Raw genomic sequence first — 132,980 nt, forward strand, 5'->3', positions numbered from 1 at the left:
AAGGACGTGGGGCCTTGCTCTGGATTGGATGCTGTCGACAGAAAGCAAAGGACTGTAATTCTTGCCCTCCAGGCAGGAGGAGTAAGCTGGGGCTTAAACAGCCGCAGTGGCTCAGTAGTCAGGATGGGACGGTGTTCCATCATTTTTGTGTCTTGTACAGTGTTCTTGCTTTGTGTGTGTTCAACACAAATTGCAGAGGAATCTTGTTTTTGTCTTGACCCATTGTGGTCACAGTGGTCTCGTCTGGTGTGGGTGTTGTGTGAAATTGTTTATGTTCAACAGGAGAACACCGCAGTCTAGCGGTGGGTGCCAGCCCCCAGATCAGGGACCGCCTTTCACGGTCTCAGGGAATTGCAGGACATTGTTTGAAATGAAGACCATCCCCCAAATTCCAGCGTTGCCCATCTTATTTCTCTCCAGGGGCACAGAGGCCATATGGCCCAGTGATTGGGAACACAGACTCTTGCCCCATGAGGTGGGGGTTGGGAGCCTGCCTCTGTCACTTACTAGCTGTGTGAGACCCTGAGCAAGTCACTTATCCTTTGTGTGCCTCCTTTTCTTCACTTACAAAATGGGGAGAATAAAAAGGATCTATGTCGCAGGGTTATGGTGACGCTGTGAGGAGAGTACCGAGCACAGAGAAGTGCTTGTTGCGTCCTTATCAGATAGCCAGTCGATTCTCAAGTGCCCGGTTGATGGCGGGAGCCTCCAGCCGTTCTCATTTCTTCTGCACTCTCCTTTTTCCCTGTCTGTGCTGCACACTTTCCCCACACTAGTCTTCTTTTAAAAAGTCCTTCTCATCGTGTTCTGTTGAGTGACATGTTTCACGCCCACTCTCGTTTATTGAGCACTGTGCGGAGCAGACCGGTCACAGCATTTTACTCCATTCCCCTGCAAGGCAGGCATTTTCATTCCCATTTGACCACTTACGAAGGACACTGAGAAGAGAATACAAGGCACTTACCTAAGGACAGACACGTGGTTTGTAAGTGGAAAAGCTGGGTTCAAATGCAAAATCATCTAATTCTCAAGCTCTTTCTTCTCTGCGCACAGTCTCCCTCTGAAAGTTCCAATCCTCAGCCTGGCATCGAGGGTCTTCAGTGTCCAGCCCCAGCCTGCCCTTTCAGCCTGATCTTAACAATCCCACAGACCACCAAAGAGCGGTACTGAGTGTCTAGCAGTTACGGGACTAGTCTGGTAGGCTTAGAGGAAACCAGAGGCAAAAGGCAGTTCAAATATTTTGGTGAAGTAAAAAAGGCATAGCTAAATCAAGACATGGAAATGGCATCAATTTAGTAGCAAATCTCTGCTGGAATGTCATCAATATTCAGAGAAAAGGGAAATGGACAAGTCGGAGTGGGCAGCAAGTGGTTCCCACCAGAAGTCAGGTGTTGGCTGAACTTTCAGTGACAGGCCAGATTTGGACAAAAGGAGGCTGTTCATTTCAGACTCGATTTCATCACCTCATCTCTCCTCTGTTTCTCGAGTCCCCTCTCTATACCCGATGGCCCTTACTTCTGCACTCTCCTACCTGTTCTTCCTCATTCCTCTCTTTGGGTGCTTCTTCCCTCCTCCCCCTCACCCGTGTATAAAGTGCTAGATGGCAGGAGCCTTGTGTTTTTCATCTTTTATCATCACCCCAACAACACCCCCTTCCTGCTTCTCCGCACAGGACACCAAGCCGCACACACCTTGCTCCCGTAAGGCAGCCAGTACTTACATGTTAACCAATGAAGCCAAAGAGCCAAGCTCTTATCTCAATGTCACAGTTTCGTGGGCTCTTTTGGTACCATTTCTAATATACTGTGCACATCTCCCACCCCATACGCGGCACATCTCCTGCTGGGCCCTGCTTGGCTGTCAGCCCTTGTCCAAACAAGTCCCTGGAAGACTCTGGGATGCAGCTCCCTCCCCTCTGTGAAGAGCTGGGGGTGGCCCAGCCACAGTTTCCTCCTCTGCCTGTGTAAGAATCTAAAAATCACCATCAGGGAAGCTTGTTAGAAGGTACATTCTGGGGTTGGCTTCTTCTCCCAGAGAGTCTGACACAGAGGGTGGCAGGCAGCAGGGGACTTTGAAGCCAAGGGTCACTGGACTGCTCTTGGAGAAATCCTGCACTAGGTGACCCAGCCAGTTTCTATGAATCTAAAATGGAAAAGGCCTGGGTTTGGGACTGGTGACGGCATCCCAGTGGGGACAGACCTCTCTCTAACACAAACATGTCTTCATCTTCAGAGCCATCCACTTGCAACCTAACGATCTAGCTGAAGAGCCAGGCTGTGGGACAATTTAGTACCTTGCCCCCTCCTGAATCGGTCATGCTTCCGAGGGCCCGCGGGTCCGCTGGGCCCCAGGGGCTGCTTCTGATTAACTCAGCCTCTGTTTTTGTTTGTTTGTTTGTTCTTCACGTGAAAGGGTTTCTATTTCTGCTGAAGGCCCTCCTGGCTAAGGCACCCCGTTTGGGAAAAGGCAGCGTTTGCTAAGCCCTGGGAGGCTCCTGGCTCCCGGAGAGGGATCAATAGCCCCATGGTCTGGGAGGAGGCCTTTGTAGTGTCGATTTGCTGTTTGTGTTTCAGGTTCTAAGGGAAGGTTTGCTCCTAATTAAAGGCGTAAATGCTTTAATCCCTGGCCTGAGGGCTTCCCATAGCGCATTAGCGTATTAGGAAGGAAATGGATTGTAATCCCTTTAATATAAACCTGGAGGAACTTGAGGGCTTCTGGTTTGGGAGAAGAATTTCCTCCTGTGATTTAACAATATTAACAACCTGAATTTGCATAGACAGAAACGTGGGGTTTAGCTTTCCTGCCGGGGAAAGCCAAGGAAATCTGTCTCAGATGAATGAAGGTTGCAGTAATTAAACTCCTACAGCATACCAGACCATAGATCAAGTCGTTGCACACGTTTTTTCCCTTCAGTTTTCCCATCTAACCTTGTGAATATGTACTGGGCCAACTATTTTACCAATAAGGAAATGAAGATTTAGAGGTGAATATCCTCACTGGGGAGATTGGGGACGATCTTGTAGAGAGCCTTTGGTGTGCCCTGTGCTTTCTATACACTTTATTGAATCCTGTCCACACAATCTTTTTGCGTGCTTTTAAATATTTACTTCACTTGAAGTAAATGCTTTTAGAAATACACTCATATTTACTTCACTTGAAGTAAATGCTTTTAGAAATACACTCATATTGGTTTCTGTTACGCAATTTTGATTATCTTACCCGACACAATTTGAAGCCAACTCTTGTATGTGATTTAGACTTGAAAAAAAAAAAGCAGGATTTACTTTCTGGTTTATTTTTCATCCCTTATAAATGTTGAGAAGATCTGCCCTCACATGCTGCTAAAGGAGACAGCAAGAAACGTAAGAAACTTCCCTGTGCTTTGCTCGTTAGGAAAATAACATGTACCGCACTGTAAAAGCTTAAAAAGTGGCACAGCGTGACATTTTGCAGTGTTTCAGTGCAAGCTTACAGAAGTTCGCAACTATGGTGTTGTTGGGATGGAGGAAGCATTTCAATTCTCCACGAAAAAACGGAGGCCACCAAGGCTCCCAAGGAGAGCGCCACCCCCCCCACCCCCCACCCCCCGCAGAGCTAACACTGCTGCATTAACTGAAGGCAGGAGATTCTGCAGAGACCCTCTACAGCCAAGCAGGCAAACACGGGGGACTAAAAAGAGGCCTGAGTATATGGACCCTGTAACCTTTTCAGTTCTCTGGCCCAATTTCCCCTCTGTCAGCCCTTGACCACTCTTTTAGGGAGGCAACCAATGGATGGTCAGCGCAGGGCTGTGTGGGAGGCTACCTGAGGTACCTAAAGGCGGCCAATTCTCTCCATTAGCTTCAAATGCCACCCATAGGACCAGCAATTCCAGAGTGTGTATGACACGTCCAGAGCTTTCTTCCCTGAGCTATACTTTTACCCAGGTGTGAACACACCTTCTCCACTTGGAAGCCACACAGGCCGCACAACTGCAATAGATGGTCTTACTCTCCACGTTGGCTCCTCTCCCAGCATGTCCCACCTCATCAAAGGACCATCAACCCCCAGGGACTTACTCCGAATATCTGGGAATCATCTTTGCACCTCTCTGTCTTACCCCGGCTGCCTCCTAATACGGATTAAATTCTAAAGAGTTTACTTCCAAACCAGCTCTGGATTTACCCACTCTTCTCTATATCTAACCTCCATCTCCTCCTACCTGTCCCAGCCACCATCGTCATCCAGTGGCCTTTGAACTCATCTCCATGTCCTCTCTTCCCCTTCACCCAGACAGCTGTCCACCAGTGATCTTTTTCATGTGTGCCTCCTCTCGCACCATCTTTCTGCTTAAGCTCCCCAGTACTTCCCATTATTCTCAGGATAAAGTCAACCGATCCTCCTGTACCCACTAGACAAAGCCCTTACCTCCCTCTCCAGCCTCCTCTGGAGCCACACTTACCCCACCTCATTCTGCCACAGCAGAGCAGCCTCTCTCTTCCACACGAGACCAGTCTCCTTCAGCCCTACGGCAGTCACACAAGCCAGAGAATCTCCTTCCTCTTTAGGACTGAGTTAAAATGTCACTACTTGAGGCAAGTCCTCCCTGACTAGCCCCCAACACTGATCCAAGTCCCCAAACACTATATGTCCCCTTCATGACACTTGTCACAATTGTACTTAAAGACTCACTTGTGTGATTATTTATATATTTGTCTCCAGTTGTACTGTAACTCCATAAAGGCCGAGACCGTCAGTTCTATTTCATTGCTATAATTGTAGATCTTTGCACAATACTTGGCATAAAGTAGAAACTCAGAACAAATGGGTGAGTATTGGCACGAAGAATGCCAAATACCTTCACAGACACATCCATGTGACTTCCTACTTTCATTTTAGGTGGATATTCTATCTCTGTGTTACAGAGGATCACACTGACTTCTTCTGAACTTACATGATTTCCCAAGGATCTGAGGACAGTTAAGTCTCAGGATTTGGAATGAGAACTCCAGATTCAACTTAGTAATATTTTCCTGGAAAAAAAAATATATATATTTTAAAGACTTTATTGGGGAAGGGGAATAGGACTTTATTGGGGAACAGTGTGTACTTCCAAGGACTTTTTCCAAGTCAAGTTGTTGTCCTTTCAGTGTTAGTTGTGGAGGGCACAGCTCAGCTCCAGGTCCAGTTGCCATTGTTAGTTGCAGGGGGCACAGCCCACCATCCCTTGTGGGAGTCGAACTGGCAAGGGTGGTAGAGAGGACGCGATCCAACCAACTGAGGCATCCGGGAGCTCAGTGGCAGCTCAGCTCAAAGTGTTCAATCTTAGTTGCAAGGGGCGGAGCCCACCATCCCTTGTGGGAGTCAAGGAATCGAACCGGCAACCTTGTGGTTGAGAGCCCACTGGCCCATGTGGGAATTGAACCGGCAGCCTTAGGCGTTAGGAGCACGGAGTTCCAACCACCTGAGCCACGGGGCCGGCCCTCTGAAAAATATATTCCTAAGGAACAAAAATCACTTGTTTGGGCCCAGCTGTCCCCTCTACGGCCATTCTGTTTTTTAGCCTGTTCTTTGCTATTTATTTCAGTTTTATTAAATTCACAAGCACTTCTTAATCCCTACGCTTAAGTGACAGTGCACAAGGGATAAACTGAGTAATAATTAGTTCTTTGCCATAAGGATCCCATAGTCTGTTAGGAGAAATAACTTCTGTAGCTCTCCAAACTTGAATTTGTTGAGACTGCTTCAGCTGTAAGTTACATAAACTCAACTAAAACTGGCTTTCGCAAGAAAAGGAATATATCTGGGCTCACATAAACTGCAATGTCTATGCAATCAAGCTTCAGGCATGGTTGTATGCAGGGGTTCAGAGTCTTCATGATGTAGTACTTTCTGTCTCCATCTATTGGGTCTTCTATCCTCTGTTGATTTTATTGTTGTCCAGGCTCCTTCCACATGGTACACAGATGGCCTCGGGCAGCTCAAGGCTCCCACGGTTTTTACTGCCCACCATCTCAGAAAGAGAGAGCCTCTTTCCCAGGAGTTGGGGATAATCAATCACTGTGGCCTAGAGGATGGAATATTCTGGGGACAATATGCTCTTTAGAACTGGAGCAGAGTCAGCACCACCCAAATCACATGATTCCCGAAGGAAAAAACATAAGATCCCTAAAGTTCTCTAAAAGGGAAGTTGGTATGTCATTATGGAAAGAAGGGGGAAATCGGAGATTCACAGCAGACTGCCTGTCTTGGCCTCGTGTCCTCTCCCATTCCTTTCCTTGTCCCTTCTTGCTCCAAGGTGTCCTGTCTTACAAGCTTTGCACTTGCTGATCCCTATGCTAGGATACCCCTCCTCCAGATCTTTGCGTGGCTGATTTTCTATGTTTCAGATCTCTGCTCTAACGGCACCTTCTCAGAGAGGGTTTCTCGGGCCTCCTATCTGAAGTGCTGACTCCCACTTTCATTCTCTTACATGTCCCTTTATTGATTTGCTGGAGGCTCAATTGCTTATTACTTTATTTACTGTGTGTTTTGCTCTCACCAGAATGTGAGCTCTGTGCAAGCAGGGAGTTCCATCTACTTTGTTCATTGTTGAATACACAAGATTCAGAACAGTGCCCAACAAAAAATACGTGCTCCATAAAGATCGATTGAATAAATGAAAGGAGTCTGTGAGAGACCAAGGAGACCAAGGAGAGCATCTAGTGAGAGACCAAGGAGAGCTCTATGGAGAAGGTGGACCTTAAATAGAGGGGCCTTTTTAAAAATTGTAAAAATAGACAACAAAATTTACTATTTCAACCATTTTTAAGGATACAATTTAGTGACATTGAGTACATTTATAATGTTGTGCAATCATTACCACTATCCTTTTTCAGAGTTCTTTCATCTTCCCAAACTGAAACTCTATACCCATTTAACAGTAACTCCCCGTTCCTCCCTCACTTTTGTCTCTGACAGTCACTACTCTACTTTCTGTCTCTATGAATTAGATAATTCTAGTACCACATGTAAGTGGCATCATACAATATTTATTCTTGATGGCTAGCTTATTTCACTTAGCATGATGTGTTTCATGGTTTATCCATGTTGTGACATGTATTAGAATTTCCTTCCTTTTTAAGGCCTAATAATATTCCATTGTATACATAGACCACATTTTGTTTATCCATTCACCTGTTGATGGACACTTGTGTTGCTTTCACCTTTTGACTATTGTGAATAATGCTGCTATAAATATGGGTGTACAAGTATCTGTTCAAGCCCCTGCTTTCAGTTCTTTTAGGTGTATAGATACTCAAAAGTGGAATTGCAGGATCATATGGTAAATCTATATTTAACTTTTTGAGGAACCACCAAACTGTTTTCTATAGCTGTTGCACCATTTTACATTCCTACCAGCAATGCTGGTTCCAATTTCAAGGGTTCCAGTTACCCTACATCCTCGCCAACACTTGTTATTTTTCATTTTTGGATTACAGCCATCCTAAGGAGTATGAAAGAGGGTGGAATTTTGACAGATGAAAGCGGGATGAGCCAGCTTTTCCCTGGAGGGGCTATGGTATTAGGTAGATTCGGGTACTCACAGTCTGATGTCATAATTCACATGGGGTTTTGTTTCACTGCCTCCTGTAAATAGACAGATTCTGTAGAGTATTGGAAAGCCCCTGCCTCCTGGGTCCCTTCTGATGCTGGCTCAGGTGCGCTATGACACCCAATCACAATGACCAGGGACTGTGACCAACACAGCCTGCATCATGTAGGTCAGGGCTCACCTCAAAGACAGGTGTGGCAGTGGGACACAGTGGCAGGCCTCTCCATGCAACAGGGGTCCCTGGAGTTAGGAGGGCAGGCGCGTCATCTTCCCCTTGGCAGAAGGAAGCGTAGGTGCTGTTTGCACTGAAGCGGGTCCCCAGTCCCCAGAGAGGTGCTGTCTATGCACAAAAAGGAGCGGACACAGGGGCCAGGTGAGGTCTGGCAACCACCGCATTGGGACACAGTCCACTGAATGGAGTGGGGGCTCAAGGCAGGGTTCCAAGGGAATGAAATGAAGTAACGATCAAGACCCTAGGGGTCCATGAATATAAGATAGGGTGAAGCTCAGGGAGTTCCCCCATCCCCAGGCAGTAAGGCCTCTCCACAGGACTTCAGGGCTGGGGGACAGGGACAAGCTTGAAACTACACATGCTATCATTTCCCTGGGAATGCAGAGCCTCACAACTGTCTTCACCCTGGATACTCCCAATCTCCACTAGAAAACGTGCTGTGCTTCTGAATCAGGGTGCCACTAAGTCCTAGGCTTGACCCTTGCTTCCTCGAGGTAGTTCAGAGCCCTGGTTTGGTGGGACTTGCGTACTGGAGTCAGCTCATCCTGGCTCTAAGAGCCCATTCCATGCACATCTTCAAAACTCTGCATCAGCAACGTTATATTGGTAGCTCAACATGAGCCATGGTGGGAACATTTACACCCCAGAAATTGGCAAGTGCTATGAATTGGGGCTTATTTGTCCTCCAAAAATAATTGTTGAACATTTACGAGCATAACACTTGCCTTGCTAGTATACTCACCTCTGCTTACCAGGCAAATTACATGTTCTCAACAGCGCTAATTCCTTCCAATTCCTGGCCCCTTTGTCCCAGGGCCGCTGTCCACCAGCTCATTTCTCCCTGCTGTCACCACCAACCCCTGGGTGGTCGAGTACTTACAGGATGGGGCTAAAGGGACGGGGAAGTCATGCTTGGTTGGCACAGCTTTGCGGACAGTGGCTGCTTTCCCTGCCTGTGGCAGAAGCAGGCCTAACCAACTTTGTCTGTGCCTAGGTTGTCTCCTATGGCAGGTGTGGTGTACCCCAGACAGGTGAGTGTTGTGGGCTGCTGTCCCCTGTGACCATCTCAAGGTTGGGCAGTGAATAGCCCCAGGGGTGGGCCAGGCCCTTAGGCTCCTTGGGTCTCCCTCTGGTCATCATTTTGGAATAGTTTTCCTTTCTTTTTTAAATAGGTAGAGGAAAGCCAAGGGTGTACCATTTTCTGGAGGTTCATTTATTTATTCAGCATGCATTTATTAGACCCCTTTGGTGTGTCAGACACTGTGCTGGGCTTTGAGGCTGCAGAGATGCCTAAGGTTAGGTCCTAATCTAGTGTATTTCATTAAATCAATTATAATGCATCATGTGAAGTGCTGTAGTGCAGGATGTTAAAGGTGCTTTGAAGGCAGAGGAGAAAGAGCTTAGTTCCTGGGAGGTGGAGAATAAAAGGGCGGGAGAGATGTTTTGGCAGGGAGATTTAATCTGGGTCTGGGAGGATATAAAGGAGTTGGCCAGTCAGTGAAGAGTGCAGCTAGCACTTCCAGCAGGAGATGAGAGCATGTGCCAGGTACATGTGAAGAGAGGAAAGAGGTGAGGCTGGAGTACAGATGGCATGGAGGGGAGCCCAGGGGTGAGGTGGGAAAGGCCAGTAGAAGCCACATCATGAAGGACTACGAATGTCAGGCCACTAATGCCTTTATACGGAGGTACACACAACGGGATCTCTTGCTTTGTATTCGCCCTTATCCTCTAGGCCCCTGTGGATTTAGACATATATCAAAGCACCTATATGGTCAACTATAAACCCTTTGGGAAGCACAAGTATTCCAGGGTCACACCGCAAGAGGTAAGAAGTTACTCAGTCTTGTCTTCCATTCACCTGCTCACTGAAATCATCTTTATTTCATTTTTATTATAAGTGTGGACATTGGAGACACTTATTTAGAATAATACCCGAAGCCAAGAGATCTAAGAGGTCTTTTATGTGTACGTGTGTGTATGTATTTTAAAATGTACATCAAATATATGTCATGCATACAGAAGAGTGTAAATAATATACACTTACGGTTTAAACAGCATTGATAGCAAATTGTTTAGACTTGCCTTTTACGTACTTTATTATATATTGAATCATATTATTTGTATTCTTCTGTGACTTTTATTTTTTGCTCAACATTATGCCATAGTCTTCATTTTCTGCTGTAGAGTATGACCCTGCATGAATATGCCACCATTTATTTGTCCCTTCTCCTGATGGTCGACATTTGGGTTAATTACTTTTTGGTAACGCTCCCACTCCCAAACGCTACAGTGAACATCCTCACGTGCACAAGCTCAAGTGGAATGAGGGACTGATCACAGGGCACATCACTGTTTTCCAGAACAGTAGCTCTCTAATCTTGCCATTACTTACTATTATCAGACATTTAAAATGTTTGCCAATTTGGTGGGTTTGAAACAACATTTTCCTGTCGTACTTCTCATTTCACGGATTATTAATGAGGGTCAGCATCTTCTCACTTGTTTATGAATATTTATTATTCTATCTTTCCATGTCTTTTGTCCAGCTTTCTAGTGAATTGCTTGTCTTTTTCTTATTCATTTGTAGGAGTCCTTTAAATTCTGGCATCTTTCATTTGTCAGTTATATGTGTGGCAAAACTCTTCTCCAGTTGGTAGTTTGTCTTTTCATTCTTCCAGTGAATAGAAATTCTTATTTTAATATAACCAGATGTATCAGTCTTTTCATTTATCGTTTAGTCATTTTAAGTCTTGTGTAAGAATTCTCTTCCTATCTTCAGGTATCTCCACAAAAAATAATAATAAGATCTACACATACAAAGGTGGAACAATTTCTGACATACGTCATTTAGTGGAAGTGAAGTGCAGACTGGAATTATAATGAGTCATGTATGTGCAAACCAGGGCCATATATATACATATATATTTATATGTACAGAAAATATTGCTAAAAAGATACAAAAACCTCTGATGATAGTGGTTGCCTCTGGATTTGGGAACCAAGGGAGGAGGAGGATGGGAAGGACAATTTTCACTATTAACCCTTTTGTTTTATTTCAGTATTTCCCTCTGTTGTGTATATTATCATTCAGAAACCAATTTACAATTTTTTTTAAATAAGGAAAAGTGTGCTCTGTTTGGGATACTTCCAAGGAAGCTGCATTGCTTTCCATCTCTCTCAGCCCTCCATTTGTGTATGATTTGTTCCCACAGCAAGTGAAGCTAGAGAACCAACTCCGGGAAAAAGAGTTTTATAGGCCCATCCCCAACCCCAACCCCAAGCTAGAGGATGGATACCCCACCTTCAAAAGACCCCACATGACTGCCAAAGACCTGGGGAACCCCGGTTTCTTCCCATCACTGGACCGTGTGACCACAGCAGAGGACGAACACAGCAGGTTCACCCGCATCTGCCCGTCCGCGTACCCAGCTTCCCAAGCTCTGTACGTGCCCCAGAGCGGTCGGCACCGGGTCCACCAGAGTGTCCACTTCCCGTGTCTCCTGGAGCCCGAGCGCCAACCTGCTGCAGAAGAGGGCAAAGGTTACTTTCTGCTACCTGGTTGCCTCTGTCCTTATCACTATACAGTCAGGGTCCCTATCTTGAACCGATGGGGACCCCTGATGCCATTTTACCAGTAGGAAGGGTGAAAACACCTTCCATGGTCACTATGGAAATCCCTCCCCCTCACAAGGAAAACCCTGCTCTGGCCTTGGATTACAGAGAGGAGACTCAAAATAAAACCCTGGAAAGATGTTCCAGCAGCACTGGGCTGTCCTTGGACTTTACTCCCTGGCTTCCCCTGGGACACAGCATCCCCACTGCAGAAGGAGGGAGGGAGGAGGGGAAAGAAGGAAAACGGGTCTGTAGGGAGGGCTGGAATTGGTGTGATGCTGTATTATACTTAAGAGTCCCGCTATAAATATTCTTGCTGTTTTAGGCCTTTGCTTACAAAATGGGAAAACAGTATGTTTCTCATAGTCATCGGAATGTTAGGTGTGATTGTAAAACTTGAAATGCTGTGCGATAGCCTTTCCCCTCAAGACTCATATTTCAGTTTCTTCACCTCTCCTACCCTTGTAGCACGCAATAGTACCTATTTAGAAGCCATTATTTTATACTTTTCTTCTTGTTCCTTGGAACTTTTGTTAATATATACATGTATGAGTCAGTTAAGAAGTAGGCTAAGTTCCTGTAATGAAGAGAACCAAAATATAGTGGCTTGGACAATATGAGGTAGGTAGACAAGAAGGCGGGGCATGTTTGCTGTGGCTTCCATCTCTGGCTCTAAGGTGGCTGCTATAGACTAAATTGTGTCTCCTACCCATATTCATACCTTGAAACCCTAACCCCCAATGTGACTGTATTTTGAAATAGGGCTTTTACGGGGTAATTAAGGTTGAATGAAGTCATAAGGGTGGGACCCTAATCCTATAGGATTGGTGGCCTTTAAAAAGAGGAAATTTACTTTAAAATGCTCTAGCAAAATAAATAGTGTTAGTAACATAGGGGAATAGGTGAAACAATACCAGTGACAAAATAAAAGTTGTAGCTGGGTGATGGGTACATGGAAGTTCATTATCCTATTCTCTGCTTTTGTGTTTGTAACGTTCCACAACATAATGTTAAAACAGGAAGAAAGAGAAGGAAGGCGAGAGAAAGATGAGAAACAAAGGAAAGGAAAGGAGGGAAAAAGAAAGATGTACCCCTTTAAACTAATAATAACCATTTATAAGTGTCTCTAATTAATAATGTCCTTGTCGTCCTTGCTATGCTCATTAAGAAAAAAAAGGAAAACTAAGGAAGGAAGGAAGGAAGGAAGGAAGGAAGGAAGGAAGGAAGGAAGGAAGGAAGGAAGGAAGGAAAGAAGGAAGGAGAGTGAGGAAGGAAGAGAGAAAGAAAGGGAGAGAAAAAAGGAAACAAAATATTAGTTTGATAGTATAGTCTTTTTGATTCCTAGTAAGGTTGAATAATTTTGCAAATGATCTTTATCTCTTCATCAGGTGGAAGTGTATTTCAGTGTATTCCCTTTACCCTTACCTGTTACAATCTTTAGTGACTCTATTCTATCCATAATTCCTTCTAGGGCGTCTATAATAGAAAATGTCTGTGAACAAAAGTTCACTACCTCTCACTAAATAACACTTTTTCAGTGTTCAGTCATGTCGATCAGTTGACAGTTTTAACACAGTTATTTCCACAAAATGATTCAGTTGAGGTGAAAACATTAATAACAATAGCTACTCTTTATTGATCACTTATTATATACCAGGCTCTGTGTTGCATACATAAACAATCATTATTTCATTCTCATATATAGTTGAAGAAACAGAAGTTCAGGGAGGTTAAGTGCCCAGCCCAAGGTCACAAATGGCAAAGCCAGAATTTAAATCCCAGATTTATCTGATTCAACCCCAAAGTTTCAGTCATTTTTGGAATGTTGTACAAGGCCAGACAATTAAGTTCACAAACTCATTCTAGAAAAAGTGCTACATACCTCATTGGTGAATATCACTACGGTCACCTTTGAAATACTCCCCTTGGGAAGCTATGCACTGATGCCAGTGCCTAGTCCACCCTTCAGAGCAATTTTGGAACTCTTTTTCTGGAATGGCCATCAGAGCTGTCGTCATATTACCCCTGATGTCTGAATGTCACCCAAATGTCTTCCTTTCAATATTTCCTTTATCTTCGCGTAAAGAAAGAAGTCATTGGGGGCCAGATCAGGTGAGTAGGGAGGGTGTCCCAATGCAGTTATTTGTTTCCTGGCTAAAAACTCCCTCCCAGACAGTGCCGTGTGGGCTGGTGCATTGTCGTGATGCAAGAGCCATGAATAGTTGGTAAAAAGTTCAGGTCGTCTTTTTCACACAGCCTTTTCAGCACTTCCAAATAACAAACTTGGTTAACTGTTTGTCCAGTTGGTACAAATTCATAAAGAATAATCCCTCTGATATCAGAAAAGGTTAGCAACATCATTACAAGTTCTCGAACTTAATTGTCAGACTTCGTATGTCATTTTTATTCTAAATAAATGATGTGAAGTCCTTTAATGCAATAGTTGTGTTGCTCTCTAATGTCCAAGTTTCATTGATTAACCATTCATTGGTGTGAACAACGGCCTAGACCAAGAGGATGGGCTAGATTCAGAGCTCTCCTTCAGGCGTTCTTAATCCAAGTTGTTCAGGGGTATATATAGCCTTCATCGCAGACTTATAAGGGGTATGACTGGCTGTGCTTAATATATAAAATAGATCATTGAGACATGCCACGGGAGTGTTATGACCTATAACCTGGGTCCCCTGGAGCAGGAGAGGACAGCGACAGGGGAGCCCAGGGAGAGATCCACTGAAGAAGGAAGGATGAGTTGAAACCCCAACATGCTGCATTTGAGGCGCTTGCTCTTCCTTCCAACCGAGGTGCCTGGAGGCTGATAAACTGGGCTATGTCTGGGCAAGAGCCACTGAAGTCCTGAGGTTCTGCCTCAGAAATCTCTGTCTGACTTGATCTTCCATCCACACCCCACTGCCACAGGCTTCCTCTGTTGGCACCCAGAAGCGCCCCCTGCTGTTCCTCCCATGCTACCCTAGGTACATCAGAACATGCATCTGCTTCTTTCTCATCTCTCTGTATAACATCCGTCTGAGGCCCTTCATAGGTGGTACCACCACTTTGCACCCCACCTCCCTGCCTTCCTTACACGCATACTCAACATTCCCAGCTCTATGCCTTTGCACTTGCTGCCTCTGTCTGCTAGAAAGCCCCTGGTTCTGCTTTCTGCCAGCGAAATCATTACCTCTTAGGAAATGCCCCTCTTGATGAACTGTCCGTAACAGTTTGCTATTCCTGTGTGTCCCCACATCTCTTCATTCCGACACCTCTTAGAGGGATGCTGTGAGGATTACATGAGTGAACACTTCGAGCCTGGCAAACAGTGAGGGTTCAATAATTGTTAAATCTTTCTTATTTTAATTTTTATTATCTTTAGAATTATTACTGTTTCACTTGTCTCAGAGAGTGTTTGGTTTATCTTTGCTGCTCCTGGAAGCTGGCATATAGCGGGTGTTGAAAAAACGACTGAAGGAATGAATGGGGGTGAGAGGAAGAAAGGGCTTTCCAAGAGGAGGCACAGGGATGAGGGGGCCCCAGGCGTGACCTCCGGGCATTTTCTGTCGCAGCTCTCCAGGCTCTTACCTCCAGCAGTTTCAGGCTCCCACCACGGCTCTGTGTCCACCTTTAGCCAAGGCAGCCCTCAGTACCTGGCAATGTCAGGTGAGGGTACCTGGGGAGACATCCCTGACTTTGGGGGTCAGAAGTCCAGAACTTTGACCACTGAATTCTACTCTCTACCAACTGAGTCTTCTTTGGGAAGACAGCAGCATGGTGGGAACTCCAAATTGGCTTTGGGTCCCCGCCTCAGTGCCTTCCTGGTCCCAACTCTGGCCTGGTCTAATAACTGTGTTTGATCAACAGATCCAGGAGAAGCCTGCTTTGGTCAACATACATTTTAATATTCTCAAAAGAAGACTCTTAGCTCCTCACTCAGTTTAGTCCTCGGGCAGAACATGGCTTGATGCCAGCAGGCACCCCCATTGTCTTTATTTCTCTTGCATTTTTTACAGGCCCCTGAGGTCCCTCAACATAAAGGTGAGAACATGGAATTTGGAGCAGGTGCTGTGGAGGTGGACCCCCCGTAGCACCAGGATGTGCCAGCCCCAGTGTCAGGCACAGCACATACGGACAGGATATCACTAAATACCCATCAGAACCATTGAGTTAACACAGCTGTCACCCCCATTTTATAGCTGAGGAAGCCGAGGGCTCAGGTGACTTGGCTAAATGTCAGAGAATTGGAAGCTTCGCTTCTTTTGTGAAATCTCACTTCCATGAAAACCTTCAGTTTTCTCTTCTGTAAAATGAAGATAATTACACCCATTTCACAATGCATAGATCCGAATGTAATCAAATACATTTAAAAATGTTAAGGTTAATAAAGCGTTCTTTTTGATTATTAACATAAAAGAGAAGGAACTGACACGGGTTTTGCTGCACTAGCTTGTAGATTGGCCACAGCCAACACTGTGTTCCCCTGCTCCTTGAAGGGATGCTTTTGTCATTCCACAGCCTGGGGAGGGGCCCTAATGAGGAGGCTGCAGAAACCGGACTGGGAGGCTCCGAGATAATGCTACCAGCCCTTACATGTGTATATTCTTCAAAGTTTACAAAACACAGTCACAGATGGTATCTCCCTTAATTCTTATTTCATCTCCCTGACCTAGGAGTTCTTACCCCCATTTCACAGAGGGGATAAGTAACCAAGGCTGAGTGAGGATGCAGACCCCAGGCTTGTACTGCAATGTGCCCTCTTCTGGACCAAGCAGCCACCTCTCCCCCCAGTGGATCACTAACTCTGAAAGAGTGTCTAGCAGGGGATCAGGACAGCACCTTGTAAAATGCTGATTCCTCGGTTCCATCAGGTCTGGATGGAGAATGCCAAGGTCGGGAGCAAACTCCAAGCTTCTGCATTTTATCCAGTTCACCTGGAGGGCGGTGCTCTGGATCACACTTGAGAAGCAGAAGCTGATGCAGCATTCCTAGAAGTCTTGAGCACACAGCAGTGACTCTCTGCAGGAGATAAACTCATGACTGGGCAGAGCGGGTGGAGGGATGGGTGTGGGGGATCAGAGCATGCATACACTGAAGTATCTCAAGAATGTTTTGGCCAAGCAACATGCCAGAATGTGTACACTGATTTCCAAACATTAAAAAATACACACACACAAATATATATATATATATTCCACTTTTATGAAGTACCTAGAGTAGTGAAACCCATAGAGACAAGAAGTAGAATAGTGATTGCCCAGGGCTGGAAGGACCAGGGAACAGGATGATGAAAAAGTTCTGGGAATGGATGGTAGGGATGGCTGCACAACAATCTGAATGTACTTAATGACTCTGAACTGTAGACTTAAAAATGGTTAAAATAGTACATTTTATGTTATGTGTATATCTTATCATAATTATATTTATACACACACATACAAAAGGGAAGCATCTCAAAGTATGACATAAGACCTGGAAAATATAAGTTTAAAAATTAGTACATTGCATACATAATAATAAAAATTTCTGCAAAGGGATGACGTAACCTGATCGCTATTTTTAAAGAAAGCTTTTGGCCTGGTTACAAAAAGACTAAGGGGCCAAAGTCAAAGCAGAGAAGTGGGTTAGGATAAGGTAGGCGGGAGTTGGTGGCGACTTGGACCAGAGTGGCACTTGTAGAGGTGGAGGCTGTGAGAAGTGGTTGGTTTTGGGGTGCATGTAAAGGGTGCAGCCAATGGGATCACCAAGAGATTGGCTGGGGGCATATGACAGAAAGACCTGAGGCGGCAATGAAGGCTTGTGCAAACTGGAAGGTAAGCTGCTTTTCATTTAAGTGGAGAGGATGACAGTCAAAATGGGTTTTGAGGGAAGATCAGTTTGGTTTTGGAAATGTTAAGTTTGAAACACCCCTGGAACATCTAAGTGCAGATTTGAGAAAGCAGTTGGCTACACAAGGGAGAGGTCAGGAGAGAGGTCAGGCTGGCTGGAGATAGAAATTTCTCAGTTAACAGCCTCTAGATGGTATTAAATACCAGAAGACCTGACCTCATTGCCAAGGTGTGGAAGTGGTTCAAAGACTGCCATCTAGGACAGGTCAAGGTTGAGAAGTCAGGGAGACGGAGGAGCTTTGAGGTATAAGGAAAACCAGGGAAGTGTGGTGTCCTGGAAACCAGCTGAAGAGAGGTGCTAAGGAGCCGTGTGGATCAGCAGCGTCAGCTGTTGCTGCTGGGCCAGGAAGCATAAGGACTGAGGACTTACCACTGGATACAGCAACAAGGTTAAGGTGACCTGGCAAGGAGCCAGGGCGTAAGTGGAGGAGGGGAGAGGGTGTCAAGAGAGAATAAGATAGAAGAAAAGGAAGCACTGAATATAGACGATGGTTTAGTATCTTTGCAGTAAAGAGTGTGCAGGAAAATAAGCAAGGATGTAGCAAGTTCACAGGAAAAGAAATACACGTGGCTTTTAAACATATGGAAAGAGGCTGAACCTTATAATCCAATAAATGTGCATGTAAACAACAAAGAGATGTCGTTTTACGCTGACTGACCGAATTGGGGGAGACTAGAAAATTGGTACTATACTGTTGGGAGGGCAGAGAAGCCAACTCTTATCCACTGGGGTGAGCACTTTATTAGTAAAGCTTTTCTGGTCAGTAAAAATGAGGTTACGCTTTAGCCTGGTCACTCTATTCCTAAGACTTTGTCCCAGTGGATAGATTCACACAGGTCCTCAATGGCTGTGTACAGGCCTATTCACAGCATTATTATAATTTGTAATAGCAGATCCTGGGAGAAAGCCAAGTGTCCCTGACGGTGCAGCCTAAATGGAGCACAGACTACTGTAGGTACAGATGCGGCATCATCGTATGGATTAGTAAACAGAGGAAGCAAGTGTATATCATCTCTTTTCATGTGTTACAAGAGGGGGTACCCACACGCATGCCTGTGCAGATCTGTGAGATTTGTGGGAGCAACTGGAAACAGGGGTGACCCTGGGGGGGAAGACTGAGGTTCAAAGGTGGGAAACATCGTATTTCATATCCTTTGTACTGTTCGAAATTTTAGCCACAAACATGTAATGTTAAGAATTATATTTAAAACGAAAACTTACATAGTGCGGTCATATGTAGAGTTAGAGGGGCCTTTCGGGTCGTCCAGGCCGGTGGTTCCCACCCCCTAAGTCCGTGGCTGGGCTGCATCAGAAGCAGCTGGTGGCACGTTAAGACACAGAACCGATGTGCAGAGTCCCCATCCGGTGCCCGGGGTGGGGATCTGAACTCCAGCTCCTCAGGCCTTCCTGAAACAAGGGATAGGATATGCAGCGGGCTCTGTGATGTACAATTCCCTTGAGAGACTACGGGCCTCCCAAGTGTGGGCTGTTTTCCCTACAATGAACAGCCAGGCAAGAAGACCTCAGGGAGCTTCCCTGCTGGTAAGAAGAGACAGGTGAGAAAATGATAGAATAGCTCAAATTCACTATTTTACAGAAAATAACTAATGCTCTTAACAACCCAATGAAAACGGGCACTGTTATTATCCCCATTTTATAGAATAGAAAGAAAGGCACAGAAAAGTCACACAAGTGGTGAGTGGGTGAGCTAGGATTTGAACCCCAGCAGTCTATAGCTTAAGATTATAAATACAATAAATAGCTTTTTATAAAGGATGCGCACTGACAGCGTAGGAGTGCACCTCTGGGTTTGGTGGTAAAAGCAGACCTCTCGGAGACCCAAACAACAAGGGAAGCTCTGGGGCCTGAAAGACTCCTGGCAAACACAAGACCATTAGATGGAAAAGACATCTGGGGTTGCTCACGAAACAGGAGGAAGACCAGTGTGACTAGCCATGGAGATTGAGAACGAATGACTGAAGGACAGACAGTGAATATCTGATCTCTTTAGAGCAATAACCCTCTCCTGATGTGGTTCCATCTTCAGGTGGCAAGGAGTACATTGCCTATTCCATTACATGACAGTTCCATTCTTAAGGGGATTCTTCTTTGTCTTGAACTCTGCTAAATTTCCCATAATAGCCATTTCTCTTCTACATTAACAGGACCGCTACGTTTTTTAGTTGTGCTATGGCCCCTAGAATAAAGACTACATGTCCCAGATTCCCTTGCATAAAACATGGTCATTCGACTAAGTTTCAACCAGTGAGCCGTAAGCAGAAGTGATATGTATATCTTCCCCTTTTCTATCCTGCAACTTGGACAAGTCCTGAGCCAAGGTGGACCTTATAGGTGGGATGACAAGAAAGAAAAAGGCTGGATTCCTGAGTGATACACAACAATAATATCACCTCTGGAATGTCCCACGGAGAGAAAGAAACCAATGGTTCTTGACCTTGATCGCACATTAGAATCACCTGGGGAGCATTAAAAAATGCTGATGACTGCCCTCTTCTCCTCCGTTTATGATGTAATTGGTCTGGGGTGGAGCCTGAGCACTGGATATTTTAAAACTTCCCCAGCCAAGGTTGAGAACCACTGGTTTATGGCACGATTGATTTGGGTTTGTGTTGTACACACCTAAACTTGTATCCTAACTTGTCCAAGCTCAGGTGGGTTTGGGCTTTTAAAAGCTGTGCCCAGGGAACAACCAGATTGCTGTTGCTGGATAGGTCTTCAACTCCAAAGTCAGGTGGCACACCTCCTCCTGATGAGCTTTTCACTGGAATAAGAGACGCTCAGGAGATTCACACATACCATAATCTTGACACTTAAGCTGGGATGGGGAGTTTCCAGGGTGTGAGGGTTACCATGGGTAGAAGGAGTAAAAAGGGGGTTACAGAGAAGCTGAGGAGCATGGCAGCTTGGGGAAAGGCCAGCGGTTCAGTCATTATCCCTGAACAGAAAGTGTGCACATGGTGGTTATCTAGGGTTGAGGCTTAGCGGAGTCAATGGAGGGCCTTGTATGCCAAGTCCATGTGGATGAAAAAGGTGTGCTGTAATAAATCTAACCAAAAGTAACCTCACAGGGTGACCTGATCATAAATTCCTAACCGGGAAAGTCACGGTGGGTCGTCATGCCCCAGTCCTATAACTTCTTTACTAAAAGGCTTAACTTTGCCGTAAGCCAGCCCTGTCTATTGCTTTTGTGCATCTGGGTAACACACTTTTGAAATGCCTCTTTTTCAGACCTCTTGTAAGTGTAACCACCCCAAGAGAGTACATCATCTTGTTAACTATCCTGTAATCCAATTCCCGCCTTGCTTTCCCCCACCTCCATGTAATTTTCCTTAAATTCCCTCCTTAATTCCAAATGCACAAAAGAAACCACAAAACTGTCATTCTCCAGAGCATTTGAGATATTGCTTCTCAGCATTGTTGTCAGTTTGGCTCAAATAAACTCTTAAATAAAATTTCTCTACAGGTTTAGATGTTATGTAGACACTCATGAGTTTGCCTTTTAACCTGAGGATAACCAGGAGCTTTCAGAGGATGGTAAACAGGGAATAAATAGCATGGCCAGATTTGTGTCAGCATGAGTTGGTTCACGATTAGAGGTGAGGAGACCAGTTTTGAGGTCCAGTGAGGTTTGATGGAGATCAATGAATGCAACATATGAATCTGACATTTTGCTAAAGGCCTCATATTGGTGATTTACTTTAAGCTTTTAATCAACCTGAAGTTCTGATTGTCTGCACTTGTACTATTTTCAGGCCACTTCTCCCTCAATCTCTGCTTGTGCAGATTCTAGGGATCTGGAGGAAAAGCTATAGCTCTCTCTAGAATAATCCCTTCCCCATAGCAGTTGCTCAGGAGATATTACCGGATTTCCCCGAAAATAAGACCTAACTAGAAAATAAGCCCTGGCATGATTTTTCAGGATGACATCCCCTGAACATAATGTCTTTTCGAGCAAAAATTAATATATGACCCAGTCTTATTTTCGGGGAAACACCGTAGTATAATTGACCATGGCCCAGCTGTTTTTTATCTTGTTGCTGCCAGCCCAAGAGTTCCAGCCTGCTCTCTCAGCAGTTAGGCTGGGGAAAGGCTACAGAAAGAGGGTTGAAATAAATCTAAGACTCACTCATAGTCTATCAAAAACATTAATGTGCACATGAATCACTTGGGGGCTCCTGTTAAAATGTGAATTCTGATCCAGCAGGTCTGGGACGAAACTGGAGAATCCGAGTTTCTGCCTAAGCTCCAGGTCCAGCAGCCACACTGCGAATGGCAAGGCCTGTGGTTCTTAGCCTTGACTGCACCTGGGAATCACGTGGGAACTTTAAAAAAATCCCGCTGTTGGGGCTCCACACCCAGAGGTTGTGATTTCTGGGGCTGGAGCACAGCTTGTTGGCATTTTTTTTAAAGGGCCCAGTGTTCTAAAGTTCTGTCAAGATACAGAAGTGGTGCTTTGGAAGCATGAAGGGAGCTTTTTAAAAATGTAGCTTCTAGGGCAAACGCCCCTAAAGCTTTTGATTCTTTACATCTTGGAAAAGCATCCCCCTCCTAAACGTGCATTTTAGCAAGCATCCCTGGAGAGTCCACTGCAGGTAAACAGCACTCACTCTGGAGCCACCCCCTCAGGAAGAAGCCCAAGGGCAGTGATTATTGCAATCAGATGGAGTAGGATTGGGCCCCAGGCTGCAACAGCGGGTAAATCACTTTTAAAGAAATAATCCCTTAACTTGCCTTTCCCACTAAGGTTAATATATCTGCGTGACTATTTCTGTAGAATAGATCCCCAAAGGGGAATTAGCCTTCAAATTTACAGTTCCTGACCAAAAAATCCATTGAAATGCATCTCAGTTTGCGTTTCTCACATTGTGTGGAAGAGAGTTTCTTGCCATCACCCTTTCACTCACACAGATAAATCTTTTACACTTCTGCTAGGTAGTAGTGGAAAACTGGAATTCCATTGTTGCTTACATTTGTATTTTCCCGAGGAACAGGGAATAGCGAGGTCGAGTTCTTTTCATTCATTTATTTATTTTAAAATATTTACAATTCATCAGTGATTTGCCTGATTATACCCACTGGAGTAAATTTGTAGTAAGCCTCAGTTTTCTCCTCTGTAAAATGGGGGTGATATTTCCCAAAGTGGTGAGGATTAGATGAGATTTCACGAATACACAGTGCCTAGTAGAGGACTTGGTATGCAGCAGGCATTCCATAAATGTTTGCCTTTTAAACTCAGGAAGGAGCCAATCTTCTTGCTGCCCAGCAGGCCTGAGCCTGGGCTAGGGTGGACGGTGGGTGTTGCTTAATGACTCAAGAAGTCATTAAGTAGCTCCTCACACTCACCTCCTCTTCCTCGGTGCAGCCTACCCCCACCACCCCTCGCCTCCCCGCCGCCGGCACCGCACCTCCATCGCCCACTGCCCACTGTACTCACTGCCCAGCCAGCCCTCCTGCATCTGCCCCACTGGACTGACTCTGACACCCAGTCTCCCCAAACCCCAGGGCGCCCCAGTCTTTCCTCGGTGTCTTGTCGCCCCCACGTGGCCAGTCTGAGGTCTTTCTCCCCAGGCCCGGTCTTTGCACCAACAATTCTTGGCGCCGCTCCCAGCCGCGCGGGAGCCAGCTTCCCCGCCCCATCCCAGAGAATGGACATCGCAGACACAGATCTTTGATCTCCAAACCCTGGGGCCACACTGCGCCCCGGCAGCCCGCGGAGTCAAAAGACGGAAGACTCGCAGGATACCTCCTGACCCGCAGTTTAGGGTCAAAGTCCTGGAAGAAAGGAATTCCCAGCACTCCCCTCTTACTCCCCCAAGGGCAGCCCCAAACCCCTCAGTATAACAAAGGACATTTCTTGATTACTTTAATAACCATTCTTTCTTATTAGCATAACACGTTTTTCACACACAATCAAATGCCAGCCTCGGGTCCTTGTCATATGCATGTTCAATGTCTGCATTTTTGCAGAAACAAAGTTTCATTTTGCACACTTACCTTGCATATAATCGCATATTTTACTATGAGATTGGTTTTCTTCTCCGTTTTCACCTCTTGTTTTCTTCCTCTCCACTCTTTGAGTACTTAACAGTAACAGCCAGGGGTTCTTTCTGTACCTTCCCCCCTGATCATTTAACCATAGATTTTGCATATATATACATATTTGTATGCCTCTAACCCAATTATATCATTTAATCCTCACAATAACTCTTGACAAATTATGCCCATTTTAGAGTTGAGGAAACTGAGGATATGATTTCATTTTAAGTCTATTGAGTACTTACTACTTACCAGCTTCTATGCTAAACATCATCTATTTTATCCTTTAATCTTCACAATGTGCTATTTGTAGTTGAGGAAACAGATTACAGAGCTCAAGGAAAATTGTAAACAAGTGAGCAGTAATGCAGCAGGCTGTGATTGCAAAGCCAGTGCTATCTTGTTCCCTGTCACTCCTCTAAAATGCCCTCTGGACTGAAGGGAATTCAGAGAAGTAAGAATTGTTATGCTAAGAGAGGAGTGGAATGATAAGTGGATTATTACAAGCATCCTGTTATGTTACTGTAGTTATTTTAATAATTGTCTTCCTCACATGTAAAACAGCAATGAAAATATCTGAGTTTCAGAGGAGCAAGTAGAATTTAAAGGAGACCACGTTAAAGCCTTCTAAACTATAAGGCAGCACACAAAGAAAAGATCAATTAAAATATTGTAAATGCAGTTTATTGGTTTTCTTTTTCTTGTTTTATGAATGTCATATTATTAATCCCCAAAGCAGTTCATCCGTTGGAAGAAATAAAACAATACTGAGATGCATACTGAAGTTCATTATCTTCTCCCTCATACCCCCTCCCCCAACTCCTTTCTCCTAAGGTAACCCGTATGGTGTTTGGTGTGGATACTTCTAAACTTTCTTTGTGCCCATGAAAATATTTCATTTAAACAGATATAGAAACTGTCTTGTTTGGTTGCAATTGAACTATGCATGTTCCTCTGCAACTGTTTACTAATTCTACTCAGGCTGCTGACTCTTTTGCACAACATCTGCAGTATGAATGCATCGTCGTTTACTCAGTTATTATCCTGAGTATTTCTTCCCCCTTCATTACTTCTCACAAACACTCTCACTCCCTCTGAGCAGGTTTGTGACCTTTCTGGGTAGTGAAAATTCTACCAGGTGCCTGAGCTCTGTGCCAGCAAACTCAGCCTTGTTCCCAATCCTCTTCCTACCCACCCTGTGGCTGCTAGCTATAGAAGCTTACCCCCCAGCGTTGCTGTCATTATTTCTGACAATGCTCGCGGGGTGCCTTCTAAAAACTCACGTCATTTCAGAAGGCAGCAGTTAGGCAGCCACACACTGCAGTGGCCCCTGAAGAAATCCTTCAAAACTCAACACTGAAGGGCAATGACAGAGGACGCCCCTCTGGGCTGTTGGGGCTGGACGCGGGATGTCTTTCAGCTCCTATTGACATGGATAAAGTGGCCTTCTGCCTGCTCCTCTGTTCCAGCTCCTCTCTCCACTCAACCCTTTCTTCCTCACCTGCCACAGTGATCCTAAAATCTCACCATGTCCTTCCCCAGCTCAGAAACTTGCAATGGCTTCCTATTTTCTCTGGAATAAAGCCCTACCTTTTTACCACAGAGTTCTGAATAACTCATCATTTTCAAAAGAGAACACCTGCCTTCAGACCTCACCCTCCTTCCTCTGGATGCCAAGCACAGGAAAGCCAGAAGCCGTCTACTTCTCCTTCACCTATATTCAGTTAATTCCAGTGTCCTGGCCTTTCTGCCTCAAAAACAATTCTCAAATTGATCGATTTCTCTGCGCTCACACTATTGAGAATGCCTTTTCTCATCCCTCGCCTTTCCCCACAAGCCTTCCTCTGGGCTGTTCCTGCCCCTTCCCCATCTTTTCTTAGCATCAGACCAAGCAAAAGAATCCTGCTCCAAGCAGGGGTCGTGAGCAAAGTTTAGGGATACTACAATTGTTGGAAGGAGCTGGGGCACACGTTATTCTTGTTTATTGTTTTAAGTCATTGTCCACTTGAGGTTAATTTTAAAGGCAGTTTATGGCAAAAACATTGTTATACAGGGTGTCATGTGGGGGTCTTTGGTCCCACTCCCCGCATAAGAACGCAGGATACAGTAAGACCAAACAGGAACACCCACAGAGCCATAGATAGGGGAGTCATACCACTATAGTCTCCCTGGCGGCTGGGTTGGAAAACAGGAAGCAGGAGCCACAGGATCTGCAACTGCCGTCCACTTCTCTCTGCCAGCCAACCTCACTTGCTAGCTGCAATCCACCTGCTAACTGCAATCCGCTCTTGCTAGCTCAGCCACCATCTTCTTGCTAGACCCCATTTTTCTGCTAGTGTAGCCACGATTAGTGGCCAATGGCTCACTGGTTACAGCTGACGGCCAACTAACCACAGCTGATGGCCATCAATTCACAGTTGATAGCCATTTAATACCTGAGCCAGCACCTTGCCACATGAGGCCGAGAGCCTGGAAACTGCACTCTTGGCTCTGTCCCCACAAACATTATGCAACTTGGTATGGTTGAATTTTGCCGTGTCTGTTATGTTTAGGCCAGTCACCTGTGGGCACACTTGTTACGTTGTTCTCATGATGTGTTGTACGTTTGGAGGAGGGGAATATCTTTACAGGTGGAAGAATGTTTTGTTTTTTTTTAATCTCAGACCTCACCTGATTTCTTGTTGGAGGAAAAGGTGAAAATGAGCCCCCTGGTGACAGAAACTGTAGTTGCAGGGATAGAATCTCCACGGGGAAGTCTCCTTCAACAGTGCCTCACAAATCTAGTTATGGAAAGAGCAGGTGTCCCAGAGGTGGGCCAGAAAACATCCAGAGCTCCTGCTCAGCCCTAGACTTCTCCAAGAGTAAGACTGAGTGACTCTAGGAGCAGCCGGTTAGCTCAGTTGGTTAGAGTGCGGTGCCTGGAACTGGGGAGCGTGTGCCCGAAAGAAATCAACTGGATCCCTGGCTGGGGTGAAGAAGAAAGGAGTTCAGGGGGCAGCAACTGAAGTAGGCTGACCAAGAAATGAAGACGAAAGGGGGGCACGGGCTGGCTGGGGCCAACCAGACCCTGGTAAGAAAGACAATGTCCATGCTGCGCTGAGAAGGGAGGGTCTTGATCAATGGCGTACATACTTGGGTCGTGATTTTCCAGCTTACAAACTGCTCATAATTTTGTGGGACAGATATTACTTGTTTGTAAAATGGAAGTAATCATGCATTTGGACCCTTAAAGGTTGTGTCTAGCTGGTTTGTACAGAGTCAGCCCAGCATGCCACATGCCTCCCTGTGGCACGTATCGACACACGTGCTATCCATACAACTAGCACGGCCACAGACCTTCTCTCTGTGACGTCTCCTTTTAGGGCAGGGTCCTCGTTATGTCCCCAGTCTCTGGCGCAGAGCAGGCACTGAGCAAATGTCTGTAGATTGCGAGCCCAGTGAATTCTGAAAAGGACTTGGTCAAGTTTTTGAGAAATAACAGAGAAGACACTTGTTTGGAACAGGTTTGGAATCAGTTTTCTTGAGAGTGGGGTTTAGATGTATGATCGCATTTTATAAATTTGAAATACTACCATTTTCGGGCTAATTCCCCAAAATAAGAGTCAACCATAAATAATTAATAAAAGTTTTATTAAATCATTTAGACTTGAAAGAAGTCACAATAGTTAACACACTTAAGTGCGTTCTGTATACCACCAACCCAAATGGATTGAGTTCAGAATTTTTATAAATAAAAAATAAACATATTTACAGTGAAAAATAAAAAAAAATGTTAGCAAGGTAGATGATTTAACTGTTATCTATAATCAGTTTCAGGACAGTACCAACCTACAGGATTACATATAAGACATGTTAAGATTTTATTAGGTTTAAAAAGTCCATAATTAAAGAAGTTAGTTGTAATATGTGATTCATTTCTTACTACGGCTGTTTTTCATCCCAAACCTGAACTTCTGATCAATTTACATAAAAAGCTTTATGGTCCCTTTTTTGGAGGTAAAGTACAAAATGCTCTTAAACTCTCCCAAAAACCATCTAAGGAATAAAGGTATTTAATGCTACAAATGCCACTATAAAACTAGCTGTGGATAGAAACCATTATACAATTTGTGCTACTTGTCCTCCAAAATATTGCAGATTCCTAATTTACCCACCAGGGACAAAAACGGAGTCAGCTTTTTTTGGAAATCAGTTTCAAAATCACCACTGTATCTCTAGAAAGCATATTTCTAGAACAACACAGTTACCATATGTAGGGACTTCAATTATTCTGTACTATAAAAATATTCCATTTTAATTCTCTACATACTTTAGGGATTGATTCCACCTCCCCAGGCAAAAGGTGAGGGCTGTAAAGTGTGGCCAGCCAGTTTCAAGAGACCAACAGAGAAAAAGGAGCGCACGTGAATTCGTGATAGCTGTCTCAGAGTACACCAAAATCAAGAGCTGGCTCAAATTCGGTTACGCCCCCAAATGCAATCCAGTTTAGTTTTTACTTAGAAAAAGTAGTCCGAAATAAATGAGCAAAGAACAAAGTTCTCAAGTCCACAATTTTGGAAAGTCACATTCCTAAGAGGCAGGCTATTCTGTTTGAGGTGCAGGCACGACATAAGGCTAACTGCTTGGCAAAGGGTTCTGGGAGTTGCTGGAATGTCTTGAATGTTTCGTTCCTGATGAACTCATGGAGCGAGACCTCTGTCTGAGCAGTGGTTTCCCTGGAAACTCCAAGTCCTCAAATACAGCATTTTCAATGATGGTTGTCGCTTCAGGCCGTTCCATGGGAGACGGAGAGAGCATGTCTTGCACCATCACATACTGAAATATAAAAATTGTTTTGTGATAAAAGGGCCAGGTTTAGACCACTCAACAGTCCCCTAATTCAGTAGTCAGCAAAATTTTTCTGTAAATATATTAAGTTTGTGAGCCAGCTTCATGCAACTTCTCAACTCTGCCAATGAAGTACAAAGGTAGCCGTAGACAGTACGTAAGCAAATGGGCATGGCTGTGTCCCAAAACTTTATTACAGAAACAGTATCTGGCCTGGGGGTCAGAGTTTGCCAACTCCGGCTCCAAATAAATATGGACCATGTAATTGCTTGTTTTCTAACATATAATAAGGGGTCTTAAATCATATCCTTGAAACTCAGACATAATCTGACTGTAAAAGTAAATTCATCTTACGACTGCTTATGAATGTACTGTTATCTCAATAAAAACTTAAAATATAATCATGCCAGGGATAAATACCTAACACCCTTTTTTGACTTTTTTGAACCTCTATTAATGTAACATATTCTTATGAGTCACCTTGGGAACTGATTCATTACATTTGCAAAACATATAACGAAATAACTTTTAGTAAACCATTTCATTTTAGGTTAGTGTACCTCTATATCATTATAAAATTCATTTTAATGCAATCCTTCATTATACTTATAATTTTAAAAGAAAACTTGATCCTTTTTCCAATTTGATAACACAAGTCTAATTTACTTCCACTTAATTAAGGAAATTCAAAATTTATCAATGTATAAATTTAAAAATGAAATAAAAATAAACAAAAGCTGCAAAAAGAAACTTCCAAGGTTTCACATGAGTTTCACCATTCAAGACGCTCCATCTTCCCCTCCCACCGTCCTGAACCATTTACGGGGTCACTGAGTGGCATAACGCCAACACGCACCATCAATGGAAATTAGTGCCTCCTCCCCCCTTTAAAGGAGCCAGTTTTTAAGATCTCTCCCAAACTCACTAAGATAAAGAAATTCATGGCATGATCATAACGGCAACTCCGTTCCTGTGAGGGTGTGCGGGGAGCTCGGACTCCCGGAAGGGAAAGGTCGCCACAGTTCCCACACCGGAAGTCACGCAGCGGGGCGCGCGCGCACCAGGCCCAGGCCCGGCCTGACTTCCGGTCTCCGCTTTTGCCGGGCAGTGTGTGCTGGAGATCAGGGCCCTTTCCTCTCTAGCCCTTTGGCTTCCTCTTCAGTAAAACGGGGAAAAGAGTGAATTCACTGCTAAGGACCTTTTAAGTTCTAAGTGTGATTGTAAAGAAAATAAAAGATGAGAATTATACAAACCTCGTGAGGATATTTCTGAGTAAATAGTGGTGGAAATCTGAGATTTCTTACATCAGTTAAGACCTAAAAGGAAAGAAAAGTTACTCACTTTAAACCTGTTTTGATATATAGATCTATTTAAACATAAAAATATTTTTTTGATACCCTAACAGAGTGACTGAGGAGAAAGAGCGAATCTTAAACAGATGGAAAACTAATCAATAGCTTTTCCCGACTGGATCATTTCTACATCAGTGCTTCCTGTGCTCTTGCCATCTAATGTACGTTTCATCAAATCATCAACATCTAGAAAATAATTCAGGTATAATTGATTATGGTTGAATTGTACATATGATACTGACAGCTGGATTTTAACTGAAAATAGACTGATTTGTATCAAAAAATTCAGTCATTCATGAATACACTTTTGTGTCCTTACGTGGAAAACGTTTTCTGTTGGTCTCTAACCTTTTTGCATTTGATAAAAAAGAGCATATTCTTTTTCTTTCTTTTCCTTTCTTTTTCTTTCTTTTTTCTATTTTATGAGTGAAGAAAACCAAGTCAATTGTGCTAAATACTGAGCATAAAACTAAGCTTTTGAAAGTTATTTGGGAAATTTTCAAGTTACTACTTCCTTTATGTTCCGGTTTCCTTATCTACAAAACAAGGATAATAGGGCCCACCTTGTACCAGTTTTGAGAATTAAATGAGGTAATTCAGGGACTCTTTAGCATAGTACCTGATACTCCTTTTGTAATGATGACAAAAACCAGTTTTGAGAAATAAAATAAATAAGTCTTCATAATTCTTGAGAAATAAGCTGTAATGTACTTTTAAAAAAGCAAGAACTGGTTGGCATTTGTTACTTCCCACTGAAGAGAAACATAAGCTTAACTAGAAGAATCTGTCCTGCAGGCACTGGAGGGAGGGTTTCATTTGCTGGTAGATAGGTCCCACCAAACCAAGTGCAGATAAATGCCTGAGCCTGGATTCACGAAGTGATTTTTAATCACTTAGCATTTTTAAACAAAGGTTTTTATTTTAAAACTTAGAATTGGAAAAAGGCCTTGGCTGTAATTCAATGGGAGAAAATAGTCTTTTCAACAAAAAGGATAGCGTAAAGGAAGAGACTGAAAAACTGAACTTCAAAATTAAAACTTGCTGACCTTTGAAAGACACTATTAAGAAAATAAAATGGCAAGCCACAGAGTGCTAGAAAATAGTCACAATACATCTATCTGGCAAAGGACTTGATGATGGTCAAGTCCTAAAAGACCAGTCATCAGAGAAATGCAAACTCAAACCACATCATGATTCCATTATACCCATACTAGAATTGCTAAAATTGTAAAGACTGAAATGTAAGTGTTGACAAGGAAATAGAGGAACTAGAACTCTCATACACTGCTGGTGGGAATGAATGTAAAATGACACTTTCTTATAAAGTTAAACCACTTACCACAGAGCTTATCAATGCTACCTAGGTGATGACCCAAGATTAATGAAAACATGTCTACAAACAGACTTCACAAATGTCATCGCATCTTTATCCATAAACGATTCTCCATAGGTAAAGGGATACATGAACTGCGCTATATATACAGTGGAATATTATTAAATAATAAAAGGAATGAACTGCTGACACACTCGAGTAACATGAATGAATCTCAAAAACTTTATGGTGAAGTCAAAGAAGGCAGACACAAATAGAGCATATACACTGAAAGATTCCATTTATATGAAACTTTAGAAAAGACAGAAAGTAGAATAGTTGCCTGGCCCATGGGGACAGGGGCTGGAAGGAAAGGGGATTGACTGGGAAGAAGCAAAGGAAACTTCTTCGGGTGATGGAAATGTGCCATATTTTAAATGTAGTAGTGGTTACATGGGTATATAAACTTGTCAAAACTCATCAAACTGTACACTTCAAGTGCATACATTTTATTGTATGTAAATTATTCCTCAATATAATTGATTTAAAAAAGGACCTCGGTCAAATCATTGAATAGTCTGTTTTACTTTCTCACTAAGAGAATTTCAGAGAGGTTCTGGCTAAACATAGCCGATTTTCTACTAAATTTTCAGTAAACGTTTTCACTACAGCAACTGCAAAAGAATGTAAAAAGCATGATACGTCTTTAAGGATGAGTGCAATGGAAGGAAAGAACAAATTTTTGGAAGAGAGAAAGTGGATGCAAGCCCACCGATGTCCTTAGCAGAGCAAAGGACAGTAAGCCAGGGTGCCTAGAGGGATAACGCCAATGGACAGGGAACTGACTAGCTGTGCAGTACAGAAGGCGGGGTGAGGCTCAAGGATGACGACAGGAGAACTGTCTGAAAGTATGTGTATGGAGTGACACACATAAACATGTGAGTTTCATTTTCTGGTGAAAGTGGACCACGAAAATGCAAGATTTAGGGTCACTCAACAAAGAGGAAAGGTGTCTACTGGGGGGGGGGTGGGCATGGAAAACAGTAGGATGAAGTGAAGATCTGCATGCTAGGACAGTAAGACACTCTCCATTTCCCACCCCCACCCATCCATACTCTTTCTAGGCAGGAGAACGAAAGCTACTTCTCTGGAGAAAATGGTTCTAGAGAAAAGGCCTACTGCTGACATGTGAGGACTTCTCCCCCACACGCCAAGGTAAGAACTAAATTGTAACCCTTATAGAGAAGTCCATTCCAGTCTCCATTTCAGCCCTATTATTAAGTATGAATGAACAGCTAAGGATTATCAACATGAGAAAAAAAAGCATTAAAAACTCCAGAGTTAGAGATGTTGGCAAGGAGGGAAATAAAGGGGTAGTAGGAGGGAATTTTTTTGTGGTGATGGAACAGCTGTGTATCTAGATTGCAGTGGTGCACACAAATTTGTACATGAGATAAAATAACATGAAACTATATACACACATCATAGCAATGTCAACTTCCTGGTTTTGACATTGCACTATAATTATGTAAGATGTAACCATTAGGAGAAATTGGGTGAAAGGTACACTGACTCTCTGTATTATCTATGTAACTTCCTGTGGATCTATATTAATTTCAAAATAGGAAGTTTAAAAAAAAGGATCCAGAGAACAAGAGACAATACAGGGAGAAGAAAACTTAAAACATACCTACACACAATTGAGATTCTCAGAGATAAGTGAAGATAAGAAATCCATGGTACACAGAGTGAAATGCTATAAAAAAGGAAGAATCTTGGACAATAAAAACTGGATTGTCAAAATCAAAAAGTAATTAGGAAAGCTGGAATAACAAGTTAAGGAACTCTTGCAAAGAATAGTACAAAAAAACAGAAAAATGGAAAATAGGAGGAAAAAAGGGGGTTATTTATAGGATTAAGTGTCAGGGATTCCAAAAAAAGAAAACAAAAATTGGAGAATAATTTATAAAAAAAGTAATATACGAAATTTACTAGAACTGAAGGATTCACATTTTCTAACTGAAAGGACCTACCAAGTATTAAGTACAGGAAGCGAGGGGGAAAGAAAGATCAATGAAAGGACTAAATTTCCTAACAGCACTGATGAAGGTTAAGTCCTAAAAGCTTCCAGAAAGAAAAACAAAACAGGTCAAACAGATTCCATACAGAAAAACCGGGCATCAGATTGATACGAGCTTTCAACAGCAGTGCTGTAAGTTGCAATGTTCTGAGGGAAACTGGAATCTGGCCAATTTATTAATTATGTGTGAGGAAGGAAAAGAATACATTTTCAGATACCTGGGGACTCTAAAAACTTATCTCTCATACATTCTTCCTGAGGAATTTACTACAGAATGTGCTCTAGCAAAATAAGAGAATAGTGCAAGAAAAAAGGACAACATGGCATCTAGGAAACAAGGTATCCAAGCCAGGAAAGTAGGGAAGCACATACTTTCTTGACAATTTACAAAAGGTTGAGGTGGAATCATAACACACTGGAGGACAAAAAGCATTGAGAAGACTCCAGGAAAAAAAATAATCTATCTAGAGAGGTAGATAGACAGATAAGCTATACTGGAAGAACAGAGAAAATGTTGTTTGATATGTGACAGATTGTGAACATTTGTTAAAAATTACAACAAAGGTTCACAGAAAACTAAGCAATTGAAAAAAGGCAATTCTGAAAAAAAGGATTGCGTCAGAAAGAAAAGAAAGTATATTATTTGATCTAGCACAAAACAATATCTGCATTGCCAAGAGAAATACTTCATATAACCCAATTGTTTTTACATAACTACTTTTTTACTGAAATAAAATTCACATAAATAAAATTCACCATTTGAACCATTTTAAAGTGTACAATTCAGTGGTTTTTATTCTATTCACAATGTTGTACAACCATCACCATTACCTAAGTCCAAAATATTTTCATCACTCAAAGAGAAACCCTGTACCCTTTAAACAGTCAGTCTCCACCTCTTTGTGCCCCCAACCCCTGGCAACTACTAATCTACTTTGTTTCTACAGACTTGCCTATTCTGGACATTTCATTATCAATGGAATCATATAATATTGGTCTTTTGTGTCTAGCTTCTTTCACTTAACACAATGTCTTTAAGGTTCATCTGTGTTGTAGCATGTTATCAGTATTTCATTCCTTTTTATGGTTAATATTCTTTTGCATGGGTATGCTGAATTTTGTTTTGCTATTCATCAGCTGTTGGGTTGTTTCTACTTTCTGGCTATTATGAAAATCCTTTTATGAATGTCTGTGTACAAATTTTTGTGTGGACTTATGTTTTCATTTCTCTTGGGTCTCTACTGAGGAGTGGAACTGCTGAGTCATATGTAACTATGTTTAACTTTTTGAGTAACTATCAAACTGTTTTCCATAGCAGCTGCATCACTTTATATTCCCACCAGCAGTGTATGAGGGTTCCAATTTCTCCACATCCTTGCCAACACTTGTTATTTTGTTTTTGTTTTCTTTTTAATTATTATAGCCGCCCTATATGGTGTGAATTAGTATCTTATTGTGATTTTAATTTGCATTTTCCTAATGAATAATGATGTGCTTATTGGCCATTTGCACATCTTCTTTGGAGAAATGTCTATTTAAGTCCTTTGCTCATTTTTTAATTGGGTTGTTTGTCTTTTTGTTGTTGATTTTATCAGTTCTTTATGTATTCTGGATACTAGAACCTTATCAGATATGTAATCCACAAATATTTTCTCCCATTCTGTAGGCTGTATTTCTACATTTTTAATAGGGTCCTTTGATCCTTTACAAATGTTGGACCTGTTTAATATCCCTTTCTGGAAGCTTTTAGGGTGTTCCAAAATTCAGTCATTTTGGTAGGTCCTTTTGGTTAGAAGCAATGAGCCCTTTGGCTCTATGTGAGGACTACATCCTCTTCTACCATGGCTAGGAGTCAATAGATAAGGTCTAAAACTGTTTTTTGTGTTTTTTTTTAAATGGTGATAAGGGCACACGTTTTGGAAAAATGAAGGTGAGTACCAGGGCCAACAGCTATTAGAAAAATTGAAGGTGACTTATCAATTGGGAAGAATGTGACAGAAACCTATTTTTAAAAGACTCAGTACTATCTTCCTTGAAAACCATGGTCATGGTTTATTTTGAGAGAAAAAAATTAATTATGCTTAGTTTGCCAGCTTTTAAGTGTATGAGTATGTGGCCACTCGTCCTCTGGAAAATTCTCCTCTGACCAACCACCACCATCACTCCCTCTCTGCCCCCACCCCCATTACCCTGTGGTTCCCCTTGCTTTGTACTTATTATACAAATTTATTGAGTACAAGATACTGTTAAGTTATGATGAATTTTAGCAACAAAAAGGAACAAAAAAATTCAACTAAATAATTTTTGAAGACTAAGCTTTGAATGGAAGCAAATAGTCTACAAATCCTCCCTATACAGCTCACATGACCTTTTTCACTTGTAGTTAACTGCTGGTATTAAGAATAACTTATTTTCCTTTTAAAATTGTTCTTTTGTAAATTTCAGAGTATCTTCTTTCTCCACCTTTTTTGAGGCAGGGAGAACTTACCCTGACTCTCTCCATCTGAGTGCCAAATGGGTACAACAATTCAAACAGGATGAGGCCTAAAGAAAAGATGTCCACTTTATGCGAGTAGTTGTTTCCATGAATCTGAAATCCCACATAAAGAAGAAATATTAGAAAAAAATTAACAGAGACAATACAATTGATAATATGGCATTGGTGAATCCCAACGTTGACTTTAGTCACTTCTCTGCTTAAATGTATTAGGTTGGTGCAAAAGTAATTGCGGTTTTTGCAGTTATTTTTATTTAACCTTTTGAACTGCAATTATTTTTGCACCAACCTAATAATTGTATATGTAAAAATGGCAGCAAAGAGTTAATCTCTCAAGCCTCTTTTCTTCAACTCACTGCAGCAAGAGTAATTAAACTACTCAGCATCACAGAAGGAAAGCCCAGAAAGGGCTCTGAGATACGCATCAGTAAAACGGGCCTGGCAGAAACCTGGAGCCTTGCAATGCGAAAGTGTGGAAGCCAGTAAGAGCGGCTCAACTACCCAACTACCCCCGGGGTGACTGTTTTCAAAGTGAACACTATCTAAAGCAAATCTCTCATTTCTAATCACCGTAGTCCTCACCCATTTTTATGAGAAAATCCTCATTACTCCAAACCACTAATCAACTGTGGTTATCTCTCATTACAGCACCTAATTACGGACTACTTTGCATTCTTGGTTGTATTTTTCATGTGTATATTTCTTATTCTTCACAACTAGATTAGGAAGCCCTGGAGGGAATAGAACTGCTTCTTTTGTATTCCCACCATCCAACACTAGGCTAAGTATGGAGAAGGCCCTCAATAAATACTGATTTGTTAAAATGAACAGATGAATTACACCCCAACTACTCCATTAAACAAAGCCTTATTCAAATTAAAAGTGACCTGGAGGGGTGGTTCAGGAAAACTCTTTTGTTTGTGACAATTATTTTAGGCACATAACTTGCCATTTGGCAAAACTAAAGAAGGGCAGCATTTCTTCATGGGGGAGTCCCAAGGTCGTGGCTAGGATTACAAACCCTTCACCACCTCCTCTCTGAGCTGCACTTGGTACGTTTCCCTGGTTACTCCCACAACCACCTGCCTTTATGCACACAGAATATTGAACATCAGATGTAAAGTTTCAAAGATGGTACGAGCTACATCAACCTTACCTCTGATCCCTGGGGTTTGGGAAGTATTCAAAGAAAATATGTTCAAAAACAGAGCTTACCAGGGTACAGTGAAAAGGACATCCTCATACAAGAGTGGAGAATATAAACTAACACACCTTCATGATAGGCGACTAGCAATAAATTCCTACTCCCACTTGATGGGCCTAATTAATTTCATCTACCCTAGCGTACACGGACATGTGAACAGAGATTTGCACACAGTGATAGTTATCTAAGTGATAATCCTAACAGCAAAAATTACAAGTAACTAAAATGTCCAAAACAAATGTTGAATAAATTGCTTAGCTGAGAGAATAATACTATGTAGCCAAAAATGTTTTGAAGAACATTTAATTATATGGGAAATGCTTACATTTTATATTGTATCCAAAATTTTACAGACTAGAATCCGATTTTTTCCCAAAATATGTATAAAAATGTTATAAGATGTATGTATCTACTCCATTACACAAAAGGAAATAACTAACCACTGTTAAAATTTTAGAGATCTTCTAGTAAATGATTTTTCTTTTTTGTTTTTACATTCCTGTATTTTCCATATTTCCTACCCCTACATAGGATAGATTAACATGTATTGAGGAGGGGAAAGCATTATTAAATACATTTAAAAAAACAAGTGTAGCTTCATGAACACAAAGCAATCTTTGCAGAATACCTGAAAAATAAGGAATTAAGTACAAATCTCAAGGGGGGCAGAATGTAATATACCCTTTCAGAATTTAAGTTGATTGTTTTATCACTGTGTAATACTAGAACGTGGCCTGTATTTCCTGGTGATTACAACCAAGAACAAGGTAACTATGGTCTGTGCTCATTTTGTCCTAGAAGGATAAGAAAATTAAAGAGCTTTGATAAAAATATTTTAAAACAATGTCTTAGTACAGCTTCTGAGGCTTCGGTAAGACAATTCATACAGCGAAAGTATTTTGAGAGACTTCTTAAAGGGATGTTTTATAAAGAGACAGTTTCTGTATTTAAAAATACAGAGGAATAGTAAGAGGTTTATTAAGAGAATTAAGACTGTCCATTTTTTAACTACCGTATTTTAACTACCACACACTGCCATGACAAAATTTCTGCAGCGACTCTTGATTTTCTGGTGTTAACAACATAACAAATATTACATCCCTTGTCATCAATCTCTTCCTGTCTCAGATGGCAACCCTCACCTCCAACATATGTACACACGTGTGTAGACAAAACACACACACACATACCCCAGTACAAGCCAAAATACAGTCAGCACAACAGTGGGGGGCGGTGGCCAGGATTACCTTGCTGGTGTCTATCTTTTCACTGACATTCACATTCACTCATCTCCCAAACATTTGTGCTGAGTTCTAGGCATTGTTTTAAGTGTTGGGGATAAAGTAAAAAAAGAGATAAGCTAGACCCCTTTTCTGATAGCTTATATTTTAGAGGTGAAGAAAAACAAACACTTTCAGAGAGTCAAAAATGCTATGAAAAGAATAAACAGTATAATGCGATAGATCCTAAGGGGGAAGGTCAGGCGAGTCATCTATTTCAAACAGGGTTGGGGATGGCGGGGACTCATCTAGGGAGCCCTTCATTCACAGGCATCTACATCCAGATAGAATTCCATTTATTCAGTCATTCCTATTTTGTTTTCACAATACTTAAAGTGTGAAGGTATATTTTCAGCCTCTTGAATAATGGTGAATTAAAAAAATGCTATTAAAAACATTTAGTATCAATTCTGACACGCCTACGTAGAAAAATTGGAAAACACAGGAAAGTCCAAAATACCTTTCAAAGACCCCTACACAGAAACAGTGACTGTTGACATTTTATGGCTCTTCCTTCCTGTCTTTTTTCCTATGGATATAAATATGTTTATTTACAGTACTTTGATATTTCGTCCAATTTTAATTTCTCCTTTCACCAGGTCCTGGCCACCTCATTGGACGACGATTCAATTACTTGGGCCAGATTTCTTTTTCTACTCAAGCCAGTTTGGAAACTTTTGGTTGTAAATGATCGAGTATATATAATAATCTCTTATAAATTAAAACCTCTGCCACATGTGTCATTTCTGATTTCTAAGTTGATTTGTGGCTTTCTCCCTTTAAGTAAATTTGCTAGAGAGGATTATCCTTTTTATTTAAAAACCTAAAATCTACCACAATGTTGTCGTCTTACTGTTTCACCCATGAGTTTTCATTCCTATTTAACATCTTACAACTCCTCCCCACCTCCTATTGAGCTGAATCACTTACAGAGTAACGTGCTTCTACAATGAAGGCTTTTCAAATACATTTACCTCCAAATACAATATTGGTAGCTTCCTATGAATGTCAATATTTTTCATTTCTTTCATTGTTTTCTTAATACTTTGCATGAGTATTTTTATTATTCATTCAATAGTTACTTAGGAAGGTGTTTGAAATGTCCAGCTAGTCAAAACAGAAGTAACAACAAACAAAAACCCCAAATCAAAACAAACCACTATCATCTTTTTTTATTGCATTGTGATCACAGCAAGACATTCACAAGTTCTGTTTTCCAACACACTTCTTTGTGCTTCTTTGTGGTCCAGAAGTTTGAAATGAAAGTACATCTTATTTTAACTTGTTTATCAATAAATGTTCAAATGCCAACTATATATAAGGCCTAGGATATCTTTCAACTAGCTTCCCTTTTTAAACTTTTTTTTTGGAAACACACACACATACACACACACACACACAAATTTAACCTAACCTGAAGTTTCCCCTTTCAGGGGGAAACTTAAACACATTTATTTATTTATTGTCATAACTAATATTTGGCTTTACCATCACTTTAAATTTTGTATTTCTGTACCCTTCCCTTTTCTTGTAGTTTGCTTTTCTCTTCTGTAGTGATACAGAAGGTAGAAATACTATTTTTAATTCTATTTGCTGAATTTAGGTGCATCAAAGGCAACTCCTTACTCCTATCTTTATTTTCTCTGTTCTTACCACCTTCTGTTTCGTAATCATTATTAATTTAATATGGGAGTGACAGACCCAGCTAATTAGGATGACTGTATATAAAATTATAAAACTTTTACTAATTTACATTTTGTATTCAATTTTAATTTGGTATTCATATTCATAAGCCATTGACACATATACTGAATTGGTTTAGCTGTCCACTGCCAATATTTTTATAAGTTTCCCATTCTTAAATTCACTTTCAATAGGTAACGTATTCACATGGTTCAAAAAGAAGCATATAGTCAAGTTTCCCTCCGACCTGTCCCTCATATGACCAGTGCCCAGCAGCCACGTCCTGTCTGCTGCTCCCATAACCACTTGTTACTGGCACATCCTTCTTTACCTAAACATAAGCAAACACACACCCAGCCTCCCCTCCTTTACACAAGCCGTTGTACAGTTTGTACCTGTGAACCGTTGTACACTGTGCGCACACTTCTACATCTGCTTTTTCCACATAAGAGAATCTTTTCTTTAACTCGTATCTATCTAAAAATGTCTGTTTTCTTTGTACATGAATAACTCTACGACCAGAAACAAGATTCATGGGTCACAGGCATTTTTCTTCAAAACTGTACATGCTGCTTTATTGTCTTCTGGGGTCGAGTCCTATAGAAAACAATCTCTTTAGCTATAAATTTTTTTTTTCCTACCTAAATGCCTATACCATTTTCTCTCTATCTTTGAAATTCAACATGTCGAATTAGAGGGTTCTTTTAAATATTTTTTAATTAACTAAAAAAAGGAAAATTTCAAACATAACAAAGGAATGCATGAATAATGTAAAAAACCGAAACAGTACCAAAGGAAACTGCACTACTGTAAAATAAAGTCCTTCTTCTCAAAGGCAATTCCTATGACTGGTCTCTGATATAACTTCCAAAGATCATCTAACCCAGCCGTTTTACAGAATGTGGTCCATGGATCCCTGAGGATCCCAACATCCTTTCAGAAGAGGTCTGCAAAGTCAAGATTCTTTTCACAAAATACTATGACATGATTTGCCTTTTCATTGTGTTGACCATTACACTGCTGAAACCTTAGTATGAATCAAGACAGTGGCAACAAACTGTATTAGCAGTAATTATATTCTTCAGTACCACATACTGATAGTTAAAAAACAAAACAACAAAAAAGATAATTTCACTTCAAATGTCCTTGCTGAAGCAGTAAAAATTCTTAATTTTATTACATGTTGACCCCTAGGTACACATCTTGATAACATTCTGTGTGACAAAATGGGAAGTAAATGTTCATAAAGCATTTCAGCTCTAAACTGAAGCACAATGGCTGGCTGGAGAGAAAGCGCTTGTGCAGTTGTTGGAGTTACAATATGAACAAGTTGCTCTTTTCACAGAACACCATTTTGACTTGAAAGAACAATTGGTAGACAAACCACAACTACTCTGACTTGGATGCTTGACAGACACTGTCTTAAAGATGAACCATGTGAGAATGGCACTTCCAGGAAAACTGGAATTTTGGAAAATTCGTATTCACCATGGGGACCTGACAGGTTCCTAATCCTTCAAGCTTTTTCTGGTGAAATTGGTGGTAATATTAACCAAAGTGATTTTTAAAAAATATTGTATAATGAATTGTGACAACTTTTGGAAAAGTTGCATAACTTACGGAAACAATAGTTTCCAAATTATCAAACCACAATGTTACAAAATCATGCATGGGTAAAAGATCCCCATTCAAAGTGCAAAATGAACTAAGGATGTTCAAGTAACAGAGCACAAAACGTTTGATGATATGGTTTTAGATTCCACAGGGCAAATGACTCCTAAGAAATGATCACTTACTGAGTTTTGATGTACCATCAAAGAAGAATACCCACAGTTACCTGAAAATGCTATTACAAAATTCCTCCCTTTCCAACTATGTATCTGTGTGAGATCAGATTTTCCTCATTTATTTCAGCCAAAATAACATACTGCAACAAATTGAATGCAAAAGCACATATGAGAATCTAGCTCTTTTAAATCAGATATTAAAGAGATTTGTAAAAATGGAAACAAATGCCACTTTTCTAACTTTTTTTGGGAAAATATTTATTTATCATAAAAATATCTTTAGGATGGGACCGGTATAAAATTTTATTTTTAATTTAATTAATAAAATTTTATAAATTTCCCTGTTTGAATCTCTAATATGGCAAATACCCATAGATAAAATCCCGTAAGAAGGGGCCGGCCCGATGGCTCAGGCAGTTGGAGCTCCATGCTCCTAATGCCGAAGGCGGTTCGATTCCCACATGGGCCAGTGCCAGATGGCTCAGTTGGTTGAAGCATGTCCTCTCAACCACAAGGTTGCCGGTTCGACTCCCACAAGGGATGGTGGGCTGTGCCCCCTTCAACTAGAAATGGCAATTGGACCTGGAGCTGAGCTGTGCCCTCCACAACTAAGACTGAAAGGACAACAACTTGAAGCTGAATGGCACCCTCCACAACTAAGATTGAAAGGACAACACTTGATTTGGAAAAGTCCCTGAAGTACACACTGTTCCCCAATAAAGTCCTGTTCCCCTTCCCCAATAAAATCTTTAAAAAAAAAAATCCCATAAGAAAACCTCATGGGTTTTCAATCATGTTTACAAGTATAAACAGGTACTGAGACTAAAGTCTGAGAACTGCTGATCTAAGCACATCGAAGCTTGTGCGCATCATTAGCCTGGTTGTGGGCGGGCTTGCTACACTGAAGCACTCTTCCAGTCTCTGTCCTGTTCGTCTGGAGACAAAGCATCCCACAAGGCAAGATATTCCAGCCTATCTACCTCTATTTCCTGCCATGGTACTTTGGGGAAGTTGCCTGAAAATTACTGTGAGAGCAGCTCAATACAGTACCTCCGGCTAGAGCTGGCTCTGAAAAGTTCCTCCAGTTCACACAGGGCAAACTGGAGTTAAGCTTGGGAGGGGGGCATTCCAAGTATCTTCATAAGTTTCTAGTTGCTGTCAGGTTCTGGTTCAAAGAGTGAGCATGTTTTATGCATTGTGAGTGTTTCTTTTCAATCCATCCCCAATTCAGGTTGTAGAAACTGTGTCTGAGCTGTGTTGCCTGGGGAACACTACTACCAGTTTTCATACTTTTCAGATTTTACTTCAGCAGAACATGATAGAGAGTCATGGGGTACATGTGGCTTGCTGCCATACTAACTAAAAATCTGTTTTTAATTCAGAAGGAAAACAAAACAGCTCACCTGCTCTGGGCTCATATACAGTTTGGTCCCCACGTGGCCCGTGTGTCGCGCATACGCTGGCATTGGCGTCAGAACCATGTGTTCTTCCTCATCCTGGTCCATTGCAGTCACCAACCCAAAGTCTCCCACCTTGACCACGTCGTCCAGTGTAAAGAATATGTTGGAAGGCTGAAAACATCAAACCAGACAAAAAGCACAATGGGTGTGTATGGAAAAGGAGAGAAAGGGAATTTATTTAATTAACTACAGAAAACAAATACAAGAAACTAGACATTCTCAAGCACGTTTCTCTTTAAAATGAGCTAATATGAAAATAAGAACAATCCTTCCACGCTACACAGGTACCATGAATAAAGCAGAGGGAGTTAGCATTTACATTTTGCCATTTAGCTCATGAGTTAGCAAATAGTTAGCATCTATTTAAACCCTTAGAGACTGACATTCCCTAGGGCATTCTACTTAATGCTCAATGTTATTATTCTATGTACTCTCCCTCTGGTAAGTTTCTCTACATTTATGACTTAATTTATGATTATAATGATAGTAAAGATAATAGCAAATGCACCTATCTCATTTGCAATATACCAAGAGCCATCTGAGCTATTTACTACTATTCACTCATATGATACAACCCTGTTAGTTCTATTAGTCCTTCATTGTACAGTTGTGGAAACTGAAGCCCAGAGAAGTTAACTGCCCAAGGTTCCCAGACAGTGAGTGGTGGGGTAGAGATTTAAACTCAGGCAGTCTGACTCCATGAGAAAAGGACTTCTGCTTCGCGACCACAGGTCCAGCATTCTGTACAGTTTGTGCCCTATGGCAGCCGATCACTACTGTCTATTGAATGAATAGCACAGCAGGTATTGGGGTTTGTGTCTGTGAGCAGAAAGGAAGCTCTCATGGAGAATCAGAGCTCCTAATACTCCTTTGTACTGCCTCTTCGAATACCCACATGCTCCCATATATTCTAAGACCTCTGTCCCGAATTCTAGACTCTCATGGGCAACTGTTTAGAAGATACAGCTAACCAAATTTCTCATGGGCTCCTCAAATTCAAAGTCCCCTTCATGAAATATATCACGTTTCCCTCAGAACCTACTCTAACCTCTGCTAACATGACCACCATTCATAGCCGTTGAAATAAGGCATAAAGCCATTGAGCTCATGAATTTGAATTTCATCAGGCTTCAAATACTGCCAGACAAATAACATTTTATTCCCAAACTCCAAACTACCACTATATAATTTTGACTTTGAAGCAATGCATGAGTTATTGCACATAACCAGTCTACAATAACCTCCTGCTCTCCCACAAATAACCTTGTCTGAGAGGCAATAATAGACGATGCTGCCTTAAATTTCATCGTTCTTTCCCTTTCCTATCATCTGCTATTCTTTACCGAATACTGTAATACTTTTTAAAAATTGACTTATTTTTAGGCTCTCCAGCATCTATCCCCATGCTTCCACCAGAAGTATCCTGACTTGACTTTGGGAACTCTCTTCTTCCCTACTGTGCAGCAACCCCTTTCTTCTGGTGGAATGTATCGGAGGTGGTATAAACCAATCAGCTTAATCCCATCGCCTGGTCAGGACACTGGTTTAGAGATGGGTGTGTGTCTTTGGCCCACAGCAATTGGAAGGGAACCCAGGCCTTCCGGTCAATAGTAGGGGAAAGAGCTACTCATACTTTCCCCCCGACCTTCACCCACTACTCCAAACGATGTAAAACACGTGGCCCTGAGATTCACTGGCAGCAGTCCTGAGACTGTGAAGGGAGAGCCTGCTTGAAATGGGGTGAGAGGTGGGGGAACCACGTCTTGGCCACATCGCTTGATCCTAGATCAAGCTTTACTTGAATCTTGGACAGTTCAGTTACAAGGGCCAATAAATTTCCTTTTTTGATTACATTATTACAAATGATTTTGGTTGCAAACAAGAGAATATTCAAAATAAAATGATATGAGCATACAGAATGTCTCAGCCATTGTACTAAGGATACAGCAGGTGAACAGACATGGCTCGTGCCCCAGTGGAAACCGGGGGATACATAATATGACTGTGATAAGAATTATGACGGAGAAATACCACGTTCTATGAGGACACTGTATATTTAAGGAACTGATAAAAAAATCCCAGTGTAGGTTGAATGAAGAAAAGAATTAAGATTAGAAGTCTGGAGAATCAGGGGCTAGAGAGTGCTGATGACAAAAATGTGACCAAAAAACAAAATGGGGAGAGAGCCTAGGAGGCTTAATATTGAGCTCAAAGACAGGTCAGAATGAACAGAATGCATAACTTTTTCAACTGGGAATAAAAATCTTGGGGGAATTGTTTTTTCTGGTTCACTAGAAATCTTTAGAAGGCATTTATCTCTAGAAAAAAATAAACTTTTTGATTTCTAGAAAAAAATGGGAAAATCAATGTTCTTCTTGAAATTATTTTGGTGCATAGAGAAATACAGGAAAAATCTTTAGACAACACTTTTAGCATCAAACAAATATTCACCAATATCTCATTAACATTATAAAATCAGCAGAATATTTAAAATTATTAAAAACATAATTACATGCCTTTCACCTTGGCATTCTGTGTATATAATAAGTGTTAAGTACAAGAAGAATGTGTGTATCAGCTCATAGGGTTCAACCAAATGATAAATGTTTACCGTATTCCAATAGCCAGCACTCTTTCAAGTTTAGGGGTATCTAGCCTTCTGGTAACCTTCTCCCTTCTAACCAAAATAAATCATCTGTGAACTTCTCATTCAGTGAAGAATAATTCTTGGCAATCAGTTTTGGCCCATATCAAAATCACTGAAGCATAGTGATTACGTATAATTCACAAACAATTACTTTGGAAAAGAGGAATTATTTCTAATTTTTCTCCCTGCTATTCCAAACTCTTAAAATATATACTCAAGGATTAAAAAAACCCACTGATTTTAGAAGAAAATAACTCATCCAAATAGCTACTTTAGTGCCTGAAACAAGTTTGTGGTTACATAGAACAAAGCTGAAAGTAATTAAAATGAGTCCAAATCTATCAAGAATTTAAGCTACTTCCATCAGAAAAATATTGACATATTCACTACATATCTACGTATAGGCAGAAATCAGTTAAATAAAAGTTATATGTCCTTATTTCAGAAACATACTGAGGAAATACTGCATGTTTTAGTAAGAATCTTATGTAACTTAGCATAATGCTTTGCTACAATATCCAATATTGTAGGTACTGAAAATAGATTCAAGGGTTTTAGAGCTGTAATCCCCTGGCTAACCATGGGCCACCTTTCATCATCCAGCTTCTCACCTCCTTCTCCAAAGCCTAAACAGTTCAGGAACAGGGGTAAAAAGCAGGGCAATTTCAGTATGCTACCTCAGGGCCCTATGGGAACCTGTGTCAGGGTTACTCAAAGCCGTGAGAAAAAGTCTGTTTGCTCCTATATATGTATTTTTTCCTTCAGGAGATTGGGAATACTTTTTACTGTAGCATGGACATAAAAACACATTATAGAGACGGATTCACGATTTTCCTGAGGTTTTTAAAACACGAGATTTCTTATTTTTGCAGCAGGCCCCTTCAGGCCACTTTCCCAGACCTCTGCTCCCAACGCCTTCACTCTCCTCCACTCTTACGGGCACTTCAGTTACAACCCACAAATGCTGCACATACTGCACAGGACGTCGGACTGAAAGCCTGGGTGATGGCTCATAAGTACAGACCTTGAGGTCCCTGTGCATGAGCCCTTTGCTGTGCAGGAACTCCACGGCCTCTGCGATCTGCAGGAAGACGTGCAGACACATGCTCCTCTCTCTCTCCTCGATGGTGCATCGGCTGTTCATCCAGTCTTTGAGGTTTTCCTTCCGACACAGCTGCATCTGAATGTAAAGATACACCTTTGGTGAGCTGGGCTGGAGTTTGGCCGCAGTGTTTTTAGTGAGATCTAGACTCAGAGTGGTTGGTCTTGGGGGAGAAACAGACAGAGTGGGTTCCGAAGAAGATTTGCTACTGGAATGCTTAGTAGCCGTGAGTTTGTGAGCGCAATGGTTGCCCACGTGCAGTCGCTTAGTTTTGAGCTCTTCTTTACTGGCCGTGTTATCACAGCCTGAATCTTCAAATACTATAGAAGAGGAGGTTCTCTCCCTTGACCTTCCATGAGGACAGGCTTCAGAAGGACAAAGTTCAAAGGTGTGCCCGTCCTCGCTGTCACCCACAGTGCCACCTTCCAAATCACAGTCTGTAAGGCAACCGTCCTGGGGGTTGTGTGCTCCATCCACGGACTCGCTGGAGTCTCCACCGTCCGTTCCTGAAAATTCTAGTGGAGAGAAGTCGCTCTCAGACGAACTTGTGTGGCCACAGGAAATCCCTACTGAAAAAGACCTGCTTCTTTGTGGTAAAGGATCTATGATCTCAATGTGCTCCTTTGTAGAGAAAGGATCCATCCTGCGTATTTTAACTGATGGTGCATCCATTGGACCAGGAGAGCTTAGAGGCCAGTCGGTGCTAAAAGTGGGAGAAACACAAAGGGACGAGAGTGAATATGTGGGGATTCCATTATGTGAACCACATCCTTGGTTTTGAAAGCTTCACCTGCAATAAAGCCAGCTACCAAAAGACAAACAACACACAGGTTAAATAAAAACATGCTATATGAGACAAAGAATATCACATTCCATCCATTCTTTCGAAAAAACTTAATTTTCAACGTTAACTTTCAACTTGGAAAGATTATCTAGGACAGTTATGCTAGGGCAGCCAAGGTCGTCATGCAAAACACAAAGCACAGAAGGAAAAACAAGGACAGGAACCCTCAGTGGCTGTGACTCTGAAGCCCTAGCTCACAGGGCCTGGAGACCAGGGGCCATGTCACGTGATCCTTCCATGGGTTGCTTATTGGCCGAGTCTATCATAAGTGTCACTGTAACGAGGGCTGTTTTTGGTGCTTCTAGACAGGAATTTTACTCTAGCTGTTTGCAACCTGCTTCCTCTTTGTTCTCATTTAGTAGTTTTTAAAAGGTCCTTCCCTCTTATAACACAGTATATTTAATATGGGAATTACCTTCAGGTTGCATAAGTTTATGTATTTTTAACTGAAAATACTTGAAAACTCCTTGAAAAGCCACTGTGAATCCCTCAGTGAATTACAATTCAAAGAGCCCTATCTACTAATAACTTTAAAAATGTATGTTCTGTATCAGTGATGTCAGCAGCATGGTGGCGTGAAAGGACCTCCAGGTGTCTCCTCTAGAAGTTACCACAAGTTGGACAGCTACAATTTAACAAAGGTTTCCCTGTTCAATACACAATGTGCTCATTGAGACTTCTTAAGGTGGTGGGCAAGTCAGGCAAAGAATGGGGACAGGACAGGGAAAGACAGAGATAGGAGCTGCAGACACAATCTGGTGCTTGCCAAGGCCCCAGCAGAGGCGGTAGCAGTGATGGGTCGCAGTATGACCCCACTGGGAGAACTGGAGGGGCAGAGGCAGCAATTGGGTCTGGGTGGCCGGTACACGTTGAGGCTGAGCCCAATGGGGGCAGAGAAGGATCAGGGGCAGAGAAGCGGTACAAACGGTGGCAGCATTCCACAATCCACCATCACTAGACAAAGGATTCTGCAGATGGAGGAACCCACCCAACCAATCCCCTCCTGCCCCACCTGGCAGGAGGGGATTACCCGGCAGATTGCAAAAGGGCAAGAAAAACTTTCCAGCCTAAGTGGTCTGTACTCATTGCAACTAAACCCACTAGAAGGAACAGAGCCACAGATGTGCGAACCCACTTCCCACCGCCCACCCCTCCCCTACCCATCCGTGGACCTTGGTAGAGGCAACTGAGTCAATGCAAACAGAGCCGCTTCTGACTACAGGAAGGTGGTTTTAGAAACACACAGGTCAGGAGACCGTAATCTGCCACATCCCACCACGGAGGTGGTGTCCTGAGACCAAGGCAACTGGGTTGTAAAGGTGAAGCCCACCTCCTCAGTGAATATGGGGTGTTTTCCACTACAGAGGCGACACGGCCCCACGGAGATTCCTGAAAGCACCAGCGGTGCAGAAAAGAAAAAGTAAAAACTTGTGTTTCAGCAACACCTACTGGAAAACAAAGAAAAACCTCTATCAACTTGCTACACAGTTAAGAGTCAAATACTTTAAAAATAATGTTTCATTCCCACAAGTGCCCAAGCAGAGAAATAATCCATCAAGCACCATGAATAACCGAAGTAACAAGGGAACTCAGAAAGAAAATGAAAAATCTCCAGAAAATAAAATTAAAGACACAGAAAACTGTGATTTAAATAACAGAGAATTTAAGATTGCAGTTCTAAAAAAAATTCAGTACACTATAAGAAAACTCAGAAAAGCAATTTAAAGAGCTCAGAAATAAAAGCAAAAAACAAAGAAAAAAAATTACTTCACCAAAGAGATTGAAACTCTCTTGATATAAAAACAGAACCAAAAAGAAATTCTGAAGTTGAGGAACTCAGTAAATGAAATGAAGAATGAACTACCAAGTTTAGGAAATAGAGCAGATCTAATGGAGGCAAGCATTAGTAATACTGAAGGTAGAAACTTAGAGATGACTCAGATGGAAGAATAGTGAATCGAGAGAAAGAAAGGAAGGAAAGAAGAAAGAAAGAACTCTACTAGAACTATCTGACTCCATTAGAAAGAGCACTGTAAGAATACGCATAATGGCTATATCAGCAGAAGAGAGGGAGGAGGGAGCAGAGAGTCTAATTCAAAAAAATTACTGACAAGTACTTTCCAACCCTATGTAAAGAACTGGATCTTCAAATCCAAGGAGCTAACAAAACACCTAATTATCTCAATCCAAAAATGTGCCCTTCTCCAGGGCACATTATATTAAAATTGTCCAAAATTAAAGACAAAGAAAGAATTCTCAAGGCAGAGAGGGAAAAGAAGATGGTAAACCCCATTAGAATTTCATCAGATTTGTCAGCAGATACCTTACAAGCGAGGAGAGAGTGGAACCAAGTATTCAAGTTATTAAAAGAGAGAAATCACCAGCCAAGAATGATATATCCGGCAAAGTTATCCTTTAGATATGAAGGAGAAATAAAAGTTTTTCCAGACCTATAAAAGCTGAGGGAATTTACCACAAGAATTGCATTACAACAAATGCTGAAAGAAGCTCTTTTGCCTGAAACAAAATACCAAAGGCTGCAAAACTATGAGTACGATGACTGACAGATGGAAGCAGAAATTACAACTCTAGTTCAGAATAGGATATTAAATACTTACACATAACATAAAGATTAAAGGAGGTAAAGCATTTAAAAAATAAGAACAACAACAGCTACTTCAATTTGGAAATGAACACACAGCATAAAAAGGGATAATTTGTGACAACAAAAACAAAGTGGGGGGAACGACTAAATTTGCACAGGTGAATGGAGATAAGATGCAATCAGAAGAAAAGAGTACTACTGTACATATGAAACTCTTTTTTTTTAAAGATTTTATTGGGGAAGGGGAACAGGACTTTATTGGGGAACAGTGTGTACTTCCAGGCCTTTTTTCCAAGTCAAGTTGTTGTCCTTTCAGTCTTAGTTGTGGAGGGCGCAGCTCAGCTCCAGGTCCAGTTGCCATTGCTAGTTGCAGGGGGCGCAGCTCACTATCCCTTGCAGGAGTCGAACCGGCAACCTTGTGGTTGAAAGGACGCATTCCAACTAACTGAGCCATCTGGGAGCTCAGTGGCAGCTCAGCCCAAGGTGCCATGTTCTATCTTAGTTGTAGGGGGCGCTGCCCACCATCCCTTGTGGAACTCGAGGAATTGAACCGGCAACCTTGTGGTTGAGAGCCCACTGGCCCATGTGGGAATCAAACCAGCAGCCTTCAGAGTTAGGAGCATGGAGCTCTAACCGCCTGAGCCACGGGGCCAGCCTGAAACTTTTTTGTTTTTGCATAAACCTAATGGCAACCACAAAATAAAAATCTAGAACCGAGGCACATAACATAAGAAAGAGGAAATGGAGGACAAAATCATATAATACCACCAAACTAAAATAACAGAAACACAAAGGAAAAGAAACAATGGAAACACAGAACTATTAAAAACAAAAGATAAAATAGCTATAGGAAATCTTCACATATCAATAATCACCCTAAATGTAAATAGCTGAACCCACCAATTAAAAGGCACAGAGTAATGGGATGCATTAAAAAAACAAAACGTAACTATAGGCTGCCTTTAGGAGACACATCTCAGCTGCAAAGACAAACAGAGACTCAAAGTGAAGGGTAGACTATGATATTCCATGCAAATGGCATCCAGAGAAAAGATGGTGTAGCCATACTTATAGTAGACAAAATAGATTTCAAGATAAAAAAGGTAACAAGAGACAAAGATGAACATTTTATGATGACAAAGGGGACAATACATCAAGAAGACATAACACTTATTAACATATATGCACCCAACCTGGGAGCACCAAAATATATAAAGCAATTACTAACAGAACAAAAAGGAGGAAAATGACAAAAAATACAATTTTAGTAGAGGACCTAAGTACTCCATTGACAGAAATGGATAGATCATCCAAATAAAAAATCAATACGGAAATATTAGCCTTAAATGACACATTAAAACAAATGGACATAATCGATTTTTACAGAGCTTTTCATCCCAAAACATACATTTGAGCTTTTCATCCCAAAACATACATTCTTCTCTAGTGCACATGGAACATTCTCAAGGACAGACCATATGGTGGGGCACAAAACTAGCCTCAACACATTTAAGAAGACTGAAATCATAAGAATTATATTCTCTAACCACAACCCTTTGAAACTGGAAATCAACTGCAAAAAGAAAACTGGAAAAACCAAAATATGTGGAGATTAAACAACATTCAGTGACTCAGTCAAAGAAGAAATAAGAGACCAAAAGATACATAGACAAATGAGAATGACAATATGATATACCAAAATTTTGAGGATGCAGCAAAAACAGTAATAAGAGGGAAATTTATAACATTATAGGGATACTTCAAGAAACAAGAAAAATTTCAAATAAACAATCTAACATTCACCTTAAAGAACTAGAAAAAAAAAAGAACAAAGCCAAAAGTCAGAAGGAAGGAAATTAAAAAAAAATTAGAGGAGAATAATTAAATGAACTAGAGAACAAAAAGACAATAGAAAAATAATGCAACAAAGAACTGGTTCTTTGAAAAGATTAATATAATTGACAAACCTCTGGTTAGACTCACTAAGGAAAAAAGAGAAAGACTCAAATAAAATCAGAAATAAAAGAGAAGTTACAATGGACACCACAGAAATGCAAAGGACAATATAAGAATAATATGAAAGGCTATATACCACCAAATTCAGTAACCTAGAAGAAATGGACAAGTTCTTAGAAATATATAACCTTCCTAGACTGAATCGTGATGAACTAAAATAGAAAAATCTAAATATACCAATCAACAGTAAGGAAATTGAAAATCATCAAAAGCCTCCCAAAAAGTAAAGTTCCAGGACCTGATAGTTTCACTAGTGAATTCTACTAAACATTCAAAGATGATTTAATACCTGTCCTTCTCAAACTCTTCCAAACAATTGAAGAAAAGGCAGTATTTCCTATCTCATTTTATGAGGTCAAAATTACCCTGGTACCAAAACCAGGCAAGGACAACACAAAAAAGAAAATTACACACCAAATATCTCTTAGGAACACAGATGCAAAAACCCTAAACAAAGTACTAGCAAATCAAATACAACAACCAGAGGAGAAGGGGTGGGGGAAAGATGAAGAGTTAGGTAAAAAGGGTCAGATACATGGTGACAGAGGTAGACTAGACTTTGAGTGGTGAGTACACAGGGCAATATACAGATGATGTATTATTATAGAATTGTACACTTCAAACTTATGTTATTAACCAATGTCACCCAAATAAATTTAATTTAAAAAATTCATGTTCTAGACAAAAAAGAAGAAAAATTCATGTTTATATACTAAATGAACTTTCACTTAACAAGGACTAGAGAACGTTCCAAAGCATAAGAGTAATTTGCTGTTATTTTTCTTAAAAAAAAAAAAAAAATCACCTCTAAAGTTTTACAAATGATATGTTGTTCACATAAGCAAAAAACTAACCTGAAAGAAAATTTTAGTTTTTATGTCTATGTCTAACAATGTTACCTTTCATCTTTCAGCCAAATTTCATCCATTTTTTCTTGCCATTTTTCTGGTGGTGCTTCCAACCAAGCGTTGAAATATCTAACAATTCCTGGGTGTTCAAGCTTGGCTAAGGCTTTAACTTCTCGCATTACCTTTTCCCGAGCCAATTCCCTGAAACAGAGGAAAACAGAAGACACTGAAGGGTGCTCTGATCTGCAGAAGTAATCATATCCAATAGTGAGAAATAAAATTCTTCCTTGAATGTAAAATTAGAAACAGATGAATTAACCTAGTGGATGATTCTAAAAAGCCACATAGTAAGTCCTGCAGTTAAAAAAATACACATCACTTTAGGTTTTTTGGTGTGTTTTTTCTTCTAAAAGTAAGTGCTACAAGCACATCTATTGCTTCATTAAAACCTTGGCTGACTGAAAAGGAATGACTACAGATCCTTAAAGATTACTGCTTAACGTTTGTTAATGAATAGAAGGATGAAGGGGCATAAGTGAAGTATTCGGAAGAAAGAGCTCAGCATCACAGCTCTGGAGGGTGGAGAATGACCCCCCCCAACAAGGGACATATTGTAATCCAAAAAGCTTGTCCTAGCACAAGTTTGTTTGTTTGTTTAAAGCAAGTCTCAACTTGCTTTAAACATTTAATCAATATGAAATATCTTTTCTAGGCAATGAAGTTTAACAAGAAAAGCATCTGGATTTGATCTTTTGTCTTGACAGCTTTTCTGATGAATCTAATCACATTTCTAAGACCCCACTGTCATCTGAAACAATATAATAAGTACAAGTTATACCCTCCTCCCTCCCCAGGAGGTGGTCAGCCCCTCCCACGTTTCCCGCTGTGCCTTGTTGTTATGGCCCCACTCTCTGAGAAACCTGGTTTGCGTCTGAATTCATTGCCTTCTAGGTCCTCACATTCTTACCAACTCCTACCAGCTCCTCCTTTTCAATTCCTCATACGCATTCCTTTCTCATCCATCCCCACTGCTGCTGCATTAATGTTCTGTATCCTCTGTATCCTTAAATTTTTGCCAAAAGAAACCTCCTAATAAACATTCTTGTCTACGTCCCTTTCCTCATACCAGCCATCGAAACATCACCTCCAGAGTCATCTCCACTTCGATCACGTCATTCTTCTTGCTTGACATTTCAGGTGCTGTACCCAATCTTTTCCATCTTCTCTCCCCTCTCCCATACTCCCCCATTCTTACCCTTTGCTGCACCCAGGCCAGAACACTCACTATTCTCTTTACCACCTTCATGTGTTTGCCCAGGCCCTTCCATGTACTTGGCCATCCTTTCCCTACACATCTGTCTACTGAGGTACAAGCTACTCTCGAACATTCAGCACAGATGTCACTGCCTCCATAAAGTTTGCCTGCCTTTACTCCCACTCGGCTACATCAATGCTTTTTTCATGAGAAGCTATTTATTTAGCAAAGCCCCGGGTCACAATCTTCCTTGCACGGCAATTATTTGAGTATATATATATATATATATACATAGTATATATATGGTATATATATGTATATATATATATATATGTATATATATGTGTATATATATATATATATATATATATATATATATATATATACTATGAAAGCATCAAATAGTTATAAGTTCTTGAACACAGAAGCCTTTCTTAATTGTACACCCTAGGAGGTGCCTTGCACATATGAAAAATTATAGACCCAAAGAAAAGAATTAGTCCTGTAGTACTCAAACCATGCCGTTTCTGTGTCCCCATCTATTGGACAGAGCATTTAACTACCAGTTAGAAGTAAAACCCCCCATTTAATCAAGAATCCACAGGAGCCTTCCATAATATGTGGGAAGCAATGTATTATTATTAGAAGCTCCTTTAAAGTATCACACTATTCTGAGCCACAAATTCTACTTCTAAGACTCTACCCTAACGAAGCAGATGTGGTCAAAAATTTATATAAAAGGTGGACACTGCAAAGTTATTTTTAATTGCAACAAATTGGAAACCTAAATGTTTAACATTAAGAAACGGTCAAACATAACATGGCACATGTATTAACTGGACTATTATCCAGCCATAAAAAAACTTTTAATGTATTTTAATATTTTAATAAAATATTCTTAATAATGTGGAAAATGCTGAGGATACAATGAAGGAAGCAAGAGATAAAACTGTACTGTACTGATAACTGGGCTACCAATTAGGTAAATTTGTGACCAGAAAACAAATCAAAAGGAAATATTCTAAAATGTTAACAGTGGTTATTACTGGGAAGAGTAGAGAAGATACAGATAATTTTTGTTTTAATACTCTTGCTTATTTTCCACAATAAATATACATTATTTTTAAAATGGTGCCATGTATTATAGTCTATAGTTATTAAAATTCACTATGGGAAAGTCCTGAGTTGTTAAGAATCAAAAACAAAGGCAGATTTATTTTTAAGTAGATACAAAGCAATCAAAGTAGATTACATCTTTTAGACATCTGGTTACGTGGTAGCACTTAGACAATTCAGAAAGTCACAAACTATGCCTGCTATAGTCTCTATGGAGTATAGTAAGAAAGGACATATTGCCTATGCGGTAAGATAATACAGTGCTAACTCCACGTTTACCAGCAGTACCATCCATTACCTGTTGGGGAGACGGATTCTCTTGATAGCATAATTGCAGTCATCTACTTTGTTTCTAGCTTCAAAGACAACTCCAAATCCACCACGACCCATGCACTGAATTGGTTCAAAATCTGTTAGATATCTGGGGAAAAAAAATATTTTTAGAAGTTTGCAAATAGTTTAAAATTTTGTAGTATGGTAATAATCAGTTCAATCTTATTTTGTGATACGTAAAAGTGTATAAATTCAGTAAGCCTCACAGAACTTATTTTAATAAAGAGTGTAAATTCTACTAATAGCATTCTTTTATTAGCAGTTCTGTTTGTATAAATTAAGCAAACACATTCTAATTTTTCCTAGGAAATTTATAAAACGTATAAAAGCTTCTGCTTCACTAGGAATCACTTGTTAATCACCTGCTCTTAAACCAACTGTACTACTCTTCTGTCCCATCCAATACTTTCCATCACCTACCAAAATATTCTGTCCTTAATGTCAGTGACTGTAAGTTTTGTTTTTTGTTTTGTTTTGTTTTATTTAAATTTATTTATTGGGGTGACTATTGTTAATGAAATTACATAATTTCAGGTGTACAATTCTGTATTACATCAACTATAAATCCCATTGTGTGTTCACCACCCAGAGTCAGTTCTCCTTCCATCACCATATATTTGATCCCCCTTACCCTCATCTCCCTCCCCCCACCCCCTTACCCTCTGGTAACCACTATATTATTGTCTGTGTCTATGAGTTTTTGTTTCTCATTTGTTTGTCTTGTTTTTGGTTTATATACCACATATCAGTGAAATCATAGGGTTCTCTGCTTTTTCTGTCTGACTTATTTCACTTAGCATTATACTCTCAAGATCCATCCATGTTGTCACAACTGCTCCTATATCATCTTTCCTTAACGCCAAATAGTATTCCATTGTGTATATGTACCACAACTTCTTTATCCATTCGTCTATCGAAGGACATTTTGGTTGTTTCCATGTCTTGGCCACCGTAAACAAAGCTGCAATGAACGGTGGAGCACACGTGTCTCTATAGAGAAATGCTTTCAAATTTTTTGGGTAGATACCCAGGAGAGGGATTGCTGGGTCATATGGTAATTCTATTCGTAAAACTGTAAGTTTTATGGAACACATTTAATCAATCCTGTTACACTTCAGTACTTTTTCAGCCAGAAATTGCTCTAGGAACCAAAGCTACCCGAAATTGGCTGGGTTGCCTCACAAGTCAGTATGCTCATCACCAAAGGTATTCAGCCAGAAGCTAACTCGCTGTCTGTCACGGATGGACCTCCACACTGTAGCCCTTTAACACCTGACCTCACTGATCTGCACTGTCTATTCCAGCCAACTCCCACCGGGCTCTCCCACAATTTCGCAGCTTTTGCTTTTGCTATGTATTTGCTCTCCCGGGATGGCCTACTTTTTTGCACTTTATGAAATTCTATTCTGCCTTCATTCTGCTCATCTCGCCATCTCTGTTAGGTCTTCCTAGACCACAGACATTAATGTTCTCATAGTACTGTGCGCATAGTACTTTGAACTATTTAAACTTAATCTCAATATTTTGCACTTTTTGTATGCAGCTCACTCTCTCCAATACCACCGAATTGTGGGGTTCTTGAATGCAGGGATGCATTCCTATTTCTCTTTGTATTTTCAGAGTCTGGGTTTACCTGGCAAACAGAAGGCCTAACAAATATCTCTTGAATAATGCATGAATGAATGAATGAATGAATGAATGAATGAATGAATTCATACTGTGGAAGTTATCTTTCCAGCCATATCAGGGAAAAGTTGAATTAGATTATCTTTAATGTCCCTTATTAGGCCAAGTTTATTACTTTATGATTTGCACACTCCTATTAATTTAGTAGTTGGCTCAGCTGGCTAAAGCATGGAGTTAAGGAGGACAGACAACAGATCCCAGTCCTCCATAGACCAATTACCTTCACAGAGAATGAAGAGTAATCACCTGTATCCCTAAAAATAGCTAGTCAAAGTACTTCAGTACAAACCCATCTCCCCAACTGCAAAAGCCCATCAAGTTCCTGTCCTACCCCTGGATGGCCAAGTGAGTTATCTTCCTGTATTAAAGAAAACATCCGTATGAAAACGGATATATCTTCTGAAAAGAGAAACATCTTAAATATGATTACAGACTCTAGAAAGGTAAAGTATCTCCTTGCCTAAAGTCCCAATTGGTAAACGACTGAAGTTGGGACTGGGACTCAGGACTGAATTCAGAACTCATATTCTTAATAATGCCCACAATCTAGCAGACACCTAACAACAAACATTAGGTATTATTACAGAACTCCTGTACTTTAAAAACAATCAGCTGTACTCTTCATAATGAATAAAATGAAATGAAGTCATTAATTTTAGAGCACATTATTCTAATTCTTTTCACAACATCCTTACAAACATATATTTATTCATCATAGCTCAATCCTCCTGTCTCTATGTACCTAATTCTTACTCACGCATGACTTAAGATTCGATTAAGATATGACCTCATTTATGATGCATTCTTGAATCATCACAGCCAGAGTTACTCAGTTAGTGCATGGCTTTTTTCTTATGTTTTTGTTGTACCCAGTATTAGCTTCCCCCATAGACTTTGCGCTCCTCCAGGACAGGCCCAGTCTATTTTTCACTCCCACAGCCTGAATCACTGTCCTACACACAGTTGTTCAGAGGAAATATTGAATGAACAATGAATGCCTTCCGTAGTGGAGTACCCGCCTGCCGGGAGTTGTCGGATCCCTTGCTCGCCCTCTCGCTCACGACCTGCTGCTATTGCCAGCCATGGATGCATTTGTCAGCATCTTTATTAGCAAGGCTCTTAAAGCCCTTACCATTTGTGAGTCACCCAGTAAATTCTGCTTTGGGAAACTAGTAGTTAAAACTTGATTATAGTAAATTCTCAATTTTTGATACTACAGTATGAATGCAGCTTAGATAAATGAAGTCCACAGATAATCAAAACATCACACATTTTAGCCATAATTTTCTATCTCTTCTGTCATAAAACCATTCACCTAGACATTAAACAGTAACATGTCATATCTTTTCCTTGTTCCTATATCACTGAAGTGCTAAGTATGATAACAAAACAAAGGGAAAAAGTACCAATAATCCATGTAATATGAAAAATGAACCACAGCACCATTTCCTGTACCACAAAGCATCAAAATCTGTGCACGTGACAGATTGCTAACAGAGTTCTTATTTTATTTTACTTTCACATTATTTGAATTGCCTTTTTAGGTAACCCACCTGCCTCTTCTGCTTTCAAAAAATGATCCATCCTCCCCATTTTTTAGTATATTTTCCCCATTTTTCTACTTTTTATTCTAGACAGAATAAAAATGAGATAAATAATTAAGGATTAAGTAACAGATGTAGATTTATATCATAGTCTAATAACACAATTATTATTTGCTATTATTAATAGCTGAGCTTAGTACATGTAGACCCTCAATAACTAAGTTATCTGATAAAAACAATTTGGTGGCTGAAATTTTATACTTTTACAACACTCTATTTTTATCCATTTTTGGTGTACATACCATTCTGAAGAATTTTAAGTTACTTTAGGGTAAAGTCTATGTTTTATTTACATAGATATACACACATTTAAAAAAAAACGAAACAGTTAAACAAGATCTTATTTTAGAGGCTATTTCTTCTTTGATCCAAACAGTTGCCACGAGTAGCTACAAGACACATACATATTTTATGACAAGACTCTTACCGTGATACATATCCAGAATTTTTTATGTCATTCCAGCTACTGTCATTAGATTCCCCACTTGCAGAATCATATTTACTTTCAGTCTGACACTGAGTTTCAGATTCCTTCCTTTGCTGATGAGGTGGGAGAAAAAAATCACTATCAGTATAAAGCTGAATGGAAGTTCGCTAACAATTTTAGGCTTTAAGATAACACTGAAAACTGAATAAATAATATTGAAAAAAATGAAAGCATTATAAGAACACAAAATACCCCATTTCTCTTGCGAAACTAAAGGGGAATGATGAGGTGGGAGCCAGACTGCAATGGGTTGAGGAGTAAATGAATGGTAAGGAAATAGAAATGATGTATGGGCAACAATGATCATTTTATAATAAAACTTACATAAATGTATCCCTCGGCCCCCCCACCACACACACAATTAGTTTTCTAAATTCCCAACACTTTGAAATAAATTAATTCTAAAATATGTCTTACTCTGTGAGGCTGAGGATGGAAAAGTCTACGCACAATAAAAGTTGTTGCTATGATACAAAACAGAATAGTTGCAACTATTTCTTTCCACCAGTGTAAGAGGAGAACAGGATCCTTTTTGCGGATGTTCTTGTTGTAATTTGGGTTGTCGAGAAATCTGACTGTGATTTTTGTGTTCCATGTGCTCCGTTTGCTTCTCACCCTCTGGTAGTATGGTAGATAATAACCATTATCTTCAAAAACAAACGTTAAAAGTTTTTTTTTAAAAAAAAGGTAAACCAAAATAGATTCATCTTTATTAAAATTATCTATTTTCCTATGACTTACAACACTAATTAATTCCTTTTGTAAAAGTTTCATCTCTTCTTTAACACCTTTCAACAGCCTTATTTACCCTGCTTTTTTTTACTATGCAAGTATATTTTCCATTATTCCATAAGTATCATATGTTTTCTTTATACTGAATAATAAGACTAGAAAAAATTTAATGTCTGTCTGATTGATTACCTCATTAATAATTCAATCCTTTCAATACAAGAAAGAATTAGTACTCCAACTTCCTTCAAGGACTTTGAATTTTACTTTCATTTAGTATCAATCAAATACCAAATTTTATCATGAATCATTCTTCGCAAGCTGAAAGGAAAACATGTCCACCAGGGTCCTGGTCCATTTCAGACTGTCGAAACGAGTTGGTCCTAGAAAGCAGCTTGTCTGTTTTGCACCAAGTGAGCAGATCACACAATTCTCCCTTATCTTATATTTTGATCGATATCAGATAAAGACTGATATTTCTAGCTCAGAGCCCTCTGCTTTTTATCAATTTAAGTTCTATAATAATTTCCCAGTTTGAGCATCTAGAGTAACTGATGAGGAATCTGTGTTGTTTTTGTCTAATGCAGATTTGAGGACTTTTTTATATCTAACTGTTCAAAAGACTTTCGTATCTAAATATACGCCACTTTAAATACGTAGGAATGTATTTCGTGCCCAAGTAAACCTATTCGTCACTTTTGCACTAATTTCCCTCGTCTGTGAACAAAATGAAAACAATCTCATTTTGTAGCATTTTCACACAGCTCTATAGGGAACACCTGCTTTCTTCATTATACAGACTGATTTTATATAGACTATGTGGACTAATAATTAAATAAGAACGAATGACAAGAACTAACACTTATTAAACATTTATGTGCCAGGCCCGGCGCTAGTTAAGACTGTATATGCATTATCTCACTCAGACCTCACAACAACCCAATAAATAGATATGAGGATTACCATCCTTGTGTCACAGATGAAGGAACCTAGACACAGTGACGTTAGGTGTTCCCAACCTAGTATGTGGCAAAACTGGGATGTGAACCCTGACAATCTGACTTTGGAGCTTGCACCCCTGGCCACCATTCACCACATTGCCTCATAAGATATTTTGTTTCCTACCCTCCAATTGACGATTACCTTTCATTTGAATTCTGTTAATTAATTTGAAATCAACACATAAAATAAATAAAAAATAAAACTCGGCATTTTCAATCCAAGAATAATCACACTTACCATATGGATACTGCAAGATTGAAAGTGCTCCATTACTGTACTCTTCATGAGAAAACTTATCATTACTAAGGCATTTGTCAAATTCATCAGACCCTACTAAGACAGGAGTTCGGGAAGGAGAATCTAAAGGAAAATGTAAAATCTTAACTGTTATGACTTTAATGAAAACACATGTACCTCATTCATTCACAAAAACCATATTCAGCCACAGAGTTCCGTTTAAGCATGTTAAGTCAAGCAAACAGTTCAAGGTTCTTTCCCTTGAAAAGCAGTCTTATAGAAAAGATGAAATAGTCTACACAAGTAATTAAAATATGATGAGACACGTGATAAAAACATACACAAGGTATGAGAAGATAACTGAAGGAACTAGGTGGCCTAGTATTTGATTTCAATTCATTAAATGTTTCAAAGAATATGATGGAAAAACAAGATAATTTTTCATAAATATTCTTGATATAAGTAGGTTAAGAGCTACATTTAGGCATGATCAGTGAATGGTTAAGAGTTTTTCTAAGTTGTATAGAGAAATAATTTAACACTGAGTTCTAGAGAAGCAACTGCTGTTTCAATGAAATCATGTTCTAATTGATAATTAAAATTCATTAACATCTGAAATACCTTCCTAATTTATCAGAAAATATAGAGTACATAATAGCTGTGGTCCTGTGATATTCAACTTTTAACACGTTAATAAACTTTATAAAAGTTTATAATTCACTTACGAATTAAGGGTTTCCATTTTATTGTTGGCAAAGGAACAATTGCATTTTCATTATTAACAGATTCCAAGGCCTTGGGATTCGTAGGAAACTTTTCTGAAATTCTGACTGATGACTGCAGATAGAGCTGGCCTCTGTACATTCCTGAACAAACCAGAACATTGTCAATTATGTTTAGGATCAAGCACCAATGATTTTTTCAAAAAGATTCATTTTGATATAATAAAATTCGATTAATTCCAGTTATTTTTCATGTGTCACATAGCTCTTAGTATATGTGCTGCCGAAGCGAGCACGTGTCACATAGCTCTTTTCAAAGAAGAATCATGCCTGAAGCACTCAAACTTGACCCAAAGGCTATTCAACAAAAATAAAGGAAGAAAGTTACACACAAGGTCCATACAATTTTCTCACTGATTAATAATTTTCCGTAATTACTGCAAAACTCATCCAGTAGGAAAATTCAAAGAAAAGAAGTCACTGTACTCTTATGAGACTAATAGCTTAGAAGAAGTAACTTTTTGCTTCAGAAAACCTAAACATCCATAATTCCAGAGATATTGCTAACAATTCAGTTAAATATTATCATAACACATGCGTGCCATGCTAATCTTTCAAATTCTTGCGTTTCATTTAGAATGAGGGGTGGGTAGCACATTAATAGAACTTAAAGAACTTTGTGAGCATTTGACCACCGAAACTAGTTCAAATAATTAGATTCAAGGTTTTTCAAAATTTATTATATTAAAGGCCTTAACTGCCCAGAAGCACACCAAAATTTTGTTTTTATTTTTCAGATAAGTTGTACAGATGCACAGAAAAAAATAAACATAATCTTTAAGGGAGGAACAAATTGATATAGATGCAAATATAAATACGAGTGTAGAAAGTTTTAGACTTTGGGGATATATAAGTAACTTGAAATCATGCTATATAATGACAACATTTTAAAGTCATTCTAACATAGGTTTCAGAGGAAAAAAATATGCTACAGTAATTAAAAGTTTCAGAATTGGATAAATGAGAAAAAAAATGCAGGAATAGATATCAAGGTATAAATCTTACGGGCAATCTAAGCCAGAGAATATATTTAGGAATTAAAACTACTATAGGCACCCCTGAAATAGGCAGGAACAATGTAGGAGTAAATTCTACATGTCGATGTGTTTTATCACTAGATAAGAGACATCTCCTCACCCAAGTAAACGCTGTTTTCTGTGGCTCCTCGAGCAGCTTCTACAATGTCTTCTTCATCTTCTAAAATTTCATTATTTGATGCATAACTTGTATCATCAAGAAGACTGATGGGAATGACTTTGCCTTCCTTAACCAACCAGGCAGATGCAATGGGAGTACAAAACTAAACAAAAGTAGTAAAGAAATTTTAAATAATTTCAAGCAGTATTTATGTATTCCAACTGCTAAAAATACCATTTAAAATCACAAATTTCTTTTTAATTTTTCTTTTTCTTTATCCATTTACTGAGGTATAATTGACAAATAATAAAGTATATATTTATGATATACAATGTGATATTTTGATATATGTATATATTGTGAAATGACTAGCACAATCAAGCTAATTAACATATCCATTACCTCACATAGCTATTTTGTGTGTGTGTGTGTGTGTGTGTGTGTGTGTGTGTGTGTGGTAAGAACTTTTAAGATATACTCTCTTCATTTCACAATGTATATGTATATCAAATCATCACAATGTACACACAGAATGTCTAGTTTTTACTTGTCTACTATACCTCAGTAAAGCCAGAAAAAAGTTTTTAAAACAAGAGCTCTTTTCTCAGCATACTTCAAGTATGCAACATAGGATTATTAACTATGCTCATCACCATGCTGTACATTAGATCTCCAGAATTCAGTCATCCCACATAACTGAAACTTTGAACCCTTTGAACAATATCTCCCCATTTCTCCTACACCCCAGCTCCTGGCAATCACCATTCCACTCTCTGCCTCTATGGTTTCACTTTTTTAGATTCCATGTATAAATGAGATGGTGTAGTATTTATCTTTCTGTCTGGCTTATTTCACTTAGCATAATGTCCTCCGGGTTCATCCACGTTGTCGCAAATGACAGGATTCCCTTTTAAGGCTGAGAAATATTCCATTGTGTATATATACACACACATTTTCTTTATCCATTTATCCACTGGATGGACTGATTCCTTATCTTGGCTATTGTGAATAATGCTCTACTAAACATGGGAGTGCAAATATCTCTTCAAGATATTGATTTCACTTCCTTTAGATATATACCCAGAAGTGGATGGCTGGGTCATATGGTGGTTCTATTTTCAATTTTTTGAGGAACATCCATACTGTTTTCCATTAATAGCTATGCCAATTTATATTCTCACCAACAGTGTACAAAGATAAACTGTTGTATACTGTTCACCAACATACTCACCAACACTTATCTTTCATCTATTTCATAATAGCCATTCTAACAGATTGTAAAACCTCAAATTTCTAAAACAGAGCACAAGTTAAAAATATAAAATGACAGTCATTTCCCTCTACCTAATATGCTTTGTCAAACTGAGAAAGGAAGAAACATTTCATAAATTCTCAGTGGTTTTTGGTACCTGATATTCCCATTCCAGATGTCCTCCCTTCTTACTAAAGGCCATAACTTTCCAATCAGCAACTGAGACTTTTATCACTGTGTCCATCGTGGCAGCTTCCTGTTCTTCCACATCTGAAATAATTTTAGACTCTTCTTTGTTCTCACTGGGTTTTAAGGTGCTTTCAATAAATCTGGCTCTAGTTTCCATGTCTGGAATATACCGAAGTTCAAAGTGGCCAACACTGAAATTCCACCTTAAATTTACAAATGCATAGTTTAGAAATTCACACTTAAATAAAGGGACCAAGTAAAGAACTATTCTAGAGTGAAAAAGCAAACATTCAATTTTTGTAATAAGAAAAAGAACAACTTAACACAATCTTCTGGAAAGGAATGCTCTGCTAGTTTATGCCACAAGAGGGCATAACCTTGTCCTGACCTTTTAGAAACAATGATTCTGAGAGTTGTGAGCTGACATCAGCTATGGGACAGGTTTTCTCTCAAAACTTAACAAATGTTCACATTTCTAAATCAGAGCGAATTTTTTAAAACATATCAAAGCCACTTTAAAATGAGGTAGCATGCAGTCTGCCTTCTTAATTAAAATCTGGGACATTTCATTCAAGTGCAGAGAAATCAATATGTCCTAATAAACCAATATAAACAGGCAAGCTGAATACATTAATTTTAGATTTATATGAAACCATGTTCCCAAAAGGCAACGTGACCCAGTATCCCAAAACTGAAGGTCATCCCACCTCACCTCCAATCTCTACTGACTGAGATCTGACGAGTCATTTAAGCTTTTCTGAGTTTCAGTGTCCTTACCTATAAAGTGGCAATAATAATGTTTGCTCTATAATTTATAGAAAAATCAGTTAACTATTGACAGTATTATATCTTATCACTTAGACAAAAAATGGCCTTAGAATTTCAACGTCTCTTTAAAACTATATTCTTAAGGAACATGGATCTTAGACCTTAGACCAGGGGTGTCCAAACTTTTTTCAATGGTTTTCACCAAGGGCCATATGCAGTAAAATAAACAAACAGCCAGGCCATTCACTCTGAGGTGAAGCACGTATTACCTCACCTGGTTTATTTTAAGTAAACTAAATATATTTTTGGAATTTGCTGCGGGCCAATTAACAATGGATTGCGAGCCACAGTTGGCCGAGGGCCGCAGTTTGGACACCCCTGCCCTAGCCCCTTCATATTCTGGTAACTCAAAATTCTAATTAATTTGAACATCTGCTCTTAAGTGGCTGAGCACCCAACAAGCACTCAAACACTTAAAAAAACAAAATCCTATCAGGATATAAAGAGATCAGGTTGCCAGCAAATGTAAAGCCCTACTCACAGTTCAGTGAACGTACAAAAAAATATATTCTTCACTGAGTTTGAAAAAACAGTTTTCAGAAAAGGAAACTAAATTACATTGCATCAAATTAAACTGAATATGAAGGTCTGTTTCACTTTCAAAAGAGAAAGATGAGATCTAAAATTATTTTTACTACACAGGCAATTTAAAATTTAAATATTAGGTTTAAAAAACATCACACATGTATGATTTAGGACCAGCATATCTTATCCAATCATCTTATCTTTAATCACATATTTACATAAAAATTACATAAGGAATTCATTATTTGAAAAAGGAAACAACAAAGAATTTGACCAAATAAATTATACTTTAATGCTTTAAGAATAGACTAAAATATTATTTTTAAGTTGGGGTAATTAGAAACTATTAATCTATACACCAGAGAGAACTACAGAGTCAAACAGGTCCAAGATGAAATAAAGCACAATTAACTTTGTCTTAAGAGCTTTTTGCACTCAAAAAAATTTTATCAGTGGGGTTGCTATGAAAATTATCATTAATCTAAGACTAAACTAACATAGTCATTGTATGGGACTCCTTCTAGTTACCATATACTGAAGCATATGGTGAGAAGTCCAGTTCAGAATTTGTTAATAATTATGAGGCCATTTTCAATTTAGGGCTTACATTTCTCTTAAATGAGCAGTATGCTTTTAGGGCACCAATATATTATATTGTTTAGAAAATTTCCACAAAGAAAAATCTGGTAAGTTTTGGTCTTCGTTTAGTTTTAAATAATATCAACATCCACATTATCTGAATACATACTTCTCATTGCCACTACGAGGTCCGACAGCTCTAACAGTTTTCTGGGTACGTTGAAGAAGCAGGATGTCTTCTTGTTCCATTTCATCATTCTCCCATCGGCGACAACCCAAAGCTGAACAGATGTACCTCACCTGAAAAAAATGTATAAAATTAGTTTAAAAAACAAAAAAAGGCAAGTTACATGAGATCAAAGAATCTGTATAATTTATATATAGAAAAAGAGGAAATGTGTAAGAAGTTCCCAAGTACTCCTAAGAAGTGTCAGATTGCCATCTCCTAAAATCAGTTATTTAGAATCACAAAAGTACCAATGAATATTTATTTCTGGGAATGATTTTTAAGGATATAGATAATTTTAGTCTTACTTTGACCATTTCTATGGAATATACAAGAAGAAATGAATAACCAGCTGTGATATCTTAGTAATAATATCATTAATAAAATTCCAGATGAATTTTTAAAAAACAAACCTCAGGGTTTCCACATAACAGAAGTATTGGTTTTTTAAAATTCAAACCTTTTCTAATAGCTGCAGTATTCAAAAGCACCTCGTTCAAATCTTCATTGGAAGAAAAAGGAACTCTAGGTATGAGCCAAACTAAAACCCTCACAGAAAGAAGCATACCTGCTAGAATACCAGATTTTTGCAGAAGCTCATCAAATCAGAGAACCAAGTGACCTGGTTCGATTGTAGCATTTTACAGATGAGAATACTGAAGTAAACAGAAGACCACAAGGCCTCCTCAATACAATGCAGAATCAGGTGGCAGAGAAGCAGAAAAGCATCTGCAAGAACAAGAAGGGGCTATGGGCCTAACACTTAGATAAGGGATCCTTAAAGTTTGAAAAATTCAAGGGTCAGAAGATAATTTTTCTATTCTTCCTTGTTTTAGTCTTAAGTCTATATAAAAAATATTCACACATCCAGGTGTTAAAGGGTTAAAAAAGATTTTTTTTTCTTTCTTAAAAAGGTGTTTTTTAGTTAGTTACTCCCAATAATGGATTTATATTACAAGACCCAATCTTAAAAGATTATGATTACATCCTAAGAGCTAATATTAGAGAAATTCTAGGCCTTAAGACAGCTCTAAATCAAATCTGACCTTGGAAGTTTCTGAACCTTTTAAAGTCTCAGTTTTCTCATCTGTAAAATGAGTACAAACTTTCTTCTTGGATCTTATTATTACAGGATCAAATTAGCTAAATAAATGAGTAGTAGCAATTATTCTTATTAGGATTGTTATTCATCTTGGAGGGTTCCTCATCTGTCCAAATGGAAAAATATGAAACCCTTAGTAATATTGTGAAGATTTCAAAATAATGTGTGAAAAATGCACCTGACACGCAGTAGAATATATCTATTGTCTTCCTCCTGCTATCCTGGCTCTGCCGCTTATTCTTATGTTGGAAATTTAGTTTCTCTTAATAATATTTTCTAATTTATAGTTCTTTTATTAAAATACATGATATCCTCAGGGGGGAATTTCAATAAACCTCACCCAGTAATAGTATAGTTTAATAAATTATTTCTTCTATCCTTAGTTATTGTGATTTCTCCCCTACAAATAAATTCAACAGTTTCACTCACCTTTCCACTATATGCACTGAGTCCATACGTAGTGAGGGACTTTCCTCCAACCAAAACAACATCATCTCCAAATTTATAAGAAGATTCAAGAAGTGATTCAACTGTGAAAGGAACTGTTTCCATGCTCTCGCGGTCTCGGTCCCACTGGAAGAGGTCTCCATCCAGGGAAGGAATGATCATCTTATTCCCAAATACCTAAAATAAAAGCTTACTGTTAAAAGGACCTTAACTGTCAGAGTAGTAACTAAGAGCTAGAGTCTTGAGCCTGATGTCCTCTAGCCTACTTCTCAGCAGTGAATGAAGCGGCACAGGTCATCGACCAAAAGCAGTGTAAAGGAACTGCCAGTCTCCCAGGCGCCCACACGGAGTACTCCAGTATGGTTTCTCCGAAACTCTGTTTGCCAAATGTCCCACAATGCAAATGAGTCACCAAAAGAGAGTTTTGTGATCAAGTGAGTTCAAGAACAGGTTGCTATAAGAGTTCTTATAGTGATTAATAGTCTAAATGTGCAATATGATTTTCAGTAAAGGGACAGTATATGCAGTACTTTCCAGGCCTATTTATTCAGGCCAATTAGGCTCACAGGCTCAGATCCAAGGAACACAGGTTCTAGCAGTATCCCATCCTTTCCGTACTTACGTTCTCAAATCTGCTATATGCTAGAAGCCTGGTAACCAAGCTTACTGGTTTTATGCTCTCAGTTGTCCTTCCTTCTTAACAACGTGTACTGAGGGCCTACTATGTGCTAGGTACTATTCTGTTACTTAGGATAGACCAATGAGCAAAACAAAAAATTTTTTCAAATCACCGCCATTGTGGAGCTCAAACTCTGGTGTCAGGAGACAAACAGCATAGTGTATAAATTATAGGGTATGTTAGGAGATAAATGCCAGAGGGAAAAATTGAACAAGAAAAGAGGGACTAGAAAATGTGCATGTGGGAGGGGAGGGGACTATCAGTAAGGAGTTCAGGGTAGACCCCATTGAGAAGGTAACATCTGAGCAAAACCTAAATATGAGAGCTAACCATGCTTATTTCAGGGGAACACCCTTTACCGAGGCTAACGGTGGAAACATGCCTATCACAAGGAAAGTGAACAGGTTATGTAGACAAGGGCGGAGGCAGGGAGAGAGAGTAGAAGGCGGGAGATGATGTCGATGGTTGATAGCAGCGGTGTTGTTGAAGGTGGCCAGATTTGGGATATAATTGGAAGGTAAGGCCAACAGGATTTCATGGTAGATTCCCTCTATGAAATGAGCAAAAGAAAAGAGTACAGCATGACTCTAATGGTTTTGGCCAAGAATTATCTTGTTTCTTGAGAAAGAGTATTAGTGCATGGATTGGTGACACTGACCCTTTGGCATTTAAACATATACACAATTTGATTTACTTCAGCTAATGACAAAACAATTTTCCTGATCATCCAGGCTCAGAACTTTGGAAAAAGGGAATATGAAACAAATATGAGTTTAAGAAACAAAAAAATAGACTGCAAACAAATGATGGTCTTAACTTTTTTAAAACAAAATTTCACTAAGCACTTCTTTGTTCCTTAAGCAGCAGAACCTTTTCTTTAAAGGGATACTTACTCCCTTTAAAGGGAAACTCCCACATGGTCGGTCAGAGTTCTAGGTTGGTGCCCAGATCACATATCCTTCCCTTCCACCAGCTTTGTCCCACACCCCTGGCGTTCTGGAGGACAGGCTAAAAATCGCTATTCTAATCTACTACTTTTTTTCACTTTTTAGTTCAAACCTTTTTATCTCCTGCTTGAACTATTATAACAGCCTCTTTACACTTCTTAACCGGAAATTTCCTCGATCTAATCTCTCCACATTTTATAATCTAAGGAGTCAGAGTTAAGCTTGTTATGACACTATTCAAAAATCTGCAAAGCTCTCTATTATCTTCTTATGAAAGAGCCCAAAGCCTAAACTTGGCATTTAAAAGTCCTCTTTAAACATGACTTCAAACAACCTTTTTCCTTCTTGTCCTTCACTTTCCCTCACCTGGGCAGAAATCAGGCATTAATACTTAAGCATGATATTTAACGTTCCTGTTATTGTTCAGTTATGTCGTTGTCAATGCCATTTCCTCTCCCCGGAACACACTCCTGTACCAACACTGCCCACTGAAACCCTATCTAGCCTCCAAGGCAGCGTCACTTATGGTTTTGCTCTGGAATCCAAGAAAATCTTGGAAGTGCAAACTTGCTGACAAAAGTCTTCCCATTCCTTAATACTGTACTTACTTTTTGCTGTTAACTATAAACTGAGATACCATTACATTCTTAAAAATTGTTTGTCGTACCTCTAAGAAATATTTACCAGGTATGCTAACGATTTCACATTAATGTTTATACAGTGGCTATAAAAGTAATACTCTCAAATCTAGTGCCCGGATTTTGTTACCTAATTCCACTTCCCACCAATGGAACCACAGCTTCCCAGAGAAATGGCTGATCACAGGGCTACAGGGTAGTTGCAAAATGAGCCTTTAACATCTTATTATTCTAGAAAGTAAGGACATAATTAAAAAAAAAATAGATGGAGTATGCCACTCACCAAATCTGGAAGAATTTAAGCACCAAAATAATTAAGTACTGTCCACACTGATAACAAAAAAATATGTCAGAGAAGGGAGGGCTCTTACTGCAATAAAATGCCAAGTGTCTACTGACAAGTATGACGGGGGGGATGCAGGTAGAAAAATTAGCATTTTGCCATAGACTGTGTAGACACATGACCAATGCCCTGTACACCTAAAGTTGAAGTAGAATTAATATTGCATGTCAACTATAATTTTATATATATATATAATTTATTATTATATATATTATATATATATAATATATATAATCACAGGAGGTGGAGTATAGCATAAGGAAAAAAGTCAATGGTATTGTAACAGTTATATAAGATGCCACAGGGGTAGTAGCTTGGGGGAGGGGAGTATCACTTTGCAAGGGGTGTAAAAGTCTATTACATTGCTTTGTACACCTGAAACTAATACAAATAAAAAGAAAAATTAGCATTTTGCAATCATCACAATAAAGACTGCATCAGGCAAAAGTCAGTAATGGTGCTAAATCTAGGTGGAAATTTTGATGAGGAGCAGGATACTTGTATGGTCTTAAAAGTATTTACCCAGAGACTGCTTATTAGTAACGAGAAAAAAACCCCAGTAATTATATAGGGGAGAATTCAGACAGTACCTTAACTGGAAGTCCAAAATTAACACCAACGAATGACAGACATGATACCCTAGGAGAGGACACAACACCAGCTATGCAGCATTCCCCCACCAAGAATGCAAACCCTAAGTCTAATCACAAGGAAACACCAGATAAGTACAAAACGAGGACATGTCAATTCTTAAATAAAAGGGCAGAGACTGTATTCTTCAAAACTGCCAGTGTCATAAACGACAAGGTCTGTGGATAAATCCAGATTCAAAGAGGCTAACATGACCAATAAATATACTACCTGACCCTCGATTAGATGTTGAACTGACGTAGAGGAAGCTATGAAAGACCTTATTAGGTCAACTGATAACATTGGAATATGAATGCAGACTAAAGTAACAATATAAATGTATGAAGTTGATAACTGTACTGTGATTATGTAAGAAAATATCTCTATTAGGAAATACACGCTGAAGATTTAGGAGTACAGGGCCATAATAGCTATTTAATTTCTTTCCCAATGTTTCAAGAACTAAAATGTGTTTGGGGACAGGGGAGGAGAGAAGGGGGGACGGAGATGGAGAAAGAGTCTCTCAAATGATAAAGCAAACAAGGAAGTTTCGGTAGGCAAACCTGGGTATACAAGGATGGGAGGTTTAGTACCACTTTTATTTGTGCAATTTTTTTGTAGTTGAAATTGTTTCGAAATAAGAGGTTAAAAAGAAACGAAAAGAAAGATACTCAAGAGCCTTGTGGGAGCTCTGTAATTAAAGACAGGCTATACCATTAAATTGAAGGTCCATCATCATTCTGGGTATTTAAAGATCTCCAATTATTACTCTTTATTTAAAAATGTTTGATTTTTAATAAACTTTCAAATGACATCAGTATATATCCCGCCTCATATTACCTTAGAGTTTTAGCATTACTGTTTTATTCTTTGCTTTCTTATATTTCTTTATAACAACAGATAACAGATTTTATTTTTTAAAAGTTTAAACTTTTCTTTTTCTCTTTTGTGGACGGTCCAACTTGAACTTGCCACTAAGAAGAGACATAGGTCATAGTGTACCTACTGGATGGTAACCATATGGAGCACTTGGCCAATATGATCTCCCATTTTGAGTTACATATGTTAAAAAAAAAAGTATTGTTCTCTACCTTTTATATTATGCTAGGTATTCAATATTCTATGTACCAGAACAGTAAATTCATATTATGAAAAAGTTATTAAAAAAAGGTATTTCAGTTGTGCAGTCAGCTCAGCAGTAGTATTAGGTAAGCACAAACCTGGAAAGTAGGTGTGTATCACTGAAAGGAAGAGGAAGAGGAGGTAATGGGTCTCTAGTGAAAGGGCACCATTAACTTGTTTCCTCTTTCATTAAGAACCTCTTTCCCCCTCAAGCAGTAACTGGTCCTTAGGGAACACAATGGCTCCTAAGTGCAAAAAAAAACCAAAATCAAACAAACAACAAAACCCCAAACAAACAAAAAACCCCCGCAAACTATCAAACTAATAATACAGACTAAAGCTCATCTAATCTATAATCTATACTCCTCTGAAAATGTAAAAGAAAACAAATTTATCTGCAATTTAAAATATGGTTTAAACAACCAAGATGATTTGATATGCTTAACTTTATTGTGAAAAACTATTCTAAAAGTTCAATCTTCACCAGCATTAACTCAGTGAGAAAAATAGAAAACCCAAACAAACATCCGGAAAAGCATCATGATTCAATACTGAGTCATCATGTCACATTTCTGGATTATGATTTTAGAAGTTCACTCTTAAATAGCTACTCTTCACTAATTGGCCACCTATGAGTCATACACATGGCTGCTAACCTTTGCCCCCATCTTTGTGAAATCTTCCAGGCTGCACATGGGAAAGCAGATGGTGCTTTTCCTTGAGAGCCACAAGAAGCAGTATGTGCATTCAGTTCAGGTAGCGATGACATCACCCCTCACAAGAGCATTACCTCACCCTCCCAGCACAGGAATGAGTCACCCGGATGGTTAGCTGCAAATCTCTTGGTAGAAAAAAATGTAGGTTACGGTGATGAATTTTCACATTCCACTGATGTGTCCCTGTGAGCAGCTATTTGTTCTGATTTGCTGCTCTGCATCTGAAACTAATTGTGTGACTTCAGTCATTTTTAAAGTCCTATTAAAACCAATCTATCCTTAAGCACTTTTTTAAAAAAGGAAAGCATATCTTTTTTTTGGTTTGTTTTTGAAAGATTTTATTGGGGAAGGGGAACAGGACTTTATTGGGGAACAATGTACTTCCAGGACTTTTTTCCAAGTCAAGTTGTTGTCCTTTCAATCTTAGTTGTGGAGGGTGCCGTTCAGCTTCAAGTTGTTGTCCTTTCAGTCTTAGCTGTGGAGGGCTCAGCTCAGCTCCAGGTCCAGTTGCCATTGCTAGTTGCAGTGGGCGGAGCCCACCATCCCTTGCGGGATTCAAGGAATAGAACTGGCAACCTTGTGGTTGAGAGGATGCACTCCAACCAACTGAGCCATCCAGGAGGCAGCTCAGCTCAAGGTGCCGTGTTCAATATTGGTTGCAGGGGGCGGAGCCCACCATCTTTTGCAGGACTTGAGGAGTTGAACCGGCAACATTGTGATTGAGAGCCCACTGGCCCATGTGGGAATCGAACTGGCAGCCTTCGGAGTTAGAAGCATGGAGTTCCAACCGCCTGAGTCACTGGGACAGCCCCCTTAAGCATTGTTTTTTCCTGCTTTCTCTGACTTACCACTTTCTCTATCTGATTTTTTAAATGTCAGAGGTTCTAAAATTTTGGTTGTAGGCTGTCTTCTCACTCTACTCTCTTTCAAGGTGATTGCTCCTCTCAGTTCCCATGACACTAACAATTCTGTTTTTTCCTTCAGCCCAGACCTTCCCTCTGTGAGGGCTAGACCTGTACATGCAAATGCCTCCTTAACATCTCTGCTGGGAGTGCTCTCATGGTCACTCTGAACTCACCAGATCTAAGTAAATTCATGGTTTTCCTCTCGATACCTGTTCTTTACTACTAAGTCCTTTTTTTGGTCTTTTCATTCCATAAAGCCTTAACTCCTTCAACTTCTCTTAAATCCATCACTTACTTCACTCCATTTCCTCTGTCACTACCCAAGCCCAATCTATCACCCCATCTGTACTACTTTTATGGAGTCTCTTAACGAGTCTCCCCACTTCTGCTCTTGTCCCTTTTGCAAGCCCATCCTCTACAGTCAGTACACTACAGGAGAGACTGGTTTTGGTAGGATTTTAGGGACTTTTCTGCTTTCTTCCAGCTATTCCAAACTGCTTAGTGTGAATACTTTATAAATGTGTATACACAGAAATACTTCCACAATTAGAGAAAACTGGCTTGTAATACAAATGCCTCACTGAGACAATCCTTTGATTGATCAGCGTCTCATTGAAAGTCTCACAGTAAATGGGAACGCCAAAACCCCTTTCTGTTTTGACTACGGAGGAATCTCTCCCACTTAACATCCTTCGATGGTTTCCCATGCCACAGGATAAATTCCAAAACGCTTCACACACCTTCCTAGACCCCGAATACCCTGGCCTGGGCCTTCCTCAACAGCTTTATCTCCAATAGCCTCCCCAACTCATCCTCGCTGCCATTCTCACCTTCCTTCAGTTTCCTGAGCATACCATGCTAACTCCCTCTGAAGGCCTTGACTCAGGCTACTTCCTCTTTCCAGAGCAGTCCTTCCTGCCTCGCTACTCATCTCTTTCTTGCCTAGGCAATTCCTTCTGCTCACATGATCTAAGCTGTGAACATCACTTCTGAGAAACCTTCTCTGACCTCCCAAGTAGGTGGGTCTGGTATCCTTGCTAAGTCTCTGGTGGTTACACCCTTCCTGTAGCAGTTACCAAAACTCAATTACATTATTTGCACTACAATTGTTTCCTATCTGTCTCTCCAGCTGGCTCCACATAGTGCCACGTAAGCTTCACATGGGTGGGGACCTCATCTGTCCTGGGCATTGCTGTACCCCAGCACACAACGCTGCAAGACTCCCTCCAACCCCTTTCAAGATGAGTTCAGTTTGTTAAGTTCTCCCACCAGGGTTGTTGAAGAGGCAGTTAAATGGTCACATGTGCTGAGCGCTACGCTAGGTTGGCTACCTACATGATGTCTCTGAGTAATTATTCTTGATAAAGCACATTAAGAATTATACTTGTTAGTACAGGAAACACAAATACACTGGTAAGTACTGAGGTATTTCAAAAAACATGAAATATGGGAAAGAGAGCAAGGAGTAAGTCCAAAGATCTGGGGCTGAGGCTCACCTGTACTACATCAAACAAATCTCTGAACCATTTTGAGTTCAAATTTTCTCATCTGAAAAATGAGGGATTAATAGGAATATTTACTTTTCAAGGATATGTTAAGGATTAAATAACAATGGGTTTGCTATCATTTGGCAAAATCTAAAGTGTTAATCAACCAATAGTTGTTATGTCGATGTAATGGTCCAGGGCTGCTATTTTGAACCTCTAATTCATGTGTGTGTGCACATATATGTATACTTATTAAAGAGAAATGTTAAAAATAAAAATATATAAATCCCTTATGAGCCTTCTTTTATTCTCTATAAGAAAACTTCAGAAAATAACTATGGTTCATTAACACCAAATTTCAAAACTTTGAAAAGAAGCTTTCAGAATTCAACTAGCTGCTCCAAAAGTAATTTCAAGGAATAGAAAGCTTAACTATGTCATGTCAGTTATTTCTTTCCCAACCCTGGACCCACAACATTCATTTAAAAACAAAGCCTCAGGGCCGGCCCAGCAGCTCAGGCGGTTGGAGCTCCATGCTCCTAACTCCAAAGGCTGCCGGTTTGATTCCTACATGGGCCAGGGCGCTCTCAACCACAAGGTTGACGGTTCAACTCCTCGAGTCCCGCAAGGGATGGTGGGCTCCGGCCCCTGCAACTAAGATTGAACACGGCACCTTGAGCTGAGCTGCCGCTGATCTCCCGGATGGCTCAGTTGGTTGGAGTGCGTGCTCTCAACCACAAGGTTCGACTCCCACAAGGGATGGTGGGCTGCGCCCCCTGCAACTAGCAATGGCAACTGGACCTGGGGCTGAGCTGCGCCCTCCACAAGTAAGATAGAAAGGACAACAACTTGACTTAGAAAAAAATCCTGGAAGTACACACTGTTCCCCAATAACGTCCTGCTCCCCTTCCGCAATAAAATCTTTTTAAAAAAAACAAAAACAAAAAACAAAGCCTCAAAACTAACAAAAGATGAATTCAATGTTAAGAATTAAATATATCAAATGGTTACCAGTCTTTGATTTACCAGAAATCTCTATCAGCCCTAAAATGCTGCTTTGATTATAATATAGATATTCTGTAGGATCGTAAAGTACTTTATCACAAAGATAAAAAATATTAAGGAACTTCATAGGCATATTTTTTCATAGTTTAATTCTTCAAAAATGATACACTATGTATAGAACATAAAATGGAACTCTTAATAAACCAAAATGAGCAACTGACCAGACTACTAGATGCCAGAATTGACTATTTGTGGCTAAAAAAAAAATTTTCCAACATTGGAAAATGTTGGAGTATTGAGAAAATACTTTTTTTATTTCCCTGAAAACATTTAAATTACCATGACAGGGAGGGGAAAGGAAGATTATAAGCTAAAATGAAAGTGTTCCTGGGAATCATACATCAAAGACTAAGGAAGATGATCCAACATGAGGGATTATGATATCTTTCAGTAGATCTGACTGAATATTATTAGTTGGAGAAAGCATCCCACGTGACATGCTTAAAAGGAAATATAGACTTAAAAAAAAAAGGAAATGCAGAAGAAAATACCAAACCCTCAAGTGATTTGATATTTATTATCTTCAAAGATTGTTAATTAATGCCCAAGAGCAGTGAGATACCAAGCAGATAATAATTGTTTCATTCTCTCTTTCCTTAACCTATAGTCAACCTACAAAACAAAATATCTCAAGGTAAATTACCAGGGTAACTTTTTAAGCATATTTTTCACATTCGTGATGAAAAACACAGATTTTAGAAACTATCTCTGCCTTCACTTAGATTAATATATTTATAAAGTATATAAACAATGTGCATGATAAGTCAATTTCTTATAAAACAGGGTCAAATCAATTTCTCACTTGGCAACACGCATGATGGAATAAATTGGTTTGGTTCACAGCATTGCTTTCAGTCACGCTAAGGGATTAATAAAACAAAATTGAATCAAAGCATTGTTTTATTCCTATAATTAAAAGAAAAGCAATTAACCTAAGCAATTATTTAAATATTGGCTTGCTACATGATTGACAGTGACTTTTCACAATAACCACCATCTAGATGACATAGCCAGGCTTAAAATGTGCTAATTTACATACAAATGAAAAACTGCAAAATGACCTAACATCTTTCAGTATAAGTTTGAAAATCTATAAAAGAGATTACAGATCTCCTTTTAATAAAGCAATACTCAAAAGAGTCTACTAATGGACTCTTGGTGAACAAATCAATAACCATGGAAAGTGTACTCTTTCCAAAGGCTCCCCACCTTTGAAGGCCCTTCTTAATAACTGCAGTCTGATGCGGGTGGGGAGGGGGTTGGAGCCTCACGTTGTCTGTTTCTGCACCTGTCTGAAACAGAAAGGCAGTATCCCTTAGGGAGGTACGTGCCTAAAATAAAACAAAACCCCAAACTCTAACTATAGAGTTGTTTGTTCTTTTTAAGAGGAAAAAAAGGCATTTTAACAGAAAACTGAAACAAAAAACAGATATGGTATCTCTAAATAAAGAGGAGACAAAGATACTCATCTAAGGACAAACCAGTTATATACACATAATTATAATATCACTCTAAATAAAGAAAAGGAAGGTCTTTATATTTATGAACGTATTCCAAAATACAGCAAAGTAAATAGTTCAAGGATACTATATCTACTTAGATTTGGTAAAATGTGGTCTAAATGCCACCCAAAGACCCCAAAGAAAATCTATGCTAATATGTTAAAAACAAAATAAAATTTTAAGACAATGAGGAACCACAGGCAAATCTCCTTAGTGCTTTTTTAAAGTTAAATCTGCATATAAATTACCAGAGGAAAGCAAATCAGGTTTCATTTCAGGTGGTCCTTCTGAAAATTAAAAACAAAATTCTTAGCTACTATCAAAAGTATTATTTAACTCTGTTAAAGCTAACAGAGTACACCTTAGGTTCATCGTTAATTCTAACACGCACACTCAGTTTTAGCTTGGTTTATGTCAGTATTCTTTTGAGAAGTTTGTAAACACCTGGTGAAGAGGAAAGAATGGCAAATCAGACCTGTGTCCCCAAACTCCGCAACCTCCCTGCAGTACACAATTCATTCTAAATATAATGCAAAACACTTGTTTTGAATAGAACCGTCAACCTCTCTTAGCCTCTGGGAACTTATTTTTTCATTGACCGAAACAAAACACCATTAAAGCAACACAATACACTATTTTATATGCCTTTTGGATCAGAAAAGTTTAAGGACAACATTAGAGCAGTGGGAGGCAATGAGATATGCACCTAATGGTAATTTCTGAAGAACTTGTGCTTTATTTTTTATAAGAATCCTTAAATGTAGTAAAAGTCCAAAAATTCCTCTACATAATTTGGGTGTTTCATGTATTTGATGGCACCTGATTCCTGAAATTAGAACAATCCTTATGGATTTAGTCCAATCTTGTAATTTTACAGAGAAGGAAATTAAAGATTAATTTAGCCAGGTCATAAAGTTAATGAAAGAATCACAACCAGAACGCAAGCCCCTGAATCCTAGTCACTCCTCCACAATATCACACAGCCTGAAGTCTCCACACGGCTTTTACTTTATTATCCAGCAAAAGTACACATGACGCATAACCAAGCCCTCTATTACTAATAACTGAAAATTATTACCGTGTTTCCCCAAAAATAAGACCTGGCCGGACAATTAGCTCTAATGCGTCTTTTGGAGCAACAATTAATATAAGACCAGGTATTATACTATACTATATTATTACATAAGACCGGGTCTTATATTACAGTAAAATAATACCGGGTCTTATATTAATTTTTGCTCCAAAAGACTCATTAGAGCTGATTGTCCGGCTCGGTCTTATTTTTGGGGAAACATGGTATAGTCTACAAAATCCTTTACCTTCAGGCTTCTCATTAGGATAACTGCTGTATAGAGAATACATCTTCTTTGGCCTTGTGGGTTTAATATGTTTGACTTCATACCACTCTTGATGAAAGCTTGGAGAAACTGATCTTCTAACAAAGGAGTCCCCAAATGAAGCCCTGGGGCTACTTAGTGCCATCTGGGTGGCACCTGCTATATGTCCCCACACTGTTTCTCCTGCCTGCTGGACCTCACCCTTCTCCCTACACTACCCTTTCCTACCAAATGCTGGGCTTCAGACAGAGAAAGGTAACTATTTCTCATAAAAAGTTACAGACCTTCATAAAATATTGTATTAGATACACTTAGAAAAGTATTATTACTCTATGCATCCAATACAGAGCATTCCAAATAGCAGTTTTTGTTCCTTGTTTTGTAGTATTTTGTCCAACTTCTGAACACAATTTCTAGATGCTGAGAGACACACACCTTGCTGAGTAGCAGATGACTCAAGCTCACAATACATTCCTCTCCTTGTTACTATGTTTATAATTTTACAAATATTCTTATAATATTTCTATTATATTCTAATCAGCAATTTTCAAAGTGTGGCTCTGGGGACTCTTTGAGATGCAGAAGGTCAAACAATTTTCATAATAAGGTGTTATATGCCTTTTCACTGTGGTGACATTTGCACCGAGAGTGTGAAAACAATGGTGACTAAACTGCTGGCACCTTAGTGCAAATCAAGCTCCAAACCGGTAGTCCCTGTGTTCTTCATGGTCACACACTCACAGCCAAAAAAGAAGAAAGACAATTTCCCTCAAGAATGCTCTGAGGAAGCAATGAAAATTATTAGTTTCATTAAATTGTAATCTGAATACATATCTGTTCACTATTCTGCATGACTAATTAGGAAGTATGCTTCAAGCAATTGCACCACATACTGAAGCATGTCTCAAGGAAAAAGCACTTATGCGACTGAGTTTTGTGCTGAACCAGTAGCTTTCTTCACAGAGATCCATTTTTAACTTGAAAAATTGCGAGAAAAACTATGGTTATGAGACTTGGGTATTTGGCAGACATTTTCTCAAAAACAAACAAAATGAATCTCTCACTATAAAGAAAACATTTGTGATAAAATTCAAGTTTTAATGAAAAACAAATTTGCAAAACTTGTATCTACCAATGTGAGCTTAACAGCTTCCCAGACCTTAAAGATTTTTCTGAAGAGATGAGTGGCAATAGTAACAAATTTGATTTTTTAAATACTTAGTGAGTCAACATTTGGAAGATCGTTGTAACTCAGTGAATCAATTTTCCCAATGATTGTAGAAAATCATGTAAGAGTAAAAGGTAAGAGAGACAAATGGATGTTAATGTAACAGAGTACAAAATGTTCATTAATATGGTGTCAGATTCCAGTGCAACTGACCTTTAAGAAACTTTCACTTATTTTGGTATCGTATTAAAAAAATGACCAAATTATCTAAAAAGGCTACTAAAATACTCTTCTACTGCATATGTATGTGTCTGGATTTTTCTTCTTCATATAGTTCAACTGAAACAATAATGCAATATATTAGCTGCAGAAGCAGATACAAAAATCCGACTGTCTTCTACTAAACCAGAAATTAAAGAGAGATTTTCAAAAATGTAAAACAATGCCACTGTTTTCATTAAACTTTTTTGCATTGGAAAATATAGTTTTTCTACATAAAAATACGTTGTTTATGCTATTGTGCAATGTGTTCACTGGGTTTTTAAAAATGAATTAACAAATAAGTCTTTGTATTTTATTTTTTTATTGGGGAAGGGGAACAGTACTTTATTGGGGAACAGTGCGTATTTCCAGGACTTTTTTCCAAGTCAAGTTGTTGTCCTTTCAGTCTTAGTTGTGGAGGGCGCAGCTCAGCTCCAGGTCCAGTTGCCATTGTTAGTTGCAGGGGGCGCAGCCCACCATCCCTTGTGGGAGTCGAACTGGCAACCTTGTGGTAGAGAGGACGCATGCCAACCAACTGAGCCATACGGGAGGCATCTCAGCTCAAGGTGCCGTGTTCAATCTTAGTTGCAGGGGGTGGAGCCCACCATCTCTTGCAGGATTCGAGGAATTGAACCGGCAACCTTGAGGTTGAGAGCACACTGGCCCATGTAGGAATCGAACCGGCAGCCTTCGGAGTCAGGAGCATGGAGCTCTAACCGCCTGAGTCACCGGGCCGGCCCCCAAATAAGTCTTTTTAAATTTTCTGTTTTAATTTTTAATATAATTTAAGTATAGGCAGATATAATCCTGGGGGGGGGGAAGCTCTTTGGAGCTCTCAATTTTTAAAAATGTAAAGGGTCCTGAGACTATACATTTGCGGCACGCTATATTAGGTGCACAGCCCAAGCTTCTAAGAGGAGGTACAGACAAAATGGGGAAAGGGCTCCAGAGCAGACAGAATGGGGCACAGTCAGGCAAACCTAGGTTCAATCCCAGCTTTATCATCTAGTCAGTTTGTGACTTCAAGCAAATAACTTCTCTGCTTCCCTTTCCTAGTCTACAAAATGAGACCAACACATCAACCTCAGGAGAATCACTGGTGAGGATTACGCTGCTCATAAAGTATGAGGACTGTATACAAAGTACATCCCATGTGTATTATACTGCTAGAAACAATGTTGTCGTCATTAACATACCTACATAGTAAACACGTAGTCTCAAGAAAAGGTCCCACAAACTCGGGGCAGCAGTAAAATGTAGTAAATCTATCATGCTATCACAGATAATTCAATACTTTTAGATTTTGTTTCTATTCTATAATAAAAAACATAAAACTTAACTCAAAAAGGTCACAGGATTCTTCTCCTGCATAAAAGGTAGCCAGTGAGCATTTCATTCATTGTACAAAGGTGACACAGTCAAACTTTTTAAATATGCTTGCGATTCAACATTTCAAAATGTTCTATCCAAAGGATTAGAGATGGGGGGTCGGTAGGAAAAGGGATATTTAAAACAAGAGAGCCCTAATAAACCACAGAAAATAGTAAGGACTAGTGAAGAGGAGAAAGTTGAACTGTAGTTGAAAAAACAGCTAGTATGGAGGCGAGTCCAAGATGGCAGCTCACCCACGCCCAAAAACACACTGAATGTACATCTATGTTTACAATTTCTCCTCCTGAGAAACAGCTGAGAGCCAAATGAACAGCTTCTGAATAACATACACAGAGCGAGAGAGAGAGAACGCATACAGAAGGTTGGGGAAACACGAGAGCTCTTTAGGAGCTGAGAGTACTCTCCAGGATAAGAGAAACTGGTGAGCAACCGTTGTCTATGTTTCCTCCACACTTGGATCGTGGGCAGGAGCTCTATCCAGGTTCTCTGGCCAAACTGTAGGGTGCTGTAGCACGTCCTCAGCCACCCCTGCTGGAGCTAGATCCAGCAGGAACAGGAGGGTGCCGTAGTGCACAGACAAGGGGTCCCTCTACCTGGAGATTGAGCCAGTGCGTTACAGCAGCGTGCTGCAGTGCTTACCACTGGGCTGCATGCATGCAGGGCTCCCCTGCCTCGAGAGGGCACAGAACTAGCAGAGTGCAACAGTGTGTACACCCAGGGCTGCCCTATCTGGAGAAAGTGTGGAGCTAGTAGGGTGGTGTGATGCACACTTAGAGCAGCCCCGCCCAGATCTGGTTCAGGCAACAGACAATTAAAGCAACAGGGCATGCCCAGTGCACTGGACAGAGCCGCCTGGACCAGAAGGGCAGAAAGTGTGCACAAACCAGGCTGCCCTGCCTGGAACCCATACCTTCAGACCAGGCAACACACCAGCTACCACACTGCACACCCCAACTACAACCAGCCTGCTAAAACCATCCGGCATACAGTCTATACAGAAGCCACCGTTTCAAGATTGGGATAGCTATCTCATCCAACTCATAGTGACAAACACAGAAAGTCAAACAAAATGAGGAGTCAGAAGAATACACCCTAAATAAAGGAACAAGAAAAAAACCCCAGAGAAAAACTCTAATGAAATGAAGATAACTAATTTGGCTGACAAAGAATTCAAAGAAATGGTCATAAGAATGCTCAACAAACTTGAGAGTAGAATAGAGGAACTCAGAGAGCACCTCAACAAAAAATTTCAACAAAAAGTTAGAAAATGTAATAAAGAACAAATCAGAGATAGAGAATACAATAACTGAAATAAAGAATACATTAAAAGGAAATGAAAGCAGACTACTTAATATAGAAGAAGGGATTAGCTACCTGGAAGACAGAATAGTGAAAATCACTGAATCAGAACACGAAAATGAAAAAAAGAATTTTAAAAAATGAGAATAGTGTAAAAGACCTGTGGAATAACATCAAGTGTTCCAACATTACCATTATAGGGTTTCCAGAAGGAGAAGAAAGAGAGAGAAATGGGCAGAAAGTATATTTCCTAAATGTGGAAAAGGAAACACATCCAGATCCAGGAAGCAGAGAGAATTCTAAAAAAGATGAATCCAAGAAGGTCCACAACACGTAATACTGTAATTAAAATGATAAAGGTATCGATAAAGGGACAATCTGAAAGGCGCCAAGAAAAGAACAAGTCACATACAAGGGAAATTCCATAAGGCTGTGAGCTGATTTCTCAGGAGCAACTTTACAGGTCAGAAGGGAGTGACAGAAAATATTTAAAGTGCTGAGAAAAAGAACCTACAACCTAGGATACTATATCCAGCAAGGTTATCATTCAAAATTGAAGGAAAGATAAAGAGTTTCCCAGACAAGCAAAAACTAAAGGAGTTCATCACCATTACACTAGTTTTACAAGAAATAGGGTCTTCTTTATGCAGAAAAGGTCATAACCAGAAATAAGAAAATACAGGAAAGAAAGAAATTTCACTAGTAAAGGCAACTATATAATAAACACAATGAATCAGCCACTTAAAAAGCTAATATGAAGGTTAAAAGACAAAAGTAGCAAAATTAATTGTAGCTACAATAAATAGGGGCACACAAAACAAAAAGATACAAAACCTGACATCAAAAACACAGTAAAAACATAGTGCTTTTAGAATGTGATTAAACTTAAATGACTATCAGCTTGAAACAGAGTGCTATAGATATACATGGATGCTATATATATACACATGGATGCCATAAATATATGTGTATGTATATATGTATATATATATACACACATACACATATATATATACATATACATATATATATATATATATATATATATATATATATGAACCTCATGGTAACCATAAACCAAAAATGTACGAAAATACCAAAAATATAAAGAGAAAGGAAAGCAATGATAACACTAAAGAAAACCAGCAAATCAAAAGGAAAGAGATTAAAAAAAAAAAAGGAAAGAGATCAAGTGAAGAAGAAGGGAAGAGAAAACAACAAAAACAACAAAAAACAATTAATGAACTGGCAATAAGCACATACCTATAAATAATTACTTTTATTGCAAATGGACTAAATGCTTCAATCAAAAGACATAGGGTGGCAGAATGGATAAAAAAACAACTATCCATATGTCTCCTAAAAGAGACTCACTTTAGATAGAAAGACACATACAGAGAGAAAGCGAAGGGATGGTAAAAGATGTTCCATGCAAATAGAAACTAATAGAAATGGGCAGCAATTATTACATCTGACAAAATAGACTTTAAAACAAAGAATTTAAAAAGAGGCAAAGGAGGACTTTACATAATGATAAGATGGTCAATCCAAGAAGAGGATATAACAATTGTAAATATCTACATACCCAAAACAGGAGCACCCAAGTATATAAAGCAAATATTAATGGACATAAAGGCAGACCTTAACAATAATACAATAAATAAGAGTCAGAACTTTTATACTCATTTCCCTCAATGGATAGATTATCCAGACAAAATTAATAAGGAAATATGGCCTGAAATGCCACATTACAGCAGTTTGATAAATAGACAGTGATAGAACATTTCATCCAAAAACTGCAGATTACACATTTTTCTCAAGTGCACACAGAACCTTTTCCAGGATAGACAACATATTAGGCCACAAAACAAACCTCAAGGCCTCTTGAGCCTTGCCTTTGCTCGGGGCCGCTCCAAACTCTTTGGAGTGTACTTTCTCTTCTAATAAGGCCCTTGAGCCATTCTCTACTGCTCAGATCTACTCCTATTTCTTCGAAGTGTACTTTTTCTTCTAAACTGCTTTTTCACCACTTTAAAAAAACAACAACAACAAAAAAACAAACAAACAAAAACAAAACTCAATGAACTCAAGATTCAAATTATATCAAGCACATTTTCTGACCATAATGGCATGAAACTAGAAATCAATTACAGGGAAAAACTGGAAAAAACACAAATACATGGAGATTAAACTATATGCTACTGTACAACCAATGGATTAAGGAGGAAATTAAACAGAAAATAAAAACCTACCTTGAGACAAATGAAAAACACACCTTTAAAAATGTATGGGATGCAGCAAAAGCAGTTCTTAAAGTTCATTGCTATGCATGCCTACCTCAAGAAGCAGGAAAAATCCCAAACACACAATCTAACTTTACATCTAAAGTAACTAGAAAAAGAAAAACAAAACCCAAAGTAAGTAGAAGGAAGGAATTAATAAAGATCAGAGTGCAAATAAATGAAATAAAGACTAGAAAAACAATAGAAAAGAACAATGAAATTAAGAGCTGGTTCTTTGACAGGATAAATAAAATTGACAATCCTCTAGCAAGACTCATGAAGAAAAATGAGAGCTCAAATAAAATCAGAAATGAATGAGGAGAGATTACAACTGACGCCAGAGAAATACAAAGGATTGTCAAAGAATACCATATATAATTATATGCCAAAAAATTGGACAACCTAGAAGAAATGGATAAAGTTCTATAAACATAAAATCTTCCAAGACTCAGCCAGGAAAACAGAGACTCTAGAGACCGGTTACTACCAATGAAATTGGAGCAGTGATTAAAAAAAAAAAAAAATCCCAACAAACAAAAGCCCAGGACCACATCGCTTCACAGGTGAATTCTACCAAACATTAAAAAGAATTAATGCCTACCCTTCTCAAACTATTCCAGAAAATTGAAGAGGAAGGAATGCTTCCAAACTCATTCCATGAGACCAGCATTAGCCTGATACCAAAACCACACAAAGACATTACAAAAAAAGAGAATTATAGGACAATATCCCTGATAAACATAGATGCAAAAATTCTCAACTAGCAAACTGAATTCAACAATAAATTAAAAGGATTATACACCATGACCAGGTGGGATTTATACCAGAGATGCAAGAGTGGTTTAACATCTGTGAAACCGTTAATGTGATTCATCACATCAACAAAACCAAGAATAAAAATCATATTATCATCTCAATACATATAGAAAAAAGCATTTGACAAAATTCAACATCTGTTTATGATAAAAACTCTCAACAAAGTGAGAATAGAAGGAACCTACCTCAAAATGATAAAGGCCATACATGACAACCCCGCAGTTAACATCATACTCAATGGTGAAAGTTGAAAGATTTTCCTCTAAGATCAGGAACAAGGCACGGATGCCCATTGTCACTATTATTCAATATAGTATTGGAAGTCCAAGACGCATCAGACGGAAAAAAAAGGAAAGGAAGAAGTAAAACTGCCACTGTTTGCAGATGACTTGACAGTGTGTGTGTCTGTGTGTGTGCGTTTCCCTAAATAATCCACCAAAAAATTAATAAATGAATTCAGTAAAGTAGGATACAAAATTAATATACGAAAATCCATCACATTTCTATACACTAATAATGGTCAGAAGGAGAAAGTAAGAAAACAATCTCATTCACAATTGCATCAAAAAATACCTAGGAATAAATTTTATCAGGAGATGAAAGATCTCTACTGAAAACTATAAGACATTGAAAAAGAAACTGAAGAGGACACAAATAAATGGAAGGATATACCATGCTCATGGATTGGAAAGATTAATATTGTTAAAATGACCATACCACCCAAAGTAATCTACAGATTCAGTGCAATCCCTATCAAAATACCAATGTCATTCTTCTCAGAGCTAGAATGAATAATCCTAAAATTTATATAGAATCACAAAAGACCACAAATAGCCAAAGCAATCTTGAAAGAGAAGAATAAAGTTAGAGGAATCATGCTCCCTGATTTCAAACTATTCTAAAGAGGTATAATAATCAAAACAGGATGGTATTGACATAAAAACAGACACATTGATCAATGGAACAGAATAGAGAACCCAGAAATAAACCCTCACTTATGTGGTCAATTGATCTACAAAAAAGGAGGCAAGAATACACAATGGAGAAATGACAGTCTCTTCAACAGTGGTGTTGGGCAAACTGGACACATACACGTAAAAAAATGAAAATGGACCATTCTCTTACACTATGTATAAGAATAAACTCAAAATGGATTAAAGACTTAAATGTAAGACTGTACACCATAAAACTCCTAGAAGAAAACATAGGTAGTAAACTATTTGACATCAGTCTAAGTATATGGATATGTCAAACTTGAGCAAGGGAAACAAGCAAAAATAAAGAAGTGGGACTTCATCAAATGAAGTCTTCTGCACAGCGAAGAAAACCTCAACAAAACAAAAAGACATCCTACTGAATGGGATGTAGTCACACAGCAACCTAGCAGTCTGTCCCCTCCAATCTTTCCTTAGGGAAAGGTGACCCTGCGGGATTGTCCCTCATTGGGGTTGAGGTTATGCTACTCTAAGTCTCCATGTTTGGTCCTTGTAAGCAGGGTCTGCAGTCAAAGACGGGTAAGATTTCTCATGGTAGAAACAACCTAAGCCAGACGGGACCCCCCTAGGACTCCCATGAGCTAATGTAAAGTTATGAGGTAGCTGTGCCCCTCCTTCTGAGAAGCTGCTGACGCATGCCTCAACTGTTGTCCTTTACCCTCAGGTGTAATGGACCCATTAGAACAATAGCATCTCCCCCCTCCTGTTTGGCTCATGGGATAATCTTATCTTGTGAGACTTGTGCCCCCAGGGATTGTATGCACCACACCTTGGTCATTTGGGAGATGGTATGCATCGGTTGCTTTGGGACCATTATGGGATTTGGAATGAATGATTATTGTGTGGTGTAAGAGTTTTGCAGACCCTGCCCCTAATCATGTGATCTCTATTGTGAAAAATCAATAAATACCCATGGTGACCCGATTTGGGAATCGGGCTCCAGTCCCTTGAGGCTGTGAGTCCCTTGGTCCTCTGTGATTTAACTATATTTGAGTCTCTGTCTCTTTATGAGAGTTTAACCCTCGCCACCTCCCTCGCCTTCCCAGGGCTTGTGTTGTGCAGGACGCAACAATGGGAGACTAAATTTATAAATGATACATCTGATAACGGGTTGATATCCAAAACACAGAGGGTGTCAAAAAAATGTATACACATTTTAAGAAAGGAAAACACCGTATTAAAATTGTTAATACTCAATATATACTGATAACAAAAGATGAATACAAGTTATGTGTATACATTTTTTGGCACCCCCGATATATAAGGAACTTGTATAACAAATAATACACTAACTAATGGAAAAATGGGCAGAGGACATGAAAAGACATTTCTCCAACGACATATAGATGACCAATACACATATGAAAAGATGCTCAACATCACTAATCATCAGGGAAATTCAAATCAAAACCACGGTGAGGTATCACCTCACACCAGTCAGAATAGCTGCTACCAAAAATTCAACAAATAACACGTGTTGGCGAGGATGTGGAGAAAAGGTGTCGAGGATGTGCACTGCTGGTAGGACTGCAAACTGTGCAGCCAGTATGAAATACAGTATGGAGATTCTTCAAAAAACTAAAAATAGATCTACCATACTATCCAGCAATTCTGCTTCTGGCTATTTGTCCAAAGAAAACGAAAACATTAATTCAAAAAAAAATGCACCCTTATGTTTATTGCACCATTATTTACAATAGCTAAGATATGGAAGCAACCCAGGTATCCATGGATAGACGAATGGATAAGGAGGTGGTGCATATATACCATGGAATATTACTCAGCAACAAAAAAGGATGAAATCTTGCCATTTGCAACATGGATGGACCTACTGTAGAAGGGGGTATTATGCTAAGTGAAGCAAGTCAGACAGAGAAAGACAAATACCATGTGGTTTCACTTATATGTGGAATCTAAAAAAAGAGAAGCCAACACAACAAAACGAAAACAAACACACAGAAGCAGAGATTAAAGAACGGTTACAAGCGGGGAAGGGGTAGGAGATGGATGAAAAAGGTGAAGCAGAATATAGTCAATAACACTGTAGTAACTTCGCATGGTGACAGAAGATTACTAGAATCAGAGGGGTGATCACATTGTAAGGTATAAAAATGTTGAATCTACTATATCGTACACCTGAAACTAACATAATATTGTATAACAACTATACTTAAATTTAAAAAAATTTAATGGAAAAAATCCCAGCTAATATAACTGCTATTTACGAGAAAACTTCAAAGTACGACTAGCTGCTTATTATTCAAACACAATCAACAGCACTCAAGTTATTATAACTATTTGAATTCTACTGTCATCCCATGCAATTTACCTTGTGTGCGTGTGTATATTTTAGTTTGCAAACACACACATGCTTTGACCACTACAACACACTGTAATATTACCTCAGATGTACACAGCTTACAATCTTCTGATTTTGCTGATCATCTTTTCTGTCTAGCTTAAAAATAAAGCAAAATGTGCATACCCAAGCATAACCCCAGCAGGACACAAATAAATGAATGTTTAATTTCAGTAGTGATCATTTGAATATTTTACCTGATTCAAAATTTTTCATGTCATTTAGAATCAAATTGCTACTTGTATTAACAATTCACAATATACCAGGAGTTCGCTATCAACAGATATTTTCAGTATACCGTCTGAGGAATAGCACGCAAGTCTAAACAGGGCTTAGCACACAGCAAATGTGGAGGTGAGGCAGTGCCCTCTCCCTAAGTACCTGCCTGGGAGAGCCAGAAAAATATCCAGGCTAGGTTTCCTGGAGAGCAGGTGGGTCACTTAGTAGCAGTTTTCCCATCAGAAAATTCGATTATCACTAATCAGGTCATTCGAGCCCCTCATGTTAGGTTTCGTCTTTTTGAAACTTGATACCAGCTAAGAACCTTTTTGAAAGAAAATGATTGATGATGACAGAAAAATAGAGTACCCTTGGGAGCAGCCCACAGGAACACGTTGATAAGGTAGAAGGCTGAGGGTAGTCTAGAAAACAGGTGACTGCTTCCATGTCAGCAGTGACAACTCAAAAGAGGGACTCATTTAAAATGGTGTAAAGAAGAGGATAAAGCTCCAGAAAAGGAGTGAGACTTAATCTATCAGAGTCAAGACTAAAGATGAAGAAAATAAACTTCCCTTATTTATTTGCTCCCCTAACCTCATCAAGGTTGGCAGTATCCTTTTGTTACTTAGGGAATATGTGGTAATAATAACCAATGATGATCGTGTTATAGCGAAGATAGTGAATGAGCTATGCTGACATAGCAGATAGTATCCTTAGTTACTCATTAATGTGATTCACTAATTTAATGCCCAAAACGGTGGTAAAAAGTGGGTAATATTACTACCTCATTACAGGAGGGGAAGTGAGGAACAGAAAAGTTAAGTACAAGTAACTGCCCCAAGGGGACATAGTTTGTATGAGGCAGGCAGGCCTCACACCTAGGCAATGGGGCCCTCGGCCCCAGCTCCATGCAAACACATACTATTTCATATCAGTAATTGCTCATTATAACCAGTTTTCCAATCAACATTTAACAGAAAGTTCTTACCTCTGGTTTGCTAAGGCTGGACGAAACCAAGGAACCAGATCCCACGTCCAAATCCCATTGCTTCTTGCCATGATTCTCAGGATCCAAGGCAGCAATTCGCCCATCTAAAGTGCTGATAATCACTAATGATCTGTAAATTTAAAAATTAATAGGACAAAGTTTAAAAAATATCTAAGATAGTGAGCACTTACTCCAACCACGTGAAGGAAAATCAGCCCCTCCCCAGGCCTCTATCTGTAGGAGAGAAGTGGGGCCTACCTTCTCACAGCACTTAACTGTCTTGTCACCAGTATCTGGCTTTAGCCTTCCAAGACAATTGCACTATGACCTTTACCTGCTTATGTCACATATGAAAAGTCCCAGACTCCTAGGTCACCCCTCATTCCCACACTCTAACCCCCGTATGGAACTCAACATTCCCTGCTCTGTCCTCTTCTCCTACCTTTCCCCAACTCCTGAAGTCTTTCCCAAATGTTCACTTTCCTTCTCGCTCTAAATAGAAACCTGGCTCTCCCCGAGGCCATTGCCTCAGAAGCAATGTTTTCTCCATAACCCTTGACCACTGGGCCTCGTAATGGGACAGGTGGACCTTGCACCTCCTTCTCATTCCCAGACTACTTTTTTTCTCTTCTCTCTAAAAATCTTCAGATTGTTCCATCTGAAGATGGAACAATCCCTCCTAGTAATTGTCTACTGCTCCTTGGGTCACCAGCCTCATTCCTTGAGGATTGCAATTTCTGTGACTATTAAATTCTTGAGTTTTCATGATTTGTCGACCTTGCTTCAGCCACTCCCATGGTCACACTCTTGTCATTACCAATCACAACGTCCCTGACCCACGGAAATGTGAAGCATTCCACCACCAGCCACCAACCCCTTTCCAGCTCACTTCCTCTGCTTCCCCAACTCCAACAAACCTGACCAGAACCTACAAGTCATTGGTCGGCTCTCCTTTACCCAGACCTGCACTACCGTCACGCCTTCACTTCTTCCTTACCCAGTTTCCATAACCTTCATTTTAAGCACTTCCTTTCTTGTACCCTCTCTCGCATGTCACACTTGACTGGCAGAGCTCCAACCCTGGTTAAATTTAACTTTCTGCCTTTTCTCATTCTTGCATCTGTGCAGTTGAATGTGGCTAAAGAAAAACATAGCCGTGCCGACTGGTCTCATTTTAATTACGACCACTCACCTCAAAGAGGCTACTCATGATGCTTAACAATCATATCCACACTTCCCTTGTCTATCCACTGGCCCACTGTCCTAAGGTAACTATTTCATTTCTCCTTTCTCCTCAAACTTCTGACATCAGCTCTTCCAAGCTCATGCATCTCAGGGACGGTGTTACCTATTTCTCTGAGGAAAACAAATACATAATCAAACGAGATTGTTGCCCACCATCACCTCTCTCTGTTGATCGCACCTGGACCCATGTATTCTCCCTTCCCTCCTGTTACTGCAGGTGAACAGTCCACACTCACCACCCACACTTCCACCTAGGCAATGGCTCTCCCCCGCATACACACATCAGGACTCACGCCTGCAAATCTCTCCTCTTACTCTCACACCAATTATTCCCTCTCTACCAGGGCATTCCGCTCAGTATTCAAATCTGCTATTATTTCCCCCAACTTAAAAACCAACCCAGATTAAGCAGAATCAACCACTCACCCCCCTCCAGCTTCCAATTCATTCCTCCCCACTTTCAAACCAAATTCCTTGAAAGAATTGTTATGTACTTTATGTTTCCAAATCCTCTCCTCCCCTTGTCTTGAACTATTTCTAATCAAGTTTTTGCTTCTACCACTCCACTGAAAAAGTTCTTGTTGGAGTCACCAATGACCTTCACATTGAAATATCCTGTGGTCAGGATATTCACCTGACCAGCTACTTCTCCTGTCCACCACGAAGCACACTCTTCACGCAGTTTCCAGGACACCATACTCTTCTGATTTTTTCCCCTTACTTCTGTCCTACTCTTTCTCATTTACATTTTCTCGTTCCTCCTCATTTCTCCTCTCTTAAAATATTCTCTACCTGTGTGTGCTTTTTTGGGTGGTCTTATCCAGTCTTATAGCTTAAAATACCATCTACATGCTGGCAACTCCCAAATTTTTATCTCTGGTTCCAGGACCTTCTCTAAACTCTAGATTTATGTATCTAACTGCCTTCCAGATTTAGATTGTCTAAGAGGCTTCTTGAAGCCTCTTAGACATATCCAAAATGAATACCCCCCACACTGACTCCCCCAATTCCTAAAACACATCGTGCATGATTTTTCCCACAGGGCCTTTGCAGCTACTGTTCCTTCTGCCTGGAACATGCATTCCCATATGTATGACTCTCAATAAATATTTGTTGAATGAAAGAATGTGCTGCACAGTTGTTCTAGGAATTTGTTAGGTACATTTGTCTGCTTCAAAAACCATGCAAATTCCAAGCACATATACTTAGTTATGTTCTTGATTAGAATAAACACAAATTTAATCTTTTGTCTCTCACTTGATGAATAATGTATAAAAATTTAAAGTAAATCTATAAGTTGACCAAGTCAAAGAGTTCAAGTAAACTCATTTGAAACCTTTCAAAGAACTTAATTGTTTGTTAAATGAATGAATTTATCAAATGAATAAGTAAAATGGTTAATTTAATACTCTGGTTTATCGTCAAATCATATAAATCTTTCATCTTTACTAAAATGGGTAATTTAGTTCCCAAACTACACACCAATTCTCACACTGAATTTTTCAAGTGGTAACTTTTAGTCTAATTTGTGAAAGTAAAAATTTTGCCGCACTACAAACTGTAATTTTAGGTAACAAACCAAAAGAAAGGGCACAACTCAACTCCCCTGCCTACACATTATCCTGCTTTCTAAAGAAATCTATTGGGAGCTGGGGGAGGAGAAAGATACCTCAAGTAAGAAAATTATTTTATAATGAATTTTACAAAAATTCATACTTAAATGTACCGCTTTACAAACAAAAGCAATAGAATCTAATTAACTTAGAGATCCAGGGTTCAGAGCCAAGTCAGCCCTTTCCTAGTTCTACTAAAGAAATGTCTAACTTTTATGTTTAATAATCATTAACCACAAATAAGTGGCTGAATTTAAAAACACTAATTGAAAAAAACTTAGTATAAGCAGTATTAATCCATGAAAAATTAAGGAGACACTAGAACACTTTAGATGCTATTTTTTAAAAATTCAGAACCCACATTGTTCATTTATTATCCTCGGCATTCTATTTATAACAACAAAGAACTATAATTTTTCTGCTATTTATGCCAGAGGTATATACAGAGAAGAATGATAAAATTCTAGCTTTCATCTTCAAAACAAAGAAAAATTCAATGATATGCATATGTGTGTGTTATGTGTATATAAGAACACATTTTAATAAGTAATTTGGAGTCTAACACTTAACTATTCTTTCACTGAAAACCGATCATATGGGGTGCATTTAACTGAGTCAAAAAATCTGCTTTTTAAACTAAACAAGATATTTTCAGATTCTGAACTACTGTATTTAGACAGTATGTGTACATTTGAGGAATAATTAAAAGAAATACAAACGTGGGGAGGAATAATAGAGTACATCTCCCTCACTATATTGATATTTAGGTAATCTGGTTCTTAGATGTGAGTGGGGTACCCTCATTTTAACGCCCCCTAACAAATTCTGTCAGGTGTCAAGAAAAAAATATCTTTCACCCTCTTATCTGCTACAAGTTCACCGATACAGTCACTATGGGCTCCTTCCCAGGCATGTCCCTGGGAGGTACCCCTTCTCTGTGGCTGAAACTCAGCAGCACAACTGGGGCAAAAAAGATATGCTACAATTTAGACCATGGTATCTAATCACAGTCTAAGAGAGAGATGCCCACTGACATGTTATCAGTTGGAAAAAGCATCAAATAGATCCTGCTGAAAATCAAAGTCCTCAGGCTGAACGCAGCAATAATCGGAGGGCAGCAATGATATTTAGAATAAACATCAATTAGAGATGAAAAATGATACTCTCCCCCCGCCCCGGGGACAGTACAAGGCCATTTATCTCCCCACGATCCACTCACCCTATTTTGAGGTTTCTATGAACAAGATGAAAAACTTCAACTTATTCAACAACAATGGGACTGCACAGGCAGCATTTCCAGTGGAAAGAATCAGAGCTTTGAAGTCCTGAGTGTGCACTCACCCCAGTGGCTCGAATCTTGTTCTCCTCGTGGCTTCTTCACTCAACTTGCTTTTTCATAAGTAAAATACAGACACACCTCATTTTGTTGTGCTTCACAGATGCTACGTTTTTCACAAGTGGAAGGCAAGACCCTCCACCAGGAAAGAGATTATGACTTGCTTTATTGCAATACTCGTTTTATTGCGGTGGAACTTTATTGTGGAACTGAATCCGCAAAATCTCCGAGGTATCCCTGTCTGGGTATTTCACCTAGGTTGGCACAACTCAAATTTGCCTGATCATAAAAATAATCTGGGTGCTTGTTAAAAACCAGTAAAGGTTCACAGGTGCCATCCCCACAGGGGCTTGGGAGAATGTAGCTTCACAAGTACCCTAAGTGAGTCTCATGATAAGGCCAGTTTGTCAAATACTGATTTACCTCAAAAGGCTAGCTCCTTAGAGTAATTATAATAATTATTATGATGTATTACCTGAACTGAAGAGGGCTTATTGATCAAATCTGTCAGTAAACTGGGAACTTCCAGCTCTCACACCTTGCTTTAGTTTACAAAGGCGTTTGTTTGGATGACTAAACAGCAAGCACTGTTCGTTGGCCCACAACCTGAGTCTTTGAAGCTACTCTCAGTTGTCGGCCACCTCCTAATGGCCAGACCCATTCTCCTAATCAGGTTTGTCCCTGTAGTAGCAGCTGAAAAAATGCCAGTCTCCTCATTCTGGGCATTCTCTTCCTTGGCTTCCACAGGACTGGTCCCTGCCACCCCATCCTCATCTGTCATTCTCACAGCTGTCAATCACTAACAAGCAGGCCAGTGCCCACAGCTTCACCTCTACCAGTAACATGACAGCTCCCAAACCTATACAGTATTTATAGTTCATCTCTCCCAAGCTTGGTTCTGCAGTTTCAGCAGGACACATTTGTCATTTGCTGTAAAGTGTACAGAAAATTCAGGGGCTCTCCACATATTTCTCCATCTACACTGTCACTTATCATTTAAATCAGAAATCAACTCTACCTTCTCCCTCACTCTCTACATTTAGACAATAGTCACTGTAATGCAGGGACTCAGCTCCCACTCCCCGCACAAGAATGCAGGATATGGTGAGGCCAAAAAGACACACCAATAGAGCCATGGATAGGAGGTTCATACCACTATATTCTTGACGGCAGCTGGTGGAGACACAAAAGCAAACATCCACCAGTACCCCAACAAGGGGTCTTCCTACACCCCAGTCTCACTGGCGGCCAGGCGAGACATAGGTAGGAAGAGCCACACGATCCGCAATCCGCTGTCCACACTTGCTAACCCCACTTGCTAACCGCAATCCGCTGTCCATGTCTCTGCCAGCCAACCAACCAACCCCCTAGCGTAGCCACGGCAGTTATATTAGTGCCTAATGGCTAGCCGGTAACCAGCTGTTGGCCACGCAGCCACAGCGGACGGCCATCTAATTACAGCTGATGGCCATCTAATAACCAAACCAGCACCTTTCCACGTGAGGCCGAGAGCCTGGAAACTGCTCTCTGGGACTCTGTCCCCACAGTCACGTACTCTTGATTCTATTACTGAAGCTTCTTCTAAATTTTTTCCTTCTTCATTACCACTTCCCTTGTCCTAGAACAGATTCTCTTCTCCTCAGAACACCTGCAAAAGCCTTTCTGACGTATTTCCCTGCTTCAGGTCTCTTTCCCTTCTGCTCTTCCAATAGTTTTGTTTCTATAAGAGATCCAATACATTTGTATGAAACAGATCCAATCAACCTGTGCCCAATAAGGCCACGGTATGGTATGGTACATAAAGCCTTTCATAATCTGACATAATCTTTTCTAAGACTAATTCTATCATTGTTAACTGTAAATTTCTATAAGTGATAACTACTGTAATGCTATAATGTACAGCTTTTATTCCTTCCAGAAATGTCATCAATGTCATTTATCCTGTTATGCCTGCAACTGAGCAAAAATGACCTTATTCCACAACGAGAACACAATTTTGAACACAAAAAATTGTTTGCTCTGACATAAGTTACCCAGAATACCTGCCTACTTACAATTAAGTTTAGCAGACTCTGAATTCCTTCTTTTCAGTAATGTTAAAGGAGGTTTACTGCCTGTAGAAATTTCCATGTGAAATAGAAGCAAGTGACAGGAGAACAGTGTATGAATTGAATAATGTCTGTATTAACAACTGCTTATTTTAAAGGTTTACATTTCTTTTTTGAGTGGGGGAGGGACTCTACAAAATTTAAAAGGTGATTTGGTCTAATCTGTTTTGTTTTTTTTAATGTATCCAAGTATTCCCTCCCTAAACATATGTTCTCACTCAAGGAAGCACATGTTCTCAAAAACAAACCAGTACTAATTGGACTTTACCCTTAGGCCTCACCTACTAAGTAAATCTTCAAATTTAACCTCCTTTATTTAAATATATCACAAGACTAGCCATGCCCCAAGTCAAAACAAATACAGTAATGTCAAAAGTTACCAACTCTACTTAAATAACTTTGACATAACTTAAACCTTAAAGAAGTACAATCTAAATTTTCAATGTTACAGACAACATGAGGGTGACATACCCTTTTCCTACTACATGAAAACAATTTTGGAAGCAAAACAATTTTCTGCTTTATTCTACGAAACATTTTTTAATCAAAATGGTTATTTACAAATAGAACAAGGTGAAAAAAATAAAACAGGAATCTCCCTCTCTCACATTTAGTTTCGTAACCTACAAATTCTCTTCTCTGTGCCCACTAAATTTTATTGTGTAATAAAAATATGTACACAGTTCCTCTTACAAAAAAGAAAACGAAAACAAAAACAAAAACAAAAACAAAAACAGATGGAGTTCCCAGGCAGTACTCAGAGAATGAAGAGCCATATCCAAACTACAGTTCACAGCAGCTGATAAAGGCAGGTCCCCTTTTACAAAATGCCTTAGAGTGTAAAATCTGCTAAGTTGAAATTCAGTACAGAGTCCCCTCAATCTTGTCACATATATCTAGAGTCCAGGTGTCAATTAAGCTAAAAAGACAAGTGTAAGACAGGAAGACCTAATGTATATTTATCTTGGATTACAACTTGCCTTGAGGGTTATACATAAATTCTTCTTTAAATGTGAGTTTTCGTCAATTTTAAAAGTCTGGAGTCGGAAGTGAGCAGTGCTGGGAACAGATGACTAAGTTCCCTTGCAACACTGTATTCTGAGAGTCTATTATTCAATGGTCATATTTTTAAAAATCATGATTATAAATCTGAAAAACCAAGGAAGATGAGATTTCTATACCACTGCTTAGCATCAGATCAGTTTGTGAAAGGAGAGAGAAATAAAGAGGAAATAAACCATCTTAACATGTGCAAAGTATTTTCATGTTATCTCAATAAATTAAAAAACAAATCAGTTTACAGATGCACAAATTGAAGAAGTACCATAGATTATTATCAAATTTAGTAATACTTTTGTTACAGAGGAATTATAGGCACAGGAAAAAGGAACAAATACTTTACAAAATTGTTAACAGAAAACTAGCTCTTTACAACTTGAGTGTCAGACGTCCTCAATATGAAGATGCCCATCCCATCACAAAAACAGCAAGTTAACACCTGCTATTTGTGTGGGAGTCAAAAAACTACTAACTCATAACTTATGGCAACTTGCATAAAACCTAACAGTGAGGTGAGATTTTGACTTTCTTCCCAACTTTCTGCAGTAACCATCCCGTTTAAATTTCAATTAAATAACAGAAGCATTGACAAGACTGCTAAAGGTAAAACACGTTTATTTTAGCTGTTTTTTAAAGAAAAAAAATAGTTTCCTCATTCACATGCTTGAGCTGCAGAGTATTTAGAATGAAGCCAATGAAAATGCCATCAAGAGAAAAATAATGAACTGGTGAGTCGCATATTGCTTCTTGGGCATCAAAAGATAACACGCAAAATGAAGATCTTAATTCCCCACCTCCCTCTTTTTAAAACAAATACCATAATTTTTCACAGCTGTTTGTAATAAACGCTTGGTTAATTCAAATCTGTTCCCTAATCCTCCTTCTTGAAACAAACAAGATATTGGTCGATTATTATGGAACTGATATCTGACTTTATTTTTTAAGAGACTTTATTTTTCAAGAGCATTTGAAAAACGTCTTATGAACATTGCATATTTATCTCCTGTTGATTCTATCAAGTTACTTACTGAAGTTTTCTCAAACTTTCCACACTATCTTAAGCTACCAGGCAGACTCCTAAACCTGGGCCTAACTCTTCCTCTCCAATTCTGTTTGCCAAAGATCACGTACTCTCTGGCAAATATTCCTCTATTTTCATCTTATTTCTGAGAAAGAAGTGGCCCCCTTGCTTGCCAAGTAGGTCGTCTCCGACTACCTCACCTCCTCTTCCATTCCTTTCTTTTTCAACCTGTCTGTATAGGCTCTCTCTTCTGAGTGTATAAATAAAATTAGAGGCCCCGGGTCTTAAAATTTGCCTCCCATCAGGTTTGGCAGTGAGGGACGGAGAGTGTGGGCTGAAAAGAATGAATCCTTAACCTCTCTCTCACTATCTAAATACTCTGTATTGCTTTACTCAAACTCTTTATGTGCTCATCACCAAATCCCTCATTTTGCTCAGTCCTCACCCCACACCTCCAACTTAACCGGCTGTATTGCTGTCTCTTGTTGCTGGCTCATCTTCTCTAAAATATAAGACATTTCCTGAGGATTTACTACAAGCCTCCTCTTTCTCTCTGCTCTCCAACTTCAGTCACTCATTTCCACCTGCGTACCAAGCATCTCTCTCTTGATGTCCTGCCTGGATCTCCGAGTCACCACGTCCAACGCCAAAACCTTTGTCTTTTCTTCTCTGCTCCCCTAAATCTTTCAATTTTCCCATGTGTGCTCTCATCTTCTGGCCACCCAGTCTCAAAGTTTGGAGGAGACTGTCAAGGGAGGAGGAATCGATTCATTTGCTAGGAACCAGGATTCTACCTCAAATATGTCCCCTCTGTTTTATATCCAACTAACAGTAAACCTCTCACCTGAACTGCTACAACCTTTTCCTTGTGGTATCCTTACCTCAAGTTCTCAGCATACAATATTGCTGGAGAAATATTCCTTAAGCACAAACTTTAATCAGCCTGGCATTCGAGATACTCTACACATCATTTCTCAAATTATAATATGCACATGAATCACATGGTGATTGTGTTAAAACAGATTCTTATTCAGAGGGTCTTGGTGGTGCCTGATTCTGGATTTCTAACATGTTCCTAAGTGATGACCATGCTACTTACTAGTGTAAGGCTATATATATACTATGCCCCCCACCTATTTTTCTAGTCTTATCTTCTACTCCTCCCTGCCCAGAATACCCATATGTATGTCTGTATCTCTCACACACACACAGATGTAGACAAACGAAATGTTCCCTAACATACTTCCCAGCTTCTGTGCCTCTTGCTGTTTCAAGTCCGTGTCTGCCCATCACAATTCTACCCACTTTTCAGGAACCAACTCATTCTGCCACGGCCTTTGCTGATATTCTCACCTCCCTCACCCCCTGTATTCCTCCACTGGACACCACCAAAACCTTCCGACACTGACAGCACTGAATTTGCCCTGCTTCTGCTCTGTAATGTCATTAAGGCTTTCCTCTCTTGATCCTCACTGCTAGACTCCATGATACTCCAGGAGGGCAGGAACTATCTGCCTACCTCTGCCACCCCAGCGCATCGTGAAGCCTTTGTAAGTGCCAGTTAAGTACCTGCCCCAGTGGATCTATATTCTAAGAAAATGGAAACAAAGTAAGTTACTTCATGTAATTTACTTTGATCAGGTGCTTCAGAAGTTTCTTTACGATAAAGAAAACACTTCCAGGAAAGTTAATTCAGTAGCAAAACCTATGAAAATTTTGTCAAATGTTTGCTGCTTTAAAAAATATCTAAACATTCAAGGGGTGCTTAGAGAATTTTAGTACTTATTCTATTTATAGTAGTGTCCAGGTATGGAGATCAAGCTTCTGATATTTAACTGAATATTAAATCTATTTGGTAGATAGTAATTACTACATTATACGTTGACAATACTGTTTAATCCACATCTAGCCCTCTCTGGTTTAATTTACCTAATGTTCCTTTTATCATTCCATTTGTTACATGGGACATCACTTTCTCCCCAGGTGTGCTAAGATAGCTGCCTGCAAAATACTTCAGATAAAATGCCTTCCATTGCGCCCAGGCTTTAAAACGTGTATCTTAAAGCAACATTTTTAAGGAAGTCAACCAGCTCAACCAAGACAGCCCTAAAATAAGCCCCGAAAATAAGACGTAGCCAGACCACCAGCTGTAATGCGTCTTTTGGAGCAAAAATTAATATATAAGACTGGTTCTTATATTATAGTAAAATAAGACCTGGTATATCATATATCATATCATACTATTAAAGACTCGGTCTTACAGCAAAATATGACTGGGTCTTATATTTTTTGCTCCAAAAGACGCATTAGAGCTGATGGTCTGGCTACGTCTTATTTTCCGGGAAACGTGGTATATTAAATGTTTACATGGTTAAACCCTCTACATTACCAAAACTGCCAAAATTCAAGAACCTACCCACAGCTCTTAAACTTTAGTGTGTTCAAGAATTTTCTGGTGTACCTGTTAAACTTGCAGATTCCAGGTTCATACCCAAATAAAGTCTGATTCAGTAAATCTGGGGTGGGGCCCAGAAAACTGCACAGCTCGCCAGCATCCCCAGGTGATTCTGATGCAGCGGTTCCGCAGATCTCAGAGAAATCGTGACCTGCACCCTGGTCCGGGGTCACTACATTATTGTGTGTAAAGGGACATGTAGAAATCTCTGTATAAAGTCCTTTCCCCAAACAGCTGTCACACCCGCACAGGCAAGGGGTGATTCACGAAAGATAAAAAGCACAGAGGAGAGGGAGAAAGTTTGGGGAGTACGAATCAAGCCCGAAAAGCAAGCAAAGAAGGAAGGGATGTTTCTTCCCCACCGCGGCGCTCCGTTCCGCGCGCAGCCCCGAGACCCCTCCAAGGCCGCCGCTGCCCCCGGGAGCGCAGCGAGGAGGCAGCCCCGCTCCCGCCCTCAGGTCACCAGCTGTCCCCTGCCCGCACGAGGCCGCAGCCGAGGGCAAGCCCAGCCCCTCGATCCTCCGCGGCGCGCGCGAGGACACAAGTCGCCCCCCGGGGGCCGCAGCCCGGCGCTCAGCCCGCGCCCCTCACCTGCCGCGCGGCCGCAGCTCGGCCTCTCGGTCGGGTTCCGGCTCCTGCGGCTCCTGCTCGCTGGCAGCCGCCGGCAACGCCTCTGCGTCCTCAACCGTCACCTCTGCCACGGTTACCGCCCCAGGCGCCCGCACCCGCGCAGCCGAGGTGGGAGCGGCCGCGGCCCCCAGGCCGAATGCAGCCTCGGCGGACGGTGCGGGGAGGTCGCGGGCGCGCCCCGCGGCCCCCGTCCGCGCCGCGATCCCCAGCAGCAGCAGCAGCAGCAGCAGCGCCCGCGCCAGCCGGCGGACGCAGCGCTCCATCAGCGGCTCGTCCCGCGCGCGGGCATGGAGGTGCAGCCGCCGGTGCCTGACTCTCCCGCCGTTCCGAGCCCCCGATCAAGGCGAGGACGTGCTAGAGACCCGGCCACCGCACCGACGGCCTGTACAGCCCCGCGTTCCTCTGGCCACGTCTTAGCTCGGCCTCCGCCACCGCCACCTGAGGGACAGCCTTCCTCGGACATCGCCCATTGAGCAAACTTTCCGCGTGTCTGCACTCCGATTGGCTGCGGCCACCGCCACTCCGGGGACTGAGGCTGGTTTTGTTGCAGAAGGTGGGCTTTCCCCAGCTGTCAACATTACGCCTGCCAATCAAATCGTATTGTCCAAGCCCGAAGCCCGGCCCTCTTCCGGAAGCGGTTACCAATGAGAAATGCCCCTCCCTCCCCGCAGTCTTCTTACCTGATTGGTGAGCTCCACGGTTCTGAGATAACTTCTTCTTGATTGGTTGGAAGCGGCACTCAATACGTGGCGGATTCTGACTGTGGAGAGGATGGTTCCTTGGGAAAGGAAGACTGGGAGGCGAGCGGGAGGCGGTCGACGTTAAAGGACCTGCGGCTCAAAGGAGCTGTTTCTCTTGTGAAGCCTGGTCTGTTTGGAAAGGAGAAAGCGAAGCAGAAAACGTAAGTGACCACACAAACCGTGTGGTCCTGGAAGTGGAAGGGGGAGGTAGGTTCAGGAAACCATCCTGCGTGTGGTCCCTAGGGTGCTGAGAAGTACAGGTTGAGATGCCCGTGATCCAGTCCACCCGACACGCCCCCTGCTGTTCTAAAGGGCCCTTTACACTTACGTAATTGGACTAAAGTCGCAGAGCTACTTATTTGCAGAACCGTGACTTGAAGCCTTCTCACCCTGATCTGGCATACCCTTACCTCACCGTGGGGCTTCACGGAAGGAAGAGATAAAACCGCAAAAGGCAAAACAGGAGAAGATTTGAATGCTCAGCTAAGACGTTGGAACTTCATACAGCGCTTAAGGACACCCTGAAGATTTCTGAGCGGATAAGAGGAGCGGTTTAGGAAGATGCATCTCTCAGCAGTGAATTCAAAAAAACTAACAGCAAAGATGAGACTCATTGGGAGCTGGGAAGCTATTGCCCCATCAAAACTCTGTGAAGATTTTTTTTTTAAAGATATGGCGCAAACATGCTGTAGTTGCTTCCGTCCAGAAGAAAAACAAAAAGTCCCACTTCCCCCTCCGTCTTCCACCACATTTCTTTGCTCCTACAAGTAGAGCAAAACTGTACAGTGTTCTAAACGTCTTGTCTTCAGTTCTCCTCAAACACACTAGTCAGGGTTTCGTGCCCACAACTCCACCAAGCTGCTCTTGTTGCGGCCACCATTGCTAAATTCAAAGGACAATTCTTAACTTCTAATCAGCTATGTTTAACCCAGTAACTCGGCCTTTCCCGTATAAAACGTTCGTCACTGGTTTTCTTGCTTCCATAACACTTATTAGGTTTCATTTTAACTTAATCATCCTTTTAAAAGCCTTATCTCCAAATATGGTTACATTCTGAAGTAAAGACTTCATATGAATTTGGAGATGGAGGAATCACAGTTCAGCCCTTAATACCCAGATACTCACAAGGCTTGTTCCCTCACTTCCTTCAAGGCTCTGTTACCTTCCTAGTTTAACCTCTCTGGACCACTCTTCTTAAAATTGAAACCCCCTCCCCAACCTCACTTATGAAACTCCCCTGCTTTATTTCTCTTCCTCGACCTTAAATATATATTTATGTATTTGTTTTGTTTGTTGTCTGTATTTCTCCACTCCTATATGAATTCTATGAGAATTTGCTCATGAATATATGCTGAGCCTAAAACAGTGCAAGGTGTTTCGTAAGCATTTAATAAATATTTGTTCAATGAATAAACACATTTTTCAACAGGACAGAAGGGAAAGAGACAAGTGAAAAGGAAGAGATTGTAGTTGCTCTAGGGTGATTAAGGAAGCAAGATTCCAGAGTATCTGGAGGAAACGAGCATGCCTTCCATGGTGAAAGTAGAGATTTGGAAGTACCCTTAGAGAATAAGTTATTTTGAAATGAAGAGAAAATAGATGAGAAAGCTCAAACTAGTAGATCATTATTTACACAACAAAACATGAGCTAAGATCTCTTGCCTAAGTGAGGAATTTAATAAATAATATGAGGAAGGTATCAGAAAATTAACGAGATGACAAAATGATTGTTGACTACTTCTAATTAGTTAATTACACTATAATTAAATAGTGTAAATATTTTAGTGAACCCTCTGTTCATGGCTTTGTACCTTTTTCAAAATATGACCATGGCATGAGCAATAATCTGAGCTGATAAATTAGGAGTCTCCTTGCCACCTGTAAATGATGTAGAAGTTTTGTTCATTTATTCATTACCATTCAGGGATTATCATGTGGCCACCTACATGTAATGGGAATAAAGATGTGAACAAAATAGGCATGGTTTATGCCCTGCTGAAGTTTAATATCTATCTAGTTAGGGAGACAGACACTACTTTATTAATCACACATATATTTATATGTGCACAAAATAAGTGCTATGATAAAAACGGCATGGGCAGAAGAGCACAGTGGTGGGAAATGTCAGTAAGAAGTGTCAAGCTTTATACTCAGAGAAAAAAAAACATGCAAATATTTCCATTTTGGAAAAAGAAGAAACGTCCCAAGTCATGGTTAGCTGACTGACTGGTAAAATAATTTGAAGGAGCAAATGGAGAGTCTGAGAGTTTTCATACAGCAGGGAGAGTCATGGTGACTGCAATGGGAACTCTGGAATATGACTCTGAGTACATCAGAGAAGTGTAAGAAAGTTGGGAGCAGGTCTGATAGTTGATCAATGCGTCCGATCCAGAAAAAGAAGCTGGTGCTCAGGTGCCTGAGTCAGGGCTGACCAGGATAACTAAAACTGAACATGACCCGCAAGGTCAGGAAAACACATTAGAGATTTAGAATCGTAGGCTCAGTTCATTAACAGAGAAAATCTGCATTTGTTGAGATTATATTTGGTTGTGAATAACAAAAAACCTGCCACATAGTGGCTGAAACAAGTATGGGATTTATTTTTCTTACTGGCACAGCACCTCCATAAGTGTTTTACAACCACGAACACCATGACAATCCCCATAACAATGTTTCAATGACAGACGCACATAGGCATATGCTGCTAACAAAAGATGAATACAAATCACATTTGACTTATGCAGTTACAAGGGGTGCTCAAAGTGGTTACCACCAGCGTAATTTTAATACATTGTTTTCCTTTCTTAAAATGTGTAGACATTTTTTTGGCACCCTCTGTGTTGCTCCAGAAGAAAAAAAAGCATGTCACTTTGGGTAAACAAATACAGTGGCAAGGCACAAGGATGGGAGAATAGAAGAAAGATTTTTTTCCCTTTTTTTAGAGGCTTTATTGAGATATAATTCACATGCCATACAATCTACCTATTTAAAGTGTATGCTTGAATGCTTTTTAATATCAACTATAATGGAAGGAAAGAAAGAGAAGGAAGGAAGGAAGGAAAGGAAGGAAGGAAGGAAGGAAGGAAGGAAGGAAGGAAGGAAGGAAGGAAGGAAGGGAAAGAGAGAGAGAAAAGAAAGAAAAAAAAGAAAGGAAGGAAGAAAGAAAGAAAGAGAGAGAGAGAGAGAGAGAGAGAGAGAGAGAGAGAGAGAGAGAGAGAGAGAAAGGAAGGGGGGAAAAAGGAAGATAGGGAAAGGAAGGAAGGAAGGAAGGAAGGAAGGAAGGAAGGAAGGAAGGAAGGAAGGAAGGAAGGAAGGAAAGAAAGAAAGAAAGAAAATTAACAAAAAAGTGGCTTTTGCCCTTGTGGTCTATCACACAATTAGGAGGGATGCATGTAAACTAACTCAGTGTTTTCTACTTGTTTCATACATTTATTCAGTTCTTCAACAAGTATTTTATATGTTTAGGCTGTGGCCGACCTGCTAGGCACTGAGATTTCATACTCAGAAAGTATTCTTGTCTTCAGGAACATACAGTGTTCATTTTCTATGTTTCTAGCAAAATTGGTAGCTCCTTGGAGGAACACCTGATCTATATCCCCTTTCTCATTTTGTACCTTCAGGTAGTTGGGGACACATATTTGGTGTTTATGGGATAGATGAAATGAAAAATAAAATAGGGCCCAAGGCACACCCTAAACAGAAGGCTTTCTCAGGTTTTCACTGATTGGGTAGCTTTTGCTACCAACAATCAGAGGATGGTGGCAGGCTCCTCTAAAGACCACTGCCTGGGATCCAGGTTTTTCTTCTCTTGCCTTTACAGGCCCCTGCCTCTTTGCAGGGCATGAATTTCAGCATAGCACTGGGTCAGCATTTTCAGGCACTTGTCACAAACGTGGCATCCCAGGATGGCACTGTGTACAAGGGAGTAATCACACATTTGGTCTCATAACTCCCTTCAACTTGGTACAAGTTAGGACATTTTTAAAAAGGTGTCTGTGTTTATCTTCTATGTCCTTTCTTAATTCAGTCTAATTTTCTACAATCAACCTATGTTATCTGTGTATTTTTTAAGTTAAAAATAACACACAGTCCTCGTGGTGCCTCCTACAAGGAGCCTTCCTTGATTCCTCCCTATCTCCTCTAGGTCGTTTTGCTTCCCTTTTAGTTTTCATAAAACCCATGCTCACATCTAGCATAACACTTACCATAAGGCATTTTAATCACCTGTTTAGTTACCTGCCTCCCTCTTAGACTGTGATTTCCTCAGGGCAGGTGCTGTGCCTTTCATAACTGGGTCCCTAGGGCCTCACATGGGGGCCCTGGTGCAAAGAAGGAGCTTTCATTTTTCCACCTCCCCTAAGTGTCCTGCCTGGAACACCCAGCTAATTCAACAACTAACTCCACACCTATTCTCAGAGTAGCCAAAAAAGACTTCTCATCAATCAACCAACATGTACCCAACACTGCGCAGTAAATATAAGAAAATAAGGATTTCAGAGGGACTTGACCTGCAACCATCTCAGGAATGCTGGAAGTCAAGGAAGGTTCTCAGGCATATAATTTAGGTGATAGCTGTATTCCTCTGGAGTGAAAGGTGAAGGGGTTAGGGACTGAAACTATACCTTGAGACAAGATGTAAATTGGGAGGTGGAAAGGCAGTAAAAGCATGAGTCTTTGTTTTGGAAGATAAATTGGTGGAGGAAGGACAGAGCATCCTACAAACAAATTCAACTAGAAAGGAGGAAGAGGGAAAGAGAAATGGGAAGGGGTGGAAAAAGAAGACACAAGAGAAATAATTATTTAAGAATACAAGTTCACACAGAAAAAGTCGAGAACCATGATTTCACTGATATGTGGGATATAAAACTGAGAGCAACAAAGGAACAAGACAAATAAAGAAACAAAAACTCATAGACACAAACAATAGTTTAGTGGTTACCAGAGGGTAAGGCGGGTGGGGTGAGGGAGATGAGGGTAAAGGGGATCAAATACATGGTGATGGAAGGAGAACTGACTCTGGGTGGTGAGCACAAAGTGTGATATATAGATGATGTGTTACAGTATTGTACACTTTAAACCTATGCAATTCTAACTGTTGTCATCCCAATAAATTTTAATTAAAAAAAAAGATAAAACAGAAAAACCAAATAAATAAATAAATAAGTAAAACAAGTTGTTATGTTGTATTAATGTACAGATGATGCTACCCAACATTCCACTCAGTATTATTCCTGAAGAGCTGGAAAAGGGAGAAGTGAGACTTGCTTTGTCTTTGCTGTGCTGGGTTTCCCTCTGAAAGCACTTGGAGCTGAGACATAAATACAGACGCCTGGATCCCACCCTCAGAGAGTGCAATGTACTTAATGGATCAGAGGAGCAGCCTGGGCATCAGACTGGTTAAAAGCTCTCAGGTGATTTTTTTCCTCCAATTTTTTGTATTGTGATAAAATACACATAAAATTTACCGTCTCAACTATTTTTAAGGCTACACTTCAATGATATTAAGTACATTAAGAATGTTGTGTAGCTATCACCACCATCCATCTTCAGAACTCTTTTCACCTTGTAAAACTAAAATTATATCCATTAAACAATGAGTCCTATCCCTTCTATCCCCAGCCCTTGGAAACCATCATTCTACTTTCTGTTTATATAATTTTGATTACTCTAAGTTCCTCATATAAGTGGAATCATATAGTACTTGTCTTTTTTGTTGTCTGGCTTATTTCGTTGAGCGTAATATCCTCAAGGTTCATCCATGTTGTAACATAGGTCAGAATTCCCTTACTTTTTAAACTGAATAATACTCCATTGTGTGTATATAACACATTTTGCTTGTCCATTCATCTGTCTATGGATACTTGGGTTGATTCCACATTTTAGCTATCGTGAATAATGCTACCTGGATGCACAAATATCTCTGAGACACTGCCTTCAGTTCTTTTGTGTATACAACCAAAAGTGGAATTACTCGATCACATACGGTAGTTTTATTTTTAATTTTTTGAGGAACCTCCATACTGTTTTCCATAGTGATTTACCTTCCCACCAACACTGCACAAGGGTTCTAATTTCTCCCCATTCTCTCTAACACTTATTTTCTTTTTCTTTTCTGATAGTAGCTAGCCTAATGGATGTGAAGTGGTGTCTCGTTGTTCTGATTTGCATTTCCGTAATGTTTGAGCATCTTTGTGTGTGTGTGTGTGTGTGTGTGTGTGTGTGTGTGTGTGTGCGTGTGTAAAGGTTTTATCACACACAGAGGGAATGGGGCTCAGTCCTTTTTGGCTGCTGCCTTCCTCACGACTGCAAGGACGTTGCTCAGCTCCTCTCTTCCTCTTGGCACGGATGTGTGTCCCCGCCCTTTTCTTGATGAACTTCAGGGCCCACTTGTCCTTAGACACCTTGAGCAGCTCCATGGCACGCCGCTCATGGGGCAAAGTCGCACACCTCTAAGATCATGTCCGACGTGAACTTGGTGTGTTTGGTGAGGCGTGCGCCGGAGTGGCTGTGCTTCGGCTTGCTCACGTTCTTGGTCACCTTGTGGCCCTTGTTGAGGCCCGTGGCCATGGGGTCACGCAGAGCCATGGCTGCTGCTCCTCAATGGCTGCCTTGGCGAAGGGATGTTGAGCATCTTTTCATGTGCTTATTGGTCATTCGTTTATCTTCTCTGGAGGACTGTCTATTCAAGTCCTTGGACCATTTTTTAATTAGGTTGTTTTTTTGGTTGTTCAGTTTTAGAAAATCTCTATATAGTCGGGTTATTAATCTCCTATCAGATATATGATTTACACATATTTTCTTCCATTCTGTAGGTGGTCTTTTTATTCTATCAATAGTGGTATTTTTTTATAGCTTTATTTTATTTTATTTTATTTTTACATCCCTCACACTGTGAACCCCCCTCCCCCCATCCTCCATCAATAGTGGTTTTTGATGCATACATTTAAAACTTTTTCAGGAAAACCAATTTGTCTATTTTTCCCTTTTTTGCCTATACCTTTGGTGTCACATCCAAGAAATAATTGCTAAATCTAATGTCAGGAAGCTTTGTCCTATGTTTTCTTCTAACAGTTATATAATTTTAGATATTATATCTAGGTCTTTGATCCATTTGAGTTAATTTTTGTATGTAGTGCTAAGTAAAGTTCCAACTTTGTTCTTTTGCATGTGGATATCTAATTTTCCCAGCACCATTTGTTGAAAAAACTGTTCTTTCCCCTTTGAATAGTCTTGGCACCCTTGTCAGAAGTCATTTGACCATATATGTGAGAGTTTATTTCTGAGCTCTTTATTCCATTGGTCTATATGTCTGTCTTTATTCTAGTACCACATTGTTTTGATTGCTGTAGCTTTATAGTAAGTTTTGAAATCAAGAGAACTGTGAGTCATCCAGTTTTGTACCTTTTTTTTCAACATTGTTTTAGCTATTCAGGGTCATTTAAGATTTCATAGGAATTTTAGGATGGGTTTTTCTATTTCTGCAAAACCTGTCCCTGGAATTTTGATAGAGATTGCATTGAATCTGTCGATCCCTTTGGATAGTATTGATATCTTAACATATTAAGTCTTCCAACCCATGAACATGGATATGTTTTCATTTATTTATGTCTTCACTTTCTTTCAGCAATGTTTTGTAGTTTTTCACTGTATAAGTCTCTCACTTCTTTAGTTAATTCCTAAATATTCTATTTGGCGCTATTGTAAATAGAATTGTTTTCTTAATTTTCTTTTCAAGTTGTTCATTGTCAGTGTATAGAAATGCAACTGATTTTCATGAGTTGACTTTACGAGTGTATCCTGTTACTTCAATGAATTCATTTATTAGTTCTAATAGGATTTTTTTTTGGTAGAATTGTTAGGGTTTTTCTACATATAAGAGCATACCATCTGTAAGCAGATAATTTTACTTCTTACTGAAGTTAGTTTATTGTGCAGCCAGGGTTGAGAATCTCTGCAGTTGGTCTTAATTCCTAATTACTGCTCCTAGTATTATTTCATGCTCTGCTGAGTTTGATTGTAGCCTTTAAAGATAAGTATTTATTACTTTGCCAGCACAGATGTTCCCAGCTGGTGTGGTGCTTTTGTTTCTGTACCTTGTCTGGGAGAGTTGCTGCCAAGTGGCCCCTTAATGTTTGAGTCATCATGTCTGGTCACCAATATGTGAGCCAGAAGCATCTGGCTGGCTTCGATAAGTATAAATACAGTGTGACAGATACCAATCCATTTCCTCTGTATATCATGCAACTGTATATATATGTATAACTGTATGTATGTATCATGGAGCACTATAGTAAAAGTATTTCCTACATGGCTCGCTCCAAATCTGACAGCCTTATCTGGCTTTCTTCTCATTGTATTCAATTTCCTACTTATACTTTGATTTTTATGCTTCAGCACCAGGTCACAAGCATGTACCTGGTTGGGTTTGGATGGTAGTGGGAACCCTCAGCTTCATAGCCTACACTCTAGATGGTGTGGATAGAAAGCAAGCTCATAGACCAATTCCAGCACTTCCTCACAGGAGCTTTTTGACCATGGCCTGGAGAGTGGGACATGTTTACTTTGTTATACTCCATCTTTGGGCAAGGATCATCTGGTGTCAGTGTTTTGTTCTTTATCTCCCACTATGGGTAGTTTTGTTTTCTTTCACCCTGTCCCACTGGGAAAAGTATAACACAGGGATTTTTTTTCTTGCCACGGGGATATGACATTAGCCAGGTGACTTTTTTTCATTTTTGTCTGTATAGTGATTGTGATTGTGGGAGTCAATATATGGTATGAACCTTTCCTGTTTAATTTCTTATATAGAGACCTATTCACTGCAATGATTATTGGTCGTACTTTATGTGTGACTCTTCCAATGAGTTTATTAAACTCTTTCAGAAACTATAAAAATAAGACCTTGAAATACAATTCAGTCCGTGAAGCTTTGGTTCTTCATTTCTTCATGTTTGCTATTCATTTTGTCTAGAGCATGGAACCTCCGATCACCTTCAGATATTTTAGAGATACATTCTTGAGTATTCTGCTTTATGGTTGGAAAACAGCCTTTGCCAGCATCACATGTCAGCTGACAGTTTATCAAATGAGCAGAACGCAGTGCCCAACTTTGAATTTTGCTGGTTTCTCTCTTCTTGGTTGTTACGAGATCTGACAATTAAGTTCATGAACTCATCCTAGAAAAAGTGCTACATACCTCGTTGCTGAATATCATTATGGTCACCTTTGAAGTACTCTGCTTGGAAAGCTATGCACTGGCGCCAGCACCTAGTCCACCCTTCAAAGCAATTTGGAACTTTTTCTGGAATGGCCATCAGAGCTGTCATCATATTACCCTCAATGTCCTGAATGGGATCAAAATGTCTTCCTTTCAATATTGTCTTTATCTTCGGGTAAAGAAAGAAGTCATTGGGGGTCAGATAAGGTGAGTAGGGAGGGTGTTCCAATAGAGTTATTTGTTTACTGGCTAAAAACTCCCTCACAGACAGTGCGGTGTGAGCTGGTGCATTGTCGTGATGCAAGAGCCATGAATTGTTGGCGAAAAGTTCAGGTCGTCTAACTTTTTCACGCAGCCTTTTCAGCACTTCCAAATAGTAAACTTGGTTAACTGTTTGTCCAGGTTTGGTACAAATTCATAATGAATAATCCTTCTGATATCAAAAAAGATTAGCAACATCATTGCAACAAGTTCACAAACCTAATTTTCAGAACTTGTATGGTGGTAAACTTACTGTATTTCCCTGAAAATAAGACCTAGCCGGACTATCAGCTCTAATGTGTGTTTTGGAGCAAAAATTAATATAAGACCCGGTCTTATATAAGACTCATTATTGTATTGTATTATGTTATGTTATGTTATGTTATGTTATGTTATGTTATGTTATACTTGGTCTTATAGTAAAATAAGACCAGGTCTTATATTAATTTTTGCTCCAAAACACACTTTAGAGCTGATGGTCCGGCTAGGTCTTATTTTGGGGGAAACACGGTAGGAGTAGCTTCTTACCTGAGAGCAGTCTCCCGCATACATTAACAACTGCTTTCATTCTGGCCCACATGCACTGTAGAGTGCGAGTGGTAAAGCAGCTCAGCAGATTTTCAAATTTACCCCTTCTCATTGGGGAAACCAAACTTGGATTGACTAGGAATGGGAGAAAAGAATAGTGGAATATTTCTGTCATCTACAGAAAGAAGTACTGTAAACAAGATGCTTGTAAATATTGTATCCATCCCCATTGAACTAAACTAACCTACTTAACAAACATAGGAACTCTGTGTGTGGTTCTTGGTCAGCAGAAATGATACCCATGACCTGAACTTGTGGAATTTGGGGCCTACTAACTCCCCGTTTATTTTGTTTTTTATAAAACCATATGACATTTTGGTTAAGCATAATGTACATTAGAGCAGCAAAATGTTATTAGTGATTTTAGCTTCCTGGGTCCATAATGTTTTGGTTCATACAGAGTCAAAGATGCTTTGTTTTTATTTTTTTAACCCCCAAATTGGTTTAAAAACACAGATAACATTCAGAAAACCATATGTTTTCATATTTATAGTACTTAGTAGAAGTTCTTCAGCTGTGGAAGTTTTTAAGAGCCCAAATCTAATATACGGAAAAGATAAGAGCAAGTTACCTTTCAGCAAGAAGTGCCAAATGATTACAGAACAACATACAGTTGGCAAATACTGGTTTCTCCTTCCCATGGAAATGCCTATGTCCTCAAGTGTTAAGAGAGCTAATAAATATATTTAGATTCTCTAGTATTCTGTCTCTCTTTGTAATGGAACAGATCTTGGTAAAATTTTTAAAATTTCCTCTTAAATAAAAATATCCTATTGAGACTTGGTAGAGAATGGATTGTAATTATAGCTCACCCATTGGCATGGTTCATTGTTTACATGTGGCATTTTTCCCGCCCCCGTCAGCTGCAAGTTGTCAAGATTTGGTGCCTGTGAACTATGATTATATGAATGCATACGACAGTCCCAGTCTTATAATAACTACTTGTGAGAAATGTCAATAAACTTTTTTTTATTAATGAAATTTACTTTGGAGTTAGGAATCTCATGAACCTCACTATGAAATGAGGTTGAACGACTATGAACCTCATTACAAAATGAGTTTTCTAATTCAATTTGTCCTTCCTTTCTTTCTTCCCTCTCTTTTTGTTTCTCTTTTTATGAAGGAGAAAGTGCTATGAAGGAGAAACTGCTGTTTTTTGATTTCACACAGGATAGAGAAGTACAGAGAAATTCTCTTTCCCAACTTGTCCACCTCCCTACTTGAAGAATATTTTTACTTTTTATTTTATTGGGGAATATTGTTTCTTCAGGGCCCATCAGCTCCAAGTAGTTGTCCTTCAGTCTAGTTGTGAAGGGCGCAGTTCAGTGGGAATCGAACTGGCAACCCTGTTTTTCAGAGCTCATGCTCTAACCAACTGAGCCATCTGGCCACCCTTGAAGAATATTTTTGATAGATACACCTTACTAAGTACATACTCCCTGTCATGTGACTTAGAGTAACTTTTGAGGTTTGCTGACAAACATAAAAATATTTTTTACTTTAACGTGGTTATTTCACAGATCACATCTTTTCATAAATGTGGATATTTTCTTTTGTTTCTTTTTGAGTTTGTCTCCATTTAGTGTGGTGGTGGTGGTGGTGAAATTTACTTGCTGTTTTTCTTTTATTTTTCACTGAATAAAGTTTGTACTAGAATAAATAGTGTATCTTTAGCCATTTTTTGGAATAGATTGCTCTTGGATAAAATAGATTGCACTGTACTGATATGTATTTAAATTTATAATGATTATTTATGAATATTGTCATTGTAAAATTTAATTATAGTGTATTCCTTTATTGAATTCTATCATTGTCACCCAAGTTATTAGAATTAAAGAGTCAAGGTTCTGCACTCATTTAAAAAAATTGTGTAGGTCAGTGTATATTTGGTGGCTTTCTCTAAGACAAAAATGAAGAGCGAAAATCAGTGAGAAATTGATGAGGAAAATGTGGGTAGTGATTCCATGCTTGTTAATAATTTGTCATCATGGAGGTAAGGGAATGAACCAATTAAATGAAGGTAATGGTGTTTTTTTTTATATACCTTGTTTTGTGTCATCTGTAAAATTGAACTGGATAAAGTGTTGATTTGGGCTGTGAACAAAAATTTGTTTTAAGGTTTCTAAGCTAATAATTTTACTTTTGTTGTCCTTAGACACAAGAAGGAAATTAATCTGTATTAGATAAGAAAAATAACTGATATTTATAAAATGACAAATTTAGACCATAGGTTTTCTTCATCTTATATAGTATAGTAAAAAAATAAAAATATTATTTTGGCAAAAATATAAGGTAAGTATTTGTTACTCAACCCCAAAACTACTCAAGCCTATAATTTCATCTGGTATTTATCAGAGGAAAAAACAATGTGTTCCAGTGTCAACTCTGACTTAATAAGAGTTTATATGTCTGTATATTCCTTGTGGTACTTAAAGTGTTTCAAAGGTGATTTTAAAAATAACCTACTGTCTCCCTCCTACCCCCAAATAGGTACCATTTTTATGAGATTGTTGTGAATTCTTCCAGAGCTTCTTTATGCAAATTCAATTAATGCAAATATTTATTGTTTTCCCACTTTTTAAAAACATACTATGCTCTCTCTCTCTCTCTCTCTCTCTCTCTCTCTCTCTCTCTCTCTCTTTCTATTTTGGCATCTTAGCACCCAAAAGTCTAAATGCCATTTTGGAGAAATTGCTTATTTCAGATTTGGGCAAAAAATGTGTAAGATGATCCTGGAATAACTTGTATTACAAGAAAATGAAAAAAGTCTCTTAAAGACTAGCAGTGACTAGTCTTTCCCAGAGGCTCCCTCTGGGAAAAGATGGCCGAACTGAGCATCAACAGGATTAAAAATCATCAAATATATTTAAATCCATAATTTCAAATGGTACTCCAAAAATATATAACCCTTTGGAGGATTTCAGAGATCCTCATTAATTTAAAACTGGGAAAGAAGTGGAGGAATAGTGAATCAAGCATTTTTATATGAGCTATACCATTGATGAGGGAGGTTTCTCTTTCTAGAAGTATTCTAGCTAATGAAGAAGGAATGATAGAATTAACAGATGCCAGGCTTAGAACTAAGGCAGTGACATTACAGTAGGGAGACAGCCAGATGTAATATACCACATGATAGAAGTACATGATACTACGTTTGAGGTTATCTTACTACCAGAGAAATTAAAAAAAAAAAAAAAAAAGAAGCAAACCTAAATTGGATCAAGCTTGTAGATACAACTACAATTCATGGGAAAGAGGAATATTTCAAATAACTCAACAGGGATGCAATAAACAAAATCTGGACTATGGGAAACAATGAATAAATCACAAGGGGAAAAAAAGATGGAGGGTGTCCTGTAGATCAAAAGAAGTTTAAGAGATACCAACCATTTACAATGTGTGCACCTGCGAAGAAAAGAGTTAACAAAGCAGGCCTGAGATCACTATTCTTAGAAAGGGTTGCTTGCAAGGTTGGCTGTTCCATGGCTGGTATCTGGAAACTTGGATCGGGATGCTTCTCATCACTCCCTAACTGATAAGAATGGCTCCCTGTGTCTAAACTATAAAAAACAATGTGGTTTATGCTGAATACCACCTTTCCTTCTGGGAATCTGGAATTTTGGTATATCCTAGATAGTAAATGCCTATATGAAAAACCTTGGGCACTAAGTCTCTAATGAATTTGCCTGGTAGATAACATTTCACATGTGTTATCACAGTTTGATGTTGAAGGAATAAAATGCATCCTGTGTGGCTCCACTGGGAAAGAACTCTTGGAAGCCGGCTCCTGGTTACCTCTGAACTTCACTCCATGTGTTTTTTCCCTTTTCTGAATTTGCTTTGTATCCTTTCTTCATAACAAATCATACCCTGTTTCCCTGAAAATAAGACCTAGCCAGACAATCAGCTCTAATGTATATTTTGGAACAAAAATTAATATAAGACCCGGTATTACATTATACCTGGTATTATATTTATTATACCCAGTATTATATTATATTACATTATATTATACTATATTATATTCTTAGACCGGGTCTTATAGTAAAATAAGACTAGGTCTTATATTAATTTTTGCTCCAAAAGACGCATTAGAGCTGATTGTCCAGCTAGGTCTTATTTTCAGGGAAACACGGTAGCTATGAGTACGACCATATGCTGAATCCTGTGAGTCCTTGTAACGAATCACCAAACTTAAGAGTGATCTTGAGGACACCAGATCTAGTACTTATTTGGATCTCAATAAAACAAAACAAAACAAAAAACTGGAAAAATTAGACAATCAGGGAAATTTGAACTCAATGTAATGAAACCATGGAATTATTAATTTTTAGATGTGATAATAGTATTATGGCTCTGTTTAAGATATATGTACAGTGTATATATTGTATACATACACTATATTATATATGTACATATATATCTATTTGTGGATAGAATAATGTAATGTCTGAGACCTGCTTCAATATATTTTGGAAGGAAGGATTGGAAGTAGGTAAGGTTACATATGGGAAAAGATTGACCAGTAGCTCATGGCTGTTGAAGCTGGAAGGTTTACCTACGGGACACACCTTCATTGTACTATTTTGTCTATCTTTTGTATACGTTTGAAATTTTCCACAATAAAAAGATTTTTTAAAAGAATACTTTTTTGAGATCTTTTAATTTCAGCTCATAGAAACTTTACTCATTTTTTTCCCCACTGCTGCAGAGTATCCCACTGTAGGCAGTGGTCTCAGTCTTACGTGATTTGCCTTGCCACGGTCTGTAAAACCTGACCCTTATGACATGTGCAAGTCTACTTAGAACTGCTTCTCAGCTGAGCTTCTAGGGCCTTGTCCCGAATACCCAAAAGAAATAACTATTAACCTAAAAGAGCTGTAGTGTTGGTCACTTCAAACCAGAAGACCTCCTACCTGAGGCAAAATGAACTAAGACAAACAGTGTAGTAGAGAGGGATTATTATTATCACAGGAGACCCAGGGGTTGGAGCTGTCTAGAAGTATCAGAGTCTGGAATGGAACAAAGATGCATCAGCAACACTATCCTGCCAGGTATCCAGGTCGTAGAGAAACTACAGGAGTTGAATTTTATGTCCAGAGAACAACTGCTCTGTTTTTCCAGAGTTACTGAGTTCCATGATTTGTGGTACTTGTGCTCTTTGAGGATAATCAATCCTCAGGCTCTGGGAGAATATATCAGTCAAGATTCTTCTGTTGCAAGCCACAGAAATCAACTATTTTAAGAGAAAATTTTAAAAAATATATTATTGTTGGAAGGATGTTGGATGGCTCACAGAATTAAAGGAAAAGCTGAACGACCAAGTCTCTGAAAGTACAGAAACCAGGGCAGCTTTGAGGGCATCTAGGGAGTGGGACACATCAGTCTCTTGAGACATACATCATCAGGAGAGAATGATCTCAATCATTTTTCTTTCTTGGAGTCACACTGTCAAAACTTACCTTCCCTAGAGAGAGAGGGAGAGATCTTTGACCTAGCTTGGATTATGAGTTCATTCTCAACTAGAGGAGGGCAGGGCCCCTTGGCCAATAGACCCCTCAAGGCAGCACACGGTGGGGGAGGGGAACATTCCTACAAGGAAATCAGGGTTCCTCTATCAGCTGATGGGGATGATGGATGCTGAGCAGATGAAACAAAAAATATTTAATGCTAAGAAGAGGAAGAACTCTGGGGTGGGACCTTAGGTTGGCCAACTGAGCAGCTGGAGTCCCAAGAAGATAGGATGGGCTTTAGAGTGCCAATTTCTTGGGCTATAACCTGGGCTCTGGATTTTCTCTTCATTGGTATGAACTGAGACACAAGGGCTGTGCTAGAAAAACACATTTTCCTGCTTTTTCCAGCTCAACAGAGGTTTTAAAACTCCCTGCACATTAAAATATATATATATATATATATTTATTTCAAATAAATGAAAGAAAAGAAACATGAAACATTATGGCTGAAGGCAAGAGCTCTGCCACCTGTTCTTGGCAAAGAAGGTTCCATCCATTGGCCCAGTTAACAAGGGTTGTGTTTTAAGTCTCTCCTAATTCACTTGTACCAACTCACTTAAATCCCATTGTTTAAGAGACTCGTGTTGCCCACTGAGGGTTATTGTACCGTAATGCTAAATTGTTAAAATAAAGAATAGTAACACTTCTGATCATAAAACCAGAGCATATTAAATAAACTCAGGAGAATGGATTTAGGAAAAGTTAAGGAAGCTATTAAACACTGGAGAGATTTACCCAGGAAGCTGTGGAATTTCCTTCCTTGGATGTCCTTAAAAACACAATAAAAAAATTTCTAGCTAAATGTTAACATCAAGGTGGATTTTCTGGTGCCTGCAGTTCGAAGGCTTTTTATTCTCTCAAGAACCAAAATGTAAATATAGAAAATGTGTCTTTCAGTTATAATTTTGAATCCTTTTGGGGCATGTTGCATGATCCCTGGCTTTCACATACTGAAAACTTAGTTGATGAAATCTGAAGAGTGGGTGGCTCTGTACTCATTAGTTTTCGGAAAGATCTCTAATCTTTGGCACAGCGGTTATGAGAGGCCCAGGAAATAGCATTATTAAATTCCAGTCTTGCTTTAATCACAATCATACTGAGTCACTGTGGCAATCTCCTTACTTCTTTCTTTACTTCCATTTCTTTCTTCTTTTCCTCCCTACCTTTTCTCTTCCTATCACTAGTACACTTATTTTGATAAAACCATGGCACTAATGGTATCAGGGATACAAGGTATCCTTGAATGTGCATGGTATGAAAAATAAATACCTTTCCCCCTCTATTTTATAATTCCCATTAATTTCCTTAAAAATTAATGCAGTTGGTCATAGAGAAAGCTAGTGAAAAGCGTTTGAATCAGTGCTGATTCAGAACTAAAAAAATAATTCAGTGTTCAAGCTATTGCTCATGAGTCAGTAAGTGTCGTTTTCCTGGGGATAATAGAAACAACACTGGTAGTCAGAAAATTAAGAAATAGAGGGATAATCTTGACAGTCCTTTCCAACCCAAAGGTCAGTTGGTTCTACATTTTCATCTATTTGAATTTCTAACTGCTGCACATCAGTTCCTCCTTGGTAGCATGGGGATGGGGTAATGCCATCCATTCTCTCAAAACGCAGTGGGTCAGGGCTGCCCAGCTGGGGTATGGCCCCTTCAGTTAACTGCTGTCTCCTCAGCACCTGTGTTCCACCAGGGGATCTGAGTAAATATTGGTTAAATGACAAATGGATAAATGAATGACTTGGACCAGAGGTGTTTGCCTGGACTTGTTCTGGAATTAAGACGATGGGGGCCTTCCCCCTTCTCTTGGTGTGGAGGTTAGAGAACCCCCAGGAAGAGGAGTCCATACCATGCCATGCCTCAGTGCCTTCTTCCAACAGCCACATTCTGAGGGCCAAGCAGAAGTGAATGGCGGTCAGCCTTCTAAGCTTGCCCCTCTAGTCTGTCTTTCTCTTGTGGCCGTACTTTGACGTGAGATGTTTCGGTACTCTCCTTTGCCCAGCAGTCTGCAGCAGCTCCTGGATTCCAGAAGCAAGCAATGTGTGCTTGTAATAAACTCCTCCTGTTGTCTTGGTAATTGTGTTTTCAGTAGGGTGACTGTCACCTGACCCTGGAGATGAGCCCCAGTTTCACTCAGAGAGGCCAATAGTGATTGATTTCTATCTGTTGTCCTGAAACCCAAAGGCTGTGGCCTGGCTGCGGGCAGGCGGGGCCTGGAGGATCGGGACCTTTCTTTAACAGTTTATTCTGGGAGAACTGGCAGAAGCTGGACAATCCAGATCAGTACCCTCCAGCTTCACCCCCCTGGCGACCTCCCTCTGCTAAATTGGGGGCAAACCTGCCATTTAGTAGGGAAACTTTGATCTCAGTTCTGAAAAAAAGGCAGAAAGAAGGGCAGTTTCTATATACAGCTCTGGCCTTCCACATTCCTCAGAATTGTTTTTTTAAGTTAAAAGGCCAAACACATCATGAACTTGAATGTGTACCAGGTAGCCACAAGCCGCTCAGCAGCAGTCGCAGAGATAAACCCCCAAATAAGCGTCCTTTGAGGGCGGGAGAGAATCTTTGCTCGGAAAGGATACTTTTGAAGTGCAGCACCAGCGAGATTGCGGCGAGCAGCTCGGAAGAGCATGTCTGGTAGCACAAGGACCTACTTAACTCCGCAGCAGCCCTGCCCGCATCACACCACTCCACACGCAGGCATTAGGCTTCTCTAAGCTTGTGGAGATGCTGCAGGTTGTTTGCTTTTCTGTGGTGGCTAAAGGAGGAAACTGTAATTGGTCCTCTGTATAACCCAAAGTATATAAATAACTAAAGTCATAAAAGGGGAAGCTTTTGGAAAAGTCCTTTAATTATAAACTCCAGCTCTTAAGGCTGGTTCCTAGTTCATATTAAGGCTCTCAGATCTGTAAGGGCCTCACAGAACCTCATAGCTCCATGTACTTCTTTTTTAAATCCCGAAGGCCATTTGTGCACACACAGGACCTAGAACAGGACCTTGACATATAGGCATTTACTATTACAACAAATCCAATAAAGCCTTCTTTAGTGAACTAAAATAGGCATGGATGTGACGGGTTCCAGGAATGGTGAACTTGAATACAGAAGTACATCATGGAACAGTATTTGTGGGAGACGCAGCTGTAGAGGCGAAGGGCAGATAGCAAAGGGTCTCTCATGTCAGGCTGAGGGATTTGTTCTGCTAGCAAAAAGAATAGAAAGTTGGGAGCGACAGGAAAAGCATCTGTAAAAGATTACAATTATTTCATGTGTTCCATGAAACACTAATCCCAAGGAATGCTTCTTGAGTAAAGGGTCCCATGGACAAATAATTTTGGAAACCCAGTCCACTCTAGTCCTGTAATCTCCTGGAGATTCATAAGCATATTTGTTTTAAAGTCTCTGAGAAGTCTCGAGAAACTGATTTATTCTGTTTAACTCGGGGGGGGAGAGAAAAAAGGAGAGTGTGTTGCAGAGAACTCGATTCCAGTTTTTTGGCCCACTTCACAACAAAAGAAATTACCCCTCTTCAGTGATGTAGGTGATTTAAAAATGAATTTGATAGCTTCTTTATTTGTACCAGAATATTGTCCAATCAATTTACTGTCAGGCAAATATAATTTGCATGTCCAAACCCCACAAGCAAATGACCTCAAAATAAAGTTTCATTGATGGCAATATCACAAAACGCAATGCTCAGTGCTTCTAACAGAATCTAGAGATTCTTCTCTGCAAATATTCCTGGGATGCTCACAGGTATAGTCTCAATGCCATCTCAGTTTCGTCAGTTTGTGATTCTAGCTAAGTTCCTTTGCCTCTCTAGTTTGGAAGACAAAGGCTAGAGTACAGTTCCCTTGCATGCTCAGATCTGCACCCAGCTCACATGGTCCTTCTCCACAGGCTGCTCCTTCTTGCTGTGTACTCACTGTCTTTCCTCATCCATGGAGACTTAGGCTGTCTGCCATGTTTGTCTCCTCTCTGGCTAGCAGGAAAACTCATTTCAGAGGGATACCTCCTGCAGGCCTCTGTGTCATCGTTTTCTCTTTTATGCTACACTACCCCCCTACTTAAAGCATACAACACACTAGCATGCCACATGTGTGTAAAAGGGAAGCACCAGATCTGGGGACATCACCTGTATTAGGGTTCTCCAGAGAAACAGAACCAATAAGAAATATATACATATATATATAATATATATATAATCTTATTATATTAATGTATATTAATATGCCGAGAGAGAGAGAGAGAGAGAGAGAGAGGGAAGAGTCAGAGAGAGACAGAGACAATTACTTTAAGGAATTGGCTTATGTGATTGTGGAGGCTGGCAAGTCTGAAGGCCCAGGCAAGGCTGTCTCCAGCAGGCCGGAGACCCAGGAGAGAGTTGATGTTGCAGTCTCAAGTCTGAAGACAGTGTGGAGGCAGAATTCCTTCTTCCTTGGGAGATCTCAGACTTTTCTCTTAAAGCCTTCAACTGATTGGATGAGGCCCACCCACACTGTGGAGGGTAATCTGTTTTATTCAAAGTCTACTGCTTTAAATATTGATTTCATCTAAAATGTATCTTCACAATGACTTCTAGACTGGTGTTTAAAAAACCTGGGTACTATGGCATAACCAAGTTGACACACAAAATTAACTATCACACCCAGATGTGCTATGGAGTTGGGCCCACCTGCCAGGCTCCTGGGTCACTTGCAGTGACTTTCCTCTCAGACTGCTTATCTCTCTCTCTGCAATTTGATGTCCACAGGGTCAAGCCCTAGCTAAATACCTAACTCAGGTACAGCCACAGCCATGTGTAAAGTGGACAGGGCCCTTCTCTTAAACCCCTCCAACCAGCTTTAGTTTGTATGAAATTTTGTAGTTTTGCTTTAAAATCCCTTTCCAAAAGAGTTTCTTCATCCTTCAAACACTAAAAGCTTTCAGCTTAATTACTTAAAAACTGAATAGAATGACAGCATAGACATGGAAAGTGAGCTGCTGGCTACCATGATAGCAGGAAGACAACCACATTATCCACTGGTTAAATGTTCAAAAGGCTGAATACAGAGCATGGAAAGAAATTTGGGGATGTCAGTGTATAATGGGGAAAGATGGGTGGTATGCAGTCTGGGGACCTGTGTCATATTCTCTGGGTACAGAGGGGGGCAGAGAATATTTTCAGCCATAGTGACTTGGTTAGACATACCTAGTCTCTCAACTTCAGATTCATTAAGATTTATTTTTGTGTGTGTATTTTATGTTTTCAGCTACTAAATATTCTCTAAATTTCACTTCTCTCTTCCCGTTCTGAAATCTGACTTTTTATTTTTATTTTTTTGTCTTTCTTCTTCAGAGATGCCAATGTTAGAACTCTTTTGGAAGCCAGGTCTCTGTCACAAAACAGTGCCTGGTGACCAGTAAACCAAACTGATTTTGATACTAGTTGTTCATTTCATACAATAAACTAGCTCAGGCATCATAGTCCATGGAGAAATGTTAACTTTTCTAATTCTGGCTACTAAAAAATGTATACAGAGGGGATTAAGAGGAGGTGGGGCCACTTAAACCTTAAATTATCTAATAAAAAATGGCCACATCATGGACTGTTAGAGGCCACGAAGATGCTAATACCAGAGAGGTAGAGGGGGATGCATGTACCCTTTGGAAAATGAACAACACTGTCCACCTACGTAGCTCACTTCCCAGTCTTTGTAGGTAGGAACTGTCCTAAGAAGTAGACAGCTAGCTGTAAGACTTGTTTTTCATAAATTAAAGAAAAAGACTTGATGCTTAAAGTATCATTGCCCAGTCCTTCTTGAAGTAGGAATTGCATGTTCCAGCTGTTTTAGTTGTGATGCAAGGTATAATAGGAAGAGTTTTTCCACAGCTAGGGAAGCAGAGGAAAAAGACCAAAGTGTCTGAACAAAGGTGCAATCTCATGGCCCAGCTACCCACACCTCATGTGGAGCTTCTTGATGTACTGTTCAGTTTGAAGGTTCTGAGTTTTGTTTTTATTAAGAAGTCTCCATCCTGTCTCTGATTTCAGGTGCTACGTAGGAGAAAATCCTCACTTGGAAACAGTGTGTGGTAGCAGCTTAAAGGTAGAAACAGAGAAAATCCTGGACCAGAGTACCGTAATTCACTCATTCAAGAATCCTGGCTATAATATCAATTATATGCCAGGTAAGGTGCTAGGCTCTGGGGATGTTTGATACCAGCCTTGCCCTCAGGAAGCTCACAGTTGAGTTGGAGACATACAAATATATTGGTGACCAAATACAATGGTAAAAGTATCAGAATGTGGTGTTTCACCTAAGACCGTGTTGACAGTGACAGTGGCCTATAAAGAGAAAGATTCAGTCACCTATCTTTCATTTCTTATACAATCTTCACCTCAGGTTGACCAAAGAGTAGACAAGGGAAGGCTTATCTTTATAGACATCTTCATGTTTTTCTTCAGGGCCAAAGTATCACATGAGACATGGCTGTACTCCACTGAGTTTGGAGGAGAGCATGGTGCTGGCCGACAATGCCTTGTGATTAGCCAGACCAGACTGAGGTTCTCGCCGAGGTGGTTGGATGGCAGCTCACCCACCCTCCTCAGCTGCTGCCATTCTCAGGCACTGTCGGTAACACAGCTGTGAGTCATTATCACGGGATATCTGTCTCTGCGCCTTCCCTGATCCCGCCAGATCAAACAGACTGGCCACAGAGGCAATTGGCCACAGAGCCCTGAGCCTTGTTTACCTTGAAAATCTGCCACAGTCACTGCGGCATACCCACTATTGACTTACAGGCTGTGTGTGGACACAACTCGCTGGGCTCCTGATTTCCTACTCGTCGGGGGCCCATTGTCCTTCTTTGTTCCCAGCATTACTCGTCTAGGTGACAGTTTTCTTGGCCCAGGTGTTTTCTTGGCCCAGGTGATCCACCTTTGCACAATTTTCCTAACTTACATGAAGCATGCATGGTGGCTACTCTTAACCATGCTTAACCCCAATGCTCTTTAGAGCAGAATGCAGAGCTGTGTAATCCTCACACTTCTTGGCCTTAGAGGGGTGGCAGTAGGGGTATTTCTGACCAACTCATCGCCTCTGTTTCCCCCAAGTTTTATTCTGGAATCACTGTCCATATACCTATGCCTAGTCCAAAGGTGAAACTGGGTTCCCAGAAAAGCAGGCAGCATGACCATTTGCAGGACCTAACAAAATTCACTCTCTCAGTCACTGCTCTTGCCTTCGTCACCCAAGATGTCACCAAGGCCCTGCAGCTGGGGAAGCAACAGAGGCTCCACTTCTTTCCAGAACCTGAGCACCCGAAAGGCCTGGCAATCGGAGATGCACGCACGTTGAGCTGGGAGAGGCTGTCCGTTCCCGCATTCACACTCCCATTCATTTTAAGGACTATAGCAGTTATATACTGAGATTCTGTAAGAAACTTCCAATAGTTTTCTGCTCAACTGGACAGAAGAGGAAAAGCTAGTGGGATTGGGCAGTGAGTATGCCTTCAGGACTAACAGCACTAAAAAGTGTTCGTTGTTTTACTGTTTCTCTCATTTTTCTACCCCATCTCGGCATTCATCTCTCCTATTCTGACTGCTTTGAGGGTGAAGCAGTGGACAGCAGTGTTCTAAGTGCTCGGGGTCTGTCTTTGGGGGAGTCATCCTGGGTCCACACCACACACCTGAGGCTGAGTGACTGAGCTGCTTCTTAGCTAGTGGGACATGAGAAATGGGTGAGGGTCTGTTTGTGCAGCTGTTCTGTGGCAGCCCTCTTCCTTGTACCATGCCTTGTATCTTCAGATGGTGGCATGGGTGTCTTATTAGTCTGATACTATGAGTTTGGTTCAAACAGTGGGTGCTTCCTAATCATTTCTCTGCTTTTGTTCTAGCTCCTTCACAGTCCATTCTCCCCATAGCAGCCAGATGATCTTTTTACAACACAAACTGGATCATGTCCTTCTGATACAGGAGAGTTAGCATGTCCCTAGGTAGACAGGGAGGTCCCTGTGGAATAAAGAAAAGACAGCCATATCCTAAAACTCCAGGTTTTGAAATCACTCCTTAGCTCCAGGACATAATGTAACAAGGCCTTGAGGTTAATCATAAAATTCCTTTTGGCCTGACAAACGGAGCAGATCTGATAGATAAGAGTGGGTTGCTTTGCTAATTCCTTTAGGATGGGCAAGCAGAACAAACCTGGTAGACTAATTTCATTAGAAGGCGCCAGTTCCCTTCTTCAAACAGTTCCCTTCTTCAAACAGCTCCCCTTCCCCAAGCAGGCAAGGGAAGGTATAAAAGTAAGAGCTTTTACCTCAGTCACAGGCACCCCCATTCGGGACCCCCTTCCGCTTGGGAGCTGCAACCTTTTCTCCTGCCTCTAATAAACTATCCTCTTTTTAAAATGATTTGCTTCTCCCTGGTTCGTGTTTCCATTTTTCAGCTTCACAAGACACGATCCCGGCCCACACCCAGAAACTGCCGGCAGATCCAACATTACCTACCTCATTTCCCCCTTTTAGGGCTCTCCAATGGCTTCTCTTTACTGAGAAAAACTCTAAACTCCTTACCAAGGCCCACAAGACCATACCTGACCCGGCCCTACGTACCCTGACGTACTCACAAACTACCTTTCTCCCCCTTTCACTGCTCCAGCCACACTGAGCACGTTTTGGTTTCACCAGCCTTTAAATTTCTCTTTATCTCAGGTCCTTGGTACGTGCCACTCCTGCTGTCTGCACTGCTTTCCCCCCAAACTGGATAACTGCCTCCTCTTCATTCAGGGCTTAGCTTACATGCCACTTCCTCAGAGTGGCTTTCCTCTGAACTTATGCATTTTCCCAAACCTTTTTTTTTTTTTTTTTTTTTGGTCTCAGATTTGCTTGTGAACACTGTCCCAGGATTCAAAAGCTATTTTTAGGACTACTGGACAGCTAGACATGGTGCCCTGGTTGGCAGGCCCCATGACAAGACACGCTTAGTGACAACTCACAAGGTCATTATGAAATCCACTCCCATTGCCCGTTCTGAAATCCCCTCAGACTGGGAGTAAGAGAAAAGGCATCCCTAGGTAGGGGGAGCAACCATTCCAGTTTGCCTGGGAGTCAGGGATTTCACCGGATATGGGATTTTTAGATCTAAAACATGGAAAGTCCAACAAAAACTGGGAAAGTCCCACAAAAAAATTTGGTTACCCTGTGACCCCAGATGTCTTGGGAAGGTACAACAGTTGGCTTGAAATCCAACTGAATCACTTTCGTCCACCCAGTTTATTTATTTATTTATTTAGCTTTGCTCAGATCATGGAAATTACGTACCAAAGAATAACTACTTTTTGCAATACCTTGTATTGCAGTACCTTGTATGACTTTATATAGGATGATAGAAAAACACCTTGTAATAAACATATGCACATCACCTAAATGCCGTATATCCTGAACACTTAATATGGCTCTGGTTCCCAGCCCTTTGCAGAGTACTTGTCATGTGAGCTTGATAAATATTTGATAAACTCTTTATCAAATCTACCAAGTTTAACTGAGAACATTATTGGATCACATTCAAAACCTCAGGGCCAGAAAATCTGGAGAAACTGGACTGTTCCAGAAATTGCTCACAGGAGGAAACAGAGAAAGACTTCATAATCTAAATATAGCTGGTTACCATTACCTCTGTGACCAAATTGATCCTTCAATAGAGAAGATGGCTTGCCACCTGGTGGTAACTCTTAGGATTGCTCCCTGGTAAACCACAATTCATTTCTGTGTTGGATGAATTTATTGGGTGTAGAATCATCAGAGGTACGAAAGGGCTGGGAGAGTCCCCATGCTATGACTATATTTCTAACCACTAAAATACAGAAACCTGACAAAGAATATTTTTAAATGATTTGTGAATTCTTTTATATGAGAACTCTCATAAGGAAAAGAAAAATCTGTGGAATACTTATGTGAACTAGACATTCTATATCTATTATATCCTCTCACAACAAACTTGTAATATGCATAGTATTACATCTATTTTACAGATAATAAGATGGATACTCAGAGAGGTTAAGACACTTCTTAGAGACTAAACAAGAAAATAAAAGAGTATGGCGCAATTCCTTCTGGCTCCAAAGCATGAACTCAGGCTGTTACACTGTATTTTGCCAAACATTTAACAAATCACTTTTTTTGTTGTTAAAGATTTTATTGGGGAAGGGTAACAGGACTTTATTGGGGAACAGTGTGTAACAGGACTTTATTGGGGAACAGTGTGTACTTCCAGGACGTTTTCCAAGTCAAGTTGTTGTCCTTTCAGTCTTAGTTGTGGAGGGCGCAGCTCAGCTCCAAGTCCAGTTGCCGTTTCTAGTTGCAGGGGGCACAGCCCACCATCCCTTGCGGGAGTTGAACCGGCAACCTTGTTGTTGAGAGGACGCGCTCCAACCAACTGAGCCATCTGGGAACTCAGCAGCAGCTCAGCCCAAGGTGCCGTGTTCAATCTTAGTTGCAGGGGGCACTGTAACAAATCACTTTTTAAAAATTAACTTTATTGTAGTTGTTGACAAAAGAACATCCAGCCTAAGAAAAAGTCTCATAAGAGTTTATCTGAGCCAAACTGACAGTTGCCGGGAAGCAAAATCTCAATGGATTGAGAAAATGCTACAGAGAAGGTCAGTTTTACAGCTTATTTTATACATTAGAATCAAAGGAGGAGACATAGGGGGATCCTGAAATCCATTGGTAGTATATTAGGGAGGCGGGAGGCAAAGTGGGGAAGTCTCTGAGATTGGATAAAAAGTATAATGGAGAGATACGTGCAACAAATACCACCACCACTAATAGTGCAGGATGGTGGGCTCTGCCCTGTGATCCTTCATTCTGGCCCTGAAATCTCTTTTCCAAGGATTTCAGGTTCCATGAAAGAGGGAAAAATGACCCCCATGTGGTTCTTCCCAGTTTGAGGAATCTAGAAAAAAATTAGAATTTTTGTCAGGTTAGGATTATAAAGCAGATTGATTTTACCTTTGTGAGCCCCTGAAACTAATCCAGCATCCAAAAACTATCCTTTCAGTGCTTCCTCATTTAAAGTTTTTTTTTTTTTTTTGCCTTCCCTCCCCCCACCCTTATTAACTATTTTGTCTCAAGGTTTATTGTTATCACTTGTGATTTTAAAAAAGATTACTTGTGTGGTTTATACAAAGTTCAGGACTTTATTGGTGGTGGTGTTGGGGAGATTAATAAATCTCCATATAAGTGATTCTATCAAATCAAAGCTTGGTCCTAGAATCACTGAAAGTTTGCATCCCAGCTTCACTTATGAGCAGTGTGACCTTGGGTAAGATAGGACTTCTTCACGCCTCCTTTGTACAATGGGGATGATAGTACCCACTTCCTGGAGTTGTTAGGATTAAAAGTGATAACACCAGCAAAGCATTTAGCATAGTGCCTGGCACTGTTATCACCCAATATACAAGTAAAAACTGTTATTGGGACGTGCTGCTCATACCATTCCAAGGATCAGCATAGTCTTCAGCCTCAAGAACTGCCAGTGGGATTTCAGAATTCCAGGAGAGTCACTCGGCATCATTCATTGGCAGACCTGAGGAGAAGGGTTAAGTGGGGCGGGAATGAGAAATGATCACACAATGGAGAGAAGAAAAAACAGAGGCACAGGCAGGTAGAATTTTATAGAACATTGCTCACTCCCCAAATATTGAGTTAAGTGCTGTGTATCCAATAAAGAAAAGACTGTGTCTGCCATCAAGGGACTTGCAGTCTTTTGAATGAGACAGTCGAGTGAATAGAACAAGATGAGTTACGACAGAGAGGCTACAGGTGATTGGAAGCACAGAGAAGCAGTCAACCTGCTACTGTGCCAAAGGTCCAGCTGCTCGCTGCATGAAAGCCAAAACTTCAGCGGCAAAGTTGGTGGAAAGAAAAGCAGGTTTATTCCAAAATGATAGCATTAAGGGAAGACGGTGGACTTGTGACAAAGTCTGCCTTTCGGCTCCTAATACCGCCAAAAGGTTTTATAGGCATGCAAAGTGAGGTAGACCAAAGAAAAAGAAGTTGGCCCAGCTACTCCAGGAAAAATACTTCCCAGAGGCCAATGTGCCTCAGGGTCAGGAGCAGATCCCATATAAGTGTAAAAACCTCTCCACAGGCCCAAAGTAAACAGAACCATTGAAACTGGTGGGTATGATAGTAAATGCAAAGTAAACAGAATCATCAAGATTTGACAGGAGGGAAAAGAAGCAAAGAAAAGATTTTCAAAAAGTCCCTAGTCAAACCACTGTCAAATTGAATTTAAAGATATTTAAAATCTCAAAATAGAAGGATAGGGTCACCTTTACAAAACCAGCTAGAGGTGGGGTTCAGAGTAACAGGTAACAGAGCGGAGTCCTTAAGCACATCTGAGAGTCAGAAGGGTACAGTTTGTGCAAAGACATGGAGGTAAAGACATGCCCAGCAGAGACTGAAATTGTATAGCTGAAGTTGGAGTGTGGGGTTGAGGCACAAAATCTGTTATCCAGTCAGCTTTAGGTATTTGTGGTGGACCATCTATATGACTGACACATGGAGTATGCTGTAGGGAAAAAGCAAAGCCCCTCTTCTCAGAAATATTATTTTCTGGGGGATAGATGATAAACAAATACAAAACTAAGTAAACAAATAAATGATTGGGGAATCTTCTATGATGGGAATAAACAATGGGTAAAGTGATAGAGGATGGGTGGGTGGGAACTCAATGTAGATAAGGATCAGGAAGACTGTGAGCAGGCGGCATTTCAGCTGAGTGAAGGGTAAGCTGGTGTTAGTGCAGAGACAGGCAGACGGTCAGGCAGAGCTTTTAATGTGGTGGGAAACCCGATGCAAATGTCCTCAGGCTGGAGCGGTAAAGCAGATTGGCTACTACCAATTGCTCCAGCCTTTGGTTAGTGAGTGCTGAAGAGCCTCAATGGGGGAAAGATTGCCCCTAAGGGGAGGCAGAAAATGTCACAAGTTTGATTTAGGTAGCCCTCAACCCTGCAGAGACCTACAGTGTGTGTGTGTGTGGGGGGGGGGGGGAGGGGGTCCCAAATACCAGGGGAGCCAAAAAAGTGTGTACAAGTGGACACTTTGGTCAACGTTGCTCAAGCAGTTCGCCGTAATCAGAAGTGTCTGGACTCTGATGGTAACCACTCTGAGCACCTCTTGTCATTGCAGAAGTCAAATGTGACTTGTATATTCATCTTTTTTTGGGCACCCTCTGTATTTTGTCCTGCATCTTAGCCAGATTTCAAATTCTGCCTAAAACTTAGGATTCAAACATCACCTCAAATAACTTTTCCTCCTCAGACTAAGGTGGAGGTCCCGGGGCTGACAGCCTCAGTGGGCACAGCAAAGAGAATATGTGAGAGGGTGATTTAACGGCGGCCCATACTGGTGCTTTGCACACACCCAAGAGGGAGAAGGCCCAGAATCTGAAGATGAGTTTGTGGGCAGAGGGGATTCCACCAACATGGGCAAGAAGCACAAAAGCTACCTGCTTTTTAGGACCTCCAAATAGTAGGTGTCGTGTGGGGCGGCCTGTGGGAGTCCCTGTTCGCTGTGCCATGTGTCATGCAGGGTGTCATGCGGGGGGTCTCAGCTCCCACTCCCCACAGAACGCAGGATATGGTGAGGC

At 40.0% G+C, this 132,980-nt stretch overlaps 2 protein-coding genes and 2 pseudogenes across 6 annotated transcripts; 2 read left to right on the forward strand and 2 right to left on the reverse strand.

The window, feature by feature from the left end:
* Nucleotides 1-8,806: 8,806 nt before the first annotated feature.
* Nucleotides 8,807-11,443, forward strand: SPMIP9 (sperm microtubule inner protein 9; the record flags this gene model as incomplete). The annotated part of the gene is made up of 3 exons (XM_081068828.1): nt 8,807-8,836; nt 9,538-9,630; nt 11,018-11,443. Exons 1-3 carry the CDS (start codon nt 8,810-8,812, stop codon nt 11,441-11,443), a joined length of 546 nt encoding a protein of 181 aa, XP_080924954.1. The 5' UTR covers nt 8,807-8,809.
* A 15,519-nt stretch (nt 11,444-26,962) lies between these two features.
* EIF2AK3 (eukaryotic translation initiation factor 2 alpha kinase 3) lies at nt 26,963-103,503 on the reverse strand. 3 transcript variants are annotated; one of them, XM_081069685.1, is made up of 17 exons: nt 102,990-103,503; nt 91,562-91,691; nt 68,394-68,588; nt 66,806-66,936; nt 64,673-64,907; nt 63,264-63,426; nt 62,070-62,210; nt 61,345-61,467; nt 59,794-60,023; nt 59,317-59,429; nt 55,565-55,687; nt 52,947-53,096; nt 46,505-47,285; nt 42,777-42,944; nt 35,411-35,512; nt 29,432-29,494; nt 26,963-28,166 (listed from the first exon to the last, which is right to left on the reverse strand). In XM_081069685.1, exons 1-17 carry the CDS (start codon nt 103,289-103,291, stop codon nt 27,966-27,968), a joined length of 3,351 nt encoding a protein of 1,116 aa, XP_080925811.1. In that variant the 5' UTR covers nt 103,292-103,503; the 3' UTR covers nt 26,963-27,965. The 3 variants fall into 3 exon arrangements, with proteins under 3 accessions (XP_080925811.1, XP_080925812.1, XP_080925813.1); XM_081069686.1 differs by lacking the exons at nt 91,562-91,691; nt 102,990-103,503 and adding an exon at nt 78,153-78,236; XM_081069687.1 differs by lacking the exons at nt 26,963-28,166; nt 29,432-29,494; nt 35,411-35,512; nt 42,777-42,944; nt 46,505-47,285 and adding an exon at nt 50,256-50,446.
* Nucleotides 103,504-110,039: 6,536 nt separating this feature from the next.
* LOC308505777 (large ribosomal subunit protein eL36-like) lies at nt 110,040-110,353 on the reverse strand (annotated as a pseudogene). The gene has a single exon. The product of its transcript is annotated as a large ribosomal subunit protein eL36-like (transcript).
* Nucleotides 110,354-112,034: 1,681 nt separating this feature from the next.
* On the forward strand, nt 112,035-112,922 carry LOC308505754 (ethanolaminephosphotransferase 1-like; annotated as a pseudogene). Its single transcript has one exon. The product of its transcript is annotated as an ethanolaminephosphotransferase 1-like (transcript).
* Nucleotides 112,923-132,980: the final 20,058 nt, after the last annotated feature.

This window comes from Rhinolophus hipposideros (assembly GCF_964194185.1).
Source record: "Rhinolophus hipposideros genome assembly, chromosome: 12".
Taxonomy (NCBI): domain Eukaryota; kingdom Metazoa; phylum Chordata; class Mammalia; order Chiroptera; family Rhinolophidae; genus Rhinolophus; species Rhinolophus hipposideros.

Excerpts from the sequence above, each read along its gene's own strand:
- EIF2AK3 (XM_081069685.1), bottom strand. The coding sequence starts at position 103,291 with ATGGAGCGCTGCGTCCGCCGGCTGGCGCGGGCGCTGCTGCTGCTGCTG. Across the intron at positions 62,211-63,263 it reads AGAAAACAGCGTTTACTTGG|GAATGTACAGAGGCCAGCTC; the intron begins GTGAGGAGATGT and ends TGGTTTGTTCAG. Across the intron at positions 60,024-61,344 it reads AATCTTGCAGTATCCATATG|ATAATGGTTATTATCTACCA; the intron begins GTAAGTGTGATT and ends TTGTTTTTGAAG.